The 144179-nt window shown below is 42.6% G+C and overlaps 1 protein-coding gene and 2 non-coding genes across 8 annotated transcripts; 2 read left to right on the top strand and 1 right to left on the bottom strand.

Moving 5' to 3' along the window:
• Positions 1–25078: 25078 nt before the first annotated feature.
• Positions 25079–25216, bottom strand: LOC114811663. Its single transcript, XR_003759359.1, has one exon. It is a non-coding gene; the product is annotated as a small nucleolar RNA SNORA7 (small nucleolar RNA).
• Positions 25217–50362: 25146 nt separating this feature from the next.
• Positions 50363–50500, top strand: LOC114811420. The gene has a single exon (XR_003759124.1). It is a non-coding gene; the product is annotated as a small nucleolar RNA SNORA7 (small nucleolar RNA).
• A 2235-nt stretch (positions 50501–52735) lies between these two features.
• Positions 52736–142237, top strand: SYBU (syntabulin). 6 transcript variants are annotated; one of them, XM_029062980.2, is made up of 10 exons: positions 52736–52871; positions 79711–79807; positions 80970–81174; positions 99945–100142; positions 121156–121206; positions 131633–131735; positions 134293–134364; positions 135909–136109; positions 137409–137558; positions 140458–142237. In XM_029062980.2, exons 2-10 carry the CDS (start codon positions 79784–79786, stop codon positions 141533–141535), a joined length of 2082 nt encoding a protein of 693 aa, XP_028918813.1. In that variant the 5' UTR covers positions 52736–52871; positions 79711–79783; the 3' UTR covers positions 141536–142237. The 6 variants fall into 6 exon arrangements, with proteins under 6 accessions (XP_028918813.1, XP_039767775.1, XP_028918807.2 ...); XM_029062974.2 differs by lacking the exon at positions 52736–52871 and having other exon boundaries at positions 79643–79807; positions 80973–81174; XM_039911841.1 differs by lacking the exons at positions 121156–121206; positions 134293–134364.
• The last annotated feature ends 1942 nt before the right edge of the window (positions 142238–144179 follow it).

Below are 144179 nucleotides of genomic sequence, written 5' to 3'. Positions count from 1 at the left end.
TAATAAACAGACTATGTTCCAGACAAATCAAATCCTGTCTGTAGGAATCAAGGATGCGGCTTATTAGGGAGTTGTAAATTCATCATTTATTCATTCAATCTTATTTATTAAGCATTTACTGTGTGCAGAGCACTCTACTAAGTGCTTAGGAAAGTACAGTACACAATAAACAGTGACAATCCCTGCCCACAATGAGCTCACAGTCTCAGGAGGGGCAAGGGGAGGAGACAGATATCAGTACAAATAAACAGACATCAGTACAAATAAAATTACAGATATATACATAAGTGCTGTAGGGCTGGAAGGTGCAAAGGGAATGAGTCAAGGTGAAGCAGAAGGGAGTGGGAGATGAGGAAAAGTGGAGCTTAGTCTGGGAAGGCCTCTTGGAGGAAATGTGCCTTCAATAAGGCTTTGAAGCAGGTGAGAGTAACTGGCAAAATTGAGGGAGGGCATTCCAAGCCAGAAGCAGGACATGGGTGAGATTGAGGCATAGTGAGAAGGTTAGCACCAGAGGAGTGAAATGTGCAAGCTGAGTTGTAGAAGAGAAGCAAGGTGAGGTAGGAAGGGGCAAGATGATGAAGTGCTTTACAACCAATAGTTAGCCACTGGAGATTTTTGAGGGGGGTGACATGTCCTGAATGTTTCTGTAGAAAGATGATTCAGGTAGTAAAGTGAAGTGTTGGCTGGAGTGGGGAGAGGCAGGAGATTGGATGGTCAGCAAGGAAGCTGATGCAGTAATCTAGGAGGGATAGAATAAATTATTGTATCAAAGTGGTATCAATCCCTTCAATTTGGTGGGGGACAATCAGTAGCATGGCATAGTGAATAGAGCATGGACCTGGGAGTCAGAAGGTCATAATAATAGTAATAATAATGATATTTAAGTGCTTACTATGGTCCAAGCACTGTTCTAATCACTGGGGTACATATAAAGTAATCAGGTTGTCCCATGAGGGGCTCACAATCTTAATCCCCATTTTACAGATGAAGTAACAGAGGCACAGAGAAGTGAAGTGACTTGCCCAAAGTCACTCAGCTGACAAGTGGCAGAGTTGGGATTAGAACCCATGACCTCTGACTTCCATGCCTGTGTTCTTTTCACTAAACCACACTGTCATAGATTCTAATCCCAGCTCCACTACTTGCCTGCTGTGTAACAATGGGCAAGTCACTTCACTTCTCCATGCCTCAGTTCCCTCATCTGTAAAGTGGAGATTGAAACTGTGAGCCCCATATAAGACAGGGACTATGTCCAACCTGATTTGCTTGTATCCATCCCAGTGCTTAGTACAGTACCTGGCACATAGTAAGTGCTTAATAATTACCACAAGTATTAATTAGAGGTGCCCTCAAACTGAACCTCAGGCAATTAGCACCCCTGTCATGTATGTAAACTGAAGGAGCCTGCATAAAACCTCCTCCATTCTTTGGACCTCTTCTGAATAGGTAGCCAACAGACAAGCACTCTCTCCATCTTCAAAGCCCTATTAAAATCCTAGCTCCTCCAGGATACTTCGACTAAGCTCTCATGCCCTATCATATTTTCCCTTCCTAGGAAGCAGCATGACTCAGTGGAAAGAGCCCGGGCTTGGGAGTCAGAGGTCATATTTTCTAATCCCAGCTCTACCATTTGTCAGCTGTGTGACTGTGGGCAAGTGACAACCTCTTTGTGCCTGTTACCTCATCTGTAAAATGGGGATTAAGACTGTGAGCCTCATGTGGGACAATCTGATTACCCTGTATCTACCCCAGCGCTTAGAACAGTTAGCACATAGTAAGTGCTTAACAAATACCAACATTATCATCATTATTATTATTATTATTACTCCCTCACTATTCACCCCTGCTAAATGCTAAGGTACTTGCTCCACCAGTCCCCTTCTCCCTCAGCACTTACGTGCATATCCATTCATTCAATTGCTTCCCCTATCTGTAATTTATTTTAGTATATGCCTCCCCCTCAAGACTGTAAGGTCTATTACAGAAGGGATCACATCTACCATCTGTATTGTGCTCTCCCAAGCACTTAGCACAGTGGTCTGCACAGAGTAAGGGCCCAATACATGCCACTGATCGATCGATTGGACCCTGCAACTTCCTATTCTAAATTCCTCCAGCTATCTTTTTTACCTGTGAATTGGCAGGCTTCTCTAATAGTACATAGTGTTATACTTGTCTGGTAACTAACTAAAAGGATAGTACAGTTATTTAAAAGAATTTATGTTCTAACCCCAGCTCCACTACCTGTCCTCTGTGTGACCTTGGGCAAGTATCTTCACCTATTGTATGCTTCATTTACCTCATCGGTGAAATGGAGATTAAGACTGTGCACCTCTTGTGGATCATGGACTATTTCCAACCTGATTATCTTGTATCTACCTCAGCTCTTAGCACAATGCCTCAACTATAGATGCATAAGGCACATCTCCTCCAAGAGGCCTTCCCAGACTAAGTCCCACTTTTCCTCATCTACCACTCCCTTCTGAGCCACCTTGACTTGCTCCCTTTGTTCTCCACCCACCCCAGCTACACAACCCTTACCTATAGATCTGTAATTGTATTTATTTATATTGATGTCTGTCTCCCTCCCCCCCCCAAACTGTGAACTCATGGGCCGGAATTGTCATTCTTTATGTCTGTACTTTCCAAAGCACTTAGTACAGTGATCTGCACACAATAAGCTCTTAATAAATACGATTGAATAAATAGAATGAATGAATGGATGCAATCGGTTTGCTTGGTTGGAGTGCCACAGTAACCAAGAGGAATAAAAAGCAGATGGGGCACCAAAGTGTATTCTATAAATATGCTACACTAGCCCCTTTAGAAAGGAAACAAGAGCTGAGTGTTGATGTTACATAGCCTCAATTTCCTCATCTGTAAAATGAAGAAAAATACCTATGCTCTTTCCCTTGTGAGTCCTGTATGGACAAGGATCCCAGTGCATAGTACAGTCCTTGGCACATAGTACTTAACATATGGTAGTAGTAGTAATAATAATGATAAATGCTCCAGAAATTTTTTCTCATGAGAGACAAGGAGAAAAGAAGGGTAAGAAGTATCAGAAGGTTTTTCTTCACCCAGATTTCTGTTTCTGAAATTTTAGCAGGGTAAATACAGTGTTACCTTGCTTTACTTTTAAAAATCCATACTAGTGGCTCAGATGGTGATGGCTTCAGAGAATTGAAATGGCTTGACAAACAAAAATGGCCCACTGACTGACAACTTGGAAGTTGATTCCAAGAAAACAGGCCATTTTGTGTGGCAACCCATTTCAGGTAGCTCCTGCCTGTCCCAGCTGCTGCAAAAGATTTTTCTGTTAACAAGAGGAAACAGAGTTTAGAATGTCAAAACAAAGCATCCATGGCAACAGCAACACATGTACCCTTCAGTCTGGCTACAGCTGGAACCTGGTGTAGATAATAATAATAATAACTGAGGTATTTGTTAAGTGCTTACAATGAGCCAAGCACTATAATTGATAAAACTCGAGAAAGGGTCACCCCCTATTTCCACAATCTTGGATTTTCTGAACACGTGCATTGCCATGGATCCTTTTGGAAGTAACTCAGTGTGGGCAGGGAATATGTCTGTTGATTGTCATATTGTACTCTCCCAAGTGCTTAATACAGTGCTTTTCACAAAATAAGCACTCAATAAATATGATTGAATGAATGAATCAATGAATGAACCAATCAGTAGTATTCATCAAGCATGTATTGTGTACTGAGCACTGTTCTAAATGCTTGGGAGAATAAAATGGAATTAAGAGACATGATCTCTGCCCTCTTGCTCACAGTCTGATGGGGAAGATAAATATCAAATAAATTACTTAAATCCTATAGGGTGGTGGGGAGGGAGATGGTGTGAGTACCCCAAATGTTAGATGGCACAGAAGTGCTGAAATGGCAGTTGGAGGAATAGAGGGTGGGAACGCCAAAAATCAGTTGCCTAAAGTTCTCCTGGAGGTCATATGATTTCAAGAGGGCTTCAAGGATGGAAAATGCTACAGACTGCAGCAATAACTAGATTGCAAAATCCTCACTAAATTCTTTGCTCCTTGACGGCAGAATTGTGAATTCACAACTCTATTGTGAATACTTAGTACAGTTCTCTTCAAATAGTGAATACTCAATAAATAAGATTGATTATTGTATTATACTCTCCTAAGTGCTTAGTACAGTGCTGCAGTAAGTACCCAATAAATGTCACTGATTGAAAATGATTTGAAAAGGAGCACCAGGAAGGAGGGATAGTCTGAGTAAGAAGTCATCCACGAGAGAGCTGAGAAAGTGGCACAACCAGTAGATCTGCTTGGTAGGAACAAAGCACGTCATTGGGTTGGTGAGAGAAGAGTGGATAAGTAGCGGGAGAGATTTAATTGAGCATCTTAAATCAATCAGTGGTATTTATTGAGCACTGTACTGTTTGGGAAAGCACAATACAACAGAGTTGGTAAATCCATTCCCTGTCCACAACGGTGCCATAGTGGAAAGAGCATGGGCTTGGAAGTCAGAAGGTCGTGGGTTCTAATCCCTGCTCCACCACTTGTCTGCTGTGTGACCCTGGGCAGGTCACTTCACTTCTCTGTGCCTGTTACTTTATCTGTAAAATGGATTGAGATTGTAAGCCTCATGTGGGACAGGGACTGTGTCCAACTCCATTTGCTTGTATCCACCCCAGTGCTTAGTACAGTGCCTGGCACAAAGTAAGCATTTAACAAATGCCATTATTATTATATTGTTAATAACTATGGTATTTAAGTGCCCACATTATTACTATTATCTTACAATCTAGAATCCTCAAAAACCTTAAAACCTTAAAGAAGTTTCTGCTTGATTTGGAGAGGAATGGGCAATCACTGGAACTTTTTGTAGCACTGGGAGATGGGTGCAGAAGGATGTTGAAGAATAATCATCCAGGCAGCAGAGTGAGATATGGACTGTAGAAGAAAGACTGGAAGACAGGGAAGAAGACAAGGAGTCTGATGCCATAGGTAAGCCTAGATATGGATAAGGATATGAAAATGCCTAGACATGCACTTAGATGGAGAGTTTACGGGTGAACCCACCCTTCTATTCTTCATGGTCAGGGAACTCTACTCCTACTATATCCCTTCCACAGCCCACTTCACCCATGGTAACACAATGAACAGGACAGGACACATAAGGAAGCGAAGGCTCTTATTTCCACAGTTACCCCTCTCTCTGGTGCACTCTGAAGGGAGCCTCCTCTCCCACGCTATCAGCTATAGATAACAGGCAAGGAAATGCAATACAGGTTGTACAGTCCCGTTATTTGTATCCTAAAGGGTGGTCAGGCTCCTCACTGTTCTTTGAAAAGCAGGAGCTGGGTTCTAATCCTGGTTGTCTGCTTTGTGACTTCGGACAGGTAACTTTACTTCTCTGTCTCAAGTCTCTTTTGGAGCCCAGACTGTGTCCAACATGACTATCTTGTATCTACCCCAGGGTTTAGTACAATCTTTAGCTCATAGTAGATGCTTAGCAAATACCAGAATTGTTATTATTATTACTTTTTCTTCCCTCCTCTGCTTAGCTCTGAGTCTGTGGTTCCCTAAGGTGTCCCTGATGATCCCCATGAAATACTTGGAAGAAGCCACTGGTCCCAGTCTTATAGCTAGTCATTCTAGTGACCATGCGACCGCCTTCTCCCTCCCACCCTCCTGACATCACCAGCTCTAAAGTGCTGCATTGAGTCCAAGGACCTTCCAACCCACTTCTACCCTCACCCCCTGCCTCCCCCTTCTCCTCCACCTCACACAGTGGCTGAACTCTCACTATTGTATTATTATGTATTATATTTGTTGAGGAATGGTTACTGAGTGAAAGTGCTCAGTAAATGCAAATAATTGATGCATGTGATTATGCCTGTCTATGTGAGTGGGTCTGTCTCTTGTGAGCGTAACTGCACGTCTCATAACTTCTCTGTGACAAATTATGTCTCTGGGCTTCAGATATAGTAGGGTGAAGTCAAACAGAACAAAAGTGAGGGAAATAAATACTGAAGTTGTGAAACAGAAGTAAAGGAAATTGACACAGACCAAAGCATTCTGAGAGAATTAATGGGAAGAACTTCATTGTTTAACCCAGGGAAAACGGCAGTGGGAAGTAGCATGGCCTAGTGGAAAAAACCTGGGCCTGGGAATCAGGGGACCTGGATTCTAATCCCAGCTCCACCACTTATCTGCTGTGTGACCTTGGGCAAGTTACGTAATTTCTTTGTACCTCAGTTCTCTCATCTGCAAAATGGGGATTCAATACTTGTGCTCTCTCCTATTTAGACTGTGAGTCCCATGTGGGACCTGATTATCTTATAGCTATCCCAGTGCTTAGTACAGTGCTTGACACATAGTAAGCACTTAACAAATACCATTATTACTGGTATAGGAACTTTTGGAATTACTCAAACAGTGCTTGGTAAAACCATTTGGGTACGCACTCTTCAATTCAAGGCTAAAAATGATGTCACAGTAGCTCAGAACCAGTAGCTGCTTTGTTAGTTTCTTGTTGATTGACAGAGATGGGAAGAGCTGAAAGAAGAAGTGAAATATCTTTATTATTAACCATTTAATCCTGCATCAAACCAGAGATGTACAGTGTGACTGTGGGCAAGTCACTTAACTTCTCTGTGCCTCAGTCACCTCATCTGTAAAATGGGGATTAACTGTGAGCCTGATGTGGAACAACCTGATTACCCTGTACCTCCCCCAGCGCTTAGAACAGTGCTCTGCACACAGTAAGCACTTAACAAATACCAACATTATTATCATAATGATAGTACTGGAGTAAGAATAATAGCCTTGATTCCTAGCAATTGTCCATCGAAGAACTAAAACCACCGTCAGAGAAATATTCTATGATATTAGCAAGCAAGACTGGTAGGAGTTTCTTGAGGGGTCTGGGATTTATGCATTTATGACTTCAGGTGAATTTTTAAAAAGCAACAGGGGAACACAACAGTGAGTTTCTGCCATCTTGTGGTTCTTCTTTAGTACTGCATAAAGCAGGCAGGAACAGAAATTGCAGGACAGAAGAATTTGCCAAAATGTGGTAGTCTTGGCTAAAGCCATTCAGATTCTGGCAAGGTCTAGGACTCCTACAAAATGTCAGTGTGTGGAGGGGGCTCAAAGGCTAAAGGGTTGGGGGATGGCAGGAGTTGCCATGCTTTTGGAAAAGGGCATATTCCATTAGGAAATGTAAGAATTACAAAGAACTGTCCCTGGCTCTCTTACAGAATCAGTGTGTGTGTTTCTGTAGACCTCCTCCATATTCATCTCCCTTCCCCTTCCCTTGAGTCTGGACCCAGGAATCAAACAGAGAAGTGAATTGAGCACCTACTCAGTGCAAGGCACTGTACTAAGGTTTTGAGAGAGTAGATAGAAGCAAGATGTTGGGCTTCCTGCCATCACCATTCTGCCATCTAATGATGGAGCTAAACACACAAAAGCTGGTTCCCAATAGTGGTAATGCATTAGGGGTCATGGTCACAGGCCTGGAAGGACAAAAAAAATTTATCTCTGACCAGAATTATTTGGGATATTCTGGGAGTCTTCAAGTCATTTGGAACATTCTGGGAAGAAGTGGTCACTCTGTTGGTGGTAGGGAGAGTGCTTCCCCTGCCCCCGGGGGTGGGTCCAGACATGCTGTTTCTGGGGTAAAATAAAAGCTAAAGTGACCTAGTTTAGCGATCATCTTTATTTGGGAATTACTTTATACTAGGTTTCTCAGCCTGTTCCCCAACCAGAACTTTTAGGCAGATACCATGGTCTAACCACATGACTTCTAGTCATCAAATCCTCAGTTTGGCCCTGACAGTGTTAAACTTCAGTGGATATAAAGATATTACCTGCCAAACCTAGACTCTTAGGATTTTATGTTGTGATCTTTTCCCTTTTTTGTTAGTAATTAGGTCCTGATTTTTAGCACTATCAATCACAGTCCCTGAGGTCTACATGGAATTCTCAACTGCATTCTTGAGGGAGGTTTTAATCCCATATTTCCTTGGGTAATACTAGGCAGTCCAGTGATTTTGATTCTCATTAAGTGGTATACAACAAAGTGACCCCAGTTTCAATCTCCAAGAGTAAAAACTTCTGTGGAGTCCAAAACAGTACAAATATGTCAGGATAAAATAAGTGAATAATATTGACTATGCAAATATATGCATATATACATGTGTATATATAAATAGTTCAATCAATAATTGAGCACCTACTGTGTGCAAAGCATTATAGGAAGAACTTTAAAGGGTATAATTATTAGACATGATCTCTGCTCTCAAGGAGCTTACAATCTGAAAGGAGAGCCCCACTAAGGCAGAGTTCATGTCTAATTCCCCCCAATGTGTTCTTTCTTATTCTCTCATCCCTTAATGAGAAGCAGCAAGGATTGCTGAAGCTAACAACAAAAGATTATTCAGATATATCAAAATGCAGAAGCCAAAAATGTGGCTATGGGGTGACTGTGAGGAAAATGGTGCATTCGGAGATATAGATATAGAAAATTATGTTAAAGAGATTGCCACACTCCATATGTTTTCTGTAGCAATGCCTCAAATATGTTGACCACAAAGGATGTTTTGACAAAACTGACAATTTTTGTTTGTTTCAGAAACATCATGGTTTTGTGGAAAGAGCACTGACCTGGGAGTCAGAAGACCTGGGTTCAGAAGACCTGGGTTCTAATCTAGGTCTTCCAATTGCTTGCTGTGACCTTGGGCAAGTCACTAATAATAATAATGATAATGTAATAATAATGTTGGTATTTGTTGAGCGCTTACAATGTGCAGAGCACTGTTCTAAGTGCTGGGGTAGATAAAGGGTAATCAGGTTGTCCCACGTGAGGCTCACAGTTAATCCTCATTTTACAGATGAGGTCACTGAGGCACAGAGAAGTTAAGTGACTTGCCCAAGGTTACACAGCTGACAAGTGGCAGAGCCGGGATTCGAACCCATGACCTCTGACTCCCAAGCCCAGGTTCTTTCCACTGAGCCATGCTGCTTCTCTAAACTTCTCTACCTCAGTTTTCCCTCCTATTTAGACTCTGAGCCCTATGTGGGACAGGGACTGTGTCCAACCTAATTAACTTGTATCTACTCCAGCATTTGGAACAGTGTTTGACATATAGTAAGTGCTTAACAAATACCATAAAAAAAAGGAATGAATTAGATGGGACTATATCGCCGAAACCTGATGGAATCCAACCAGGAATTCTGAAGGAACTCTCTCGCCACTCCCATATACAGAAAGAGTTATGGAGGTGATCCTGGGGATTGCAAACTGGTACAATGCCTGGAAAATTAGCAGAATTGATTATTACATTTATGATCAGTGGCTACTTAAAAGGGCATAACCTTCTGTGGGAAAGACTGCATAGTGTCTGTAAAGGGATTTAGTCATGCCGGACTAATCTGCTGGAATTCTTGGGTGATATCAATCATCATAAAGTGAGAGAGGAACCAGTGAACATAACATCAAAATTTTCAAAAGGCCATTGACAATATGGCTCACCCAAGGCTTTAAAAAATATGAGTAGTCATAAGATTGAGGGAATATCCTAGTGTGGATAGGAATCTGAGTAAAAGAAAGAGTAAACATGCATATATAGCAGTAGCAGTCCCTTGGTATTTGGCTGTTGGCTGTTTATGCCATGTTTATGCCCACAGCTCCTGCTCTTCAGGGATTGGCTGCCATGGTCCCATCTCTCCCCATTGGAAAGCACAGGGAGCCGTGAGTTATTGGAGAAGCTTCCTTGGGCTATGATGTGCTTCACCTCTTTCGTGGGGGGTGCCACTAACCAATCCTCTGCTAATACTTAGGGACTACTGTATCATATGTAAGATTTAATTGAATGTTTAATGATTACTCTATTTTGAAAATATTTTAGAGTCAGTTTCTCCATTAGAGTGTAACCGCCTTGTGGACAGGAAACATGCCCCAAATGTCTGTTGTACTGCTGTGTTTGGAACAATGCATTGCACCAATCCGGTGGAATATATCAACCACCAGATATGTGATGGTGGGGACTCACACTGCCCCACCCGGAACACAGCCCAGAACCTCATGAATATAGCCTTGTCTAGGATGCACACAGTGATACCTAGGCAGCCATGGCTTTGAGAAGCCACTCGGCAAGACCTAAAATCTGGTCACCTTGAAGTCAACTCTTTCTTGGGTTTAGCAGTCCGTGAAGCAGAGAGTTTCTTTTATAATTCCTTTAAATGTGTCCTATTGATGTCTCTTTACAAACATGCTCATGTCTCCCCATCCTAAAAAAACTCTCCCTTGACCCCACAGCTTCCTGCAGTTATCGCCCCATCTCCCTCCTATCATTCCTCCTCAAACTCCTCGAATGAGTTTGCTACCCCTGCTGTCTCAAATTTTTTTCCTCCTATTCCCTCTTGTCCCTCTCCAATCTGTCTTCAGCTCCCTTTACTCCACATAAACTACCCTCTCAAAAGTCACTAGTGACCTCCTTCTGACCAAAACAAATGGCCTGTACTCCATCCTAATCCTCCTGGACCTCTCAGATGCTTTTAAAACTGTCAAACACCCTCTTTTCCTGAAAATATTATCCAACCTTGGTTTCAGTGACACTGGTTCTCCTCCTATCTTTCTGGCCATTCATTCATTCTCTCTGGCCATGGAAGCAGCGTGGTTCTTGGAAAGAGCTTGGGCTTGGGAGTCGGAGGTCGTGAGTTCGAATCCTGGCTCTGCCACTTGTCAGCTGTGTGACTGTAGGCAAGTCACTTAACTTCTCTGGGCCTCATTTACCTCTTCTGTAAAATGGGGATGAAGACTGTGAGCCCCACGTGGTACAACCTGATCACCTTGTATCTCCCCCAGCGCTTAGAACAGTGCTCTGCACATAGTAAGCGCTTAACTAATACCAACATTATTATTCTCTGTTTCTTTCACAGGCTCCTCCGCTGCCTCCCACCTCCTTACCGTGGGAATACCTCAAAGCTCAGTTCTAAGTCCCCTTCTATTTTCCAGCAGCATTTTCCTCCTGCTTTCTTGGAGAACTCATTCACTCCCATGGCTTCTTTGAACTTCTCTATGCAGATGATTCCCAAATCTACATCACCAGCCCTGAATTCCCTGCTCCTCTGCAATCTTGCATTTCCTCCTGCTATCAAGACAGCTCTACTTGGATGTCCCCTCTACACCCCCATCCTCCCTATCTCACAAGTCCATGACCTTGTCATTATCCTCAACTCATCTCCCTCAGTCAACCCACATATTCAATCTGTCAGTTGAAATCCTGTCCAAATCCTGTCAGTTCTACCTTGACAACATTGCTAAAATCCATCCTTTCTTCTTCTTCTAAACTGTTACCACATTAATACAAGCATTCATCCTATCCTGCCTTGATTATTGTATCAGTCTTCTTGCTCACCTCCCTACCTCCTGTCTTTTCCCACTCCAGTCCATTCATCCCTCTTCTGCCTACATAATTTTTTTACAAAACTGTTCAGTCCATGTTTCCTCACTCCTCAACGACCTCGAGTGGTTACCCATCCACCTCTTCATCAAAGGGAAACTCCTTCCATTGGCTTTAAAACACTCAATCAACTTGCTCTCTCCTATTGTAGCTCCCTGATTTCCTTCTACAACCCAACCTGCACACTTGGCTCCTCTAATACCAACTTTCTTACTGTACCTCGATCTCATCTATCCCAACTCTCACCTACATCCTGCCTCCCTCTTCATAGCCAACATACAATCACTCTCCCCATCTTCAAAGTCTTATTGAAGGCACATGTCCTCCAAGAAACCTTCCTTGACCAGGCCCTCTATTCCGCTTCTCCCATTTCTTTCTGCATCACCTTTGCACTTAAATTTCCCTCCTTTATTCACCCCTCCCTCAACCCCACTGCACCTATGTACATACCCATAGTTTATACTAATGTCTGTATCCCTCTTTAGACTGTAAGCTCAGGGTGGGCAGAAAACATGTCTACCAACACTGTTATAGGGTACTCTCCCAAGTGCTTAGTACAGTGCTCTGCACACAGTAGTGATCGATAAAAGGGATTGATCTTTAGTCTAAAATCAGAGCTGAATGTATCAGATGAGTGCTGATTAAGAAATGGGCCTAGAAATGTAAATTAATTCATCTGTTTAAATAGAAGTTACCCACTCCCATCTGCCTTTTGGAAGGATCCAAGGTCAGAGATAATAAGACACAGGGATCCATGAAATATGAATTGTTGCTTATAATTAGTATCATTTACATGTTTTGAATAAGTGGGCAGATTATTTAACGGATCTGGATTTTAGGTCAGATTTTCAAGGTAGCCTCACTTTCACTCCAAAATTAGAATAAATAATAATGATACTAATAATAATAATAATTTAGAATTTATTATGTGCCGAGCTCTGTACTAAGTGCTGGGATAGATACAAGATAATCAAGTTGGACACATTCAGGAGCTAATGGTATAAGTAGGAGAGAATAGGATTCAATCCCCATTTTACAGATTAGAAAACTGAGGCACAGAGAATTTAAGTGACTTAAGAAGGCTTTCCCAATTAAGACGTGTTTTCCCCAGCTCCCTCTCCCTTCTGCATTGTCTATGCACTTGAATCTGTGACCTCAGAACATTTGGTATTCATTCCACCTTTAGCCCCACAATACTTATATACCTATCTATAAAATTATATATTATGAATTATTCATTTTTTTATATCTGTCTCCCCCTCTAGAAGGAAATCTTCTTGTGGGCAAGGCACATTTCTACCATTTCTTTTTTACTGCACTTTCCCAAGTGCTTAGTACAGTGCTCTGCACACCGTAAATTATCACAAAAAAAATCATTGATTGACTGATTTGCCCAGGGTCACACAGCAGACAAGTGGCAGAGCTGGGATTAGGACCCAGACCTTTTGACTCCCAAACATGGACTTTTTCCCCTAGGCCACATTGGTTTGTCATATCCAATACTGAGTGTACAAACTCTCCATGAAATTACATCATCTCAGCAATCTCTGAGCCAGCTTCTCACTGCAAAATTTTGTATACTAAATGTAACACATCCCCAGAATCTTGTTTGCAAGCATTGTTTACCTATGTGATTATCAATTGTACAGCATATTTCAGTTTATGAATCAAAATGAATTTTATTACTTAAAGTGTAGCCACCTAAAAGTTTGAACACGCTGCTTAGGGGACACAGTTTGGAAGCTGTCTTTGCAAGGCTGGATTGAATCTTTTCTTGGATAGCAATGGTCACTGTGGCTCAGTGGAAAGATGCCGGGCTTGGGAGTCAGAGGTCATGAGTTCGAATCCCATCTCTGCCACTTGTCAACTGTGTGACTGTGGGCAAGTCACTTAACTTCTCTGTGCCTCAGTTACCTCATCTGCAAAATGGGGATGAAGACTGTGAGCCTCATGTGGTGGAACCTGATGACCCTGTATCTACCCCAGCACTTAGAACAGTGCTCTGCACATAGTGAACAGTTAAATACCAACATTATTATTATTATTATCTTCTTCAGAATTCAGTATCCTCCAGGGTAATTCAACTTAAAATCCCTGCTCTCTCTCCATCTGAGCTTCAGAAAATGGAGGGAATAACTGGAGTTTTTATGGATGCTGTTAAATTGAGCTGGATTATTTTACTGTTCACTGGCTATACGTCTGGTGGTTATCTGGTGGTAACTTCTGAGACCAAAGACAATTAATAAACTAGAGCAAATAAAGGAATCTAACACTCTGACCTGATAAAGAGCTGAGATCCGCAGGTCTCCATTGTTGACATGCCTAATGATGTAGGGGAAGACATTTGACATTTGTAACTGTTTCACCACCTTTAAAGGGGTAAATACAAGAGTCACACAGCACTTCAAGCAGAGGCTGCAATAATTCTTCCAAGACCCCGAGTCAGTGCAATATGCTTTAGGGAATGAAATACTTGCCAAGATTTTATTCATTGTTTTTCCCAGAAAACCACTGGGATATGTAAGGAGTCAGTGAAGTGCAATGACTCCTACCCTAAACTAGTAATCTGGAGATCAGAGTTCTAACCCTGTTCCTGAGGGATGGGGCCTCTTCCCGATAATGGGAGATGGGGAAGGAGGATCACAGGGGTTAAGGATCTCCCAGAGGATTCCTGAATCCCACTGAATAGGGAAATCCCACACTTAAGGCTGCTGATGTCTACCCATAATAGCATAAATGAAAACTGGGTACAAGGATCTGGAAGAAGTAAAAGCCGAAGGGACCAGGGATGAATTAAAGGGTATGTGGTAATATCACCTGAATGAAAGTGAGGGGGAAGTTTATATTTTGGGGGCTTGGCATAAAGCTTATAAAGATTCAAGCAGGGGAGCCAGTGCTTGAATCACTGTTTGATTCAAAACTCTTCCTACCCATTGCCTAAACTTAGATCCTTTGAGGGGAAAAAGTATTTATTTCAGACTACAAGGAGAGTGTTTAGTTCACTGATGCAGTGCATACAAGGAATAAATTTAGGCAATGGAAAAATTGAACTCAGAGTGCACATTGTGTATACAGAAAACTTTTTAGGCAAGATTTTTAAGCTAACCAAAAGTTATATGGCCTGTGTATAGAGAAGCTCTGGTAAACTACTAGTAGACAGCAGCAAAACTGAATTAATCTCCTCTTATTTCCACTACTCCAAGGACTGGAACACATGAAAATACTAAAACTCACCTCCACTTTCACCTCATATCCTTCTGAATAGTCTTTTCTCATGTAGGTGTCTTTCTGGAGGAGACATAATGTGATACTGAAAAGTGTTATAATGTATAAGGACATAAATAGCAGATTGGTCATTACAGGCGTATCAAGATTCATTGTTAAACGATGTTTGATTAAGAATCGTATTCTTTCTTTGTTCAGCCAATGATGTTTTCATTACTATTAAAAACAGTGCGAATATTTATGACTCGGGCAGTTCCAAACATAAGAAGACACACTGCTTTTCTAGATGATTTTAGTGAAACTTCTGGTGCATCTCAATCTGAATGACTTTGAATCTCTCTGAAGAATTTAGAGAAGGGAAGCAGTGTGGCCTAGTGGAAAGAACATGGGCCTGGGAGTCGGAGGACCTGGGTTCTAATCCCAGCTATGGCATGTAATTACTTTGTGACCTTGGGCAAATCACTTCTCCGTGCTTCAGTACCCTCATCTTCAAAACAGGGACCAATTAGCTGTTCTTCCTCCCATTTAGACTGGAACCCCCATGTGGGACCTGATTATCTTGTATCTAACCCAGCACTTAGTACAGTGTTTGCCAAATAACAATAATAATAATAATGGTATTTTTAAGCGCATACTATGTGCCAGGGACTGTACTAAGTACTTGCGTGGATACAAGCAAATTGGGTTGGACAGTCCTGTCCCACATGGGGTTCACAGTCTCAATCCCTATTTTACAGATGAAGTAACTGAGGCACAGAGGAATTAAGTGACTTACCCAAGGTCACACAGTAGACAAGTGGCAGAGCTGGAATTAGAACCCATGACCTTTTGAATCCCAGGCCCATGCTTTATCCACTACTCCATACTGCTTCTCAACAGCATGCTTAACAAATACTACTGCTATTTAACATAATTTGGGTACTTGGGGATTTCACTGAATGGGTCTTTCAGGGGTTTATGAAAATATTAAACAGTGGTTTCACAATATTTTCTGTAGTAAGTTTTCTTACCTTTGTACCTGACATTGGGGATGATTATGACATGCTTGAACACCCCTGGCATAATTCTGGCACTACATGTATTGAAGAAAAACGTGTGGAGATGTCTGAGGAGTACATCCTTAATGCCTTCCAATCTCCACAAGTATGCCATAATATTGAGCTGCCAATTCTTCATACAAGTCTTCCTGGCAACTGAGAGCAGCTTCAAAAACTGAGATACTGGCCATACTGACAAACATTTTCTTCTTCATAGGACTTTATTCTCTGTGGAAGAAATTGTGTTAAGAAGAGTGTAAAGTCTCTGAGGGCAGGCATTAAGCCTAATACAGTGCTTTAAATAATAATATGTGGTTTTTAAGTGTTAGCTATGCCACAAATCACTAAACACTAGGGTAAATATGGGATAATCCCAGGAGTCCCACCTGGGGTTTACAGCCTATATGGGGGGAGACCAGTATTGATTCTCCATTTTACAGATGAAGAAACTGAGGCAGAGAAGTTAAGTGACTTGCCCAAGGTCACACAACAGGGGAATGGCAGAGCTGGGATTAAAACCTAGCTCCTCTGACTCCCAGGCCTGTGTTCTTTCGAATAGGCATGCTGATTCCCCAGATGATAATGATGATCCATGAATTTCTTTCTTCCCTGAGGAGGGTGGAGCTATCTACACTACAGCTAAAGCAGTGTGTTAGCCCATGAAGGATCTCTGAGGGATGGTAGTAAGCCTGTGGTTTGATGGCAGTCTGCCTCTTCAGCCTGCTCTTCATCTCACTTACTGTACATTTGAGAAGCAGCGTGGCGCAGTGGAAAGAGCACGGGCTTTGGAGTCAGGGCTCATGAGTTCGAATCCCAGCTCTGCCACTTGTCAGCTGTGTGACTGTGGGCAAGTCACTTAACTTCTCTGTGCCTCAGTTCCCTCATCTGTAAAATGGGGATGAAGACTGTGAGCCCCACGTGGGACGACCTGATTCCCCTGTGTCTACCCCAGCGCTTAGAACAGTGCTCTGCACATAGTAAGCGCTTAACAAATACCAACATTATTATTATTATTATTACATTTCCCTTAGCTTTGTCTACATGTCACAGCTGAGTCTTCTACAGATATCTCATTTATCAGGATGATGTATTGGAATATGTTGCCAATACATTGCTTGGCATCCCTCTAGACTGAAAACTCCTTGTGGGCAGGGAAACGTGACTGCCACTTTGTTGTATTGGACACTCCCAATTGCTTAGTTCAGTTCTTTACAAGTGTTCAATAAATACCACTGGTTGACTGATTGGGTTTTAGCTCCTGTTCCTGTGATATTTTTAGTTGTTTTCATCTTGAGAGTGGCAATGGTTTTAATAGCTGCATGGTATCTCTATTCACATTGGTGAAGCAAGATGGGATTTCCGCTCCAGTAGGAATGCTGCAAATGTGTCAATAACGGTGAATACTTACACAAATTTCCAATGAGGTGAGATTGCACTCTTACTCTAATTGCCCCTTTATGAAGAAAATGTGCACTCTAGTACTCCCCTGTGCTGATGCTGTGCACGTGAACATAGGCACACAAGCTGTTTCTTCTAATACTGTGGCACATTGTAATTAAACAGGGTCATGTTCCTTAATTCCTGAATGATATTCTAGCCAAATGCATGGTGGAAACATATATTGTGGCAGAACTGAATGTATCTTCATTTTCCAGAAGTTGCTATCTAGATGGTTTGGATCCGTTTTTCAATGCACTGGTTGAATTGTCCAGCATTTATCTCTAGCAGTAATATGAATATCCTTCAGGTCTCACTAACAAACAATGATGGAGCATCTACTGTACACTGAGCACTGTATTAAGCACTTGGGAGAGTACATCGCCTGCCCTGAAGGAGGTTACAATATAAGAAAGGGAGACAGTCACATGCAAAGAGAAGCAGCGTTGCCTAGTGGAGAGAGCATGGGCCTGGGAGTCAGTAGGACTGGGCTTCTAATCCCAGATCTGCCACTTATCTGCTGTGTGACCCTGGGGAAGTCACTTAACTTCTCTGTGCCTCAATTACCACATCTGTAAAATGAGGATTAAGACTGTGAAACCTTTCTGGGCCTTGGACTCTGTCCAACCTGATTAGCGTGTATCTACCCCAACTATTAATACAGTGAGTGGCACATAGTAAGCTCAACAAGTGCCATAAAAAAAGAATTGTGCCATTTGGAGAAAATACAGATACAACAGAACATAAGAAGAGTAGTAAAAGGTGACTGTGAACAAGAGTATGTAAATGGATTTTTTCATAAGTGCCACTAGGACTATGTCTATTAGTGTGCATGAGAAATGGAATAATATAACTTAGATAGGAGGAACTTTATTGGGGAATGCCTCCCGAAAGATGTGAGATGGCTTGAAAGCTGGGGAAAGCTATGGTCTGACTGGTTTGAAGGGCAAAAAGCCAAGAGCAAGCTATCAGGTGATTAACAGTACAGTCTGATCATTCACCCTCTCACTAAGAAGGAGTGTACAAACACACCCACTTCCCCCCCCGCACCTCCACCCTCAAAAATCCTTGGTTTAGAATCTTTCTTGTTTTTTGTTCAGGATCATGAAGGCTCTGTGTGTCAGAATAATTCCAAGGTTCTCTTCAATTGCTAACAATCACTGTTGCTAGTGAGACAGCACTACATTGTAGTCTAGCAAATCCCCTAGCTCCAAAAATGTACCAAGGATGATCTCACTGGAAAGGGAGAAAACACTCCAGTTTTCAATCCTATCACAAGAGGGCAGGGTCGAATCAATCCTGGAACTCCTCCATTCAGTTCAAAACATGACTGAATTGGAAGATGGAATTTTCCACCTTTCTTAGAGCCATACAGAATCTCCGAATGATTCATAGAGGAAGAAAACACATTTAGATTTGATATTACCTCAGTAGTCTAATGTATAAAGAATAAATCCTTTTGAGGAAGGGGTTAAAGAATAGGGTGTAGTGAAAGAGACTGGAATTAGGCAGATCAGAGGCCACTAGGAAATAGAATTTCGAAGATGGCTTCCCTTTCACATGGAGAGATGTTTCAGTGTCTGCAAGCATCGGTTCCCTTCTGACACTGCAGAAGGTAACCTAAATCCTAGGGTTTAGGTCAAGGTTTATGATAACAGCAGGCCTGGTTTGGCTGTTGCTGTTTTGCTTGTTTGTTTTTTTTACCAAGCTAGGACCACTGTGTACACAGGGCCCCTCTGGGCTTTTAAAGTGACCACATCCCCTTAAAGTAGTCCAGGAGGCAGGCAGGCAGGCAGGCCAGGCTTTAAAATGATTGTAGTTTGGGAAGGCAGGTTTTTTAAAAATTATGTATATACTCAAGGCAGCCTAGACTATGGAGGGCTGGAAACAGGTGAGTGATATTCCTTAGCAATCTGCTATTGAAAGATGGAGAAGCTTCAAACCAGAGGGGCCAGCTTTTTATTTTGATGCTCAGGCAAAAGGAGACTAACTTTACAATAATAATGTGTGATATTTATTAAGCACCTACTATATGCCAAACACTTTCTAGACTGTAAGCCCGTTAGTGGATAGGGATTGTCTCTATCTGTTGCCAAATTGTACTTTCCAATTGTACCGTGTGCTCTGCTCACAGTAAGCGCTCAATAAATATGAATAGAATGAGCTCAGACACCGTTCCTCTCCCGCAGCCCAAGGGGGAGGGAAAACATATTTAATGCCCATTTTACAGATAAGGAAACTAAGGCAAAGTTAAGTGACTTATCCAAGGTCACACAAAAGGCAAGTGGCAGAGTCAAGATCCAAACCCAAGAGCCCTGAACCCCAAGCTGATGGTCTCTCCTCAGTTATTTTTAGAGCTAATTATTAGCTCGAGCTAATAGGACACTAATTGGAATTTTTTCAGTCTGTTAGAAACTTTCTGGTGTCATCAGAACCCTGGATGAGACAGTATGGTAGTTCCATTCAAACAGCTTTGCGCAAGACACCTATGCTACAGACTTCTTCAATTTGGGGAGAGTTCTCACCCAACACCCTGGTATGGTCTAGGAGAATTCTCACTGACCACTTCAGCAATAGTAATTCTGATCTCAACTGTTGCTCTGTGCCCTTCTCTTCTCTCCCCATTTTCTTCCAGCTCTGGCAGTTGTCTTCCATCTAGATTTCTATATGACTGCCACCAGGTTTAGCTGTCATCCCATTTTTAATGGCTTTGATTGTGAATATTATTTTCGCATAATCCAATCTTCCCATTTTGGCCAAATTTCTAGGTTCTAAAGTCCTCTTCCTCCTCCGTGGCAGAAGGCCTGGTAACAAAATCATTTTAGAATTCTTGCCATCTGTTTATGATGCTCTCTTTGTTGGGGTAGAGGGCAGTTCCTTATGAACCTTTCAGTAGTCCCAGGGTTGGTTCTGTGAACCTGTAGTGATGTGTAAAAGTTCTTAGTCCAGTGGCAGAAAGCATATTTCTGGCTCTCTTCAGCTTTGGCTTTCTACACAGGGTCATGAAGGTGGTCACTTTGCATAAGAGGTGTTTGTTTAGATTGCAAATGTACCACAGCATCTTAAAAAATCTACCAATCCCCAAAAGAGTTGAACTACAACCCACCATGGTTCCATGTCCTCAGTGCTTGACATCTACTAGACATATGATTCAATCTGATGCCAGCCAGCCTGGCACTCACTCTCCCATCCCATTCCCCCATCCCTGTCAGAGCAGCTTTATCTATCCCAGCGTGGCGCAGTGGAAAGAGCATGGGCTTTGGAGTCAGAGCTCATGAGTTCGAATCCCAGCTCTGCCACTTGTCAGCTGTGTGACTGTGGGCAAGTCACTTAACTTCTCTGTGCCTCAGTTCCCTCATCTGTAAAATGGGGATTAAGACTGTGAGCCCCACGTGGGACAACCTGATTCCCCTGTGTTTACCCCAGCGCTTAGAACAGTGCTCTGCACATAGTAAGCGCTTAACAAATACCAACATTATTATCCCCTGGAGGGGCAGCAGCCCCTGGGTTTGGTGATATAGAGGGAATGTCCTGGTTGAATAATAATAATAACTGTGGTATAATTGTTAAGCACTTACTATGTGCTAAAAATTATAATGAGCACTGGAGTGGTTACAAACGAATCGAGTTGGGGACTGTCCCTGATCCACATGGGGCTCACAGTCTCAATTCCTATTTTACAGATGCAGTAACTGAGGTACAAAGAAGTGAAGTGCCTTGCCCAGGGTCACACAGCAGACAAGTAGGGGAGCCAGGAATAGCACTCATGGCCTTCTGACTCCCTGACCAATGTTCTATCCACTACATCATGCTGCTTCTCACAATAGCATGAGTCGGTAAGCATGATCCCTCCTGGAGCAACCAGGATAGAATGGCAGTTTGCATGCACATCCCGATTCAGAGGAGGAAATTGGCATGGACATCCCCAGTGGCCTCTCCCCAGGCACAGCCCCCTCCCCAGACACAGCCCCTCCCAGACACACAGCACCTCCCTATTGGCTCTGGAGGAATTGCACATGTGTGTCCCCTGAGGACAGAGAAGCAACATGGCCTAGTGGATAGAGCACGGGCGTGAGAGTCAGAAGGACCTGGGTTCTAATCCCAGTTCCACCACTTACATGCTGTGTGACTTTAGAGAAGTCACTTCATTTCTTTGGGCCTCAGTTCCCTCATCTGTGAAATGGGGATGAAGAATTGTGAGCCCCATGTGGAACGTGGACTGCTTTAGACTGCTTTACCCCAGTACTTAGAACAGCGCAAAGAAAAAAAAAAAGATAGCCCACTTCCCAGCCACAGAGCTCCTCTCCCCCCACCCCTTAGATACAAAGTGCCTCCCTATTGGCTCTGAAGGACCTGAACACATGTATCCCCTGTGGACAGCCCATTCCTCAATGCACAGTCTCTCCCAATTATGGAGCATCTCCCCCATCCAACCAAAGAAACCATGGGCATGTGTCCCTGGTAGACCATCCACTCTCTGGCACCCAACCCCTTCCCAAAATGGAAAAATTCATTTATCAGACCACAACCTCCTCGCCGACTCTCTCTTCCACACACTCACTCCCTGCCCATCTGTCTCACTGTTCCAAAGAGGTTGCCAATCTTTTCAGCCTCTCTAATATCCTAATCTATCATGCCCCATTCAGTCTCCATATTCAAACTACCATCTCTTGATGCCCTCAACACCACCCTCTCCCCTGAACTCAACTCCCTTGCTCCTCTGCCTCTCTACCTATCTTGTACCACTAACAATACTAACAATAATTATAACTGTGGTATTTAAGTGCTTACTACATGCCCAGCACTGACTAAATGCTAGGGTGGATACAAGCAAATTGGGTTGGTTACAGTCCCTGTACCACGTGGGGCTCACAGTTTTACAGATGAGGCTCACAGTCTCAATTCCTATTTTACAGGTGCAGTAACTGAGGTACACAGAAGTGAAGTGACTTGTCCAAGGTCACACACCAAGTGGCAGAGCCAGGATTAGAACCTATGACTTTCTGACTCCCAGACCCGAACTCTATGCCATACGTCATGCTGCTTCTCACTAATCCACAACCCTGGATCATCTCCACAGTATGCTTCCTCTGCTTCTGTGTTCAAACTGAGGAGGACTGCTTGTGGAAATCCAGAAACCAGGAGGACCTAATCCATTTGAACTTCATCCTCACCTGCTTTAATTCTGCTCTATTCTCAACCCTACAGTGATACTTCTCCATCTTAATTGACTACCATATACATTCCTTCCATCAGCTGTTCCAGGCATTAAACTCCCTACTCAAAACTTCTGTCAGCACCCCCACCCCAAATCTCTTTTCCCTAATAACCTGGCCACATATTTCATTGATAAAATTGAAACCATAAGGCATAATCTCCTCAAAAATCTCTCCTGCCTCCCTCCAGCTCCTCCCTCATGGGCCCTCTTCAGCTTTCCCAATATTCTAAGCAGTATCTTTAGAGGAGATCTCTTGCCTCTTATTAAATCTACCCCCTACACCTGGACCTCTGAACCAATATTTCCAAACCTTATAAAATCACTTGCTCCCTCACTGAATTCTTCAACCATTCACTTTCTAATGGCCTCTTCCCCATTGCTTTCAAACATACTCATGTATCCTCTATCCTAAAAAGACTTCCCCTTGACCCCACGGTTCCAAACTCCTTGAAAGAGTTGCTCACACTCACTGTTTCCACTTCCTTGCTTCCAGTTCTCTCCTAGATCCCCTCCAAGCTGGTCATCACCCTTCACACAATGGAAACTGCCCTTTCTAAAGTCAACAATGACCTTCTATTCATTCATTCAGTCAGTCATATTTATTGAGTGCTTACTATGTGCAGAGTAGTGTACTAAGCGCATGGAATGTACAATTTGACAGCAGATAGAGGCAATCTCTGCCCAACAATGGGGTCACAGTCTAAAAGGGGGAGACAGACAGCAAAACAAAACAAGTAGACAGGCATCAATGCCATAAAAATAGATAAATAGAATCATAGATATATACACATCATTAATAAAACAGAGTAATAAATAATCTATACAAATATACACAAGTGCTGCCAAATCCAATGGCCTCTTCTCCATCCTAATCTTCCTAGATCTCTCAATTGCCTTTGACACTTTGGACCACACCCTTCTGAAAACATTATCCAACCTTGGCTTCACTGACACTGTCTTCTCCTGGTTTTCCTCTTTCTATCACTCTCCCTGCCCATTTTCATCTCTACTGCAGGCTCCTTCTCTGCCTCCTGCCCTCTGACAGTGGGGCTACCTCAAAGATCAGTTATAGGTCCCCTTCTATTTTCTATTTCTATCCACTCCCTTGATGAACTCATTCAGTCCAATGACTTCAACTACCATATTTATACAGACGATTCCCAAATTTACTTCTCCAGCCCTGACATCTTTCTTTTTTTAAAGAAAGTATTTATTTAAGGCACATAAGTGGTGGGGTAGGTATAAAATAATCAGACTAGATGCTGTCCCTGTTCCACATAGGGCTCACAGCCTTAATCCCCATTTTACAAATGATGTAACTGATGGACCAAGTTAAGTGACTTGGCCAAGATCACACAGCAGGTATGAGGTGGAGTTAGAATTAGAACACAGATCCTCTTACTCTCAGGCCCATCATCTTTCCAGTAGGCCATGATGCTTCAACTACTGTTTTTATGTGGATGATTCCCAAATCTACACCTCCAGCCCTGATCTCTCTCTTCCTCTGCAGTCTCACATTTCTTCCGGCCTTCAGGACATCTCTACCTGGACTTTCCACAGGCACCTCTTACTACGTATTTCAAAACATAACTCCTCACCCTTCCACCCAAACCCTATCCTTCCACTGTCTTTCCCATCACTGTAGACAATTCCAGTCAAGCAGTCAGTCAGTTGTATTTATTGAGCACTGACTATGTGCAGAGCACTGTACTAAGCACTTGGGAGAGCATAATATAATTCCTTCCTAACTCCTCCCTATCTCACAAACCCATAATTTTTTAATTATCCTCCACTCACCTCTCTTATTCATCCCACATATTCTATCTGTTACTAAATCCTGTCAGTTTTATCTTCACAACATCATTAAATTCTGCCCTTTCCCCTCCATCCAAACTGCTACTACATTGATCCAAGCACTTATCAAATGCCTCCTTGACTACTGCATCTGCCTCTTTGCTGACCTCTCCCTGCCTTCTATCTCTCCCATTCAATCAACCATATTTATTAAGAGAGCTTACTGTGTGCAGAGAACTGTACTAAGCACTTGGGAGAGTACAATACAGCAATATAACATACACATTTCCTGCCCACAGTGGAATTATGTCTAGAGAAAGAGTTTCCAGTTTCCAGTCCACAGTTCACTTTGCTGCCTGAATCATTTTTCTCAAAAGCCATTCAGTCCACATCTTGCCACTTCTCAAGAACCTCCAGGAGTTGCCCATCCATTTATATATCAAAGAAACTGATCATCAACTTTAAAAGACTCAGTTAGCTCTCCCTCTCTTATTTTATTTGACTGATTTCTTATTATAGCTGGGCCCTCAAACTTAGCTTCTCCAATGCCAACCTACCCACTGTATCTGAATGTTTATCTCACCTCTGAACCCTTCCCTGCATCCTCCTTCCATCTTCATATCTGACAGACCACCACTCTCCCCATTTTCAAAGGCTTACTGAAATCACATCTCCATGATGCCTTCCCCAGTTTGTCTTGTCTTATGCTGTTGAGTTTTCTCCAACTCATAGTGACGCCATGGACATATCTCTCTCACAACACCCCACCTCCATCTGCAATCATTCTAGTAGTGTATCCATAGAGGGTTTTTTGTGAAAATCTGGAAGTGGTTTACCATTGCATCCTTCCACGCAGTAAACTTGAGTCTCCGCTCTAGAGTCTCTCCCATGCCACTGCTGCCCAGCATAAGGCAGATTGCTTTCCACTCGCTAGCCACTGCCCAAGCTAGGAATGGAATGGGTATGCCTCTGCTTGTCCCTCCCTCCCGTAGTCAAAACTGGTAGAGTACAGGAAACTCTCCAGGAGCGACCCTGAGAGGGGCTTCCCCAATTAAGCTTTCATTTTCCCAACTCCCTCTCCCTTCTGCATCACCCGTGCATTTGAATATGTAAACTTTGAACACTTGATATTCATCCCACCTTCAACCCCAAGCACTTATATGTTCGTAGTGTATTTACTTAATATTAACATCTGTCTCTCCCTCTATGCTTTAAGCTTCTTGTGGGCAGGGAACTTTCCACCAACTCTGTTGTACTGTGCTCTCCCAAGTGCTAAGTACAGAGCTCTGCATACAGTAAGCACTTAATAAATACCATTGATTAATTGATTGATTTACCAAAGAACAAAGAAGTGTGATCTTCAGGGAAGGAGAAAAGATGGCTTAGTCTCATCTCTCTTGGGGTCCAGGATTTAACCCTGAATTAAACCAAAGAATGCAGGCCATGATCATCTGCAGGATAAAGTTGAAGAACTATGAGCCTGCCCTTCTGTAAATTGCCCTAGTAGATGAGTACTTGAGACAGAATTCAGGGACGTTTTTCCAACAGATGAGCTCTACTAGGAACCCCCTGTTCCTGTGCCCCTGATATCCAACTCCATGACCCTCATAGTCTTGGTTGCAATGACCAAGTCTTGGCAGAGAGGCACTCTTTGAGGATGCAAAGACTTCATCCCAAAAAATCATTACGATTTCATCAAAGTTCAAAGCTTTAATTGTCAGAGTGAATTGAAAAGTACAAGTATCAAATGATCTCTAGGAGAGATTGGCAGAAATTAAGAGGTCAGGGGTGGTGGTGGTCTGACTACGGGGGTGGGGCCTGAATGAGATGAGGCTGAGACTTGGGGTCCAGAACATCTTGGCCCATGGTTGCTCCATAGACTTGAAATTTAAAGCTTGGCTTTTGTTTGTCCTAATTTCAATGATCCAGTTTGAAAGTAATAGTATTTATTGAGCACCAACTGTATACAGAGCACTGCATTAAGCATTGGAGAGGATGCTATAGAAGGAAAAGATACTGTTTCTGCTCTTAAAGGGCTTTCAGTACACCAGGGGATGACAGGCAGATCAAAATGGTTCACAAACAATGGAGTCCAGAAGGAAAATAATAGATACAACTGGTAGCAGCAATTGTACAGAGAAACGAAAGAATGACTAAATTGAGTATACCAACTGATATAAAAATTGAGGCTAAGGAAGACTATACATTCAGGAGTGCCAAGCACACTTCCTGCTCAAGGTTATGGGCAGGAAGTGTTCATCAATCTGCAGATTCCAAATTGGTCCGTGAGAAGATCACAACAGGGAGGGGACAAAAGTGCACTTTTGTAACTATGGCTCCAGCCAAGAAAGGGGTGGAATATTTCTGTTTTTTCTAGATTAATCATCAGTCAATTAATGTTCTTCAAAAACCCAAGTTGTCCAACTCCTGGGTGAAGAGGAAAATGAATGAGAAAGGAGGAGTCATTGCCAGAATTTCACTTGAGTTCATTGAAATTTATTGCAATGTTAGAAAACCATAGCATTAGCTACTTTGTGACATTTTTGGGACCTTTACACAGCTGGTGTTTTTTCAATACAAACCTAAATAACATCCTTTCAAAGTCAGAAACAGATTTTGCATTTGCTTGTAATTTGAAAACGAATGACTGAAATTATAGATTTCAGATAATGCAGGAAACAAGCACCCATTCATTATTGGTGATGCAACTCTATTTTTACCGTATATAATAGCACTTGATATTATCTATAGTGTATTGTATTGTATAGAGTACTGGTCATTCTTTTATACCTGTGGTGAAATGAAAGCTTTGTGATTCTTGAAGGGTAAGTGAGTTAAAACCCTAAAGATGTCTTTGCAGCTGGCTATGGATTCATTAACCATAACAATTTTCTTTTCAGCTTTGCTCTTCAAGAAGATAAAACAACAACTAGTTAAGTATTTTAAATTTAGATACTCTTAGTAGAATATTACCAGGTCATACTCTAGAATCAGAAAAAAATAGATTTCATCATCTACAAATGAGAAAAAATAAAGAACATCAAATTCTTATTATATATTCACTATTTATCAAAGACAAATCATACATACTACTAATTTTTCTTTTTTTACCACTGCGTTGAAAGAACTTCAACCATTCTTGCATTTAAATATAGCATGGTGGCCCACATTATATATCTATTCATTGCATATATAATTTAACCAATTCAATCTGACAAACAAAATGTTTTTTCTAAGGCTACTCTGCTCTGTGTGGCATGATGTGTATTTCCAACAGCATGGTCCATCTAATTTTCCTTTATTTGTATTAAATATATTCCATCCTGGGTTGACACAAGCCCTACCCCTTGAAAATGGTCATATTAAGAAGACACTTGAGGTTGAACATTACAGTCTATTCAGAAATCTATCCTCACTTCATAGAGTCAGCAGGGACTTGCTCCATTATTACAAGGTCAAGGTGTAACACCTTTTCCTTACAGCAATAAATAGAAATGAATATAGTCCTAACACTATTCACTTCAATTTCCCCCTCTAACCATGGGAATGAATGATCCCCAAGAGTAGGGCTTGGGAGAGTGGAGTGCTTGGGGAGGGGTCGGGGAGAACCTCTCTTCTCAAACCCCTAGAATGTAACCTCCCTGTGGATAGGAAATATGTCTACTTACTCTGTTGTATTTTCCCAAGTGCTCAGTACAGTGCTCGGCACACAGTAAGCACTCCATAAATACTATTGTTCTTTTGAGTTTACTTAGAATCACCCCAAAAGCCATGCTGCCAATTCTGGGGTGCGGGTGTGGGGGGAGGGGTTGGCAGAAACAAGTCGTTGTCTGGTCCAATCCAGCCGGGCTGCCTCACACTAACTTCGGGTTCATTTCAGGCTGAGAAGCACTATAAAGAAACTCATTCACTTAACTGACACAAAAGTCCAATACACTACCCAGAGAGATTCTGGGAGGTGACAATGGGATGTTTTTGTTCCCTTTGTCCCTATTACAGTGCTTGCTAAATAGTAAGACAGTAAGCATTTAACAGGGAAGAATCTAGATCAATATTCCCCACCTCACTTGTGCAGGAAACTCAATGCATATGATGATGAACAATTTACTGTGCTTCCCGGATTCTGAAAAGAGGAAGATTGATCTATTTTGTCAATCATCATCTAGTCTTTTTCGGGCCTGACCCTTAATTAAGTTTCATTATTCTAGGCTCCTATATTCAAACACACAAAATTCTGAAACTTGATAGTTAAAGTAGCATATGCTGATTAATTATATCCATCGACTGGGGAGATACACCTCTTGAAAAATCCTACATTTATCACATGGACATTCCAATCCGTCAATTAATGGTCTTTATTGAGTGCTCACTGTGTCAGAGCTTAGCAGAGTATAATATAACAGAGTTGGTAGACACGATCCCTGCCCATGGGGAGCTCACAGTCCAGGGGGCACACAGACATTAAAATAAATTTTGGATATGTATGTGAGTGCTGAGGGGCTGATGTGGGGTGAATCAAGGGTACAAGTACAGGTGAAAGCATGGAGCAGAAGGGAGGAATAAGGGAAATAAGGGCTTAGTTGGGGAGGGCCTCTTGAAAGATATGTGATTTTAATAAAGCTCTGAAGGAAGGGAGTGTGATGGTTAGTTATGAAGCAGCATGGACTAGTGGCTAGAGTAAGGGCCAGGGAGTCAGAAGGTAGTGGGTTCTAATCCCAGCTCTGCCACTTGGCTGCTGTGTGACCTTGGGCAAATCACTTAACTTCACTGGGCCTCAGATCCCTCATCTGTAAAATGGGGATTAAGACTGTGAGCTCTCTGTGGGACAGAGACTGTGTCCAACCCGATTATCTTATAATTACCATATCTCTTAGAACAGTGCCTGGCATATAGTAAGAACTTAACAAATACCATTATTATTATTATTATGAAGGAGGAGGGAGTTCCAGGTCAGAGGCAAAGTATGAGTGGATAGAGCATGGGCCCGGGAGTCTGAAGGACCTGGGTTCTAATTCTAGCTCCACCACTTCTCTGCTGTGTGACCTTGGGCAAATCACTTCTCTGTGCCCCAATTACCTCATCTGTAAAATGGGGATTAAGACTGTGAGCCCCATATGGGACAGGGAATTTGTTCAACCCTATTTGTATCCACTCCAATGTTTAGAACAGTGCCCATTACACAGTAAATCCTTAATAATAATGTTGGTATTTGTGAAGCACTTACTATGTGCAGAGCACTGTTCTAAGCGTTGGGGTAGATACAGGGTAATCAGGTTGTCCCACGTGAGGCTCACAGTTTATCCCCATTTTACAAATGAGGTAACTGAGGCACAGAGAAGTTAAGTGACTTGCCCACGGTCACACTGCTGACAAGTGGCAGATCTGGGATTTGAACCCATGACCTCTGACTCCCAAGCCCGGGCTCTTTCCACTGAGCCATGCTGCTTCTCTAAGCTTAACAGATATCACAGTTGTCATTATTATTATTATGTTTTCTGTGGAAGGGTAGCCATAAGGGCTGTCATTACACCACCTAGCAGCAGGGTTCTTTGTCAGAGGTTGGGGGAGTGTTGATGTGAGGGGTTTCTTGCTCTCCCACTCTCGAAGGTAAGACTTCCCTATATGATGTTTATTTTGGCAGCCATATCCAGTTGTAGCCATCAATGTGGGTGACAAAGGAGATTAAAAGAGGAAGGATGCTCGTGATTCCTTTGCTCCCCTCATTTCCAGCGCCTCAGGTTTGGTTTCATGATACATTGGCACATGTTATACTGTGAATCATAAATCAGGCAATATCCTTCATGATTGCTCATTTTGGGAAGGGAATGTGTCTACCAACTCTGTTATAGTGTACTCTCCCAAGAGCTAATACAGTGCTCTGCACACCGTGAGCACTCAAGCAATATGATTGATTGATTGATGATACCATAAAGGAGTGGTTTACAGCATCTCCTGCTCTACTGCAAATTTTAAATTATGAAAGAACCAACCTTCTGACCAAGAGTTGGTGCCAGGGAAAAGGGAGGTGAGACTTTCTTCCGGAGCTGACTCCCACAGCAGAGGCAGGGGGCAACCCCGAGTCTGGGACACCTCAGTTGGTACTGTCCTGGTGGGGCACAGAGAACTGCCACTGCGGCTACCACCAGGACCAGTCTCAGGACTGAGGGAGGAGTAGGAGGCAGACTTTCCAAGTGGGGCATGGAGAACCGCCAGAACTACTGTGACTGTGAGGCATGGGGGCGAAGCTGGGCGCTCTCCGTGGGGCATAGAATGCTTCCACCAAGGCCACCACGGCCCCCATTGCCATGCTTGGACCTGTGGGAGAGGTGGGAGCTGGGCTTTCCCAGTGGAGCACAGAATACTGCACTTCCTCTGCCATTGCTTCAGTTGGGATTTCGCCTGTCTTGCCGCCAACCCCTGGCCCTCGATCTACCTCTAGCCTGAAACGCCCTCTCTCCTCAAATCCACCAGACTATTACCCTCCCACCCTTCAGAGCCTTACTGAAGCCACATCTCCTCCAAGAGGCCTTCCCAGACTAAGCCCCGCTTTTCCTCATCTCCCACTCCCTTCTGTGCTGCCCTGACTTGCTTCCTTTGCTCTTCCCCCATCTTTCCACCCCACAGCACTTATGATATTTGTAATTTTATTTACATTGATGTCCGTTTATTTTTATTGATGTCTAGTGTCATCCCCCAGCCCGCCCCAGACTATGAGCTTGTTGAAGGCAGGGATCGTCAGTCTTCTTCCCAAGCACTTATTACAGTGCTCTGCACACAGTGAGTGCTTAATAAATATGATTGAATGAATAACTGTAGAGCAGGGGACGGACGGAGCTGGGCTCTCCCGGTGGGGCACAGAATGAAGTCACTGTTGCCTCCACCACTGATGGGCTCAGGACTCTGGTGGGGCACCAAGAGATGCCACTGTCATGCCCAGGACTGAGGGAGGGGTGGGAGCTGGATCATGCAGAGCTGGATCATGCACTGAGGGGCAGGCACCAGGCCAGCATCAGATTGTGTCAAATAACTGGCAGAGGGAGGTGAAGCCATGTTGGATGGTAGTCCAACCCCTTTGTCTCAGGATTGGTAGAATCGATAGGCTGTCCAGATGCATTTGCAAGCCAACCAAATGGCTCTTATTCCAATCACACCCCTGTTGTGGACCCAGGAGGAGGAGTAAAGCTAAGCATTTTCAACACTACTGTAGCTTCCTGCTGCAGTTGATGATGATGATGATGGCATTTGTTAAGCGCTTATTATGTGCAAAGCACTGTTCTAAGCGCTGGGGGTATACAAGGTGATCAGGTTGTCTCATGTGGGGCTAACAGTCTTAATCCCCAATTTACAGATAATGTAACTGAGGCCCAGAGAAGTGAAGTGACTTGTCCAGAATCACACAGCTGACAAGCAGCGGAGCCGGAATTAGAACCCATGACCTCTGACTCCCAAGCCCGTGCTCGCCACGCTGCTTCTCAGAAGAAATGAATCCAGAATGGCAGCAAGTTTATTTCAGCTTCAGAAGACCATTCCCAAAGGGAAGCTGTTGTCATGAATTAACCAACTGATGAATTCAAAAAACAGTGGGCTCAGGAAAATGTTTCCAGTGGCCTCCCCAAGAGGTCTCGTGATTAGTTCCTGGTGCTGCAGTTCACCCTATGTAAGCAAACAGAGCGGGAAGTTATTTGTATAATATAACAAAATTCATTATGAAGCAACGAAAAAAGTATTACCTTTTTCTGGGTATTACCTGTCTACCTCCTCTATTTCCATTTTGTCATTTCTGCATCACCTATGCACTTAAATATTCATCACTCCTCCCCAACACCCGCTGGCCCTTATGTACGCATCCTTAAACTATGTTGCTTCCTTTTAGCTGTCTTTTTATGTTAGTGTCTTTCTCCCCTGTTAGACTATAAACTCCTTGAGGGCGGGGATCATGTCTACTAAGTCAATTTTGCTCTCCCAAAAACTTAGCACAGTGTTCTGCAAAGAGTAAGTGCTCAGTAAAGACTACTGCTTGTTTGAATAATTGACTTTAATGCATGTAGGAAATATAGAAGCTCCTAATTATGTCATAAAATCCCTGAAAACAGGGGCCATGTCTTCAACTTTTATTATATGTTCCCAAGAACTTAGTAGAGTGCTCACTGTAAGGAAGGTGCTCAAGAAATAAAGACCCCACATTGAGCCTCACAGTACTTATGTACCAATCTGTCTGTCACCTCCTGTAGACTGCAAGCTCTTTGTTGGCAAGGATGGCATCCACCAACTCTGTTGCATTATACTTTCCCAAGTACCTAGTACAGTTCTTTGCATACAGTGCTCAACAAATACCATTGATTAATTGTTTTATGGATAATGATGATAATGATGCTTTTGTAGAGGCATTGAAAATTACTCATGTCCTAGTGGAAAGAACAGGGGCCTGGGAGTCAGAGGCCCGGGTTCTAGTTCTGGCTCTGCTACTTGCCTGCTGGGTAAACTTAGGCAAGTCACTTTACTTCTCTGTTCCTCATTTTTCTCAACTGTAAACTGGGAATTAAATATCTGTTTTCTCTTTCGCTTAGACTGTGTCCAAACCAATTATCCTATATCTATTCCAATACTCAGCACAATGCTTGGTTAACATTAACATCCACAGTGGGGAGTTTTTCCCCCTTGAACACTAAATAACTTAGGTATTTTAGTTTTCTGTGGGAGTTTTGAGTGTTAGAAAATGTTGCAATAAATGTTGTAAAGATTCACTGTCTAAAATATTCTTTACTCTCTACGAATCTACTGAAGAATCTGGACTTGATTAAAATATCCCTTATGTTGCTCAAATCAATGTGTCTTTCAATAAAAGAGTAAGGAATAAAGAGAAGAAATGAAGCCAGAATGGCAGCAAGTTTATTTCAGCTTCAGAAGGCCATTCCCAAAGGGAAGCTGTTGTCATGAATTAACGAACTGATGAATTCAAAAAAACAGTGGGCTCAGGAAAATACTTCCAGTGGCCTCTCCAAGAGGTCTCGTGATTAGATCCTGGTATCAGCCCCTGTTAATGCTTTGCTGCTTCATCGCATAATAGAGTTCACCTCAAATGCTCTTGGATAAAATGAGTTTTCTCTCCTAGAAAATGTTCAGTCTAGGAGTTTTGATAGACAGGATATGAACAGCACCATTTCTCCTAATCAACGCCCTTTGAAGGAGGCCAAATCCCTGGGGGAGAGAGATGGTAAGCAATCAAGCAAAACTGCAGCTGGAAAGATGAGTTCTTTTTTATATTTTTATTAGCAAGAAAGTCAGGGTAGAGAAAAGAGCTAGAGTTTGGCAGGATGTGAACTAATAGAGTGAATGACCCATTTCCTTAGCCATAACCCTCTTCCCATCACTAAGGCAAAGTGACTAAAAAAATTTGGTCTCATTGCCTGAGATGTGTATCTATTCTGCTATCTCCTAATTAACGTTTATACTTGGTATTCAGTCTCCCCACATTGTATTAAATAGTTGCATATCTTATCTCGAGTTACTCTTGTGTAATTATGAGTTGCAGCCTGTACCTGCATGACAAACATTTCTAGAGGAATAAATCTGGTGTCAGGAGTGATGTTTGGTGAGATTTTCTCACACTGAATCCAGGTTCTCAGGTCAAATGTTTCTTTTAAATTATCCAGAAAGGATGCCTTGGCCAAAATGTTTGTGGCTTCAAAAGCATGAACAGCCTGCCAGCAGAGGTTGCTGTTTTATGACCTGTCATGACAGCTGTTTAAACCACTGAGGGGAGAAAGTAGGTTCTCAGCCCTATGGGAAGCCGGGGGGTGGCTACACAGACATAATAATGTTAATAATGTTGGTATTTGTTAAGCGCTTACTATGTGCCGAGCACTGTTCTAAGCGCTGGGGTAGACACGGGAATCAGGTTGTCCCACGAGGGGCTCACAGTCTTAATCCTCATTTTACAGTTGAGGTAACTGAGGCACCGAGAAGTTAAGTGACTCGCCCAAAGTCACACAGCTGACAAGCGGCCGAGCCGGGATTCGAACCCATGACCTCTGACTCCAAAACCCGGGCTCTTTCCACTGAGCCACGCTGCTTCTCTAATCAGCACCCGGGAGACAAACCCAAGACCGGTGGTGTGGGGATCTTTTGCACACCCTCCTTAGCCCCAGCTTCTGGCTAGAGGATAGAAAAAAGGAACTCTATGGGCATCTCATAGTGAAGCTAAAGAAGTTTTTTGTTTTTTTTGCTTGACCTTGGGATGTCCCAAATACCTTTAACTCTCTTATGATAACTGTTGTCACTCCAACTACTCCCCAGCTGTGCCCTTCCAGATGAGGTGGGGAGAGGGATCAGTCATCAGGCAAGGCTGCCCTAAAATCTTGGTTCTAACCCAAAATACTGTGAGTACACACAATTCACTACCATGTTTTTTCTCTGAAAGCTTTTCTGCACATATCTCAACATTTAAACCCCCCTGAAATGTGGAAGAACCCTGGCATCTTAAACTTAATTATACTATAATATATCCAGTAACATTTGAGAAAGATCTGGCTTTGAAATTTTCACAACGATATCTAGAATTTAGGTGTAAAGTTCTATAAATTCTACCTTATATGCTCTGGTTTCCCTATTCTGAAGGATGTGTGAGTTTCAGCACATAGACTTCAGAGGAGCAAAGGTTGAAAATAGATTGTACTTCAGTCCCAAAATGCTTGAATTGAACCTTTCAATATATAGTCGAGTTCCATTTTAACACCGTTATAGCATGTGACACCTGATTAGAAGCAATATGACTTAGTGGAAGGATCACAGGTCTGGGAGTCAGAAAACCTTGATAATAATAATGTGGTATTTGTTAAGCACTTACTATGTGCAGAGAATTGTTCTAAGTGCTGTGGTAGATACAGGGTCATCAGGTTGTCCCACGTGAGGCTCACAGTCTTCATACCCATTTTGCAGATGAAGTAACTGAGGAACAGAGAAGTTAAGTGACTTGCCCACAGTCTCACAGCTGACAAGTGGCAGAGCCGGGATATGAACCTATGACCTCTGACTTCCAGGCCTGGGCTCTTTCCACTGAGCCACACTCTTGATCTGCCACTTACCATCTACGTAATCTTGGGAAATTCCCTTAACTTCTTTGTGCTTCATTTTTCTGATCTGCGAAATGGGCATGAAAAACCTGTTCTCTCGCCCCCTCAGACCATGAGCCCCATGTGGGACAAAGGCTGTATCTTATCTGCTTCTCTGTATCTACCTCAGCACTTGGAATAGTGTTTGGCACAAAGTAAGTGCTTAACAAATCCCATAAATAATGTTGTTATTTTTGTAATTGACTAGATAACCTTTCATGTAGAGAAGGGAGATTGGCCCATAAGTTTCTAGAACAGAGAAGCAACTCACTCCTCAGGACCAGCAACTACATAGGGGAAAAGATATTTTGGTTAGGGTGGAGGTCAGTCACTCAGCTGGTGAGTTACAGAAACACAAGCAATCACAGGTTAAGATTTGGACAAAGTTGAGGAGGCTAGAAAAGTGAAAGGAAATTCCAGTCTAGGAGTCTGGGTTAGATGACTGAAGGGAATGTCCAAAGGGAATGGGTGAGTGCAGCTGGTGTTGATAATAATGTTGGTATTTGTTAAGCGCTTACTATGTGCCGAGCACTGTTCTAAGCGCTGGGGTAGACATAGGGGAATCAGGTTGTCCCACGTGGGGCTCACAGTCTTAATCCCCATTTTACAGATGAGGGAACTGAGGCACAGAGAAGTTAAGTGACTTGCCCACAGTCACACAGCCGACAAGTGGCAGAGCTGGGATTCGAACTCATGAGCCCTGACTCCAAAGCCCGTGCTCTTTCCACTGAGCCACGCTGCTTCTCATGATCAGGAAGGCTGAGAATCAGGAGTGTACACTGAGCAGGAAGGACCAGTCAATGTCACAGACTGGTGTCACAGGCACAAAGTGCCTTTGTCAAAGTCAAAGTCACAGTCAAAGTGTCACAGTCAAAGTCACTGTCAAAGGCAGGGTGTCACAGTAGAACTGCTAAGGGAAGATAGCAGTGATGGGAAGCAGCATGGCTTAGTGGAAAAACCAAAGGACTGAGAGTCAGAGGACATGGGTTCTAATCCTGACTGTCATTTTCCTGCTGTGTAACCCTGAGCAAGTCAGTTAACTTTTCTGGGCCTCAGTTTCTTCAACTGTAAAATGGGTATTTAATACCTATTCTCCCTCCTACTTGGACTCTGCTTCCCATGTGGGACAGGCTTGGGTCTGACCTAGTTAATTTGTATCTACTCCAACACTTAGAACAATGCTTGACCCCTCTCAAGTGCTTTACAAATTACCATAATAATAATGCCCCATGGTTTTAAGTTAGGCTCAAGTACAAGATCAAGAGTAGGCCTCTATCTGTCAATCAGTGGTATTTGAGTGTTTACTGTATGCAGAACACTGTACTGAGCTCTTGAGAGAGTACAATGCACAGAGTTGCTAGATACTTTCCCTGCCTACCAGTAGCTTAATGTCTAGAGAGGAGACAGACATTAAAATAAATTACAGTTGTGTACATAAATACATCTTATTCTTGTCCAACTACTATGGCTGTTAAAACCCTAACAAAAGAAATCTTGATTATCTGTTCATAAGTAATGGTGTACCTGTGGACTATATGTATGTTGAATATGGTTTTTTGGAAACAGGAACCTGGGCACTTGGCATTCCTTGAAACCTCAGGAACCAGCCCTGAGCCCAACTTAGTAAATCAGCTCCAGAGCTTCCCATGCCTTACAGTACTTCTGAATTTCAGAGCTGCAGATTGTGGTGACAATCCTGGGGTGCACTAGGTGAGCCCTTACCTAAGGCTACAAATTGTCATGGATGGCTTTAGGATGTTGAGGCTGGAGATGGGGCATCCAACCTCAAAAGTGATGGAAATGCCACCTAACATCAAGCTCATTCTAACAAATGTTTTCCATATTTTGGTAAATTGCCTATAATGATAATACATCTGATTTCCTATAGATTTCCTATAATAACTTCCTTGGAATCTTATCGCTTTGCCGTGACCTTCAATTATCCTCTTTTTTTATCTTTTGGTGTTGATTAAGTGCCTACTGTGTTTCAAACACTGTTCTAAAGTGCAGGGGTAGGTACAAGTTAATTAGGTTGGACACAATCCTTATTCTGTATGGGATCATAGGCTAAGAAGGAGGGAGAACTGAGGCACAGAAAATTTTAGTGACTTGCCCAAGATCCCACAACAAACAGGTGGCAGAGCTAGATTAGAACCCAGGTCCTCTGACTCCATAGCCTGTGCTTTTTCCATTAGACCATGCTGCTTTAATAATGGCCATGCTTGCAGCCTCCAAGGAGTAAAGGAGGCTTGAGAAGTGGTCTTACTATGAGGACAAACTACTTTTATTCCCTCATTGATGCCCATAGCCATCACTCCCGCCAATTATTCCAGACTTTTAAATCTCTTCTCAAGCCCCCTGTTCCTCCCCCTTCCCCATCCCTCACCACCAATGATATGGCCACCTACTTCATCATGAAAATTAACACAATCAGGTCTGAGCTCCCCAAAGTCACCCCGTCCCCTTCTCCTCCCTCCCCTCCCCCACCCCCGGGCTCCCAATCCTCTCCCCTACTTTCCCATCCTTCCTTGAAGTATCCTCAGAGGAGATCTCCTCCCTCCTTGCAAGTGCCACCCCTTCCACCTGTGCTTCAGACCCCATTCCCGCTCACCTTATAAAAACTATCACCCCCTTCCCTCCTCCCCTCCTTAACTTCTAGCTTTAACCACTCACTCTCCAATGGCTTCTTCCCCTCTGCCTTCAAACATGCTCACATCTCCCCTATCCTAAAAAGCCTCTCTCGAGCCCACTTCCCCTTCCAGTTATTGTCCTAGAAGCAGCGTGGCGCAGTGGAAAGAGCATGGGCTTTGGAGTCAGGGCTCATGAGTTCGAATCCCAGCTCTGCCACTTGTCAGCTGTGTGACTGTGGGCAAGTCACTTAACTTCTCTGTGCCTCAGTTCCCTCATCTGTAAAATGGGGATTAAGACTGTGAGCCCCACGTGGGACAACCTGATTCCCCTGTGTCTACCCCAGCGCTTAGAACAGTGCTCTGCACATAGTAAGCGCTTAACAAATACCAACATTATTCCCTCCTACCCTTCCTTTCCAAACTTCTAGAATGAATCATCTGCTCTCACTGCCTTGAATTCCTCAACTCCAACTCTCTCCTGAACCCCCTCTAATCAGCCTTCCGTCCCCTCCACTCCACAGTGACTGCCCTCTCAAAGGTCACTCATGACCTCCTCCTTGCCAAATCCAATGGCTCTTACTCTATCTTAATCCTCCTCGACCTCTCAGCTGCCTTTGACACTGTCGACCATCCTCTTCTCCTCCACACCTTATCTCACCTTGGCTTCACGGACTCCGTCCTCTCCTGGTTCTCCTCTTACCTTTCTGGCCGATCATTCTCGGTCTCCTTTGTGTGCTCCTCATCCCCCTCCCATCCTCTAACTGTAAGGGTTCCTCAAGGGTCAGTTCTTGGCCCTCTTCTGTTCTCCATCTATACTCACTCCCTTGGTGAACTCATTCCCTCCCATGGCTTCAACTATCATCTCCATGCAGATGACACCCAAATCTACATCTCCTCCCCTGTTCTCTCCCCCTCCCTTCAGGCTCATATCTCCTCCTGCCTCCAGGACGCCTCCACCTGGATGTCTGCCCGCCACCTAAAACTCAACATGTCCAAAACTGAACTCCTTATCTTCCCTCCCAAACCCTGTCCTCTCCCTGACTTCCCTGTCACTGTGAACGGCATGGCCACCCTTTCCATCTCTCAAGCCCGCAACCTTGGTGTCATCCACGGGGCTCAGTGGAAAGAGCACGGGCTCTGGAGTCAGAGGTCATGGGTTCGAACCCCGGTTCGGCCACTTGTCAGCTGTGCGACTTTGGGCAAGTCACTTAACTTCTCGGTGCCTCAGTTACCTCATCTGTAAAATGAGGATTAAGACTGTGAGCCCCACGTGGGACAACCTGATTCCCCTGTGTCTACCCCAGCGCTTAGAACAGTGCTCGGCACATAGTAAGCGCTTAACAAATACCAACATTATTGTTATTATCCTTGACTCAGCTCTCTCATCCGCCCCACACTTCCAATCCGTCACCAATGCCTGCCGGTCTCACCTCCACAATATCGCCAAGATCTGCCCTTTCCTCTCCACCCAAACAGCTGTCATACTGGTACAAGCTCTCATAATATCCCGCCTGGATTATTGTGTCAGCCTTCTCTCTGATCTCCCTTCCTCCTGTCTCTCCCCACTCCAGTCTATTCTTCATTCCACTGCCCGGCTCATCTTCCTACAGAAATGCTCTGGGCATGTCACTCCCCTCCTTAAAAACCTCCAGTGGTTGCCTATCACTCTTTCTACTGCCCACCCCATACACTCCGCTCCTCTGCTGCTCTCCTCCTCACTGTCCCCCATTCACCCTTATCCTGCCGTCGACCCCTGGCCCACATCCTAACGCTGTCCTGGAATGCCCTCCCTCCTCACCTCCGCCAAACTAAACTCTCTTCCCCTCTTCAAAGCCCTACTGAGAGCTCACCTCTTCCAAGATGCCTTCCCAAACTGAGCTCCCCCCTTTTCCCTCTGCTCCCCTCTCCACTCTCCACTCTGCTCCTCCCCCTTCACCTCCCCTCAGCTGAGCCCCATTTCCCTCTGCTCCCCCTTCCTTCCCCTCCCCTCATCACTATGCTCATTTGTATATATTACCCTATTCATTTTTCTAATGAGGTGTGTGTCCCCTTGTTTCTATTTATCATGATAATGTTGTCTTGTTTTTGTTTCATTCTGGTTTGCTCTGCTGTCTGTGTCCCCCATTTAGACTGTGAGCCTGTCACTGGGCAGGGATTGTCTCTATCTGTTGCCTAATTGTACATTCCAAGCACTTAGTACAGTGTTCTGCACATAGTAAGTGCTTAATAAATACTATTGAATGAATGAAAATGAATTTAAGAAGAATGCTCTCTTATATAACCCACTCAATATCTCACTCAATAGCCCAGATTATGAACAGGGCAGAGACTCACCCAACTCCTGGAGATTAAGATGAATACTGAGCAAATATCAATCTTCTCTTCTTAATCAGGGGCCATCCCTTCATCACATTCCATAAAATGTTTTAGCTTTATCCAAACATAAGTGAGTTTTTAGCTGAATTTATTTCTGTGATAATTTTATTAAAAATTTTGTAAATTAATGTCATATAGATTGTGAAAGTTATAAACCCATAGTGAACAAGAACATGTCTACCTACTGTTATACTATACTCTCCAAAGCGATGCTTAGTACAGTGCTCTGCAGAAAATAAGCACTCAATAAATATGATTGAATGAAAATTCTCTTGAGTTCAGAGACTTTATTTTTTGGTTTTGATGCACTCTCCTAAGTAAACAGTACGGTAATCTGAACACAGGTGCTCAATAAAAATCACTGATTGATGGATATATCAAGATCATTATAACAATTCCATTTAAACAAACAAATTTTGATACCCCCTGAATTTCATTGTGGTGGAATTCCTCTTGGACAGGAGAATTAGGCACATTACTCTGAAAAAGGATGATGATAATGATGCTAATTTTGGTATTTGTTAAGCACTTACTATGTGCCAAGCACTGTACTAAGCCCTGAGATAGATGCAGCATCATCAGGGTAATTTCAAAATGCTCAGAATTAAGGAATATTTTGGGCAGTGTCTTAAAATTCACTTGGCAATGGGTTTTTGCTCCAGTGCCTACTGAAGTCAGCAATTTATTAAACATTTTTTATTTGTAAAAAATAGCCTCCTGCCTTCCTTTTTGGCTGCAAGGATAGAACTCAAAGATGAGAACGACATAATAAGGTCAGTGAGGCTGTATAGCGTAGTAAACTTGTCAGTAAATATTAATATCAAAAGCTAAGCCTCAAAGATCATCAACTCCTTATCTGTGTAGCTGGGCAGGAAGGTTCATGCTATGCCTTTTACAAAACTGAGGCATGAACACCAAATTAGCCCAAAGTCTAAAATCCTTTCATTTTAAAACATACTGCACATATGGCAAGATTAAGAAGGATAGTCACAACGCTTGTGTTTGAATTTTCACATGAAAAGAAATCAGTACTCAGAGTGGAAGTTGCATGGATCTACAATCCCAACATATTTTGATAATAAGATATCTCACTAACTATAGTACAGCCACCAGGCAAAGCTTTTTATATTTCATGTTGTACAAAATCTCTTTCAAACGTGGCAGATTGAGGACATCTGCTGTCAGTCTTTCCTTCTGCTCCATATAGTTTCATTTCACAGAACACTTTGACTGAAGTCAAAGAATAAGAAAAGTTAATAGAAATGGAGAGGTATAGCTAATTAAACTCCCTGCCAATTTAATTCCACCTTAAGGTTGGTTTTCAGTTTACTGAAACAATTCCTCCTTATTTTCCCCTGAGTCAAGACTCAATTTTCCTGATAGGAAAATTGGCACAAATAAGGGTGTTTTTCACTTTTTGAGCTAAGGCCCCACACATGCTGAGGACCCTGGAATTTGGCCCAATCTTTGGACAGGATGATAATTATTATTATTATTATTGTTAATAATAATATGATATTTAAGCACTTACTATGTGTCAAGCACTGTACTAAGTGTTGGAGTAGAAACAAGAAAATTAGGTTGGACACAGTCCCTGTCCCACAGAGGGTTCACAGTCTTAATCCCCATTTAACAGTTAAGGAATTGAGACACAGAGAAGTAAAGTGACTATGAAGTGACTTGCCCAAGGTCACATAGACAAGTGGCAGAGTCAGGATTAGAACCCAGGTTCTTCTGACTCCTAGGCCCATTCTCTATCCACTAGGCCATGCTGTCTGGGCTAAAATGGCCCAAGGTGTCCAATACCTCTCCGATGGGAACTGCCTCAGGCCTGGGGAATGCTAGGGTGCCACTAGGCTACTGCCCATAATTGGAGAAAAGTGTATGAGCCAATTGGCCTCCAAACCCAGAAATGTAGTTGAGCCCCATTGGACCCACTGGGTTTGAGGCTGGACTCAGACCCATCACCAGCAGTTAGCCTATGGCCACCCTAAGGCAGGAAAAAATTTCCTTCCCCACTCACTATGAACATCTTCATTTCACTACTTTGCAACTTTATATAGAACATGGCATTGCCTCTACAATGCTCTGGGGAACTCCAGAGCAGCTTCTCCTTGCTCCAGAGCCACTGAGCTCTCCACCCTGTTCTCTGCCTCTGACAGGAAAGCTCATCTAAGCTTTTAACTGCTGGCTCACATACCCCTCCCCGCAATGTGGGCCCTGAGACAATTGTCTCAGCTTCTTACTTGGCTCTCACCACCTAGATGGCAAGGTTGTTGAGGGTAAAGGTATTTTTTAATAGCATTTGTGAAGTGCTTACTATTTGTTAAGTACTAAGTGCTGGGGTATGTACAAGCTAATCGGGTTGGAGACAGTCCCCATTCTACATGGGGCTCACTGTCTTAATCTCCATTTTATAGATGAGGGAACTGAGGCACAGAGAAGTTAACTGACTTGCCCAAAGTCACATAGCAGACAAGTGGCCAAGCTGGAATTTTATCTACTAACTCTGTTGTTCCCTTCCACGTACTGGGGGCAGGGCTCTGCACCCGGGAAGAGCTCCCCAAATACTAGTGATTGACTGATTACTGTGTGAAGCCTTCATTCATTCAATCAATTCATTTATTGAGCGCCAACTGTGTGCAGAGCACTGTACTAAGCACTGGAAGCCTTCCCTGAGTCTTGTTTGTTTCAGGACAGGTCCTCAAATTTTCAGCTGAGCTGGTGTTGATTCCAGACAAGAAAAGGACCCCTTCAAGCCTGAAGAAAGTAGTAGGGGGAGCTGTGAAGGCAACTTGCAAAAAATAACCCATTACAGGTGGCAAGTCATAAACTCTGGAGATGGGTATTCCTTGTCACCACAATGACATTGTTGAAATTGCCCTGTGATAGTTTGTGTTCCTTTACACAGGAAGCATTAAATTTGATTTTCTATACCTTGTACAGTAAAGAGTCAGACAATACGTTCGGAGGATAAGGTGGAGAGAGAAGCGTTAAGTGACTTCCCTTTTCTGGGTTCTGTTGCTATGGTGATGGCCCGACTATAGTGAGGTACCTCCAAGGGAATCTAGTTCTGCCAGATCGGTTTTGCTTATCTGTGTCTAAGCAACACCAGAAGCTCATATATAGCCCATTCCCAAGTATTTACTTACTTTCAAGAAGACAGATTTAAACAGGATTTCAAGACATTTTTTTCCTTCCCGATCACGTTTTTATATCTAGGGCAGTGTCTTTGTTTCTTACATACATGAGGAAATGGTTTATTTTAAAATAGAATTATGCTGCCACCAAACTCTAGTATAGATCCACTGGCATCTCAAAGGATTTTGCCACCAAGTGTGTATAGATACATCATTTTTAAGGTGACTTCAAATAGATCTAAAATGGTAGATTTAAAAAAATTAAAACAGTAATGACAATATGCATTTCTGTTGTGTTTTCCACCTACACCCTCTGCTTTATTATAAACTTTGCCAGAAACTGTCCAATTTCCCCTAAGCAGCCCCATTCTTCCCTGTGAACACCGCAATTAGGTTGTCTCATGGCACCTGAGGACTCAGCTTCTCCGCCGAGCATGAACTGGTTTTCCAGCAGAATCTTGTTCTTGAAATTTCCTTCTCAGAAGCATTTGGTCGGGATGGGAGAGCAGGAAAACCAGCACATTCGAAGAAGAGACACAGGAAAGGGGCCTGAGATGATCCCTCATCACTTTCAGCCGTGACCTTCTTTTGTCTCTGAGAAGGAACTGCCTCACGGCCTCCATCCCTCTCCCTCTTTCTCTCTCTCTCTCTGTGTCCTAGTCCCCTCCCTGAGCTAGCAGAAATGGAAAGGAGTGACAGGTAGCCTCTAACCCCATCTTTGTCCAGAAGGAAGCTCCTGAAAAGTCCTGTAATTAGTAGGAATGCAAGTACTCGGTTCAACTGTTCACTCTCCAATGGCTCTGGTCGACTACTTTCAAGCATGTTCATATCTCCCCTATCCCCCCCAAAAAACCCACGGCTCCCTTAAATTGTCACCTCAATTCCCTCCTATAATTCCTGTCTTAACTCTTTGATTGAGTTGTCTACACCCGCTGTCTCCACCTCCACTCCTCCAATTCTTTCCTTGACCCTCTCTAAGAAAAGAAACTGTCCTCGCAAAGATCACCAATGATCTCCTTCTTGCTAAATCCAACAGCCCCTACTCCATCCTAATCTTTCTAGGCCTCTCAGGTCCTTCAATACTGTCAATCACCCCCTACTCCTGGAAACATTACCAACCTTGGCTTCACTGAGGCTGACCTCTCCTGGTTCGCCTACTACCTTTCTGGCCACTCATTCTCAGTGTCTTTCATGGGTTTCTCCACTGCCTCCCAACCCCTCACCGTGGGAGTCCCTCAAGGTTCAGTTCTGGGTCCCCATCTATTCTCCATCTTCACCCACTACCTGGGAGAACTCATTCACTACCATGATTTAACTACCCTTTTGATGCAGATGATTTCCAAATCTCCAGCCCTGATCTCTTTCTCTGCAGTCTAGCATTTCCTCCAGCCTTCAGGACAGCTCTACTTGGATGTCCCACTGACACCTCAAAAAAAAACTTCTTATCTTTTCACCCAAACCCAGTCCTTCATTCTGACTTGCTTGTCACTGTAGACAGAACCACCATCTTAACTTGTCATTATCCTCAACTCATCTCTCTTATTCAATCCACATATTCAATCTGTCATGAAATCCTGGCAGTTCAGTGTTAACATCACTAAAATTTACCCATTCCTCTCCATCACAACTGCCACCAAGTTAATTCAATCACTTATCCTATCCTGCCTTGATTACAGCAACGGCCTCCTTGCTTATCTCCCCTGCCTCTTGTCCCTCCCTACTCCAGTCCCATACTTCATTCCACTGCTGGGATCATTTTTCTACAAAACTGTTCAGTCCATGTTTCCTCACTTCTCAAGAACCTTCAGTGGTTATCCAACCTCCTCCACATCAAACTGCAATTCCTTATTATCAGCTTTAAAGTAATCAATCACCTCTCTCCTCTTCTCTTATCTTACATTTCTTACTACACCAGAGCACAATGTGGCTTAGTAGATAGACTAAGGGTCTGGGATTCAAAAGGACCTGGGTTCTAATCTCCGCTCCACCATATGTCTGCTGTGTGGCCTTGGGCAAGTCACTTGGCTTTGTACATAGTAAGCCCTTAAGAAGTGCCATAATTATTAACAGTCACTTTGTGCCTCTGGTGCCAACCTACTCACTGTACCTTGATCTCATCTATCCCATTCCCAAACACCCATATTCTGCCTCTGGCCTGGAGCGCCCTCCCTCTTCATATCTCACAGACAATCACTCTCCTCATCTTCAAAGCCTTAATAATGATAATATCAATCAATCGATCGTATTTTTTGAGCACTTACTGTGTGCAGAGCACTGCACTAAGCGGGTGGAAGGTATAATTTAGAAACAGATAGAGATAATCGCTACCCAACAACAGGCTCACAGTCTAGAAGGGGGAGACAGACAACAGAACAAAACAAGTAGACAGGCATCAATAATGATGATGGTATTTGTTAAGTGCTTACTATGTGTCAAGCATTGTTCTAGGCACTGGGGTAGATGCAAGCTAATCAGGTCAAATACAGTCCCTATCCACTATGGGGCTCACAGTTTTAATCCCCATTTTACAGATGGGGTAACTGAGGCACAATAAATGACTTGTCCACAGTCTGTCTCACAACAAACAAGTGGTGGAGCCAGAATTAGAACACAATGTCTTCTGACTCACAGGCCCATGTGCTATTCACTAGGCCATGCTGCTTCTTATTATAATAAAGCCTTATTATTAACAACATATCTTCAGCGTTCTGTGACTATACCCTCATTTCCTCATTATTTCCACTCCCTTCTGTGTCTCCATTGCATTTGAATGTCCACCCTGTATTCACCCTTCCCTCAAACCCATAGCACTTATATACATAGTCATAATTTATTTATGTTAATGTCTTTCTCCCCCTCTAGATTGTAAACTGCTTGTGATCAAGGTATGTGGCTAACAGCCCTGTTACATTGCACTCTCACAAACACTTAGTAAAATGCTCTGCACACAGTAAGCACTCAATAAATATAATTGATTAATTGACTGATGGATTTTCCTGTAGCAGAGTGACTCAACCACAGACCACTGGGTTTCTTCTGTGGTGACCCCTTCTTCCCATTCTAGTGGCCCTGAGCTCTTGGCTCACAGATGAGAACTAAAAATAGTGATGACCTGACAGAATAAAAATGCAATTAAGATCCACTAAAAATATTGGACTGGTCTGCAGAATCATTACTGATTCCCAATGAATTTATGACCCAATGATTAATATCTAAACATCTCTGATTTTCATATAAGCATCCATGGGAAAATATTGATGCTGGGGCAGAGGGGAAAAGTGAGTACTCTAATTAGAGGCAACAAGACAGGTGGTAAGTAAAGGTGGTTACCATCCAGGAGGTGGAAACTGACTCAGAGAGGATTATATACACATATATTCATGTATACACACACACACATCTTCCCACCTCTACATCGAATATAAACTCCTTACCAATAAGCTTGCTCCCTCCTACCTTACCTTGCTGATTCCCTACTGGAGCACCCTCCCCTTCACATACAACAGACGACCATTCTTCCCATGTTCAAAGTCATATTACAATCACCATCTCTTCCAATAAGCTTTCCCCAACTAAGCCCTCATTTGCTTGACTCAGTCTCTCTTCTGAAAAACCTCTGAACTTGGATCTGTACCAAGAGAAGATATGTTCCATGCTGTAGAGAAGCAGCGTGGCTTAGTGGAAAGAGCATGGGTTTGGGAGTCAGAAGATGTGGGTTCTAATCCTGGCTCTGGAACTTGTCTTCTGTGTGACCTTGGGCAAGCCACCTAACTTCTTTGTGCCTCAGTTACCTCATCTGTAAAATGGGGATTAAGACTGTGAGCTCCATGTGGGATACCAGTGCTTAGAACAGTGCTTAACAAATAGTAAGCACTTATTACCATTATTATTATTATTTATTACCCTTAAAGCACTTGATATTTACACCACCCTGAGCCCCACAACATTTATACTAACCTTAACCCTGAGCCCCACATTTATGTACATTTATGTACATATCCATATTTTGTCTGTCTCCCCTGTAGATTATAAATTCCTCATAGACAGGGAATGTGTCCATCAACTCTGTTGTACTGTCCTGTGTCAAATGCTTAGAACAGTTCTCTGCTCACAGTAAGCATTCAATAAATACCATTGACTGATTGATTCATTGATTGATTTAACCAAATTGAGAAGAAGTGTGGAATAGTGTAAAACATGGGCCTTAGAATCAGAGGATCTGGGTTTTATTCCCAACTCTGCAACTTCACTGCTGTATAACCTTGGATAAATCACTTAACTTCTCTGTGCCTCAGTTTCCTCAACTGTAAAATGGGGATGAAATTCCTATTCTCCCTTCTCTTTAGACTGTAAGCCCCATATGGAATAGGGACTATGTCCAGCCTGATTAACTTGTACCTACCCCAGCGCTTAGAATAGTGCTTGATGAATAGTGAGCACTTAACAAATAGCATTAAAAAATGTGGTTTATCCGATTTGGCTGTTTGCTTGCTCTATCCATGGTGCTGAAAAATAATGCCAGTCACTAGTAAACCATCCTTTACCTTTCAATTTGCCCAAGATAAATGATCAGCATATTTCTTGCAAGAAGATGACTGATATAAAAACATATAACAGTGTGGGACTATTTTATTTGCTGCTTGTACTCCAGAAACAATCTATTTTAAAATGAAATCAGTAAACAAATGCCATCTAGATCACCCTGAAAATGTTAACTACTTGTCTGAAGCAGTTGTTTAACCAAGCTCTTCCATTACACGAAGGGTTGAATGAAGTATCATGATAAAGGGTAAATAAGAGAAAATCACTTCAATCTAACACTTCTGAATGATTTTAGTCATTTGTAGACTGTAAGCTCCATGTAGGCAGGGAACAAGTCTTCCAACTCTGTTGTATTCATTCAATCATATTTATTGAGCTCTTACTGTGTGCAGAGCACTGTACTAAGTGCTTGGAAAGTAAAATTCAGCAATAAAAAGAGACAATCCCTGCCCACAATAGGCTCACAGCCTAGAAGGGCGGAGGCAGACATCAAAACAAGTAAAGAGGTATCAATAGCATCAATAAAAATAATTAGAATTATAGATATACATACACATCAGAACATGTAAATGGTACTCTTCCAAGTGCTTAGAACAATGTTCTGCTCACATTAAGGTGCTCAATGAATACAATTGATTGATTTCATTATTCTGAAGGTGATCTGTATCCATGGGGTGACTTCCCATATTACACTTTTAGGGTGCTATTAGGCTGGTTCTATCAGTCCTTCATAGAATCAGGCAGAATCTGGCTCATGTGGACAATGATGGAGAGTGGTGAAAGGAGTTTGCTCAGTCTCAGAAGAATATTTTTTCAGCCAATCATTCAATCAATGATATTTATTTAAATTGTACTGTGTGCAGAACACCATACTAAGCGCTTGGGAGAGTACAACACAACAGAGTTGGTAGTCATGTGCCCTACTTACAAGGAGCTTACAGCCTAGAACGGAAGACAGACATTAAAAAAATACAGATGGATGTACATAAGTGCTGTGGGAACTGAGAGAGTGGTGAATATCCAAGTCCTTAAAGGAAAATATACCCAAGTGCAGAGTTGTTGCAGAAGGAAGAGCTAAGACAAGAAAAGTGCAGGCTTCATTCTTCCTCTAAGTGAAGGGAATAATGAAGTTGAATAATATAGAATGAGACGGATGGAAATGGAGGAGGATAAATACCCTAAAACTAATGATATTTATTAAGCATCCACTCAGAGTATTGCACTATGCTAAGTGTTTGGAAATCATAAGCAAGAACACATTCTCTACTCCAAGGATTTTCATTCCAACAGGGGAGGCACTCAAACGATTGACAGAGTAATTGGAATAAATAATTGAATGAACAATTGAGTGTACAACACTAGCCTAAAAGCAATACATATTTTAAAAGTAAACCACTTTCACAACAAAATAGCATTAAAGGGATTTTGTGGTACTTGTGGAGAGTGCTGGTTTTGGGAATCAAAAATACTGAATTCTAGTTTCGGTTTTGGCACCAAGCCTGACCAACCTCTACCTGATGTATAGCAAAATGATGAGAATTGATGAGCTAATCTGAACAATTTTTTTCTCTTCTCCACCGTCTACCACCTAAGAGACATTCTCTTATGATAGGACCAGCTGCTGCATCATAGCCTGTTAGCTTCAGGGTATATTCAATATATACCTTGATGATGTTGCTAAGTATGTTGTGCAGGGCAGGTGGGGGCAGGGGGTGGGGGGAGGGCACTGGACACTTTCTCCCCCTGTTCTCATCCAGACCACTTTGTGTCCTATATAGGCTCTTCCACATTCTTTATTCTGTGTTGTATTCTTTTTTTACTAATTTACAACTCAACTAAACTGTAAGCTCTTTGAGGGTAGGGGTCATGTCTATTAACTCTGTTGTACTGTCCCAAGCACTTAGTACAGTGCTCTGTGGCTGAATTGTACTTTCCAAATGTTTAGTACAGTGTTCTGCACACAAGCACTCAATAAATATAATTGATTGAATGAATGAATGAATGAATGAATGAATGAATGAATGAATGAATGAATGAATGAATGAATGCTCTACACACAGTAAATGCTCAGTAAATAGCATTGATTGACGGATTGATTTTTAGAATGAGAAGCTTGTGGAGAGGGAAGCCACGCTTTGGAGAAATAAAATTAAAAGTGAGAGGTAACCTTTCTACCCATAGCCTGGGACAGGTAGATACTTTTTTCCCCTTTCCAAACTTGAAATAAAGGCTCTACCACAATAAAAGTAAAGTGCTTTAGTGATTTCAGAAAAATAGAAAATATTATGATTAATTTTAACCCCTACCTCGAGGAAAGGACACTGCCCCTCTATTCAATGAGCCTGACTCTTCTTTTCTCACCGGTTTTAGGGGGTTATACGACCTGCAATCCCTTTGAGGGTCACACCTGGAGAGTTTCCAGCACTCCACCAGTCTTGACTATGGGAGGAAGAGTCAAGCAGAGGCCTGTCCATTCCATTCCTAGCCTGGGCAGTGGCTAGTGAGTGTAAGGCCATCTGCTGCAAGTCAAAACTCACCTGTGCTGGGCAGCAGAAGCTTGGGAGAAAGTCAAGGGAGGAGACTCAAGTTGACTGTGCAGAAGGAGGCGATGGTAAACCACTTCCTTATTTTTACCAAGAAAACTCTATGGATATGCTACGAGAATGATTGCAGATGAAGATGGGGCATTCTGGGAGAGATGGGTCCAAGGCATTGCTATGGGTTGGAGTTGAATAGGCAGCATAAAACAAGACCTGCATAAAACCATTTGGAAATAAGGAAGATAAAGAAGGTGGAATTGAAAGTGTATGCCACTGAATTATTTCAGTATGCAGCTCAGATCGTTCTGTCCCCAGCACATCTGTTCCTTGAATAACTTTTGAAGCCTGGCATGGGCCAATACCAAGCCATACCTTGTCAGGTTTGAGCGAGTTAGGAAGTCTCCCAACTTCCCTAAGATTCCCCCACTCCCGTATGATTTTAGAAATCTCAGGTCGGGGAGAATAGAATAACAGCTAGGACACTACCAATCAGTCAATTAAAGGTATTTATTGAGTGTTTTCTGTGTCCAGAACATTGGCCTAAGCACTTGGGAGAATACGACAGAGTGGTTAGACATATTCCCTGCCCACAAGGAGCTTGCAATTTAGAGGGAGCTTACTTATGTCTGAAAGCTCTATATGTGAAGAAATTTCTCCGTATTCTGGGACAATAATTTCCAGCAATCTCCGAGGCAATGTCATCTATTGTATGAGGTAGCAGATGCAGTGGGAATGTGACCCAATTTCCAATTTGGCTTCCACTTATAAAGAGTCCAGTAGATGATAAATTAGAGAGTCAAGTCAGTATGAGGCCAGGAAAACCAAATACTATCTGAGAATGGGGGCAATAGCATTAGGCTGGACTCCAGTTTTCTGCATGTTTGTTTTATGTTATTTATTAATAATAATAATATTGGTATTTTTTAAGTGCTTCCTATATGCAAAGCACTGTTCTAAGCACTGGGGTAGATACAGGTTGTCCCACTTGAGGCTCACAGTTAAACCCCAATTTACAGATAAGGTAGCTGAGGCACAGAGAAGTTAAGTGACTTGCCCACAGACACACAGCTGACAAGTGGCAGAGCCAGGATTCAAACCCTTGACTTCTGACTCCAAAGCCCGGGCTCTTTCCACTGAGCCACGCTGCTTCTCTAAGCACTTACTATGTCCTAGGCACTGTACTAAGCACTGGAGTTGATAAAAGCTAATTAGGTTGGACACAGTCCATGTTCCTCATGGGGCTTGCAGTCTTCATTCTCATTTTAGAGATGAGGGAACTGAGACACAGAAAAGTGAAGTAATTTGCCCAAGGTCACAGCAGACAAGTGCTGGAGCCGGGATTAGAACCCATGTCCTTCTGACTCCCAGGCCTGTGATCTATCCACTAGGCCATGCTGCTTTATCAAACAGTTTGCTGGACCATGCAAGATGCTATGTACTAGAAACCTAAGTCAGTGCCTGCCAAGACCTCTGGCTTCAGAAGATTGAAGAATCATCTAGCTGTGAGGAGAGTTGAAGAGGGTACTGATTTCCATGGAGTTTAGGGGATGCCTTCCTGGCAGAGGGATAGTTGAGCTCATTGTATTCTCTAAGGCTGTAGCCATTAATTAGAATTGCAAATGATACGAATGATGGTACTGCTACCACTTTGAGGAAAAAAATACACTAGGATTTCATAGATAACACTTATGGTATTTGAAAATAAATAAACCTTTGCCCTGATTTTTCTTGGCAGAGTTTCATCCCACCAAACCTCCATCAACTTTTCACTCCCCAAAGACTCCCTCTCTACTCTGTGTTCAAATAAATAAATGTTCTTAGCACAAGAGAGAGCTAAGTCTAGAGACATTCTAGACTGTATTAATGTAAATGAGCATAGAAAGGAAGAATTACTTCACAGTATATTTTACAAATGAGTTTCCATACACTTCCATTAGCATTAATAGGGCTATAGATTTCCCCTCTATGAGATTCACATATTTGTGCTTCTGGCTCATTTGAGTGGTCAGTCTTAAGGAGGGAGGTGCACTTGTGTTTATTTCCACCACCCTTTCTCCCCCCGAATCTGGATATTTGGCTAGAAGCTGTTTGTCAGAATGCATCAGTGTTCAGTGAGCAAGAAGGAGCAGGGAGGGAAACTCCAATTTTAGCATTCTGCTTAGAACAAAGGACGGATTCAGCAGCACAGGAATCAGTGCAGATTTTGATGATTTCATCTTAGAGGACAAATGCAACAATTTTACACCCAGATTCATTTACGTTAATTGCTCATCCCTTGGGTCCACAAACAGAGGAGCCTTTCTCGGTTGTCTATTGGTCTGAAACAGCATTATCTGGTGACCTCTTCCCCTGCATTAGGTAAGTTTCTTTTTGCTGCTGAGGTATGCCAATTCTTTCTAGTGTTGTACCGAATCTAAGAATTAAATCTAAGAAACTTAGGGATACTGTGGATAGGATTTTTTAAATGAGTTCATCTCATGAGCACTATTTTTAAAAACTAAGAGTATTTGCTCAATTTATTTAAATTATAAAGATATGACTAATCTATTGTTAAAAAAGAGAGAGAGAGAGAGCTACCACACTATTTCATTATTACTCATTGCAGATATTATTGCAGAGAAAAATGCTTAATGCAATGGAGGACAATTATGTCAGGGTTTGCTGGCTTGATAACACTTTCATTCCATAATATTTATGCCTAGATTTTTCAGTAAATCCTAACATTGGACTATAACTTGACATTACTGATATTTGTCTAAGACACTTTGAAATTGCTGTTTGAGTAGGTTTTTAAGTACCGAATTGCTTTATGGATCTTTCAAATATTATTCTGGTAGGAAACTTTATTAGGTTATTAAGAGTAAAGTATTTAGTGTATGAGGTCATGAAAACCGGAACTACATAACTGGTCAATCATTGCCAAGGAAATTGTTATCGATAGGCTCATATAGTAGCCTAGTTAGCCATGGAATGAAGGTCTTTTCTGGAAAACTGAATTCATAGCAAATACACTGCAAACTCATTGTTGGTTGGCAGAGTTCCTTGATTGCTCTTCTGAAGGCTCCAGACTACCCATCAGTCCCAAGAGGACACTAAGTGGTTCTGATATTCAAGGAGGAGTATTTGCCCTGCCCCTTTCCCTAAAATTGCTCTCTCCATCCAGGCTTACACTAAAACATTCTCCTTTGAAGAGCTAACTGCAGAAAGATGACAAAGGGCAAATCTTCACAACTACACTAAGACCAGCTTTCTTTCTATGCTCACTCCCACTGATATAATCAAGGGTATCTCTCAACCTAATCTTCACATAACCCTTGTGCTGCTTACATTCATTTATTTAATAATGTTGGTATTTTAATAATGTTGGTATTTGTTAAGCGCTTACTATGTGCCAAGCACTGTTCTAAGCGCTGGGGTAGACACAGGGGAATCAGGTTGTCCCACATGGGGCTCACAGTCTTAATCCCCATTTTACAGATGAGGGAACTGAGGCACAGAGAAGTTAAGTGACTTGCCCACAGTCACACAGCTGACAAGTGGCAGAGCTGGGATTCGAACTCACGAGCCCTGACTCCAAAGCCCGTGCTCTTTCCACTGTGCCACGCTGCTTCTCTGCATTTATTTAAACACAGAGAAGAGAGGGATTGTTTTGGGAGTGAAAATGGATCAAGGTGTGCTGGGATGAAATTATGCCAAGAAAAAATCAGGGCAAAGATGTATTTTCACATGTCCTAAAAGCCATTTATCAAACCCTTGTGTACTCTTTTCTCAAACTATATCACCACCAGTAGCACCATCACCATCGGCCATAATCAGCTGGCTGTGTGACTTGAGTAAGTCACTTAGCTTCTCTGTTCCTCAGTTTCTTCATCTGTAAAATGGAAATGACATATTTGTTTTCCCTCCCACTAAGAATGGGAGTCTAATGTAGGATGGGGAATTTGTCCAACTTGATTATTTTTGTCTACCACAGCACTAGCCAAAACCTAGGGAAAACATATGTTCTGGTAAAACTGAGTGCACCGACAAGTCATTGCACAAATGTGGTAAATCAACTTGTTTAGTGAGACAAAATTAGGATGAATTCATGAATTCAAATAGATCCATTTTGAGATGAAAATACTAAGAAAAATATAATATTTTTTAAAAAATCAATATTTAATTATTTTCATGTTGAGCTTTAATTTATAAAATTTGGGTTAAATCAGGTAGAGCCTTAATAATAATAATAATAATAATAATAATGTTGGTATTTGTTAAGTGCTTACTACGTGCAGAGCACTGTTCTAAGCACTGGGATAGGTACAGGGTAATCAGGTTGTCCCACATGAGGCTCACATTCTTAATCCCCTTTTTACAGATGAGGTAACTGAGGCACAGAGAAGTTAAGTGACTTGCCCATAGTCACACAGCTGACAAGTGGCAGAGTCAGGATTCAAACCCATGACCTCTGACTCCCAAGCCCAGGCTCTTTCCACTGAGCCATGCTGTTTCTGTAAAAGCTCTTGTCTAATTTGAACTACACAAAATAAGGCTAATAAGTGGTTTTCCTGAGAGATTATCTAGTTGTCATAGAAAAATGCAGATAAGGATAAGTCATATCAAAATGAAATTGGGTTCACTGGTAAAGTGTAAAGCACTTAGTACAGTGCTCTGCTTATGGTATGTTCTCAATAAATGCCATTGAAAAATTGATTGATTGAGGTTTTCTATTTGTTTAGTTTCCCTTTTGTCACTGAAAATAATAATAAAAGTCAAAAGGAAGTGGCTATTTGACCCAATTAGCTGGATAATTCAGGTGGGGATACTGAGGAAAAGTAGAAATCTCAACCTTAATCTCTAGAAAGAAGGTGGTTACATCCCCAAATTCACCAGACAGTTGCTCAGCTCTCCATTTTGCTTGAGGAGGCAGGGCTTTGAAAAATGTCTGCTAAATAATAAAGTTTTGATTTAAATGAATTTAAATCAACTTTGCTTCATTTTATTATTTCACCTTAGTAAAGTGTTCGCAGCAAAGAAGTTCCCTTGAATATTTTCAGGGAGTTATGTCACTCCAGGCTTAAATCAAGCTAGGACATGTTCAGCCTTTAGAAAAGCATGAATTCAATTTCAAGCATAAAATCGCATAACTTGACTTTTAAATGTTTTTAACCTGCATTTCCAAGAAAATGTTCATAAAATTCAGAGAGCTTATAAAAATAGCTTCAGCCCCCTTGAATTATAACCAAGGACAAAGCACCATCATATTAATTTGTAATTTTGGATGTACCAGAACTGAATTGCAGTGGCACCAGTCACCTATGGGAGCAATGATGTAATCTTATTGATTTTAAATGGTGATGTCACTTTTCTTCATTTTAAGGAGTACATACATCAGCTCCATATGGCTTCCTCTTAGTATTCCTTGCTGATCAGAACTCATATGGCTTAGACTGAGTTTGCTTCTCTGAGGACACATCAGAGAGAATGCTATATTCCCTTTGCCTCTAATGATATGAATTATGAATAAGAAACATAAAATATGCACTCTAGAATCTTTTTCTTTAAACATAGTGCTGATGGAACCACATCCCAGAATGAGAAGATAGTCAGGGAGAGCAGCTATGTTATTTGTTTTAGAGCTAAAGAAACTCATTGTTCAAAATTATGTCCCCAGAACTGATTCCACTGGACAGAAATGTCTTTAAAGGGGTAATAGGATTCTATACATTTATTTCTTCTATTTTATATCTATGTATTTCTGCTTAAGCCTGAAGATTGCCAGTTTCATAAATGCAAAATGTAGGCTAGGCATTAGGTTTTTGAAAGTACTGATATATCAAGGCAAGAGCTCTGATGATATTTGTATTATTTAGTCCTAATGGATATTTCTTTCCATTATGCATTTCCTTCATGAAATGTGAATTTATATAGCATAGAATGACTTTGCTTTGGATTATGCTACTTGATTAGTGTCACTGAATTACACCTTTGTATTCAAAAGTTCTGTGAAGTAATTTGAAACAAAGTTGTGCGTGTTTCCAGATAGAATCAGTATACATTGAATGCAGTGTGTATTTTTGAAGGTTTAGGGGAAGAGTTCAGTTCTGCCTTTTCTTGACTCATCTATATCATATTCACTTTCATAAGGTGAAGAAAGTACTCATCTTTTACTGAAGTTTATGGTCTAGACTAGGTCAACAGGCTGTCAAGAATCAGGAAGCTCACTAGGGATAGTCAGGAAAACTGCATTATTCTGATTCTATTCTTTGTTTTATTTAAAGTGAAAAGAAACTATATCATACAAGCTGTGCTTCTTTACTGACTTTCCCATTTCTGACCCCTAACTCACACCCTTCCTCACTCCTGGAACTCCTTCCTCCAAATCTACCAGACCATTGCTCTACCTATCTTCAAAGTTCTTTCCTCAATTATTATTTTTTTCTCCCCAGGTCATATTTTTGAAACTATAATCTCAGTATTTATGCACTTACAACCTCACACCACACTTTTGTACATATTAATTTAAATGTTCTAACAGTGAGCACTTTTCCCTCCTATTGACAAATTATTAGATACATGTCTCCCACTTAAGATTGAGAGCTCCTTAGGGGCAGGATCCATGCCTTCTACCTTTGTTGAACTCTCCAATTTTTTAGTACAGTGTTCTGTGCATAGTCAGTGCACAATAAATACTTTTATTGATTGATTGCTGTAAGTCATATGTTCAAAGGGTAAATTTTATTAGTACCCATTTGTGGATTAGGTCCTCACTGTTTAAATGAAGCTCTATTCAGAAGTGAAAAGTTTCTTCAATTGGCATCTTTCTGGCTTGATTATTATTCTTGGAATTTTGAAATAGATTTTCCAGAGATGCTATTTAAATAATGTGACTTTTAACCTTAAGTGGATTGAAAGTGCTGGGCTCTAAAAGACGAGCAGGAAGTAATGACCTATTCTTAGTCAAGAGTATATGCTACTCATAATATCATTAATCAGTCAAGTGTACTGATTAAGTTTCTACTGGGTTTAGAACACTGCACTACATGCTTACTAGAGCACAGTGAAGTAAAAGACAATGGGTCCTACTCTCAAGAGATCATCTGGTCTAATCCAATTCCTCCAGGTAAGTGAATTAGATTGAACACTGGTATACTCCATGATGCTACCAAATTAAAGTCCTTTGAAAATATGGTTTTATCATGGATATTTGTATCATGGATATTTGTATTATAGGATATGTTTTCCCAAAACTACAAATGATAAATTAGGATCCATTCCATAACCTCAGGAAAAGTAATTCCTACCATACAGTACATTGTAAGGATAAACATAATTAGACTCTTTTTTAATCTTTATTAAAGTAACCAAAATATTACATTTTTATATAAATTAAGGGTTTCTTATATAATTATGATTTATTGAACAGTAGAAAAACTCAAAGATCAGTTGAAATGGTTGTAGGTTAGAAAAATATTTATAAAATTATAATAATAATATTTATTATGGGAGGCTGCAGAAGTAGAGGTTTGTTTTGCTGAGTGTGTTAGTAGATTAATAACTGCCATAAACAGTTTGTCCAAGTTGGGTTGAAGAAAAGACTAGCTCTTTTTGTTCTTAAAGCACCTGATAGCAAATGAACTCTTGAATATCCCTGCAAATCTTTGAACTCAACTCTCCTTTTGGGTTGTCATCTTCAGGTTCATTGATATGTTCATCCAGTTTCTTCCCAATTTGATGAAAGACTTTTAATTTCAAGATTTTAGCTGGATGAGCACTCAATAAATACCATTATTTGATGGATGATTGTTTGGAGAAACATAACTTTATCAGTTTTGTGATTTTGCAATGGTACCTAAAATCATCAAAGTTCAAAGAGGTCTTCATTAGAAAATGATTCCTCTGAATGAGATAAAATTAACTTGACATCTGACTCATCTGTACTAAATTAAACATTCTAAATTAAACAGTCCAACAATTTACTTGGTTATCTGCTCAAAGATCTCTTCAATACCTCATAAATGATTGTCTGTTCTGACTCAGAGTGTGGGCAGAGCTTCCTTCAAGATCTATTCATTGTTAATTGTTTAATTTCAGCCCAAGGATGGAAGGGGGAAGAGGGCATTTACTTTCCTATGGTGTTCAGTGAGAATTAGAATATCTAGTAGTAGGGCATGAGTTTAGAGTAGAGTAAGGCATGAAAGAATATTGATTATGTCCCTGGGGTAGTTGTATCATAAGGTGATTTTAATCTAGAGTAAGGATTTAAACAAGAATATTTTCATTCTCAGGTTTGTATATCATGGGAAATTTGAACCTGAAGAAGGTCAGGAGATAGGCAAAAAAGTATTTGCAGAGTAATCAAAAAAAATAATTAAATATACAATTGAAAAAATATATAGACGTACATGGTGATGATAATAATATGGAGGATGGGTTGATATTACATGGGATACTGGGATTTAGTCAGGGAAGGTATGTGGGAGGAAATGGGCTTCCAGGAGGCCTTTACAATCTGGGTAAGCATAAGATCTATTGGATTCGGGGCAAGAGAAAGTTCCAACCTGGGGCAAGTGTGAGTCAGGGGAAAGAAGCAGGATAGTTGAGATTGAGATACAGTTAAAAGGTCAGTTCAGATGACTGAAGAGACCAGACTGGTGAGTAGCTGTGAAGAGAGTAGGTATGTAGGTTGGGTGACTTGGTAGAGTCTTGAAGTCAGTAGTGGTGAGTTTCTGTTTGCTGCAGAGGGATCCAGAGGGTCAGTGGAGGATTTTAAGGAACAAAGCGATGTATGAATATGTGCGGGATGAGCTGGTTTCCACAGGGAGATAGAAGGAAGAAGGTTGGTGACTGGAACTCACCTCTCTTGGATTTAGCCTGTCCTATTTTTGCAGGATTTAGGGCTGAACCGGCAGGTGACCAGGAGTTGACTAGTAATTGTTTTCTCCTCCCTCCCTCCAACATGTCTTCTGAGATGCAGGATCATGACAGGTGGATTTGGGGTTCCATTAGAGCATGTGTGATGGAGAGGAGGAAGGGATTACAGGTTCCCTCAGCCAATAGTACCACTTGGGATTGTTTCTGAGACAATCAGAGTACTCAGATGGCAGCAATTTACATTATATATGTAGACCAACTTGAGGACCCATTTATTACATGAATTATTTAGGAGGAATTCCTAGTTCCAAAGAGATTTTCCCTCCATTACTTTCTAATATCTACTTGTCCATTATATGAACTGGGTTCTTAAATTAACTACAAACAAATCTGCTTTTACACTTAAAATACATCTGTGAAGTCCTGAAAATGAATATTGCAACCTATAGCAACCTTCAAAGTTGGGCTAATTCATTGTTTAACATTTTGATTTTCCAAATAGTTCAATCCCAAACATGACTGTGATCTTTGTATCAACTGCTTCTTGTATGTACACTTATCCTCTATGGAGCAAAACCGTTAGCAAGCAAAGAGCTATCCTTATGTCCAAACAGTGTTGTACTAAGTTCACCACGCATCGTCACTTCAGCTAAATAACACAAATTAATAGGATCTCACCATCTGGACCATTCTCTTTGAAAATGGACTGTTTTTATACATGTGAGTGGATGTGTGTGCATGTAGTTCTGCAGATCTTTAATTTAAAAGAGTATTTGCTGTTCCTTAAATTTTATATACTGCATATTATTGAACATCTCAATAAATATTAAGTTGTGCTTTACCTCCTAAAAATGAAAAATAAGTATTCAGGGAAAATATTTGAAGTTTTGTGGCATTTTTGAAGTTATTTTAAGGATAAAACATTCTCCAATTATAATCTAGTCATTAAAATCAAATGAAATTAAAGGAATGATTGGCTATTTTGTGGAAGGGGTAGAACTATCAAGCAATAGTTATTGTGTGCCCTTCTACTTATGATGAGCACTCTAGAAACCTATTCAGTATTCTGGTCATTAAAGGATACAAATATTGTCCCAATTTACTTTCAATCTTCAGTAGGAAGTGTCTACATTTAACGACTGCAAAAACAAATTGTATAGGATGACTTTCTGATGTACGGGTCCTGAGACACAAAAACCCATCCCCAGGAAGCTACAAAGCCAAAGATATGTACTTGGATTTACACTCTCCATTCACCCCACCCTTTGCCCCACAGCATTTATGTACATATCCATAACTTATTTATATTAATATCTGTCTCCCCATCTAGACTGTAAGCTCCTTGGAGTCAGGAAATATGTCTACCAACTTTGTGATATTGTACTCTCCCAAGCACTTAGTACAGTGCTCTGCACAGAGTAAGCGCTCAATAAATACCACTGATTGATTATTTTCCCTGACTTCTCCCTGATTCTCTCATTAAAAGAGGTACACACTACATTCGGATAGCGTAGAACACTGGGAGGAGATGCATTCTTCTTCTACCACATCCTTCCACCAGTCAGCTTTCCCACTACACATCAGTAGAGTAGGAGGCCACCAAGACCTCAGAAATGAAAGTGACTCAATCCTTTCACTGACTATATTGGAAGTTCTGTGTCAGTGTGAGGAAAAGGACTAACTGAACTCTAGGCCATTGTTTCCAATGTGATGCATAGATAGATATTTTCCTCTCTGTCCTGTTTTGGTGAGTCATTCATTGGTCTACTTTTTTTAAAAAAACAAAGCCTATTTCCATAAACCAAAACAAACAAAAATCCTCATGACTTTTCTCCCAGATGACCATGACACTTCTTTTTCTTGACAGGACCAAAACAAAACAAAAAAAGGGAAATTCTCTATTTTCTAGATTGGTAGTGAATCAATCTAGCAGTCATATTTGTTGAGTGATTACTGTGTGCAGAGTACTATAATAAATGCTTGGGAGAGTACAATATAACAAAGTTGGTAGGTATCTTCCCTGCCCCCAAGGAGCTTACAGTCTAGAGCAGAAGACAGACTTTACAATAAATTATGGATATGTACGTAAGTGTCATGTGGCTCAGGATAGGGTAGATGAAGGTTACAAATTCAAGAGCAAGAGAAATCCAGAAGTACCTTAAAAAGATGACAGTCTAGCACTCTACTATATTGTTTGCTAAAACCTAATCAAAGGTGACAGAGGATCCTATTTTCAGAAATGAGAAGCAATTTTAGGCTCCAGATTGACTATTTTAGTTAACCCTAAGTAGCTGCAGAATCAGGTGCAATGTCCTGGAATGACACCTGGTGGTGATGTGGTCTTTCTGTTTTGTACAGGTACATTTTTAAAACTTGACACCTCTGGACTCAGTGATGCCAGCAACCATTTTATATTCATTAATTAGCATTAGAAATTGAACGGCTGAAGTGTCTTTACTTAGCAGCTTCCTTTCCAGAAGAGCGGAAAAAGTTTTACATATTTCCATATAAACATTCTTCTTGAATTTTAAAATCAGGTCACTGTTGGGTGGAAGAAGCTTTTTTCTGTGAATATCAAACATTATGGTTTGGATAGCTACTGCTTGAAGAGCTCTCCCAACCACTTGAATTAAATAAAAACTTTATTTTGAAATCATTTTATGTTTTCTATGTGGTCCCAAGTGCTTCTTGCTCCGCATGTATTTGAGATGGTACAATAAACAAAATGAGTTCAGTTTTCTTTGAAGTGAATGTTTGCATTGGTACTGCTTTGCTTGGACATTGTAGAGTTTTACATGTCAACTGAAGACGGGTTACTAAGTAAAAATGGACCAGAAAGACAAACCTGGGATTACACTTGAAATGCACTAATAATATTACATATGTTTCTGGTTCTTACAGTAGACTCGATCCCAACTATTCCCATGGAACTGGGTAAGGACTAAAAGAACTTTGAAGAAAGAAGTTAGTACAGGGCAAGCACTTAAAATTCCCTCCAAACAGTAAGCACTCAAAAAATGTCATTGATTGATTGACTGAAAAGCTATGGAGCAGAGGACGGTGCTAGGAAGGCTCTTTTTCTAGGGACACTTAAAAAATGGCAAGCAGGGGTCAATAATGCCTTTGACTGACTTCAGTAGTAATCTCATGATAAGAGAGTGGTGGACAGAATTTACTGATCTCTCTGTAGGAAACAAGAGGCTCCCATCAGGTTGATTGGAAATTACAGTGCTCCTGCATCAACAGCATCGTGTTTAATAGAGTGCTCTGCCCAAAGTAAGCACTCAATAAATAATAATAATAATAATAATAATGTTGGCATTTGTTAAGCGCTTACTATGTGCAGAGCACTGTTCTAAGCACTGGGGGAGATACAGGGTGATCAGATTGTCCCATGTGAGGCTCACAATCTTAATCCCCACTTTACAAATGAGGTCACTGAGGCACAGAGAAGTTACGTGACTTGCCCTCAGTCACAAAGCTGACAAGTGGAAGATCTGGGATTCGAACCCATGACCTCTGGCTCCCAAGCCTGGGTTCTTTCCACTGAGCCACTCTGCTTCTCTAATACCATTGACTGATTGATTGATTGTCCTTTTTCAAGGAGAAGCCCGTGATCAATGTGAATAAATACTTTTTTAGAGAACTACACCAAAGAGCTATGTGTTTGAAATATTTCCTATTTGTCTTGGAGAATTACAAATCCAGCAACAGCAAACTGCAGTTTTGAAGAAGCCGAGGCAAACCAAAGATAGGTTGCCAAGCTGTTGAACACTGTCTTTACGATAACTAAACAGTAAATTCAACATCTGAACTTTTCTCATGCCACTTTGCTAGAGGCTTGGCATGGAATAGACTTGGGGCAAGCCTACCTAACAGAAGCAAACTGTTAGGAGTTCACAGACATCAGTGGAAGAGTCATGGACTATCAACCAATCATTAGTATTCTATGAGAACAGTATCTCTCCCTGCTTACTGATGGAGCTCCAGATGCAAGCATCAGTGACCTAGAAATTATATACATTATCTTTGTGAATAAGTACATAGTTTGCCAAATGTGAAATACTTAGACCTGAGGATGCTAAGCAGGGAAATACTGAAGGCCTAAAGCAAACCATTCTTGGTGCCTTCACAGACTTTAGCATAGATCGATAAATCAACCGTATTGTTTGAGCACTTGCTGTGTGCAGACCACTGTACTAAATGCTTGGTAGAGTACTCGCTCAAGGAGTTTGGAGAGGAATGGCAGGAGATGTTAATAAGGTGATTGGCTTCATTAGTTACGATACTTGATTTAACCTCCAAATAAAGCCGGACATTCCAGTCCTCCTCAGACAGGAAAATGCCCTTTTTAATTTCCATACACTTCCTAAGTCACCATTAGATGGTACATTTAAAATTACAGGTTGGGATGACATCATTGAAATGCTTAGCTCGCTCTATAGCTTGTATCAAAGTACTCGCAAGAATTTTTGTGATTTAAAAACTTCAGCTAAAATTGTGGAGGAGGTTTAACCACACCTGAGAATCCAATCGAGTCTTGTTTTTTTTATGGTATTTGTTAAGCACTTACTATGTACCAGGCACTGTTTTAAGTCCTGGGGTAAATACAAGTAATCCGATGGGACCCAGTCCATGTCCCTCATGGGATTCTCAGTCTTAATCCCCATTTTGCAAATGAGGTAACTAAGGCATAGAGAAATGAAGTGATTTGCCCAAGGCCACACATCAGACAAGTGGAGGAGTCAGGATTAGAACCCAGGTCCTTCTGACTCCCAGGCCCGTTCTCTATCCACTAGGCCATGCTGCTTCAGGATGAGAGTAGAAGTAAATCACTCCTTAGACTACTTCCTGTGACAGTGCCATGTCTTGAAAGTATGATCAATGAGAAAAGCACAAGTCCCATAAATAAAACCAGACCCCAGGAGCGAACCCAGACTTATGGACTCTGTTGTCTTGCATCTTTTACTAACTAATGAAATACTTGATCCACTCTCAAAGCTGGCACTATGTCTTCAAAATGATAGAGTTAACTTGCTACATGCCACTTAGCTTCTAGAGAAATCACATAGTTTCTTGGAAAGGATAAAGAATGGAATCTTAGAGAATGTGTCCACCAACTCTGTTGTAACATATTCTCTGGATAACATAACCTCTGGATATAAACCAGCTATAGAAGGTTATGAAATCAAAAAACTTGAAATATTTATGATTCACTTGGAAAGGTTGCTATAGTTAAATAATGTGGTTGTTTCCCACTTGGCTAGAGAATGGGATTTGTTTAAAAATTTCAGACTAAAAAGTCTCACCCAGCTGTCAAGACAAGAACTCTGGCAAGTGCATTTTGACAAACTATAAAGACAAATTTCCAAATATTTATCAGATTTATAGTCTTCAGTCATTTCCAGCCTCAACTGCTCTGTTATAGAAAGGGTTCTTATCCCTGGTAAGGATGAGATTGGGTTACAGGAATAGAATAGATGACAAAGCTCTTGAATTGCTGATGAGAATTTGCACTGAAAGACATGAACCAGAAATACATGAACCTAGACCAGCTATCAACCTTTTCTTCTCTCAGTAACCCAGAATATGCATATTAGCTTTTGGCAAGAGAACATCATAAAGTCTTGTTTCTGAAGCAGAATCATAAATTCCACCTAATAAAAATAATATACTATATGAAAATCCCACATCACTTATGAACATCTCCATAATTTTTCAATTTTATATTAATGTCTGTCTCATAAGCTCCATGTGTGCTGAGAATATGTCTACCAGCTCTGTTGTATTGTTCTCCCTCAAGCTTTTAGTATAATGCTCTGCACACAGTATGCTCATTAAATACCATTGATTGATTTGTTTTTATTTTCTTGGTTCCTTACATTTTTGAGTCCTGACTCTGGGCTTTATTACTTTTGTGAGATCTTTATAAGTTTATTGATATGAATACAATGAGCAAATAACTTCTCCATTGAGGGATTTCCACTTTTTTCAGTGTAAATTTGTATCATCACAAATCAGAAATTGTGTATTTCTCAGTAGTTCTCAAAATTATTATTTTTAGAAATTGTCAGTATAAATTATGAATTGATTCAGTATCATTTTACAGTATTCAGCATAATTAAAGAAATTCATTTATGTAAGTATTTTAGGTGTAAGTTTTCAAAGTAGAGATTTTCAACAAATCATTTTGATGATGATGAAGAAATAAAATTTGGAGTGTAAACTGAATCGAAAATAATAATAATGGTATTTGCTAAGCACTCACTATGTGTCAAGCACTGTTCTAAATGCTGGGGTAGATAAAAGCTAAGGAGGTTAGACACAGTCGCTGTCCCACATAGGGCTCACAGTCTTAATCCCCATTTACAGATGAGATAACTGAGGCCCAGAGAAGTCAAATGACTTGCCCAAGGTCACGCAACAGACAAGTGACAGAGACAGGACTAGAACCCATGTCCTTCTAACTCCCAGGCCAGTGCTCTATCCACTAGACCATGCTGCTTCCCTAAACGTCTTCTGGTCCCAACAAGGACTTGAACCCTGGATCCTCAGATTAAGAGTCTGATGCTCTACTGACTGAGCTGTAAAATCATAAGATGTCTAAACCACTTAACATACACACATTTATAATTTTAGCAATTTTCCAAATCTTTACAAAGTTAGGGATATTAATGAAAAATGAATATCCATTCCATGCTCTTTGGTGTTACATTAAAGGTAATACCACTGTTTTGGAAATTGATTATGGTAACGTCTTAATAGTGCAATGATCTTTTGTCACAACTTTCCTCTTGTTGCCCATCCACCTCTTCATGAAAAAGAAAAGCTGAACCATCAGCTTTAGATCACTCAGTTGGTTAGCTCCCTCCTACCTTAACTCACTGATGTCTTACCGTAACCCAGCCGACACAATTCACTCTAGCTCCAACCTATTCACTGTACCTCTTTCTCATCGATCTTGAGGCTGGGTCCTTGTCCATAACATCCTCTCTCTGGCCTGGAACGCTCCCCCATCCCATCTTCATATAGAACAGATGATCGCTCTCCTAATCTTCACAGTCTTATTAAAGTCAAAATCTCCTCCACAAGGCTTTCCCTAACTAAAGTTTCATTTCCCCAGCTCACTTTCCTTTAGAGGAAGCCTACTCACTTAGATCTGTACCCTTGAGGCATTTTGACATCCCACTCACCCTCAGCCCCACAGCCTTCATGTACATATGTCTAATTTATTTTAATGTCTGTCTCCCTTCAGAAAAGTAAGCTCCTTGTGGGGGACATGTCTACCAACTGTGTTGTCTCATACTCTTCCAAGTGCTTAGTACAGTGGTCTGCACACAGTAAGTGAGCAATAAATAGAAGCAGCATGGCTTAGTGCAGAGAGCACAAGCCTGGGAGTCAGAAGGGCCTGGGTTCTAAACCCAGCTCTGCCACATGACTGCTGTGAGACATTGAGCAAATCACTTAAAATCACTGGGCCTCAGTTACCTTACCTTTAAAATGGGGATTAAGAGTGTGAGCCCAGCATGGAACAGGGGCTGTGTCCAACCTGATTATCTTGTATCTACCCCAGTGCTTAGGACAGTGCCTGGCAAATAGTAAGTGCTTAACCAATATTATTATTCACATAATTATTATTATCAATAATAATAATGCATTATTATCATCATTATCACTAATGATAATAATGCATATGATTGATTAATTGACAGCTGTCACCAAGGCTGTTGGATTCCTTCTGAACATCCAGTTCAAACCCCCAGAAGGTTCTCAGATGGTCAAGACTGACCTTAAAACTTGGGAACGTCCTTCCTAAATCAGAACATCTGCTTACATCAACCTAGGTGCACAAGGGACTCTCAAAACCAAGGTCTGGTTCTGTGGGTCTGTCCGTTGCATAGAAATCGAAGGAATATATACAACAAGATGGCTCAATTCTGATATCCCTGTGCACATTTCTGCAAGCTTCTCTTATCTAGTGCTCTAGGGACTTCAAAGACATCTCTCTACAGGGGAGAAATTTGTGAGGTGTGATTGGTAAGGAAAGAGAACAGAGCCCTGAGCCTGCAGGCTTTCTTGTTCTCATTTTTAATAATTGTTCTGACTTTATATGGCACTATCATTCTGAACACTACAGATGTGTGGTTAACTATTTACAAGTAGGTCCAGAGGGCTTCATACTTATCTGGTATTGCCCTGGAGAAATTTTATCTGTAAAAAAAGTAGAAGCCCTGGCTTGCTGAATCCTGGGATTGGTGGAAAAATGTGGTATGTCTGCAGAGTACGTTTTTGGAGTCTGTGTTGTTTAGTGGCGCATCAAAGGCCTGAGAGCCAGAGGACCTGGGTTCTAACCCCAGATTTACCCCTTATCTGCTGTGTGAACTTGGCCAAGTCACATCACTTCTCTGTGCCTCAGTTTCCTCATTTGTAAAATGGGGATTAAATACCTGTTCTTCCTCCTACTTAGACTGTGAGCCCAATGTGGGATAGGGACTGTGTGCAACCTAATTGCCTTGTCATTACCCCACTGTTTAGTTCAGTGCTTGGAATACAGTAAGCACATGATAATAATAATGATAATAACCTTTTGTCATTTTTACTATATATTCCCATGAAGCTTCCCAAATCCCGTTCCCCATTTGAAGTCAGTATAGATCCCTGGTGGGAGTCAAGAAGCCAGCACTGTAAGACTAACATTAAATAATTTCAGGTAATTTATTAAATAAACCAAATTATCACTCAATCAATCAGTAGTATTTAGTTGAATACCTACTAATGCCTGGCACATGTAATAGAATAAGTGGACATAATCCCTGCCTTAAAGGAGTTTGAAATCTAGCAGAAGCGACAGACACTAAAATCATTTATAGAGAGGAGAAGGAAGTAGAAGGGGATATGTATATGGGCTAGTGCTTAAGTAAAAGGGTAAAAGATGAATTGTTTTATATATACAATGATATACAATCCCATGGATTATCTCAATTCCATAGCTCTTGGGTTTTACATGGATCAATTCACCAATTAATTATTAGTATTTATTGATTGTCTGTTGTGTGCGGAGCCCTGTACTAAGCTTTAAGGAGAATGCAATAGCAATAGAAGCCACATTACCTGCCCTCAAGAAGCTTATAACTGATTCATTTGTATTTCTAGATTTTTAAATAATAATAAGTAAAATGACAAAATATCCAGAATATGTTAGCTGTTTATTAATACAACAACATAAATTCATCCATTGATTCAGTCATATTTATTGAGCCCTTACTGTGTGCAGAACATTGTACTAAGTGAATGATTAGTGAAATTAACTATCTCTTTCAGTTTGAATCCTTTTTCTTATTTAATAAAGAACATTTATATTCTGTTTTAAAAATTACATTGCTAACATTCAGGTGGAGACCCTTTTTAACTTCATAGTTTCACATCTTAAAAGGTGGTAGTTTTATTTTTTAGAATAATAACGTTCCAATATTAATTTCATTTCACTGTGATTTTAGACCTGGAAAATTCAGACAAATTCAGTCATTTTCCTGAACTCTTCAAGTAGTACCCTGTCAGGCTTCATTGTTGTGGGACAAGGATTAGGTTTAATATTAGAAACACCAGGACTAGCCCCCAAAGTGGGCTTTGGGTTTGAATAATTCAAATAATAGCCTCAGTTCCCGTTGCCCCCATTTGCTCTGCAGCGGATACAGCTATACTAAGCACTGACTAGATAAAAGTAACACTAAAATACTTTATGAGCCAAGAAATTCTATAATGCAAGAATTAAATTTGTAAGGAATCTTGCTGCAAGCACACATTAGCCTTAATTTTAAAACCTAAAATACATTTGCCAAAGCTTAATGGTAGCCCCTCATCATTTATGAACATATCTGTAATTTATATTATATCTGTCTTCCCCTCTAGACTGTAAACACCCTGTGGGCAGGGACGTATCTACCAACTCTGTTATAGCATACTCCCCTAAATGCGAAGTACAGTGCTCTACACACAGTAAGCACTCAAAAGATTGATAGTGGAAACATTACTTTAGATATCACTTAAAAGTCCAGATAATCCCAGCTTCGCCACTTGTCTGCTGGTGGCCTTGGGCAAGTCATTAACTTTTCGGTGCAACAGGTACCTTATCTGTAAATTGAGGATTAAATCCTTCTCCCTCCAATTTAGACTGTAAACCCCATGTGGGGCAGGGACTGTCTCCAATCTGATTATCTTGTATAATTATAATATTAATGATATTTCTTAAGCACTTACTCTGTGCCAAGCACTGTTCTAAGTGCTGGGATACATACAAGGTTATCAGGTTGTTCCATGTGGGGCTCATAGTCTTAATCTCCATTTTCCAGATGAGGTAACTGAGGCACAGAGAAGTTAAGTGACTTGCTCAAAGGCACACAGCTGATAAATCGTGGTGCTGGGAGTAGAACCCCCAACCTATGACTCCCAAGTCCATGCTCTTTCCACTAAGCCACGCTGATTCTCTAATATTATAAGGGTATTTGTTAAGCACTTATTATGTGCCAAACTCTGTTTTAAGCACTGGGGGATTCATTCATTCATTCAATTGTATTTATTAAGTGCTTACTGTGTGCAGAGCACTGTATTAAACGCTTGGGCGTACAATTCGGCAACCGAGACAATCCCTACCCAATAACGGGCTCATAGTCTAGAAGCGGGGAGACAGACAACAAAACAGAACAAAACAAGTAGACAGGCATCGATAGCAGCAATATAAATTATACAAGGTAATCAGGTTATCCCCACATGGGGCTCACAGTTTTAATCCCAATTTTACAGATGAAGTAACTGAGGTACAGAGAAGTTAAGTGACTTTACCAAAGTCACACAGCTGACAAGTGGAGGAGTCAGGAGTCAGGAGTCTGTGCTCTTTCCACTAAGCCACACTACTTCTCAAGCTCCTTGTAACTACCCAAGGGCTTAATACAGTGCTTGACAAATAGCAAGAGCTTAACAAGTACCATAAAAAATTAACATAATTAAAGAATATCCTCAACTGGAAAGCACAGTTGCATCTTAATGGATATAACTTTAATCAAGTTCATGTCTGAACATCTTCCTTTTCTTTCCCCAAAAGCCCTGCCCTCAACTCGGCACTTTTGAGCCACACAACAAACATGTACAAAAAAGGAAAAATCATTCAAGTAAAATTTGCACTTCAATTCCCCGGAGGAAAACTGAGCAAGATTCAGATCACAATTCACAGTTAACGGAAAAATTATTTTATAATGTTAAAAGATTATAAGACAAACTTTAAAAACGTTTACTTGTTTAAGAGGATGGTGGTTATTTTAAACTTACGCAAAATCCTTATAAAACAATTTTCACTTATGTCCAGAAATAAACTGAACTACAAAGGATTTTTTTTTGTAGGTATTCTAATGAGAGTCAATATCCTGGAAAGTTAAATAATCTTTGAGCTAGATAGGTCTGAAAGTGACTATTTCATTGTAGTGAAAATACTCTACTATCCTAAAGGTTTATGTACTTTACTAAGTACCTATATAATTTACTCCCAAGGAGTAGCTAATGTTAAGAGTAAATTTGGTTCAACAAACAAATGAGGATTGTTTGCTCTTTAAGGGGGAGGATCAAGTGATCAAAACACTGATAAAAGACAATGGTAGAGACTCAAGTTTTGACTGAGTGTAAGAAGGCAATGGTAAACCACTTCTGTATTTTTAACAAGATGACTCTGTGGATAGACATACCAGAATGATTTTATGACAGAAGAGGGGATATTCTGAAGAGGGTGTGTCCATGGTTTTGGGTTGGGTTGGAAAAGACAACCGCATTTGAAGAAGAATTCATTGCTAAAGCTATGAAACAAAAGCTTAAGACATTTTTTACAACCTAAATTGAATGTCATATGGGCAGGGTCTGTATCTACCAATTCTGTTGTACTGCATTCTCCCAAGTGCTTAATACAGTGCTCTGCACACCGTACATAGTCAATATGATTAGTGGATTTTATTTTTTAATGATATTTATTAAGTGCTTCTTATGTTCCATGTCGGTACTAAGCACTGGAGTAGATACAAGGTTGTCAGGTTGGACAGAGTCCCTGTCCTGCATGGGGCTCCCAATCTTAATTCCCATTTAACTGAGGCATAGAGAAGTTAAGTGTCTTGCCCAAGGTCATCCAGCAGACAACTAGCAGAGCTGGAATTAGAACCCAGGTCCTTCTGACTCCCAGGCCTTTACTCTAGCCACTGGGCCATACTGCTTCTTCGTGGTTGATTCCTCAAGGGATCTTATTCATAAGATTATTCAAAAGATCCTAAAGAAATAAACTAACTCCTACCTCCCTTTTATATATATATGAGGTAATTAAAAAAAATACTTGCTTGTCTATATCTCTGATCGAAAGTTATGAGGATATACCCGTAAAGTGTGGGCTTGGGGAAATTAAGCTTCTCCCATGAAATTAATTTGTACCCTCTGAATATCTCTAACTGAAAATGAAAATCTTGATATATTTGAAGCAAATTTTTCCCACATTTTCAATAATGAGAACACAAATATTGAAAGCTATCTTTTTATTCACCATCTCGATTTCCCAGAACAACCTATTTTCTACTGAAGACAATATTTCCTGCCATGGATATTTTTATAAAAATTTCCTGAGTGGAGCAGAAATTTATAGTGGGCAAGATTTTTTTTTTAATTTGTTAAGCGCTTACTACGTGCCAGGCACTGTTCTAAGCGCTGGGGTAGATATAAGGTAATCAAGTTGGACATGTCCATGTCCCACTGGGGCTTACAGTCTTAATCCCCATTTTATAGATGAGATAACTGAGGTTCAGAAAGGCGAAGTGACTTGCCCAAGGTTCCACAGCAAACAAGTAGCAGAACAGAAATTAGAACCCAGGTCCTTCTGAATCCCAGGCCCCTGCTATATCCACTTAGCATGCTGCTTCTCTAGCTGCCATCCAGAAGCTATCATCCAGAAGACAGCCAATCACACAATACACTTGACAATCAACCAATCAATAGTATTTACTGAGTACAGTGCTCTGCACACAGTAAGTGCTTAATAATTCAATTCATTGAATGAAATGAGCATTTATTGTGGGCCGAGCACTGTACTATGCACTTGGGAGAGTTTAATGTGAGTTTCCTGTTATTTCTACATATATAAAATTCACCCCCAAAAAAAATTATTAGGAAAATCAGATATTTGGTCATCTGAGAGTTTTGTGTTAGGGTCAGAGTTTACCAGCTGGCACTGTGGAAGATCTAGAGAAGAATAGGTCTGTGGGAAGAAGAGGCAGCCTGAATCCAAGGAAGGCCTGACAGCCGTCAAATATGCTTGATTTGGAGCATATTTTAGTAGCTTATGTATCCCTCTCTGAGATGGAGCAGCAACAATGAAAGGATTTGTCTGCTACAACGTGGCAGCTGCTTCGGTTCTCTCAAGTCTACTCTGCCATCAAAAACCAGCCGACATAGGCCAGAGGCTTTAGGTCTCTGTTTTAGAAGTTATCTTTTTTTTTTTTAACAATATTGCCCTAAACAGAGGCAATGAGAGGGCTTCACACTGAAACTAAGAGAGCCGGTGGGAGGGCGATAAGCCACAGGTGTTATGAACAAATAAATAAAACAAACATTACTCTTAAAAATAACTTCAGTTGAAAAGTTAATGGTTATTCTCAAATAGAGTAGTTGACATATGGGTTGTGTAAAAGTTGGGGTAATGCTTTTATTTTCTTGGTAGGAAAAACCTTTTGTTGCCTTACTTTTCTGGAGAAAAGTTTGGTTAAATATGTAATACACTCAGATTTCAGATTAATCACTTACATTATTAATCCTGGGAATCATTTTTTAATAGATGATGTTACTTTTTCTCTATTCTTTAAAGAGTGGATAACTAGTTCTCTTGGTTAGTTTTTATTTTTCACTGTGTGTATTATCTTTCTTGTCAATATACAGTTCTTATCTCAAAACCAAGATTAGGGCTAGTGCCACATATTGAATTGACATTGCTATGTATGCTGACAAGTAGCTGTGATGGTGACTTTTCATTTAGACATTTGTGTTGTTTTCGAACCCTGGAGAGGAGTAATATTACTGCAGAAAAACTTGCCGTGTGGATATTACTGTATGTGAATCAAAAAAACTAAAATAAACCCCAGATGTTTGGAATTTAAACCGGGTTCTTATCCAAATTAAACTGAGCAGATAGTTACCCTCTAAACTGTATTTAAAAAAAAAAAAAACACCTGAAAAATCTATACCAGATTCAACAAGCAAGAAGACAGCAATTGCAGAATGAACCAATAGGTGGCAAGCACAAGGTGGTGCTGCTACTTTACGAAGAACGTTCACTTGTTAGGTATCAGCCCAAGACACCATGGAATTGGAAGATCTCCTGCCTTAAATGAACATCCTGGATGATCCAGATAAAAAACAAAAACTAAATAAAAAGCAATCTAGTAGCCGTGAAGAGGGAGCAGATTAAAATTCCCAACCCTCTAATAAATACTATTACTACCAGAAATCAATCATACTGTAACGATCAGATTTATTGAGTGCTTACTGTGTCCTTACTGTACTAAGCGCTTGGGAGAGTACAATACAACAGAGTGGGTAAACACATTCCCTGCCCACAAGGATCTTAAAGTCTAGGGGGACCTGTGGGCTTGAATTCATTAGTCTGTGAAAGCCTTCCTAGAACTCTTTCCTTTTCCTTCTGGCTGTCAATGTAAGAAGGGAATGATGAAGTTCCCAACAGAAAGCCTCTAAAAGGGATTATATAGATGCATACCTCTCTCAGTGCATTTTAGAGTTATTATTCAGCCATGTTTTGACTCTCCCACTGCTTCCCCTCTGCAGGCAGCAATGCCGTGACCTAGAAAATAAGCTGTACAGCACCTGGTTACAGTCACAGACTGTCTCATCTAATGGTAACCGACAGTGCTGTACTGTCCACTTTCCTCTGCTTCTCTGTTGGCCCTAGCTGATCCCAAACTCAAAATCTCAAAAATGGGAAAAACTCCTGAAAAAAAAATGAGCAAGCCTGAGGGCCGAGTATCAGTTCTTGGTCCCCACATTCTACTTCAACTTTTCTGGGCTTGGGATGGGAAGCAGGGTAAACAAGAAAAAGGGGGCTGAAGAGTAAAGTTCAAGGCTGAATTTCAACAGCACGCCTATAATGGACAGTGCACCACAAAGCCATAGATCAAGAGGATTTTTTAAAAAAAGTCAATTGCTACTAGTGACAAAACCCTAATACCTATTTCCTGTTAAGAAAAATAGGACCTCCAATACATCTTATCATTCAATCGTATTTCAGTCATATGTATTGAGCACTTACTGTGTGCGGTGCACTGTACTAAGTGCCTGGAAAGTACAATACAAGTAATGTACTAGATTGTCTAACCTGAGTTTCCCCATTTGCCCCAGAGTCAAGAAAAGTTGATGTGGAATAATCCCATGATTTGGCAGGGAAAGAGTTTCTGAATAAACTAACACACCCAGCTTCACTGGGTTTTAACTAGAAGGATAATTTCGGCTGTGTGTAAGGAGCCAGCCCTGGCAGCAGTGAATTTATGAAGTAGCACAACCAACTGAAAATATGACTATTCACAAACCTAGGTGGCAGGGAAAATGGTTAAAAATCCTAAATGACAATACTGAATTCTAACTTAAATGGACAATTAGTACTTATGACTTAGTAGGTCATGGGCATCTGAATGAGAACAAAGGCTTTACAGATATCATCATTTGTGTAACCTGCCCTTTTAAAATGTTGACAAACAGGTTTGGGTTATGAAAGCATAGTGCCAAGAGGCTTCTGACTTCAAAATCATCTTCCTTTTCCTTGGCTGGGTTGCTATGGTGATGACACCACGGCTGCTCAGCCTCTCCTGGTGCCTGCATTTCTGCAGAAGCGCAGAACACATGGTCTGTTTTCTAGGCACATCCTCTGACCAACTAGAAAGCCTTATCTTATGAGAAGCAGCATGGTTTTGTGGAGAGAGCACAGGCCTGGGAGTCAGAAGGTCATGTGTTCTAATCCTGGGTCCGTCACTTGTCAACTGTGTGATCTTGGGCAAGTCACTTCACTTCTGAGGGTCTCAGTTACCTCACCTGTAAAATGGGGAATGAGACGGTGAGCCCCAGTTAGGACAGGGACTGTGTCCAACCTGATTTGCTTGCATCCACCCCAGCACTTAGTACAGAGCCTGACACATAGCAAGCGCTTAACAAATACCATTACTATTATTATTATTCCAGGTGTCATGTTTTGGGTCAATTCCAATATGGAAACAGTCTATGTTTGTACCTCACAACCTCATAGTACACCTTGGCCTAGTGGCTAGTTCACAGGCCTGCAAGTTAGAAGGACCTGGGTTCTAATCCCAGCTCTGCCACTTGTCTGCTGTAGGACCTTGGGCAATTTACTCAATCTCTCTGTGCTTCAGTTACCTCATCACTAAAATGGGAATGAAGACTGTGAGCCGTCTGTGGGACATGGACTGTGTCCAACCTGATTATCTTGTGCCAAGCACTGTTCTACGCACTGGAGTAGATACGAGGTAATCAGGTTGTCCCTCGTAGGGCTCACCAGTCTTCATCCCCATTTTACAGATGAGATAACTGAAGCACAGAGAAGTTAAGTGCCTTGCCCAAGGTCACACAGCTGACAAGCAGCAGAGCTGGGATTAGAACCCATGACCTCTGACTCCCAAGCCCGGGCTCTTTCCACTGAGCCATGCTACTTCTCAAGTGCTTAGTACACTGCCTGGCACATAGTAAGTGCTCTTAACACATACCCTAAAAAAGGGCTCTGCACATAGTTAGTGCTCAATAAGTACCACTGATTAACTGGATCTTGATGGATGACTGAGTGATTCCCTAATCTTACCTGCTATAGATTCTCTTGGCATCAAGCGGCAAATAAAGGGGCCAAAGCTGTTAAGATTTAAAGATTCACTTTCAATATTTATTTTCTCAGCCAGTACTTGTCCCTTTAGAACTGCCTCTTTAAACCTCCCCAGAAATATCCCTGAAGGACCCTAAAATAATCCAAAATACAGCCCAGCCTCTGAAACATTTGGATCGTGGATTAACAAACATTTTCCTGATCTGCGATGGCAGAAGGCACCAAGCCTAAAATGGTTGAGAGATGAATATCTTTGCATAGACAGTCCCAAATCAAAAGCCTGAACCCTACTGGAAACCCACCAACCAATGCTTTACCCTCTCTGGTTCCTGGGCACCTATAGGAAAGTTATGGGTTGGGTCACAGTAGAATGCAAATGCAAGAGCAGCAGCTCGGGATGCCCATGTTTCAGCCAGGCCTGCGCTACGACACCGACTTTCCTCCATCCTCCCCACTCCTCCCAAGCTCCTGGAACTGAGCCCATCCACTCTGCTACAGGGAAGATGATGGGAAATTCCCCTTGTTCCAGCAAAAGAAATGATCAGGGGGTACTTAGTAGGCAGCACCCTGTCCAGCCCTTTGGGAGGGACCCATAGTAAAGGTGTGGGCAGATTGGGTAAGTGGCATTTTTTTTTTCCTTTGAAGATTTGGGTAAATGGCCTGTGGGTACAAAATTAGAGACGTTGGGGGGGCAGATTTCCACATCCTACTCAAAGGGCTAGGGAGGTTTTGGGGACAAATTTGTGGAGGAGGTAGGGGATGATATACACAAGTGTAAGCTCACTGTGGGCAGTGAATGAGTCAGTTATATTATGTGGCACTCTCCCACATGCTTAGTACAGTGCTCCATACACGGTAAGTGCTCAATAAATATACCCTATTGAGCGCTCACCTCCTCCAAGAGGCCTACCCAAACTGAGCCCCCCTTCCGTCTGCTCCCTCTTCCCCTCCCCCTCAGCAATGTGCTCATTTGTATATATTATTTATTACCCTATTTATTTTCTTAATGACGTGTACATCCCCTTGATTCTATTTATCTTGATGTTGTGTTGTTATTGTTTGGTTCTGTTTTGCTTTGCTGTCTGTCTCACACGTTTAGGCTGTGAGCCCGTCATTGGGCAGGGATGGTCTCTCTTTGTTGCCGAATTGTCCATTCCAAGTGCTTAGTACAGTGCTCTGCACATAGTAAGGCTCAATAAATACTATTGAATGAATAAAGATGAATGAATAAAGAGATTTCTAAACAGCTGAGGGCAAACGCCTCTTCTGCTTTCCTCTTCATTCTCCATCTCCAACAAAAGTGATGGGAACACAAATGAGGAAATCGGGGGAGCCTTGAGGGGGTCGTATCGAGGTCCAGGGCCATAGTAATAATACTAAATAATATGTGTTATTTGTTAAGTACACACCATGGGCCGAGAATTGTATCAGCAATACAATCTATGCAGATCCGACACAGTCCCTGTGTCTGACGAGACTCACGGTCTTGGCAGGGGGTAAAGCAGGTCCCAAAGCCCCATTTTACAGATGAGAAAACCAAGTCCCGGGGACACCTCGCGAAGAAGTGGGGACTAATAATAATAATGTTGGTATTTGTAGAGAAGTAGCGTGGATCAGCGGAAAGAGCACAGGCTGGGGAGTCAGAGGTCGTGGGTTCTACTCCCACCTCCACCATTGTCAGCTCTGTGATTTTGGGCAAGTCACTTTCCTTCTTCTGGACCTCAGTGACCTCATCTGTAAAATGGGGATGAAGACTGTTGGCCCCACGTGGGACAACCTGATGACCCTGTATCTCCCCCAGCGCTTAGAACATTGCTTGGCACATAGTACGCACTTAACAAATACCAACAGTTTTATTATTATTCTCTGGGCCTCCGTGACCTCATCTGTAAAATGGGGATGAAGACTGTGAGCCCCACGTGGGAGAACCTGATGACCTGGTATCTACCCTAGCGCTAAAAACAGTGCTCGGCACATAGTAAGCGCTTAACAAATACCAACATTATTATTATTATTCTCTGTGTCCCAGTGACCTCCTCTATAAAATGGGGATGAAGACTGTGAGCCCCACGTGGGACAACCTGATGACCTAGTATCTACCCCAGCGCTAAAAACAGTGCTCGGCACATAGTAAGCGCTTAACAAACACCATCGTTATTATTAATTCACTCATTCAGTAGTATTTATTGAGCGCTTACTATGTGCCGAGCACTGTACTAAGCGCTTGGAATGGCCAATTCGGCAAAAGATAGAGACAGGCCCTGCCCAACGACGGACTCACAGGCTAAACGGGGGAGACAGACAGCAAAGCAAAACAGAACAAAACAAGACATCATCAAGATAAATAGAATCAAGGGGATGTACACCTCATTAACAGAATAAATAGGGTAATACATAATATATACAAATGAGCACAGTGATGAGGGGAGGGGAAGAGGGAAGAGCAGAGGGTCCCGGCTGCGGCCGGTCCTTGCCCCCTGCGGGACCAAGGAGGTGCTAGCTGCGGGGGGCACACGCACATACATATATATACATGTATTATATTACATTCTATTATATTACATTCATATATATATTACATTCATATATATATATTACATTATATTACATTCATATATGTATACATATACACATACATATATGTATGCATATACATATACACATACATATACATGATATACACACATATATATGTATATACATATATATGAATGTAATATAATGTTATATATATATATATGTGTATATATATATATATATATATATATATATATATATATATATATATATATATATATATATATATATATATATATGGAGGGGGAGAGAGGTTGAAAGCGCGGCCGATGGCTCCCGCCGGCACCTCGTCCCGCACCTGATGCGGGAGGGATCCCGGGCTCGGGAGCAGATTTGCAGATTGTTTGCAGGTTTGCAGCTCCATTCCCACGTGGGACAACCTGATGCCCTTTTATCTCCCCCAGCGCTTAGAACAGTGCGTGGCGCATAGTAAGCGCTTAACAGATACCATCAGTATTATTCTTATTCTTCATTCAATCGTATTGATTGAGGGCTGTCTAGGTGCAGAGCCCTGGACTAAGCGCTTGGAATGCACAATTCGGCAGCAGAGAGAGACCGTCCCTGCCCGATGGAGTTTGCAGATTTGCAGGTCCTTGGCAAGTTTGCAGGCTGTCTGCAGGTTGTTTGCAGGTTTGCGAGGCGTTGGGCATCTCCCGCCTCCCTCCCTCCCTCCCTCCTTTTCTCCCTCCCTCCCTCCCTCCCTCTCTCCCTCTCTCCCTCCCCCGCTGGGCTGCGGGAGCTCGGGGAGCAGCGGGGTCCGGGGAGGCGGGGCCCGAACGGTCCGCGCACAGTGCGCGCCGCCTCGCCTCGCCCCGCCCTGAGCCGGACGCCTTTTCGTCTGCCCGCTGGTTGCAGGGTTCGCGGCGGCGGGAGCAGCAGGAGGAGGAGGAGGAGGAAAAAGAAGAAGAAAAAGAAGAGGAGGAGGAGGATGGGGCCCCTTCGGGACAGCAAGGTAAGGGTCCCGCAAACCCCCCGCACCTGGAAGCTCGGGCCGGTCCTTACGAGGGGAACCCGCCTCTCTTCTCCGCACCGCTGCTGTGCAAAAAGCTGAGGTTTGCGCGGACTCTGGGCGACACCCTGCTGCCGCTCGACCTCCGCCCAGCCCCGAAACAGCTCGGGCAGGCCCAGCCGAGGATGCCCGGGGGGGCTGCGGGGATGCCCCCGCACATTTTTATTCCCCCCCGCCCGGTGATCTTCTCCTTTGCTACCTTGCATCGCCCACCTCTCCCGGCCGGCCCGGGCACGCCCAAGGTTCAGAGGTCACCCCCAAAGGCCTGCCGATGAGGTTCACTATTGGCATTTTATTGCTTTCGCGGGAAGGGGATCGATGGATTTTGCAGGACCGAAAAGGGGCCCTGACCGCCTTCCCGTCCCCGCCCTCCAAATTTTTAAAGAAATGGAGCTGACCTGTCCTTTTCGCAGCCCGTGTAAGGTTGAGAATAATCAAACCCCGGGTGAAAGGAGGGTGTGAACCCCCTGCCTGCCGACCATTTGTTGACTCTCTGCTTGGCAGGGAGCCCCGGGCACTAAGCCGGATGGCATCGAATGATGGCATGATTGGGATGGATGAGAAAGGTATGGGTTGGTTCCAGGGCCTAAAGGAAAATGGATGAAAAGTGACATGTCTCGATTATGGCAAGAAACAAAAACAGGGAGGGGAGAGACAGAGCAGCTCAAGATAAAGGGAACACTGTTGGTCTGTGATAAGATGGCAATGATAATAATCGTCGTATTTTATTATGGAGTAGTAGGAGATAGAGGAATTAAGGACATGAATCTTCAATTTGATCCGGAAGAGAAGGTAAGGAGGGATGGGTGGAACGAAGTAGGTGGTCTTGGCGACGCATGATGTGGCATCGTCAATGATGGAGAAATCCAACTTCTAAAAGAGATGGGCCTGCGTTGGCTTTATCATCGTCTTGGGTAGTTTTGGACCGAGGAGGAAGTTGGTGTTGCCTTGAGTGATTTCTGTAGGGGGGATAAAGTAAACTTTCCCTGAGGATCCCCCACCCAAGAATGTGGATTTGGCATTGGGTGTGTAGGGAGAAGAGTTATCCCAGGCGAGACGGTATTGAGTATCCTATTTGTGTTTACTCTGTTGTCCAAATTTTGAGAAGGAGCAGAGAGTGTATCACCACCAGGAGAAGGTTTCCCGTAGCCGCATCCCACGCTTGGTTCTTCGGCCCCACGCTCCCCAGCAGCTGCAGAAGCTGTCTCCGGCATCCGAGTCGCCCTTCTCGGAGGAGGAGAGCCGAGAATTCAATCTCAGCAGCTCGGGCCGCTCAGCTAGGACCATTAGCAGCAACAGCTTCTGCTCAGGTAAAACACCAGAAACACACCCAGGCTCAACTGTGCATTTCCACACATTCATTGGCTAGGGAAGGAAATGGAGTAAAGATAAGTGTGAGCTCTAGGGAAGGGTGTGGGTTTTTTTTTCTGTTGTTTTAAACTACATTACAATTATGTCTGCTAATAGTAATGGTCCTGTGCTAAGCACTTTACCTAGTGTAGGGGTAGATTCCAAATCTCATTGGAAACAATTCCTGCCCCACAGGGGGCTCACAGTTAAAAAGGGCCGGGGGGGGGGGTAGCAGGTAAGAATTTAATCCTCCTTTACAGGTGAGTATACTGAAGTCACAGAAAAGTTAAGTGACTTGTCCAAGGTCACGCAGCAGGTAAGTGGTGGAGCTAGGACGAGACCTCACGTCTTTTGAATCATAAATCTCATGTTCATTCCACCAGGTCAAGATGCCTATTTTTTGAGAAATATGTTTCTCTTAATAGTAGTTCTAATCTTGTGTAATCCTAACTTGAGCGACAAAATTCAGTGACTTCTTACAAATATGAGAACTACCTTGAAGCTCACTGAACTTTCATCTGTTTTTGAAAATCACCGGTCAGATTGCTCTTCTCTGGGCTGTGAACTATATATGTCCATGGCGGGTCAGGTTGGTGGAGAAAAATGACAGTCTCTAAATGATTACTAAATGATAAATGAATTGGGAAATACTGTCAGTAAATACTAGGAAAAGGAGAGGTGGGGTCATTTTTGTCATGTTTAAGCTGCATTTAGTGGAAAAGTTATCCCTCTCATACGCCTTTAACAGGTGGTACAGTTATTTGATTCCACCCATAAGATGATTGTATCCTTAGGACTTTGAACTTCCTCTTTCAGAATTGGAATTTTTATAAGACTCAAGAGCTAGCCTCTGAGTTGATCGAGCAGCATAAATTCTATTATGCATTTTGTAGCAGATCATTTAAAGCTACTATTCCTGTTAGGAAAAAAATCCTTCATTAAAAGGGGCATGTGAAGTAAAGGTTACTATCTGAAACATGACGTTTATTTTTAATTTTACTAACAAATACTGCTTTCCATTTTAATCCAAATCATTCAAAAGGACATTTTCACTAGAGCAATGCTCCTCTGGATTTTCATTTAGATTTTACCAGTTGAGACCATAAATCCAAAACCACTGAAGAGCTACCTTTTGAGTAAACTTACTTTTTATTACATATGGTCTAGTTTCCATTCTTTCTTTGAGGTTTTCTATCAATGTCCAAATGAAAAATCTGAAACATTCTTAGTCCTTTAGGGTGGCTGAGGTTGGAGTAGAAGGAAATCGTACTGTTCACTTTGCTTCCTTCCAAGAGAAGATAAATTTGAATGTTTGCATGGAAAACTAACTTTTAGTTAAACAGGAGTATTATTTGCAAAAGGCGGCCTGTTTACTTGGACTCTAGTTCAGAGCTGGAGCCTTTGTCAGGCTGCAGAAAGTGAACGCGAGTGGCAGCATTTCAAATGGAGCAGGGAAACATTTCTGTTCTAGGGCCTTGTTTATATAGCGCAAGTTTTGGAGCAGAATTTTTAAATTTACTCTTTAAACCTCTATGGAAAGCAAACACATTAGTGAGAGACCAACCACAGGACAGAGAAAAGTAATCTTCAGCTAGGAGTTTCGGAGCAAATGGATGCAAATTTTCTGATTCCCGAATGAACTGGTTTTGAATGTTAATAGGTCTCAGACCCATTTTGGGCCACCGCCTAGCCCCAATCTCCAGTTATGCCGTCAAATAAGTGCAGGCGAAAATCAAAAGGAAAAGTAGGCCCAAAGACGATGGAGTAATCCCTGTAATTACAGCCTTAACACGGCCTGTATCTTTGCAACCTGAGTTTGCATCTAGTCTCCCGCTTCCAGGCCCCTCCCTGTCTGGTCCACTTAGGTGGTTCCCCAAGGTTCATTTTCATTTCCTGTGAGAAACATGATACAATCCAAGGCTTTGAGTGCATCTCAGGCTGAAAATCACAAGACCGAGGGGCCTTCTGGGAGTGTTTAATGCTGCTAAAGGAGATCAAGAACAGAGACAAAGTCAATGACTTTACAACCCTTGGGAGCATTAGAGGCACTACAAGCATTGAGGTAGGAAAGGAAAGAAAGGGGCTTAGCCTAACCCAGTAAAGGAGCAGATCTTCACAGGGAGACTTTCAATTACTGATTATGTCATCCCAGCCAAGTTATCAAGGTAAAAAAAAAGCAGCACATGACTTACTACACATGACATGGTAAAACAGTCTTCATAAAATTTAGTGATGTTGCTCACTTAATCTTATCTTGTAATGTAGCTGGGGGATAACTACTTAATCAATGGTCAGTGGTATTTATTGAGTGCTTACTATGTGCAGGGCACTGTTCTAATTGCTTGGGTGAGTACAATACATGAGAATAAACAGACACATTCCCTGCCCTTAATGAGCTTACAGTCCGAGGGAGAGACAGACATTAATATGAATAAATAATTTGCAATAAATCTTAACCTTATAAATCATTGTCTCAGATAACTTGGAGCAGTGCTTCGCACACAGTAAGCGCTTAGCAAATACCATCATCATTATTATTATAACATGGTTATGATGGGCGGTGGGAGGTCTTGGCTCAGGAAAGCTGTTGTAATACCCATTTTCATGTGTAATTTAGCTTTGAGTTCAAAGATCAAAAGGGGCATTAGCTGTACTTTGGTCACTTGGGCTTTATTCAAAATTTACTCTTTTGCTTTGCAATGCCTGGGTGCTAGGCCTGTCTTGGAAAATCAAATTTTCTGATTCTTGTATAACAGTCCTTTCAGAGCTATAAATCCTATAGCACTTTTTACTATCTGTGGCAGAAGTCACTGAAATTTCAATTGCATCCTTCTGCAAGGCAAAAACAGCTTGGGATTCAGCATTGCCCTTTGCTTGTGACTACTGTTTGCACTTTACCGCAACTGGTTTTACGGTTCATCCTCATTTTCTATCCAACCTCTGGGTAGCTAGGCCTTTCAAAGCAAGTAATCCTTTGATTTCTGATTTTTTAACTACAGCCCAGCCCACACACTTTGTGCCTCTAATGCCAACTCAATCTCATCTGTCTCACCACTGATGTCTCACCTATGTCCCGTCCCTGGCTCGGAACAACCTCCCTCTTCATATCTGACAGATCACCACTCTCCCTGCCTTCAAAGCCTCATTTAAAAGCACATCTCCTCCAAGAGGCCTTCTCGGACTAAGCCCTCATTTCCTCTTCCTCCACCCCCTTCTGCATCGTCCTTGCACTTGGATTTGCACCCTTTATTCACCTCACACTCAGCCCCTTAGCACATACATGCATAGCTGTAATTTATTCATATGACTGTCTGTCTCCCCTTCTAGACTCTGAGCTCCTTGTGGGTAGGGAACATGTCTACCAACTCTGTTGTATTGTACTCTCTCAAGTGCTTAGTACGGTGCTCTGCACAGAGTAAGCACTCAGTAAATACGATTGATTTTTTAATGCTGGTGTTTGGTTCACTCAGTCAACCTTTTTAACTTCAATCAATGGTATTTATTGAGTGATTGCTATATACACAGCACTGGATTAACCTCTTGGGAGAGAACAGTAAAGCAGAGTTGGCAGACACGTATCCCGACCACGGGGAGTTCATTTGACAGTTTCCTGTTTCCACTATGATCATGAGAAATTTGTGACCATCTATAACTTGTCGAGTACTGATCTCTGTTTATTCCCAGCGCACTTTTGTAGGGGAAGGAAATTTATTTGTTTTCTTTTACTACAAACTACAAATTACAAAGGCTGATGACCTGTTTGAGTTCATAAGGTATATGTCATTAGTCATTTGCAACCATTAGCAGCGTGGTGTGCATTCTTCTTTTCTTAGTTGAGCGGATGATTACTCTTTAGGACTGGGAAGCGGGTAGATTGCTATGTGTCACACTAGTTATCACTGAGGGCACTTTGTAATCACGAGATCTAAGCTACATGTGGAAGAATGTGTTCTAGCCACATTGCTTCACAATAATAATGATGGTATTTATCCAGCATTTATTCAGTCAGTCTTATTGGAGCGCTTACTGTGTGCAGAGCACTGTACTAAGTGCTTGGAAAGTACAACTCAACAATAGAGACAATCTCTGCCCACACCGGCTTATTCTAAACTAAGCACTAGGGTAGGGACAAGGTAATCCGGTTGAATGTGGTTTTCATCCCACTTGAGACTTCCGGTCTAAGAGGAAGGGAGAATGGGAATTTAACTCCCATGTTACAGATGAGCAAACTAAGGCAGAGATTTTAAGACACCCAAGATCACACGTAACAGGCAAATGATGGAGCAATGTCTCCTGCCTCCTTAGACTGTGAGCCTCATATGGGACCGGTATTGTGACTGACATAGTTATATCGGGTCTACCCCAGAGCTTGGTATAGCACTTAGCACACAGTAAGTGCTTAACAAATGCTATTATTATTCTCATTATTGTTGTTACTGTTATTATTATGTGGATCAGGGACCATGCCCGGTCTGATTATCTTGGACCTACTTCAGTTCTTAGTACAGTGCTTGGCACAAATAAGTGCTTAATAAATTCCACTGTTATTATAGACCTCACTTGATTGCAAAGAGGATTTTCTTTATTCACTAGATTTTTCTCCCTTCTTTACAAGTTTTCAAGATTTAAAAGATAAGATGAAAATAAAGGTAACATATATCCCACTCTTCTGTACTCTTCCCCATCTTTCCAAATTTCCCCACAAAAAAGAAAAGAGGCCTTTTCTTTCAAGCGATATGTCAAGGATGCTGAGAAGAGCTGTCCAATTTAAATTGCAATGCACAGTGTTGTGCGAGTTGTCATAATGGAGTTAGATGTGACTTTGACTTGAATGTGTCCAGTGGAAGAAAAGAATGTCCTTTTCTAAGTGCCCATGGTGGTAAATAGCATCACATCTTTGGGAGGCCAATTAAAGCAGTTGCAGTCTGACAGGCAATGCTTCCTCATTATTTACCATGCCCTGACGAACCAGAAACAGTACTGGTATGCGTGGACCCAACTGGAGAAGTGTGAGATCTGGATGTAGTCTGCACTGGAATATAAAGATGAAAACTTAGGTCAAATGTACAAATATGTTCAGTGTCAATCTTGAACTGTGATTATGTAGTGAATACCAAGAACCTCTTAGGAAAATTATTTAAAGGATATGTGAAATGTTACATGACTACATTGCTACCCATGATCTAAGTGCTCTGAATGTGAAAACCATTGAATCCCCTCAACAAAATATGTAAATCATAAATAGAGAACAAATATGAGAGAAAATATATATGCAGATTAGCTCTGGGGAATTGGCTCCAACAGACTGATATGTCCAAGGACAAGAATGAGGTTTTTTACTTTTATTTACTTAGATCCTCCAGTATTCATTCAGTAGTATTTATTGAGCGCTTACTATTTGCAGAGCACTGTACTAAGCACTTGGAATGAAGGTGATAGATCATGAATCAATTTTCCACTATTATCCAAAGATGGAGTCTTTAGAAACAGTTCTATACAGGGCAAAATGATTGTTTCTCATGGTAGGTAAACCAATCTAGCAATGGGTGATTTTTTACTGAGGACTCACTGTGTACCGAGCACTGGACTAAGTGCTTGGAAAGTACAATACAAAAGAATTGAGAGACGTTCCCTACCCATGAAAAGCTTACGGTCTAGAGAGGGAGGTGGACATTAAAATGAGCTACAGATAGAGAAAATGGGAGTGTATCAGGATATAAATTCGTCTGTAGACTAAGCTGGTTATGGGCAGGGATTGTGTCCTGTACTGATATTAGTCTACTGCTTTGCACACAGAATATGCTCAATAAATACAATTGAATGAATGAATGATATGTATATACGTGCTTTGGAAATGGAGGGGTGCAGTGAAAATCAGCGTTCAAAGGGTAGAGATCTAAGTGCATAGGGTGAATTGGGGAAATAAGGCCTTAGAGAAGCCCTCTTGAAGATGTGCTTGAAAGTGGAGAGAATGGTGGTCTGTTGAATTTGAGAGGGGGAGAATTCCAGGCTAGAAGGAAGATGTGGGCAAGGGGTCAGGATGAAATTGAGGTAATAGTAAGTAGGTTGGTGTTACAGAATTTTAGTGTGTGGGCTGGGTTGTAGTCGGATATTAATAAGATAAGGGAGAGCCGATGAGAATTTAAAGCTTCCCGATGCGGAGGTGGATAAGCAACTATTGGAGATTTTTAAAGAAAAACGATCCAAGTGGCAGTGTGAAGTGTGGGCTGAAGTGGGGAGAGGCGGGGAGGCCAGCAATGAGGCTGAGGCAGTAGTAGAGTTGGTATGTGATAAGTGCTTGGATTAGCGTGGTACTAGTTTGGATGGAGAGGAAGGGATGGATCTTAGAGATGCAGTTAAGGTAAAACTGACGGGATTTGGTGACAGACTGAATATGTGGGTTCAGTGAGAAGTAATAATAATAATATTGGTATTTTGTTAAGCACTTACTATGTGCAGAGCACTGTTCTAAGCTCTGGGATAGATTCAGGGTAATCAGGTTGTCCCACGTGAGGCTCACAGTCTTAATCCCCATTTTGCAGATGAGAGTACTGAGGCCCACAGAAGTTAAGTGACTTGCCCACAGTCACACAGCTGACAAGTGGTAGAGCCGGGATTTGATCCCATGACCTCTGACTCCCAATACCGGGCTCTTTCCACTGAGTCATGCTGAGATTAGGTGAGGTTAATGCCAAGATTACAGGCTTGTGAGAAGGAGGATGGTGGTGGTATCTACAGTGATGGAGAGGACAGTGTTTGGGTGGGAAGATGAGTTCTGTTTTAGACATATTATTAATAATAATAATGGTATTTGTTTAATACTCACTATGTGCCAGGCACTGTACTAAGAGCTGGGATGGATACAAGCAAATGAGGTTGGACACAGTCCCTGTCCCGCAAGGAGCTCACAGTCTTAATCCCCATTTTACAAATGAGGTAACTGAGACACAGAGAAGTGAAATGACTTGCCCAAGGCCACATAGCACACAACTGGTGGAGCCGGGATTAGAGGCCATTACCTTCTGACTCCCAGGCCTGTGCTCTATCCACTACACTGTGCTGCTTTGAGGATTTGGTGGGACATTCATTCATTCACTTATTCATTCAATAGTATTTATTGAGCGCTTACTATGTGCAGAGCACTGTACTAAGTGCTTGGAATGTACAAATCGGCAACAGATAGAGACAGTCCCTGCCCATTGATGGGTTTACAGTCTAATCTAGGGAGATAGACAAAAACAATAGCAATAAATAGAATCAAGGGGATGTACATCTCATTAAAACAATAGCAGTAAATAAAATCAAGGTAATGTACATCTCATTAACAAAATAAATAGGGTACTAAAAAATATATACAAATGAGCAGACAAGCACAGTGCTGAGGGGAAGGGAGAGGGGGAGGAGCAGAGGGAAAGGGGGGGAAAGGGGGCTTAGCTGAGGGGAGGTGAATGGGGGCGGGTAGAGAGGGAGCAGAGGGAAAAGGGGAAGCTCAGTCTGGGAAGGCCTCTTGGAGGAGGTGAGCTCTCAGTAGGGCTTTGAAGAGGGGAAGAGAATTAGTTCGGCGGAGGTGAGGAGAGAGGGCGTTCCAGGACAGCAGGAGGATGTGGCCCAGGGGTCGATGGCGGGATAGGCGAGAACGGGGGACGGTGAGGAGGTGGGTGGCAGAGAAGCAGAGTGTGCAGGGTGGGAAGTAGAAAGAGAGAAGGGAGGAGAGGTAGGAGGGGGCAAGGTGATGGAGAGCCTTGAAGCCTAGAGTGAGAAGTTTTTGTTTCATTCGGAGATTGATAGGCAACCACTGGAGGTTTTTAGGAAGGGGAGCGACATGGCCAGAGCTTTTCTGCGGGAATATGAGCCGTGCAGCGGAATGAAGAATAGACTGGAGCGGGGAGAGACAGGAGGAAGGGAGATCAGAGAGAAGGCTGACACAATCATCCAGCTGGGATATTGTGAGAGCTTGTACCAGTAAGATAGCCGTTAGGGTGGAGAGGAAAAGGCAGATCTTAGCAATATTATAAAGGTGATATTGGCAAGTCTTGGTGACGGATTGGTTGTGTGGGGTGAACGGGAGAGCCAAGTCAAAGATGACACCGAGGTTGCGGGCTTGACAGACAGGAAGGATGGTCGCACCGTCCACAGTGATAGGGAAGTCAGGAAGAAGACAGGGCTTGGGAGGGAAGATAAGGAGCTCAGTTTTGGCCATGTTGAGTTTTAGGTGGTGGGTAGACATCCAGGTAGAGACGTCCTGCAGGCAGGAGGAGATGCGAGCCTGAAGGGAGGGGGAGAGGACGAGCAGAGATGTAGATCTGCGTGTCATCTGCGTAGAGATGGTAGTCGAAGCCGTGAGAGCGAATGAGTTCACCAAGGGAGTGAGTGTAGATGGAGAACAGAAGAGGGCCAAGAACTGACTCTTGAGGAACTCCTACAGTTAGAGGATGGGAGGGGAAGGAGGAGCCTGTGAAGGAGACTGAGAATGACCGGCCAGAAAGATAAGAGGAGAACCAGGAGAGGATGGAGTCCGTGAAGCCAAGGTGAGAGAAGTTGTGGAGGAGAAGGGGATGGTCAACAGTGTCAAAGGCAGCTGAGAGGTAAAGGAAGATTAGGATAGAGTAGGAGCCATTGGATTTGGCAAGAAGGAGGTCATGGATGACCTTTGAGAGAGCAGTCTCGGTAGAGTGGAGGGGACGGAAGCCAGATTGGAGGGGGTCCAGGAGAGAATGGGAGTTAAGGAATTCTAGGCAGCGAGTGTAGGTGACTTGTTCTAGGAGCTTGGAAAGGAAGGGTAGTAGGGGCAAAGGGTGATACCTGGAAGGGGAAGTGGGGTCTAGAGAGAGTTTTTTTTAGGATGGGGGAGACATGGACATGTTTGAAGGCAGAGGGGAAGAAGCCATTGGAGAGTGAACGGTTAAAAATAGAAATTAAGGAGGGGAGGAGGGAAGGGGCGATGGTTTTTATAAGGTGAGCGGGAATGAGGTCCGAGGCGCAGGTGGAGGGGGTGGCACTTGCGAGGAGAGAGGAGATCTCCTCTGAGGATACTGCAGGGAAAGAGGGGAAAGTAGGGGAGAGGGTTGGGGGCGGGGGAGGCAGAAGGCGGAGGGGTGACTTTGGGGAGCTCAGACCTGATTGTGTTTGTTTTCGTGATGAAGTAGGTGGCCAGATCGTTGGGGGTGAGGGATAGGGGTGGGGGAGAAACAGGGTGCCTGAGGAGAGAATTAAAGGTCCGGAACAATTAGCGGGGGTGACGGGCATGGGTGTAGATGAGGGAGGAAAAGAAGTTTTGCCTGGCAGAAGAGAGGGCGGAGTTAAGGCAGGAAAGGATAAATTTGAAATGGATAATGTTGGCTTGGTGATTGGACCTATGCCAGCAGCACTCGGTAGCTCGAGCATAGGAGTGTAAGAGGCGGACAGAGGCAGTGACCCAGTGCTGTGGGTTAGTGGAGCGAGAGCGGCGGAGGGAAAGGGGGGCGAGAGAGTTGAGATGAGTAGAGAGAGTGGAGTTGAGAGCCATGACCTGATCATCGAGAGTGGGAAGAGAGGACAGGGGGGCAAGGTGGGGAGAGATGCTTTTGGAGAGATGGATGGGATCAAGAGAGTGTACGTCTTTGTGGGGGAGTAGTACAGATTTGCAGGGGGAGAGAGTATGAGAGGAGGCGGGTGAGAAGGTTATGGTCTGAGAGAGGGATTTCAGAGTTGGTGAGGGAGGAGATAGTGCAGCGGTAGGAGATGACGAGATCGAGGGTGTGACCGAGTCGGTGAGTGGGCGAGGTATGGTGGAGCAGGAGGTCGGCAGAGTCGAGGAGCGATAGGCGGGCGGCAGAGGAGTCACCGGGTACATCCATGTGGATGTTGAAGTCCAAGTAGAGATGTGAAGGCAGGAAGATGTGCTAACCCACAGAGATGGAGAGAGATCAAGGCTGGAGAGGTGGATTTGGGAATCATCACATGGACATGGGAGTTGAAGTTTTAGGACCAAATGAGATTTCCAAAGGAATGAGTGTAGAGGGAGAATAGAAGGGGACCCAGAACTGAGCCCTGGGACACTCCTGCAAACAGAGGTGGAGCTGCAAAAGACACTGAGAAGGAGAGTCCAGAGATATAAGAGGAGAGCCGGGAGAGGGCAGCACCAGTGAAGCCAAGGTTAAGTAATGTTTCCAGCCTTTAAATTGATGAATATTAAAGAAAGGCTTATGGTTTCATCTTTCGATTCCAGAAAACAAGATATCCCATGTGCATGAAGTAAGGGAGAGGTCCATCAAGGTTTCCCCATAATCCTTTGTGCAGATCCTCCAAAAAAGTGAAGTTCTGAGTCCCAGCCTGATAGAGTGTAAGGTGAGGAGTAGTAGGGGGCCACCTTTCTTCCCTTCTGTTTTCTTTAATATCCTTGATTTATGCCCAACCCCCCCCATCCTCCTTGTTTACCTATGGATCCCTAGTCTAGATTCCGTTCTTCACATTTCTCCCTCTCTATCTCTTCCATGTGGGAAGAAGGCAGTGGTAAACCACTTCGGTATCTTTGCCAAGAAAACTCTATGGATACACATACCAGAACGACTTTATGGCAGAAGATGGGACATTCTGAAGAGGGTGTGTCCATGGAGTCTGTATGGGTCGGAAACGACTCGAAGGCATTTGAAGAAGAATCTCTTCCATACCCTCTTTCTGGCATATCCTCATCTTAGCGGTGTAAGGAAGCAAAGGACTTGGCTCATTTTCACATTGATTTTTGCCATAATAATAATAATTCTGGTATTCATTAAGCATTTACCTTGTCAAGCACTGTTGTAAGCACTAGAGGAAGGGCTACAAGTTAATCGGGTTGGACACGATCCCTATCCCACATGGAGGTCACAGTAGTTTGAGTAGAAGGGAGAAGAGTTATTGACTCCCCTTTTTACAATTGAGGAAACTGAGGCACAGAGCAGTTAAGTGACTTGCCCAAGGTTACACAACAGACGTGATATATCTGGGGTTAGAACCCAGGTCCTCTGACTCCCAGGCCTGTGCTCTTTCCACTAGCCTATGCTGCTTCCCAAGTCATTGCTAATAGGTTAACTTGAGATGTCTTCAATTTTTAGTACAGCCTTCTCCTTTACTATGCACAGTCTTTCAGACACAAAATCAGAATTCAGGTTGACTCTGTAATAGATACCATGTACCTGCCTGATATCTTTTCCCATCAGAACAATACGGGAGTTCCCATTCTTGAAATATTTCTCATCACATGGGATCTCATGATTCTTATTTTATAGGATTGAAGGTAGTGGCATTCTCCTCACAAAGCTGTGGGAGCTTTTGTGTCCCCCTTATATAAATATGTGTATTTAGAGTATACTTGACTTAGGCAGAACACAACATGAACCTATGTTGAACTCTGTCCAGTCCGATTAGCTTGTATCTGTCTCAGCGCTTAGAACAGTGCTTAACACATAGTAAGTGCTTAATAAATACCATCATAAACCTGAGTTGTTCGAACTCTATTTGCTGCTTAATTTCTGGCTGTGCTCTGGAGTCATGTTGGTGTGAAGGTAAACTGAAAGTGAAAGCCAACCGTTGCCACCTGGCAGGAATTATAGTTAGGTGTTCCAGCGGTGTGACAAACCCTTCTTGCCCCTACCTACCAGGAAAGGCAGCTTTTAAGAGATTTGTCTCTGGTTCCTGCTAGGTTTTGTTTTGAAACTGGAAGGTTCTAATTTATGGAGTGGAGTAGAGAGGAGAGGTCACAGCTTATACTGAACCTCATTTCCTAGAAATCATCATTTGTATTGAACCTTGTGCTGTACTGAGTTACATAGTCTTATTTTCTTCATTTTAAAAACTCAAAATCTAAAACAGGAAATGCATTTAAGATGGTTCTAGTTATCCTCAAAAGTCTGTACAAATGAAACCTAGATCTGTATTAGATATGCTCACTCTTCCAACTTGGTTTAAGATAAAATGCCTTAAAATGTTCTAATGACCGAATCATGAAGTTTCCCATCTTCAGTGTCTGCTTCTCTGTGAATAGATCTCCCAAGTACCTGTAGACAACTTTCTTGGCACAACCCAAAACCTTTTCTCTTCCTCAGTTTCCTCTCAGACTGCTAATTAATCTCCTGTGTTAACACAGTGTTGGAAGATAAACAGTAAGTAGGTATTGCCTCCATTTTAAAGAGAACTTCTGAGAAAAAGAAATCTGAGGAGACTTGCTTATGCCACCAGTGAGATAGTTTATCAAATAGAAATGAAAGAAGCAAATGGGAGTTTCAGTGCTTGTGAAACTAATTGCTTTATCTCCAAGAAACAAGTTAGATGCTATCAGTAGATAATTACTGAACTGGGCAGATAAAGCCTCTGAAAGAAGGATGAATAAATCATGAAAGGTTGTAAAATAGCCAACCTCCCTTCATTTTGAACATATTAGATGTTAAATATTATTACCAGAATTATATAATCTCATTAAATCAAGGTCCCTTTTGCTTTAAAAGGTACCCATTCTGAGCCCACTTGTGGTCCAGAAAGGAGAGCTGAGGACTGATTTGTTTTTTGGTTTTTTATGGTATTTTCTAAGTGCTTATTATGTTCCAGGCACTATTCTACACACTGTGGTAGATACAAGATATTCAGGTGGTAGGACACAGTCTGTCCTACGTGGGACTCACAGTCTTAATCCCCATTTTACTGATAAAGTAACTGAGGCACAGAGAAGTGAAGTGCCTTGCCCAAGGTCACATAGCAGGCAAGTGGTGAAGCTGGAACTAGAACCCAGGTCCTTCTGACTCCCAGGCCCTGGATCTTTCTGCAAGGCTACGCTGTTTTTCCAAGTTTTTAAATTTGTCCTTTCAGTCAATCAATGGCATTTATTGAGTGCTTATAGTAATAATTATTTAGTTATGTTATTAAGTGCTTACTATTTGCCAAGCACTGTACTAAGTACTGGAGTAGATTACAAGGTTATCAGTTTAGACATAGTCCTTGTCCCACATGGGGCTCACAGTCTAGGTAGGAGGGAATAGGATTTAATCCTCATTTTACAGATGAGGAAACTGAGGCACAGAGAAGTTAAGTGACTTGCCTAAATTCACACAGTAGACAAGTGGAGGATATGGGATTAGAACCCAGGTTGTCAAACTCCCAGGTCCATATTCTTTCCACTAGGCCACACTGGTTCTCTTTATACTGTATCCTGTGCTTAGTACTGTGTATTAAGCACTTGAGAGAGTTCATGCAATACAGTAGAGTAGACAGGGTCCCTGCCCACAAAGATCTTAAAGTGCAGAGGGGAATATAGATGTTAGTAAATTACAGTAGGAGAAATGTAGAGTCTAAGTGTAAGGCTTAGAACATTAAGTGTAGTGTGGCTGGGGGTGGGGAGAATTTCAAATGCTCACCTCCCAGAAATTGGCCCCTCTACTCTCTGCCCTGCACTTTAGGGGAGCAGAGGATGCTTACCAACTCCTGTTTTTGCCCTAGCTATGGGCTTCAGGTAGGTTCTCTGCCCATGTCAGAAAGGGGACTCAAAAATCCCCTCCCACAAGCAGATATGGGTTTGCAGTCAAGGCAGGCTAAAAATGACCTTCCTGCATCAAGTCCACAAGGGGCTCTTGGCTAGGATTTTGCAGCTAATTTTTAGCAACCAGATGGGATGTCCAGAAAATCCCAAATTTGGGGACTCTCAGCCAAATCAGGACATATGGTCATCTGTCCTAAAATGTGATCAGTCAAGTTAGAATCAGATTCTGCTGCTTCAGTGACATTTCCCCCTTGCTTAATGCCTGGCTTGTATTACGCAATGCTGCCTTCTGTGGTTTGGGGGGGTTTTCACTGCTTAAAAGGTGATGAATGTTTTCCTAGTGGAATCTTGGAATGCAGAGGTTTTTGTAGTGATGTGCATACCAAATTGAACATGCCGAACCAGAAGATGGAGAAGAGGAGCTAGTGATTTTTTTTTTTTTTACTGCCAAAAAATCTTGTGTGTTACTTATTATGGGATATTTTGACTTTAAGGATTTCCTTTGTTTTTAGTTTTGGCATTCCAAGAATGATTGCTCTTCATCTAAGATGTATATGTAAGTGGAAAAATTGCAAAACAGTGTAGGAGGTGGAAAGGCCTCTAATGTTATTTAGTTCTAACTGTTGGGTCTTATCTCTCTTCCACTGAATCTTTGTCATTGTTAGCCTCAAGGATGCATAGAGTCAGGGAATATGAATCTAATACTATTTCTGACTTTTCCCATGGCCTAGTGGAAGAGCACGGGCCCTGGAGACCAGCCTACCACTGGCCTGCTGTGTGATGTTGGGCAAGTCACTTAACTTCTCTGTGCCTCTGTTTCTACATCTGTAAAATGGAGATTCAAAACCTGTTCTTCCTCCTACTCAGACTGTGAGCCCCATCTGCGGAAGGAACTGTGTCCAACTTAAATATCTTGTATATACCCCAATGCTTAGAGCAGTGCTTTGCACGTAGCAAGTGCTTAACTGAACACCATTATCATCATCACTATTGTCATCATATGACAGATTTTTTTTAAAATTCAGTCTTTGTAAGCTTTTCCAGTTCTAATTATAACTGCTTTATAGGGTTACAATTAGGGAGAAGGTTTTCTTTCCACAGAACGTTTTCTTTCCATAGAACCCTATGCTTTAACTCTGGGTTTGAGCATTTCCAGTTGTGAAGTACGGTAAGTAACCTCATTTGAAAAGGGACCCTTTTGATATTTCAGGAAAGAAGCATGCTTTTATTATTGGTATTGCCCAACTATTTAGAATCGAGGTTTAAATCAGATAAGATCCTTAAGGATTTCGGGATTCTTTTTGTATTATTGGGAGGCTGGTAAATAGGACTAAGATGGCAGAGGAGGGAGATATTTGTCATCATCAAGAAGCATTTATCAATTCCCATCTGGGAATATAGCACTATTAAAACTAAAGAAAAGCCCTCCTGCTTGAAATTCAGTCTAGGGAAAGTAATGGTGTGGAATTCTGCTGAATTCCTATGTAGTTACTGGTAAAGTCATACGGTGATCATGTAGTTAGATAGGTTCTTTGTGATGCTGAGGTCAGTGAGCTCCTTCTATTTTGTCCACATTTGGATTAAACAGTTAAACTACATGGTAATTAACCCATTCTGGTTGTCTGCCTTGAGGATAGCTTTGTTGGATTACAGGAACATAGAAAATTGATGATGAACCAGAGCATGGGTCTGTCTGATCTGCTATACTGCTAACTTATTCCAAAGCTACACAGAATATAGAGATCTTTCTCCAGTACCCACATGGTGAGGCGGACACTCTGAACACAAAATGCTATGTTCTGCTGCGGTGATTTCAAGCTTGCAGAACTTCAGTCATATTCAGGGATATCAAAATGGTGCTTTGTTGTTTCTGAAGGTCTCGGGAGTATTTAAATTTTATTTGAACTGCAGCCAGAGGAGACAAATGTCACAGTGCTTGTGAGTAATATTCTCATCAAATCCCCTTTGTCTGTGTGTGTTGGCCTGGCATTCGTTGTGCCATGGTTTGAGAGCTAGGTCCATGCTTGGAAATAATTTAATTATATAGTGCAGTTAAATAAATCCAAATTGCAGATTAATTTTCAACATATGGCACATGTCAGTGACAGGTTTTAAAAAAAAACACCTTTAAAGCCAGACGGAAAAAAGGTCTGAAAGAGTAGTTCCTATTAAGAAGGTGCAAAGCTAAAAATTCCCAGCCCACTACTGAGTGAATTAATGCTTCTCAAATCTTTGGCCCTGTGGATTTGTGTTATGTATTTATGTATGAGCATCATTGTTTAGATGATCCAATACTATTAAGTCTCCTGCCTCAAACTAGTATCAGTACAGTATATAATAATGTATATTAAATGTTTTCAACATGTAAAGAACTGTTACAAGTGTGGAAATAAAATGAGAATAAAAAGGGAATCAGCTCCTGTGGATTCACTTCGTATGTTTGCAGAACTGTTGAGCCCTACACATGGTAAACTTTAGTTCTAGTTTGTGCTTGAATGCTTTTTCCAGGAAGCATGGCATTCAAGTGAGCCATATTAGGAAAGCATAGACACTTAGACATAAAATAGGCCTGCAGAATCACAGTTGTTCGCCATCTTATACAGAATTCAAAGTGTTGGACTAGACTAAAATCCCAGACAGTATAGCTTGCTAAAAGTATCAGTGAAAAGCATAATAGGAGTGAGAACAATAACAGCATTCACTTTCAGGAAAAGAAGTTAAAATTCAGCAAACTGTTGACTTCTTTGTTTACTGATGTGTCTAAAGTTCATAAGATTGAAGTGAGTAGAAGCGACTCATTTTCATTTCCTGCCAAGTTCACTTTGTTCCCACAGTAGTAGTTTCACAATGTAGGATGCAGTTATTTGGGTTTAGTTAAGCCAGAGAGGCAGTAGCAATACTTCAGGAAGACATTTCAACAGCCATCTCAAAAAGTCACATAATTATAAATGCTTTCCAAGTGCTGTTTTTGTTTAAAGTAGGAATTTTTCAATCTAGTGTCCTGTGATTATCATTTTTGGTTTTAAAGAGAAGCTGACTCTTAAAATTATGAGGTCATATCCATCTTGTTCTGCTTTAGAGTTTATCTGTCTTGATCTACCCATTAAAGTTGATGCATTGCATTTATATCCCTTCAACTTCATGAAAATCCAATTTTTGCAAGGACATTTGGAGTTTAATTTTAGTATTTTGGATACTAGCGTCTTAGAATAAAAGAGAATAACCAAGAATAACAAACAATAATGTGAGTCATATGTATAGACATATATCAGTCATAAATTTTGGGTTCATTTTTTGCTTCTGAGAATATCTCCTTAGGCTTTGGACTTGGGAGACCAAAGGTTCTTTGTAGGCGATAGAGCTCAATCAAGAACGTTGGGTCCTTGAACTGTGGAAGTTTCGTACATTGATCTCTGACCCTCTCAGGGATGAGAAACAACATGGACTAGTGGAAAGAACATGGGTCTGGGAGTCAGAAGGACTAGAGTCTAATCCCAGCTCCACCACTTGTCTGCTCTGTGACATTGAGCAAGTCACTTCTTTCAGTTACACCATCTGTAAAATAGGGATAAAATACCTGTTCTTGCTCCCTATTATTCATTCATTTGAATTTATTGAGTGCTTACTGTGTGCAGAGGACTGCATTAAGCGCTTGTGAAAGTACAATACAACAATAAACAGTGACGTCCCCTGCCCACAAAACCATGGACTCCATGTGGGACAGGGACTGTATCCAATCTGCTTACATTTTATCAAAACCAGTGTTTAATACAGTACTTGGCCCATAGTAAGCACATAACGAATCCCACAATTGGTTATTATTATTATTACAAGGTTCTTCCCCAGAAGAGATCAATATGGATCTCAGAGAAATTTGAGTTCTCCCTCCTATTGAATTGCATTTTAAAAAGGCATGATGTTTCTTCTTCAATCTTTTTTTTTTTAATCTACAGCAAAAGTTAATTTGGAGTGTGGGGGTGAATTTGGATGGACCAACTTTCAGAGGCTGTAGCTATGAGAGGCAGACAGCCCTCACCCCCAACTGGCTGCAGTGAGCGAGGGTATGGCAAAGACCCAGCCAACATAGGAAGGGAGAAGGAAGGGGCCCCATCTTGTATTCACAGGAATTCAGGGCTGGGCCAAGGGGTATGGGGTGATTGGAGTGAGAGAACAGCCTGAATCATGCTCAGAACCCTGCCGGCCTAACTGTGCGGTCTTTGCTTTGGTGATCAAAATTACGGCCATGTGACGTGAAACAGGTCTACAACCTTAATTGGTTAGTGCTGGAGAGAAACAGCAAAGAGGGAGTAGGGGATATGAGGGAGAGGATACATCTTACTGCCATACTTCCTCTTCTGCCACCACTAGTCAAGTGGTAGTGGCCAAAATATCTGGCCCAGGATGGACAAGTTAAGTCAAAGCTGCAGCAGAGACTAGGAGCCCCCAAAGCCGAAAGCATCTGGAAAATAGGCATGTGCTCTATAAATTTGGGTGTCTCCCTCATCTCCATAGCCCTTGCCGGGCTAGATGGGCAGGTTGGAGCTAACAGGAGACCTTACTTTGCTCGAACTGGGGAAGAGCCCAGAAACCAGTAACGGGTGTTGGTTCCCGGGTTTGGGCTGGGAAGTCATGTCTTGCCAACGGAATTAATCAATAGTATTTATTGAGCACGTACTGCGTGCAGAGCAAATAGGAAGTTCCTGAGAGAGTACAATGTAAGAGTTGATAAACCTATTTCCTGCCCACAAAGAACTTACAGTGTAGAAAGGGAGACAGGTATTAGTATAAATGATTAAATTATGGATATGTACATAAGTGCTGTAGGGCAGAAAGTGCTCACTTTGAGGTCCCATTTGTCTCCAAGGTGGGATAGGCTAGAAAAGGCTGCCCAGAAGGCTGTGAGGGCCAAGTTAATGTGGCAACCTTATAGAGGAGATAATACCTTTGGTCTGAAAGTTGGATCCCCAGGTTCCCCAAAAGAAAATACAAAGCATTTTCTAATGGCAGTCAAGTGAAATTAATTTTAACCTGCCTAGGTACCGAAACTACTTTTCACTGTTTTATTGAATTTTGTGAGCATGAACGCGAGAGCATTCTAATTTGGCTCAGTGAGTGTGTACTTGTCTTCTCCCCATTTTTGCAAGGTATTTCTAACTGGTCTATTTGTGTGATCGCCTGAGTCTCATGGTCTTCCATCTTAACTTCCTTGTGTATCATCTATGATTCATTTCTGTCTTCCTGTAGATGACACTGGCTGTCCCAGTAGCCAATCAGTGTCTCCTGTGAAGACTCCCTCTGAAGCTGGGACTAGTCCAATTGGCTTTTGCCCTGGGAGTGATGAAGATTTTACCAGAAAGAACATTAATATTGGAGCAGTGGTGGAAGGCAATTCCCAGCCAGCTCGACATAAGAAGGATCAAAAGACGACTCTTGTCAAGCCAGGTACATGCATTTACCTCTTTGTCATTTCTTCTTCCATCAGAGCAGAGAGCCATATTTATATTAACATTGTAAAGTTCAGTGGATGCTATTATCATGTTATCCCTATTCCTAATCTCATAACTACTCAATTTTTAGACAAAGATGCAAAAAATGAGTTTTTTAAAATTTCCTTTCTTTCTTTGGATTTCCAGAATTGATAGGATTTTAAGCTTACTGCAATATAGGTAAGAAGGAAGAAGGTTATTTTCCCATTATCTGTTGAGAAAGAAATGTACCAGAAGAAATTCTTGCAGAAAATCAACTCTAGCAATAAAAAAGACACATTTGACTGACAGTATCATTAAGTCTAGACACCATGATTGTAGTGGGGTATCTCAGTGCGCTGTGTCAAATGACTGTATAGCATGAAATGACAGGGTATCTTAGGTGCCCATCTCTAGAGAGTGCCTGTTACATAGATAAAAATAATACTTCCTTAAAGTTATGAGATCAGAGGCAGTAAGTTACGTTCAGAAAAGCTGTCAACAAGATGAAGTACTTCGCAAAAAATGTATCAACTGTAACACTACTTAAAAGCTCTCTATAAACTGTAAACAAATTATGTTTATTGTTTAGAAATAGCAGTATATCTGTCTTTAAAGGATTTTCATGCCTAAACTTGAGACTCAGAGACTGAGACAAATCATTTTAGAGGTTCCAAACACTCCAAGAGGAAGCTTTAAGTTCCCAGGACTGCAGTGTCAAGATGATGCAGGTCTCAGCTTGTGCCCAATCAGTGCAGGCAATCAACCATATTTATTGAGCATACACTGTGTGCAAAGCACTGTACTAAGTGCTTGGAGAGTACAGTGTAAAGAAGCAGCATGGCTTAGTGGAAAGAGCACGGGCTCTGGAGTCAGAGGACAAGGGTTCTAGGACAAGGGTTCTAGTCCCGGCTCTGCCACTTGTCTGTTGTGTGACCTCGAGCAAGTCACTTAACTTCTCTCTGCCTCAGTTACCTCATCTGTTAAATGGGGATGAAGACTGTGAACCTCACCTGGGACAACCTGATTACTCTGTATCCATCCCAGCGCTTAGAACAGTGCTTGACACATAGTAAGTGCTTAACAAATACCACAATTTTATTATTATTTTGGTAGACATGTTCCCTGCCCATAAAGAGCTTACAGTTTACAGCAAGCTGCACACCTGGGGAGATGTGGGGAAAATATTTCAGGTTTGGTATGATCTATATAGTATCTTAGCTTTAATGGGAGAGAAGCAGACAAGTTTCAATAATAATAATAATAATTGGTGTTGATACTTGTTAAGCACTATGTGCCAAGCACAGTTCTAAGTGCTGGGGTAGATATAAGGTAATCAGGTTGTCCCATGTGGGGCTCACAGTCCTAATCTCCATTTTACAGATGGAGACACAGAGAACCGAGTCAAAGGGAAATTAAGTGATTTGCCCGAACAAAGTCACATAGCTGAAAAGTGGCAGAATCAGGGTTAGAACCCATGACCTCTGACTCCCCAGCCTGTGCTCTTTCCACTAGGCCATGCTGCTTCTGCAGCTGCAGTAGAAAGGATTGTTGCCTGGAGTTGGTTAATAACCTTGATTTTAGTAAGGTAGAAAGACAGCAGTTGCATAGTGAGTTCAAGAGCCCAGAAAGTAGTGGAGTTAACAACAATGGAAGGAAAATAGAAAAAAGCATAACTACCTTTTTTATTGTCGCACATTTGCTAGTGGCAGAGAGCGCTACTGGACAAGTCTCCAGAAGCCAACTCCCATCACCTACAGAGGGAGAAATATGTCTGGAAGTCATTGCAGGCTGTGGATTCGATCTGTAGATTGACTTACTGCCAGTCTGTTATGGAGAGAAACAGATCTGGCTGCCAGGAGTGGAGTGAAAAGTGCTGATGGAGAGCAGAATTGAAGAAATTTCCTAGCAAGATAGCTAAAATAGTTTTAGAAGGGGTTTTGTATCTTTAAATACCTGTGTTCTCTTGATGACACCCTTTTGTCTATGCTTCTCATATGCATCAATGTGACACAGTTGAAGAATTCAGAAGTGTGTAACTAAAACTTTACCAATCTCACACCACTCTCTCACACATTCATCTTTATCTGAAATTTCTTATGTCTCATTTAATTGGACCAAGGGACACCAAAATCTAAATGTAGAAACATTTCCCCCCCCCTTTTTTTTAAGAAAAGAAATGCTTTATAGACTAGGGTTTTGGAAAAATCAGATTTATAATACTGTCTAATCTTTTACTTTAACCATTTAAGAGAAGTTAGCTTTCTGCCTATGAAAAATACCAAACATTCTCCACCCAATTTTTTCCAAGAGAAAAACATGATGTTATCTTAACATCATATCTTCTTAAAGAATATTAAACTATAGAACACAAGTTTGATGTTGACTTATTCCACTCTCTGCTATGACTTTAAAAGCAGGATACTTCATCCTTGACCTGCAAATTTCCCTGTGATTTGGAGTTGAGATCCTGAGTTGAGAGTTCCAGGTATTTGGAGGGCAAGGTAGTCTTTTTGAAGTTTCTCTAGACAGTAAATTTTTGAAAGTCAGCAGTGAACTGCAGCTCTTTCAGGAAGATCTCCTTGTGTACCACATTTGAAATTGTGAAAAATCTAACAAGGCCTGATTCCACAAGAAGGAAACCAGGAGGCTTGGGATACAGAATGACACAACCAGATGCAGTAAGGGCTCTTCCAACAATTAGTTTTCATGCTGTTCAGTTTGTATAAAGGGGAGGTTTCAGATTAAAACAGGATTAGTTTAAGGTAGTTTCTATTGGCAGGGGTTGAGTGCTACCTCTAGTTCTTAGCACAGTACTCTGGCACAGCATGGCCAAAAAGAAGCAGTGTGGCCTAGTGGAAGGACCACAGGTTTGAGAGTCAGCAAACCTAGGCTTTAACCCCATCTCTGCCTCCTGCCTGCTGTGAGACCGTGAGCAACTCACTTAACTTCTCATATCTCAGTTTTCTCCTCCGTAAAATGGGAATTCAACACCTATTCTCCCTCCGTCTTAGACTGTGACTGTGGGTCAGTCTGTAGCTGACCTGATTATCTCATATCTACCTCAGTGCTTAGTACTGTATTTACTTGCCATGTAGTGAGCATTTTACAAGCACCACAGTTAGTTATTCTATTAAGAGTTTAATAAACATAACTCTAAATATAAATATTGGAAAGGCCAGTGCTGTCCTGAAATACACAGGTAGAATAGGTGAACTTAAGGAGAGGAGATAATTGTGTAGATGTAGAAGAATAATGTTCTAAAAAATGATTTGAGATTAATGAGCGTGTGTACTCTCAATCATTTATTGAGCGCCTACACTGTGCACAGCATTATACTAGGTGCATGGGAGAATGCAATAGAATTAGTAGTCATGATCATTGCCATCAAGGAGCTTACAATCTATCTGGGAAGACAGATACTGAAATAAATTATAGATTGGGGGAGCAGTGTAGTAAAAAAGCATGTATATGGGTGCTTTGGGGGAAAGAGGTGTGATTAACCAAATGCTGAAGTGGCTGTTGAGTGGGGAGATATGGTGGGGGCAAGATTAATCAGGGAAGGAAGTGTTGGGTGGAGCACCTATCTTAATTTGGTACCCTAAGTGTTCTGGACATGTGTGATAATTAGCATTTGATTATTTTTTATAGGATAAATAAATAGGACATGGATTTGGGTGGGAGGGTCACCTGCTCTATGCTGATTTCTAGCTTTTGAATCTTTTCTACAAAATAAAGCTTAAACATCAAAATAACACCTAAGTACTTATTTTTTTTATTAAAGCCAATAAATGAATTACAAAGAGATCATAATTCTGCTACAGTTGAAGTCATCAATTTCGTCCATTTGTGCAATGAATTGTTCATTTATACCCAGCTGTCAAAGAACAGTGCTTCCCACATAGTAAGCACTTAACAAATACCATCATTATTATTATTAAAGTCAACGTGACAGATCTCATATAACGTCAGTTATGTTCCTAAAGAGCCTCATTTTACTTAAAACTCACGTTGTATTGCCATACTTGGATGTCACACACATACGTGATAACATTTCTTCTGATGTGATGTCACATTATGTTGATAGAAGTGCACTGTGGGAAGAACTTTGTCTAATTCCAAGTAGTGTTCTATCCAAGGTGTATAATAAAAACACTTGTTAGGACAGAACCAACTCCTCTAGAATTCTGGAAAATTTGGTCAATTTTAAGTGCATCATTGTTGTTTTCCTGGGGAATTTCCATTCTCTCAACTCAGAAAAGTCTAGAATTGGGAGAAAGGGTGTTGACTACCAGAGTGGGAGTGGCATGAAATTCCAAAATTGAAGTTTTCCTGGGCTGTTTGCCACTGCACAAAGTAAAATCACACTGTGCAATGCTACTTTGGGGCTGGAGAAAGGGAGGAGGGAAACAAAAGAAGTTCCTTGACCTTCTGCTGTGTGCTTGCCTGAATAAACTTGAGCTAGGGGAAAACTCTCAGTATTTTTGGTGAGAGCTAGTCTACTATGGAAATTCCCTGTGTTTTTGAAAAGAATATGTGAAATAATAAACTAAAATAAGCCACAGGTTTTAGCATGTGAATTAAATTAAAATGTATGGCATATGTAGAGTGAAAACCAACTCTGAGCTGCTGTCTCAGCTGTGCACGTTGTTCTCAGTGACTGCAGGTTCAAAAGGTTCAACCACCTAATCCACTAATCCTACCTCATTAGTATAAAAGTGGTGGAAATGAAGTGGCAAAAGACCAAAAGAGGGCTATGTAAATAAAGGTGTGCTGACTTAACAAATCTAGTGTAATGTTAAAGCCCTCATTGAGCCTGCAGCTTTGTCATACTCAAGAGAGTATGATCAGTTATCTTACAAGAAAAGGAAAAAAAAACCCTGTGATCCGGGCTTTCTGCTTTGTTGACTCAAGAACAAAATGGATCATCCCATCTGAACACTTGGAAAAAATGCAATAAAATGTCATGAAAAATCTAACATGCAATTAGATTCACCTGTTCCTCTTCAATAAGAAATACATCTTACATCAAACTCTCACATAAACTGGTTAGTCTGTAATTTTTTTTGATCTCATTTATTCAATAGAATTTATTGAGCGTTTACTATGTGCAGATCACTGTACTAAGCGCTTGGAATGTACAAATCGGTAACAGAGAGAGTCCCTGCCCTTTGACAGGTTTACAGTCTAATCAACTTGCTTTGCCTATATAATTTAGGTATATAGTTTTACAATATATTTTGTCTTTGAATAGTAAGTGTACACAATTCTCAGCCACAACCAAAATTTCTGTGAATCTAAGTTCCCAGAAAAGTCCTGGACCTGGCCAGCATAGCAATAGTGCAGCATGAGGAAAGGTTTCTTTTCAATCTGCAGAGGTAGTTCTCTTTCTGCCTGCATCATTCAAACCCGAATTTAGCCAGCAGGCAGAGGCTCAAAAGCATGCGTAAGCAAACATTAAATGCTCAGCAAAATCCTGTTAATTTTAGAATGTAGGTTCGCCTTGCACTTTTGGCTCTTTCCTGGATCTCTTCTCTCCTGATGGGATTGTGATGGTCAGACAAATCACTAGTTTTTATTAACATAGTCTCCCTTACCATCACCCTCTTCCTCCCGCACCGTCTCCTGCCTGGAACTCCCTCTGTCTTCTTAGCCAACAGACGACTACTCTCCCCATCTTCAAAGCCAAATTAAAAACCACCTCCAGGAAGCCTTCCCTGACTGACTTCTCATTTTTCCACCCTATTTGCCCTCCATTCTGTATCACGTATGCTTGAAGATCTGTACTCCTTAAGCATTTAGCGCACACATTCTTTGACTCCACTTCCCCCCATCTAACTTATTTTAAATTCTGATTCCACTCTAGATTGTAAACTAGATTGAGAACAGGGAAGCAGTGTAGTCTAGTGAAAGGAGAACGGGCCTGGGAGTCAGAGGACCTGGATTCTAATCTTGGCTCTGCCACTTGCCTGCTGTATGACCTTGGACAAGTCACCTACTGCTCTATGCCTCAGTTACTGCATCAGTAAAATGGGTTGCCTCATCTGTAAAATCGGGGTTAAATCCCTCTACTTCCTACTTGTGGCTGTGAGCCCCATGTGGGACAAGGACTGTTTCCAACTTGATTACCTTGTATCTACTCCATCACTTAGAAGAATCCCTGAGTAGTAGTAATCACTTAGATGCCATAATTATTATGCCTCCTCTCTCAACTGACTCCAGTCCATACATCACTCTGCTACCAGGATCGTTTTTCTCCAAAACTGTTCAGTCCATGTTTCCCCACTCATCTAGAAGCTCCAGTGGTTGTCCATCCACCTTCACATTCAACAGAGACACCTTACCATTGGCTTTAAAGCAATCACCTTGCCCCCTCCTACCTCACCTTGCTACTCTTCTGCTACAACCCAGCCAGCACACTTCTCTCTTGTAATGCCAATCTACTCACTGTACCTCAGTCTCATCTGTCTCACTGCTGACCTCGCCTTCATCCTGCCTCTGGCCTGGAATGCCCTTCCTCTTCATATCCAACAGATGATCACTCTCCCCAACCTTCAAAACCTTACTAAAAGCACAGCTCCTCCAAGAGGCCTTCTCTGACTAAGCCCTCATTTCCTCTTCTCCTACTTCATTCTGTATCACCCTTGAAATTGGTAAATACCACTGAATGCCTGATTAACAAGGAATATAAAGAACTATATTCTCTCTAGCCAACTGTATTTCAGTCATAGGAAGGTTGTGTCCCAACTGAAGGCAGGTAAGAACACTAAGCATAGGCTCAGGCACTCTGTGGTGTTAAGTTTGGTGCTGGAGAGCCCGGGCAATTCTCTCAGAACATAAGGAATGTTATTCAAAGAATCACTGCGGTTTCCAATAATGAATGCATACAAGCATTGAAAGAGACAACATGCCCTCCTATATGCCTAACTTTCATTCAGTCATATTTATTGAGCTCTTACTGTGTGCGGAGCACTGTACTAACTTGCAACCTAGGAGAAACTCAGCAGTGAAGGTGGTGTTGCCCAGGGCAATGTTGTGATTAGAGTGTTTTATCTTTATTTCAGTGTCAAGTTGGATAGAGAAACTTATAGGGGAGTTGGTAAGGCATTGTTTGGAAACATAATTACAAAATGTGGAAGAAAAGATAAGGAAGCACTTATGAAGACAGATGAAAGACAAGCAGTTTATTTGGGCTCATTCTAATTAAAACACTCTGTAAGAGTTAAAAAGGGTGCATATTTAGATCGAGAGCTAGTTTTGGGCAAGGAGGTTGTTGTTTATTGTTGTACTCTCCCAAGCACTTAGTACAGCACTTTGCAGGCAGTAAGCACTCAATAAATACAATTGAAATTAATGAACTTAGAAACTTAAATATTAATATCCACTTTCGAATGTCAGTATTAATGTTTGTTTTTACATTCTTTTACTTTAACTCTGAGAAAGTACTTAGAGTGAGCCCAAATAAGGTTTTTGGGAATGTCACCAGATATCAATAAGATATCAGCCTTTTCAATGACTAACCGTACTTACAACAGTAACTGAATTCACTGGTGTTACAAGAAGACTCCTTACATAATACTCATGGACCTTCAGCATTCTTAGCATTTTCCCTTAATAATTCGTTTACACTATGGTGTCATATGTTGTGTGTGCATGTGTGCACGCGCACAAGCATCATCAGAATGGATGAGTGTTATAATGTGAGTTTGCCTTTCCAAGGGCCTTGGCAAGAATTCAACCCTACCAGATGGCTCAGTTCTACCGTGCACCTTTTGGGTAGCACGCTACTAAGGAATTAAGGAGTGCTCTTCCCACAATACGTATCTGTTTGGGTACAGTGCAGAGATGTTTCAGAAGACGTGTCAGGGAGAATCAGAAGCAGTGTTTCCTAGTGGCCTAGGTATCCCTTAACTTGGGTTTTAATCTCAACTTCACCATTTATCCACTGCATGATCTTGAGCAAGTCACTCTTTCTGCCTCAGTTTTATCATTTAGAAAATGGGGACTCAATATCTCTTCTCCCTCCCCCTTTAGACCAAGTGCCCAATATGGAACAGGGACTAGGTCTGATTTGATTATCTTTTATTTACTCCTGTGGCCCGTACAGTGCTTGGCACTTAGTAGGTATTTAATATATAATATGGGTGCAGCTTCCTTCTTGCTTCCCCATTTCTGCTTTTGCACCATCCCACCTCCCTCAGTGATTTGATTGTAGCATCAGTCAAGTTGTGAGCTTGAGGGTATTTATGAACCACACAGACCCTCCTCATTGTAGGGGAATTGACTATTCTCATCACCTGTTACACAGAGAAATGTTCCTTCATGTTTGTTTTGAAGGATGATTCCAAGTGAATCATGTCAGTCTCTTGACCCTTCATTAGGTGAGCAACAGAAGGTGTGGAGTGTAACCCCAGCAGGTGCCTAGAATGGTAAAATATTGTCACCTTAAAGACAAGGAATTGAGTAGGGGAGGAAGGGGCCTGGAGGCGAAGAAATGCTTTTTAGAATTTCTAAATTGTTTCCAGCAGAGAATCAATCATTCAGTTGTGTTTATTGAGCACTTACAGAGTACTGTACTAAGTGCTTGGGAGAGTACAGTATAACAGAATTGATAGACATGCTCCCTGCCCACAGTGAGCTTACAATCTAGAGTACTTGCTTCCCCTTCTCTTCCCCCCTGGCCATGTGTTTCTATCTGTAACAGTTCTAACCCTTAGTCCTGGGCCTGTGCATTTAGATGAACACCAGTTCTGCATTTTCTCTCTCTCTACCCTTTACGATTTTAGAAACTTCAGTCACGTCCCTTTTCAAACTTAATCTTTCCAAACTCAATAGTTCTGATCATTCAGGCTGTCCTTGAATAAGAAGCTCTTCTTTCTCCTTAATAGTCTGGAGAAACTTGGGTAACTGTAAACTCGCTGTGGGCAAGGAATGTGTCTGTTGATTGTTGTATTGTACTCTCCTAAGTGCTTAGCACAGTGTTCTGCAAACAATAACAATAAGCACTCAAATACGATTGACTGGGAAGCAGCAAAGGATCTGGAAAGGAACCCAGCTGTGGAAAATTAGTCCCCACCACCAGTTCCCACTCCAGCCCTCCTGTCTTCCCTTCTTCTCCCATCACCTCTGAGGCTCTCCAGTATCAGTCTTTTTGCCTTCTCCTGCTGTCTCCATAGCTCCCTCCCCGCCCCCTTACCAATCCTTCTCCCTTATCATTTAAAGAGTCCTCTGGCTAGTGTGAAATTAAAGCAGAAACACACACATGCCTTTTCAACAGACTGCCCAACTGGCAACCTAACAGAACCTGGGGAAAACCAGTTGACACTTGTAAGTTACTGATTTCTTTTTTTCTGTACAGCAGCGTCTTTGCTGTTGCACTATCGATTCATATGTGGTGCAGCTGTGTGCATTCTCGTGTCTCCTGTGTGGGCATCTGTGCTGTTGCTCCTCACCTCCTCCAAGAGGCCTTCCCAGACTGAGCCCCCCTTTTCCTCTGTTCCTTCTACCCTCTCCATCGCCCCTACTCCCTCCCTCTACCCCTTTCCCCTGTCCCACAGCACTTGTGTATATTTGTACATATTTATTATTCTATTGATTTTATTAATGTGTATATATCTATAATACTTATCCATTTTGATGCTACTGATGCCTGTATACTTGTTTTGTTGTCCATCTCCCCCTTCTAGACCATGAGCCTACTGTTGGGTAGGGATTGCTCTATCTGTTGCTGATTTGTACTTTCCAAGTGTGTAGTACAGTGCTGTGCACACAGTAAGCATTCAATAAATACGATTGAATGAACGAATGAATAACTTCTCCGAAGGCAAGGGCCACGCCACTTTTAATGACTACAGAGCAGAGAACAGTACCCTATACCCTACCCAAATGGGTAATTAATGAATCAGATTTTCCCATTGCCTAAATTATGCTCTAATTTTAAATTGTGAATCTGCTCCAGACAGATTAAGGTGCTGCATAAGCTCAGGGCAGTAATACCTTGTTTAATTTTGCAGTTCTCTGGTTGAGTTCTTGGAAAAGGGACTGTACTGTGCAGACACCGGCTGTAAATTATTGAGGCCATGGGAAATCAGAGGACTAAGTCCTTGAAGTTTCTGGCTTTTCCACTCTGAAAATATTTTTACTTTTGACAAGTATTTAAGAACAGAACTAAAATAAAATATTTTTACAGTAATTTTTATAAGTAGACCCACATGGTTTGACCCAAAATTGAAAATAGCATGAAAATAATAAATGTAATTATTTAAGCCTTGAACAGGAACTTCTGTGATAGCTCCTCACTGCTCAGGGGTCCCTGGGTCATGTGTTGGGGTAGCTACAATACCTGGAATGAAATGGCTCATTCTGGCATTATTTTAAAATAGATGTCAGAGATTGCATTGAGCAAAGGATTCCCCCTGTTTTTTAAAAAGTGTCAAAGGTGGGAATACAAATCCTTGTTGTAAAATCATGTTGCACTGGATTTTACTAATAAGAAAATATCTGCCCTCCATGAATTCATTTTTAAAACTAATGAAATTGTACACCAGTGTACTGAGTTAATGAAACTTTCCAAAGAATATAATTTGCTAAAAGGCAGTGTCTTAAGCCCTGAGAGACTCTGGGTTATCAGAAATTATTTAGCGGTGATAAAGAAAAACCTAATATTGACAGCCTGAAGATATATAATTTTAACACATCATATTTACTAGCAAAATTGCCCCACTATTTTGCAGGTAATTTTTGTAACAATGAGATTGAAAGGGCTATTATGGTAGATCATGAAAAGAATTAAGACCTGAAATAAGAGGAACAGGAGAAAATTCATCCCCCCTCCCAGCCCCACAATACTTATGTACCTATCTGTAATTTATTCATATTAACGTCTGTCTCCCCCTCTAGACTGTAAGCTTGTTGTGGGCAAGGAATGTTCCTCTTCATTGTTATATTGTACTCTTCTTAGCACTTAATACAGTGCTCTGCACACAGTAAGCGCTCAATAAATGCAATTGAGGGAACGAATGAATTGAAGGGAAAAAGAGGAAAGGAAGGACTAGATGGAAGAAAAAGATTAGAAGGGACTTAAGTTTCTTCCACTATACTCTAAGCTTCTTGGAGGCAGGGAATGTATCTCCCAACTCTGTTTTATTGTAGTCTTCCAAGCGCTCATTACAGTAGTGCACATACATACACTCAATAAATACTATTGATTGCTATCTCCACTGCACTCACCCAGGCGCCACATATAGTAAGCATTTAATAAATTCTTTGTGTCTGTGTTGCTCTGTTCTCCCTGTCCTGCCCTTCTCCCCCTGCATGCTTAGCTATTGGCTATCACTGCTTACAATTATATGGTTCCAAAAATAATCTTTTATTTCCTCCTCAAAAATCAGGATGGGGCAGTTAAGTGAATAAATAGGAATTTTTCCTACCTTTTTTTTTATCAAAGGCAGATTAGGGAAGAGTACAAAAAGGACAGTGCAAGAGACACATTGGATCACTTAGAAGCAGGGTAAAGACAAAATATGTAGACCACGTGGCGGAATTCAGTTATTCCCAGCTCTCCAAGACCTTCTTGATCAGCTTCATTTTTCCTTATGTCTGGAAAGAAAATCTAGGTGGTAAATTTGTGGCACCATGCAAGGATTTATCATTCACTTTTAATAGACTGTACTGAGAAAATCATCCCTCTAAAACACATCACCCCCTCTAGAGTTCAAAGCATTGCTTTAATACAATCTTATGGTAAACTAACTCTCCAGGAGCAGTATTCTTTTCCATTTAACTCCTTGTTTGTAGAAATGTTTCCAAGATGGATGAAGAAATGAATAATGAAAATGAAGCTTTGGCACACTCAGTCATTGTCTCTACTCTGTCTTTACAGTGCCAAACTTCAGACTTGAACAAGGAATTGGTTCCACTCCAGGTTATTGTTGTTTGATGTTGGGTTCATAGGGTAGTAGGCACTAACCAGAACATATTAATGGGGTACTCTTTTGTCATGTTAAAGCTTGCAGTTCAATTTGAGAAGTAGTCAGAGGACCTGAGTTCTAATCCCAGCTTTGTCACGTGTCTTCATTCTTATTTATTGAGCACTTACTGTGTCCAAAACACTGTATTATGTAATTGGGAGAGTTCAGTATAACAGTAAACAGACACAGTCCCTGCCTACAATGAGCTTACAGTCTAGTTCCCCTCCACCCTCCTCCCCCTTAGCTGAGTGCCCTTTCCCTCTGCTCCTCCTGCCCCCCTTCCCCTCCCCTCAGCACTGTGCTCATTTGTATATATTATTTATTACCCTATTTATTTTGTTAATGAGTTGTACATCCCCTTGATTCTATTTATCATGATAATGTTGTCTTGTTTTTATTTCATTCTGTTTTGCTCTGCCATCTGTCTCCCCCGATTAGACTGTGAGCCCATCATTGGGCAGGGATTGTCTCCATCTGTTGCCGAATTGTACATTCCAATCGCTTAGTACAGTGCTCTGCACATAGTAAGTGCTCAGTAAGTATTATTGAATGAATGAATAGTGGGGGAGACAGGCATTAATATAAGTAAATAAATTACAGATATGTACTTAAGTGCTGTGGGGCTGGGAGATGAATGCAGGGAGCACATCAGGGTGACGCAGAAGGGAGAGGGAGACGAGGAAGGAGGCAGAGGTGGGGAGTTGGGAGAAGTGAGGCTGGTGGCCCCTACCCACATTACCTATTGGAATGAGCCACCCAATTTGCAGGCGATGTCTGAATCCCCATCCACTCTGTGCCCCACTGTCTGCCTTCAGACCAGGGAGACTCCACTGTGTGCCTGCAGAACACTGTAGTAGGCTTGTACTTCCCAAGTGCTTATTCATTCATTGCATTCAGTCATATTTACTGAGCCCTTGGAAGAGTACAGCTCAACAATAAACAGACACATTCCCTGCCCACAACGAGCTTACAGTCTAGAGTGGGAGACAGTTGTTAATATAAAGAAATAAATTACAGATGTGTACATAAGAGCTATGGGGCTTGGTGGGGGGGGATGAATAAAAGGAGCAAGTCAGGGTATGGTGGGGGAAGAGAAAAGGAGGGCTTAGTGTCTGCTGTGTGACCTTGGTTTAGTCACCTTAACTTCTCTGTGCCTGTTCCCTCACCTGTAAAATGGGGGTTAAATCCTACTCTCTCCTACTTAGACTCTGAGCCCCTTGTGGGATAAGGACTCTGTCCAACCTGATTAACTTGTATCTACCCCAGCACTTAGACAGTGCTTGGACTTAAGTGCTTAAGTACCATAACTCATTGCCAACAGGGACCGTGTTTCGTGTTTACTGACTCCATTGTACTGTACTCTCTCAAGTGCTTAGTACAGTGTTCTGCAAATGGGAAGTTCTCAATAAATGCCATTGATTGATCACTGTTATTATTAAGGCAGCACATGACATTCATATAATAATAATTACAGTATTTGTTAAGCACTTACTATGTGCCAAGCACTGTTCTAAATACTGGGGTAGATGCAAGATTACCAGGTTGTCCCACATGGGGCTCACAGTCTTAATCCCCAATTTACAGATGAAGTAACTGAGGCCCAGAGAAGTTAAGTTGCTTGCCCAAGGTCACACAGCAGACAATTGGCGAAGCAGGGATTAGAACCCACATCCTCTGACTCCCAAGCCTGTGCTCTTTTCATTAAGTCACTCTGATTTGGCTTCCTCAGGAAGGGATTGGTTTATTATGTTGGACATTGAGGGCAGTTGGGTGGCAGAGGGGCAGTTAGGAGTAAGACCGAGCTTCCTTCCCCAGCAGATAACGGTGAGGAATAGTTTTAGAAGAGTACTGCCCACCTGCAGAATTGTCCCAAGAAAGACACAATTCTTCTGCAGCCCTATGTTTTTCTTTCCCTTTTTCCCCACACTCTCCAGATAATGATCACTTCAAGGTCAGAGTTAGTTTGTGTCAGGATGCATTTTGTTTAACCACTCCATTCCATTGATTTTATCTAGAAAAGATCATCTCCAGCTTGCAACGGTTTACCCAGATAAATATTCAGCAGTGGATTATGAAGCGAATGTGAATCTGTCTGCCGCTGAGGAGTTTTTTTTTTCTGTTGCCCAACCATAAATTAGATCTCTGTCAGCCGTCACAGTGGACATGCTGTTGGCTACGTGACAGGCGAATGAGGGAGAGAGTGTGGATGGCTGTGCAGTCAATCACCACTAACGGAAAAGGCAAATGTTAAGATGTCCCTTACCTTCTCCCCGGCCTTCCATTTTCAATCTTAAACAAAAATCTTAAACAAAAAAGCTTAGGTAATAAGCTGCTGTGATTTTATTGGCTTCTGAAGAAGCAGCAGTATCTGTTGGAAGTAGCTACTTGGAAGTGATGTGTTCAGCTTAGAAGAGACTATTTTCAGCTTCAGCCACTCATATGAATGAAAGCTCAATTAGTAGCATTTTCAGATACCAAAGACGTGTAAGTGTATGAATATTCCACATCAATCATATTGAACGCTTACTGTGTGTAGAGCACTGTACGTAGTGCTTGGGAGAATGCGGTTTTACAGCCTAGACATGTTCCCTCCTCACAGCGAGCTTACTGCAGTCTAGAGTGAGACACAGACATTAATATAAATAAATTACAGATATATACGAAAGTGCTATAAGACGAGGGAGGGGTGATGAATAAAAGGAGCAAATCTAAGTGTAAGGGAAATTTACAAGAGAATAAGAGAAGAAATGAAGATATTAGCAGGGAAGACCTCTTGGAGATGTGTCTTCAGTAAGGCTTTCAAGGTGGGGCGAGTAATTGCCAGATCTGAAGAGGGAGGACATTTTAGGCCAGAGGCAGGACATGAGTGAGAGGTCGGCAGTGAGATAGAAGAGATCGAGGTACAGTGAGTAGGTTGGAATTAGAGGAGCCAAGTATGTGGGCTGGCTTGTAGTAAGACAGTAGTGAGGTAAGGTAGAAAGCAGTGTGGCTCAGTGGAAAGAGCACGGGCTTGGGAGTCAGAGGTCGTGGGTTCTAATCCCGGCTCTGCCACTGTGTGACTGTGGGCAAGTCACTTAGCTTCTCTGTGCCTCAGTTCCCTCATCTGTAAAATGGGGATTAAGACTGTGAACCTCATGTGGGGCAACCTGATTACCCTGTATCTACCCCAGCGCTTAGAACAGTGCTCTGCACATAGTAAGTGCTTAACAAGTACCAGCATTATTATTATTATTATTTAGAAAAGGGCAAGGTGATTGACTGCTTTAAAGCCAATGGCTAGAAGTTTCTTTAGATGTGGAGGTGGATGGGCAACCACTGGAGGCTCTAGAGGAGTGGGGAAACGGACTGAACAATTTTGTAGAAAACTGATCCTAGCAGCAGAGTGAAATATGGACTGGAATGGGGAGAGATGGGGGGGCAAGGAAGTCCACAGGTTGGTTTTAATACAGTAATAAGGCGGGAGAGGAAAAGTGCTTGGATTAATGTGATTGTATCTCCTTGGGTGGAGAGGAAATGGTGAATTTTAGTAATGTGAAGGCTGAACTGACAGGATTTAGTGACATTGAATATGTGGGTTGAATGAAAAAGGTGAGTTGCGGAAAATGCCAAGGTTCAGGCTTGTGAGTCAGGAAAGATGGTGGTGCTGTCTACAGTGATAGGAAAATCACCGGGAGGACACAGTTTAGGTGACAAGAGAAGGAGTTCTGTTTTAAACATGTTACGTTTGAGGTGTTGGTGGAACAACCAAGTAAAGATGACTTGAAAGCAGGAGAAAATGTGAGATGGCAAAGAGGGAGAGAGATCAATAAAAAACAGCCTGGTGTTTACTGTTTGCAGAGCACTGAACTGGTGCTAGGGAGAGTACAATACAGTAAGTGAACACAATCCCTACCTTCAAGGAGTTTACAAACTAGCAGGGGAGCTAACGAATACATTTATGCCTATCGTGTCAGGATTAGTTTTGGATTTATTTCTATTTTTACTCTCTATTATTACTTAGGAAGATTTCACGTAGGCTTTTTGGAGAAAGACAATTGCTAGACAAGCAAGTTCAGGAAGGTGAAATACTCCACCCACTTAGTCTGGAAAAGCTTCCTGCTTGAGAGGATATTTAAGGGGGGTTTAAAAATACCAAACACATCACACATTTTGCGTGTCACCCTTATACAAAGTCAATTCTAATCTTCCCCTTCCTGTTCCAGATTTCGTTTGCATGCAGTTGTGTTTGTACATCATCTGCTGCTGCAGGTGTACATTAAGGAATAGAGGAGCAGGTTGAAAAACTGAAAATATTTCATTTTTCTGGGCAAGATGAACAGATTCCTTTTCTTTACGGAATGGAAGAATATGTGTACAGTCACTTCTGCCAAAACACGTGTTTTGATTGTACTTTTTGGCCAGAAGGCTGTTGAGCTGAACTCAGTCAACTCACTCCGCCTTCTTTCTTATCCTCACTCCCCTCCACTAGCAGCCCAGCCTGAACACTTCACTTCCTCTCAATCAATCATTCGTATTTATTGAGCCCTTACCTTATGCAGTGCACTGTACTGAGTGCTTGGGAGAGTACAGTATAGCACAGTTGGTAGAAATGTTCCCTGCCTACAATTAGTTTATGGTCTAGAGGACTGTAATACCTCTAACATCAGCCCACTGCCTCATTCATTTTTGGGGGGTGGGCAGAGGGGGCAGGCACTGACGCTTTGCTCTTGCCATTCCTCCTTCCTGGAACTCCCTCCTATTTCACATCTGGTAGCCACTTCTCCCCACCTTCAAAGTCCTAATAAAATCATATCTCTTTCAAGAAGCCTTCACTGAACAATCTCTCTTACCCCATACTATTTTCTCTCCCTACACATCCCCCATGTACGAGTCAGTATTCCCTAAGCACACGGACACAGCACTTATGTCCATATCTTTGTACTCAGCTGATTCCCCTACCTGTAGTCTATTTTAACATCTGCCTTTCTTGCTCAATTGTAAGTTCCTCATTGACAGAGAACATTACTACCAACTCTCTTGTATTGTGCTCTTAGTACAGTGCTCTTCACAGAGTAAATGCTCAACAAACACCATTGATTGATTGATTGCCTGTGGAATTGGGGAACATTCTCCACCAGCATGCGCCTCTCTGGATAGAAAAATATGCCAAGTCTGTGCCTTGCTTCCCAGCTAACTGACTTCAGGTAGAGGGTCTCCTGAGTTTAAGGAACAGGAAAATCAGTGGGAATGGATCGTCAATAAATGGAATTCTCAGGTCCCCATATGTAAAAGTAACACCCAGCGAACCACCACTGGTAGCCTGATTTCAAGGTGGTATTTTACTGTTTCGTTTCGTTTTTCCTCTTACCTGTGCATATTATTTGGACACCATTACCAAAAGATAGGAAGATAAACTGCTTTCAAAAACATCAATTGGTACCTGGAAAAGTGTTCATCTTTGAGACACTTGATTTCTTCCATTGTAGTTTTATCATAAAATGTACAGTGACTATTGTTAAATCCATTCTGTGTTTTTAGGTGAAATGTTGCTGGTCCTTGAGAGCAGCTGTGGCCCGTTTCTGGGTTCGGTTCACTTTAACTCTCATTGGGGTTGCTATGGTGCTGGACAGATTTTCTTCCTTGACCTGTGAATGCGAGGCATTATTAAAGCTCCGTCTCTATGGGTACGCTGCTAAGAAACTATACTCCACTGAGAGATGGAAATACACATACTATATCCTTGCAAAAGGAAAAACCATCAGCCTTCAGTCCTAGTCCTGTGACAATCTCTGAGACTTTTAAGCAAGCAATGACATTGACATACCAAGCTGGTGTACATTTATCTTCATGTGCCAAGAATCACAGGATCAGATTCATACCTGATAGGTTCTTCTCTTAACGTAACACATCAGCTTTCACTCTACCTTTTTGTGCAGTTCAGAATGGCATAATATCCTTGACCCCATATTTAACTTTTAGAAAGCAGTACGGTTATTTTTTAATCACTTGACAATACATTTTGCCTACCACCACATCTGAAAGGTAAATAAAAGTTTTGATATTTGAAACCTAGTACTGTCTAAAATTACACATTTTGTGACTGTTAAAGGCTGTCATCCCCTAAACTTAGCAATTTCTGGCCCCCCATGTCTGCATTCCCCTCCAGGCTGTGATGCTGTGTGAAAACAGATATGGCTGATGTTAACTAACTTTGTGCATATCAATCAATTTACACTGGGGAATAGAGCCCCTAGAGCAATGAGACCTTTGCTGTGCCAGCTGAGACATCTTGTGCACCCGGGAAAGTAAACAGAAACCATATACAGGATTGGGGAAGAATTAATTATGAGTTGAATTCTCTCTGATGATCTGGGCACATTTCATTTTGGTTTCCTCCCCAACTTGCAGATGGAGAAGCCCCAGAGCTTTATGTTTTGCTTGAAGGTCAGGTTAGCAAGATTGAGACCCGCTGGGGATTTCGTAGCAGGTTATATATTTTACCTTATGGCCTGAATATAACCTATTTCGCTTCCCACTTCTACTAGGGTTGTTTATGTGAAGAGTTAGTAAGAGACTCGGTTGCTAATGCTGTAGAACACAAAAATGAGTCATCGTAAAGTGGTTTTATAGTCTGCTAGGAAAATGTTAATGCTCAAAACATAAAAGGTCATTATTGAAAATGAAAGGAAATAGCAGAGTGACCCTACTCTGTGTAGAAAATGGTGCCAGGCCCTGGGGGCAACAAATGCAGCAGTGCCGCAGGGGGTGATCTTTATAGATACACCATGTGGAAGGAAGAGGATGTGTTACTCAGATAAACGACGTTCGCACTCATACAAAAAAAAATTGGTGGCATCTTTGAATCGGGAGCAATTGGAATATTGTTGTACCTGTTTTCCCTGTGTGTGTTTGTGTGTGTGTAGGTGTGGTTTGCTACTTGGTTGTTTCTCCCATTAGAAAAGTAATAATAATTATTATTGTACTTGTTAAGTGCTTACTATGTGCCAGGCACTGTTCTAAGTTCTGGGATAGATACCAGATAATCAGGTCGGGCATACAGTCCATGTCCCACATGGGGCACATAGTCATGATCCCCATTTTATAGATGAGGTAACCAAAGCACAGAAAAGTGAAGTGACTTGCCCAAGGTCACCCAGCAGATAAGTGGTGGAGCTGGGAGTAGAATTCAGGTCCTCCTGACTTTGAGGCTCTTGATCTTTCCACTAGGCCACACTGATCTCTTACCCCATTCATAGTGTGTGTGTGTGTGATCTGCTTACCTGTTTTCTTCTCTCATTAGATAGATTTTGAAGCTTCTCAAGGACAAGGACTGTGCCTTTAAGTAGTAGTAATAATAACAATGGTATTAAATGCTTATTTTATGGTAAGCACTAGGTGGCGGGGGGTGAAACAAGAAAATCAGATTGGATGCAGTCCTACATAGGGTTCATGGTCTAAGTAGGAGGGAGAACAGGTAATTTTTCTTCTTCTTTCGTATGCTTCCCAGTTGCTAGTGGAATGCCCTTCCTCCTCACCTCCACCAAACTAACTCTCTTCCCCTCTTCAAAGCCCTACTGAGAGCTCACCTCCTCCAGGAGGCCTTCCCAGACTGAGCCCCCCTTTCTCTCTGCTCCTCCTCCCCTCCCCTTCCCCCCATCTCCCGCCCTCTGCTCTTCCCCCTTCCCCTCAGCACTGTGCCTATTTGTATGTATTATTTATTGCCCTATTTATTTTGTTAATGAGGTATATATCTCCATGATTCTATTTATCTTGATGATGTTGTTTTGTTTTGTTCTGTTTTGCTTTACTGTCTATCTCCCCCGTTTAGACTGTGAGCCTGTTTAAACTGTGAGCCCATTTAGACTGTGAGCCCATCATTGGGCAGGGATTGTCTCTATCTGTTGCCGAATTGTACATTCCAAGCACTTAGTACAGTGCTCTGCACGTAATAAGCACTCAATAAATACTACTGAATGAATAAATGAATTTCTTAGAGTAGAAACTCTACTATTGCTGAAGATATTCACTTGGTGGTTTTTTTTATTTAGTTTGTGGCATATTCCACTAAGTCTGGCATATTAAAGAGTATTGTATAAAATACTGGGGTTTGCATTTTTAATATGTTGATATGAAATTTGATCATCTCACTGCTTAAAGGGATATTGTTAAGGGGTGCCTAACACACCCAAAGTAAATGAATGCGGGTACAAGTGACTGAATGATTGAGTTGGCTCTAAATGTCAGTTTGGCTAACCCTTCTACTTTAGCTGAGCTGGATGTAATTATGGGGTGGGCTACCTAGAGTCCAATTTACTGAAAACAGGGTGGAAGATGAGGCAACCCTACTCATCACAGGAGTGGAACTGTGATGTTTGGAAACCACTGAAGTGACCACTTCCTCTTTTTGCTCTCTCCTCTCCTACCTTCAACCCTGGGAACCTGGAGAAAGATTTGTCAACTCTTCCCTTCCATTCCCCTTACCTCTGTCACTTGCAGTTTGATAACCAAACCTCCAGAGTGGAAGGGTCTTCAGGTTCCTGGGAATTTATACCAGGGAGGTGGAGAAAAAGATGAAAAGGAGCCACAGGTCAGAGCTCTAAAACATATGACTTACGAGGTCTTTGGGAGAGGGACAGCTCAATTTTAGGATAAACAGCCTCCTTTTCTCCAAAAATATTTCCTCCTTTGACTTGAGAGAACAGAGTCAATGGCATATTTGAAAAATCGGTAATTTTGTTAACTTAGGGGTTTGTTGGAGAGTGATAACTAACGATGAGGAAAATGACCGACGGGCCTGTGCAAAATGTCCCTATTATATGGGGCCTCTCCCCATTTTCCTATGCTCTGATCCAAACTGACATCGTAGCCAAGCAAAACATGAAACAAGGCCATATGTAAGGACTGGTGTTGATTTTAAAATGCATGAAGAGCTGACCTAGTTTATATTTTGCAGCTAAGTCTTTTTTTTTCTTGGTTCCACTTCATTTCCATTTTCCATTTCTCTTTCCTGGCATCTTCTGCTCTTCCCATCTGCTGTCCCAGGGAGGAATAGCAACAGAGGCAGCACCAACTCCTCTTGGAGGAAAAACATTTGTGAGTTGTGGTTTAAGACTGCATCCTCTAGAGGTTGGAAACTTGGAATGAATTTATCTGTGGATGTGCTGAATGCAGATGGGGGTAAATGCATGTTGCTGAGCAGACTTCCAGGTGGGGAATACTGGTCGGAGCATCTAATTAGAAGGAAACTCCTTTATCAAGGTGGTGTTTAAGGGCCTCAGCCACCTTCTTTTCAATCAGCATGACCCCTTCATCCTTCTGAGGTTTAAAGTAATGTGTCCCTTGTGGTGTTATGACCCTGAACCCATGTGCTATAAATTAATGGTGTCATTAGTCTTGCATAATTTGACCAATCAGGTATCGATCTTGTGTTGTTTGCTTGGCATGCCTTTGTATTGTCACGTGGGTTGGGGGTGGGGAGGATTTGGAGAAACCAATGAGCGATTTTAGTGTCCCACAGTAGTAGGTGGCCTGATTTACTTGTGAGATTTTTGGGCATGGGGAGTTGTTGGACAAATAAAAATTTCCCCTCTTTCTCTGAAAGGTGATAGTGCTGGGGAAATTGGATGTTCTCTCTCTGAGATCCCTCCCAGTGGTGCTGCAAGATGAACTAAGAGATAAAGTATAGAAAAAATGGAAAGAACACAGGTCTGGGAGTCAGAGAACCCGAGTTCTAAACCAGCTGTGCCAGTTACCTGTTGTGTGACCATGGGCAAGTCACTTAACTGCTCTGTGCCTCCTTTTCCCTATTTGTAAAATGGAGAGTCAGTAGCTGTTCTTCCTCCACTTTAGACTGTCTGACCCAGGTGGGATAGGGATTGGGTTTGGCCTGATTAACACATTGGTAAGTACAATGTTTGGCACTTGGTAAGCATTAAATACCACATTTACTATTAAGAGAGTTTAGTATCCTGCCTCTGAGTTTTAGCATAGTTGTTAGGAAAATCTATGTTTAAAGGGAAGGGGAAGACACCCTAAGACCACACTGGGGTAAAGGTTTGTTCTTTGAAGATAATTTTTGGTAGAGACATCTCTCTTTGACCCAGGGCATGCTGAATGTAAAAAAACAACTCAAGGCTAATGAGGATTGTGTCCAGCAGACAAGGTGGCATTCTGAATCTGCAGTGGATCCCACCACAAAATTCCTGGCCACAGCAAATGCTCTGTTCAGAAGGGCCAACTTTTTCACTTTAAAGTGAAGAGCAAATGAGGACAAGGGTTTTAGTGGAGGGGGAAGAACCGAGGACTGAGAAACAGCATGGCATAATGGATAGAGCCCAGACCTGAGAGTCAGAAAGACTTGGGTTCTAATCCCAGCTCCACCATTTGCCTGCTCTGTGCTTTAGGGCACATCACCTCACTTATCTGTGCCTCAGTTGCCTCATCTGTAAAATGGGGATTAAGACTGTGAGCCCCATGTGGGACAGGGACTGTGTCTAACCTGATTTTCTTGTTTCTGTCCTAGTGCTTAGTACAGTGCCTGGCACATAATAAACACTTAACAAATACCATTAAAAAAAGAGGACTGGGAGGGGGAGGCTTCAAAGAGCTCACAGGTCAGAAAGCTACCATTTGGAGTCTTACTCTAACCCTCACTGGAAACTCTCAGGTCTTATCAGAAACTGGGGATGATGAAGTCTGGGAGCCCATCTCAAATGGCTGGGGGGGGGGGGGAGGGGCATCACCTTCATGGTCCCTCTGGAGGGGCTACTGGGTGATTATTGACAGCATCTGAGCCTTTTCACCCCCCACCCATGTGCAGGGTGTCTCCAGGCAGAAGCTGGAATCCCAGCAGGTGGAGATGGAAGCAACAAGGTGCAGACCTCTCGAGTGAAGGATGCAGGTGACCATTGGCCTGTTTTCCATCTAGTAAGGGAGCATGTAGGAGAACAGTTTCATCACAAAAATGAGCTACCTGCAAGAGTATTTACTGCTTGCTGCTTTTTGGCTCTCTTATGCTGAATTGTGACTCAAAGCACCTGGTAGTCAGGGCACAGGCAGAATCTGTGAAATGCCACCTAGTAGCCCAGTGTGTGGATCTGTTCTTATTTGCCTGAATAAATTTGAGACAAGCAGATCACTCTGATAAAGCCATTTTGTAAAAAGAGATGAAAATGGAGAGGAAGGAATAAATTCAACACTAACAAATGTGGGGGCTAGTGGAGAATCCTGAAGGCCAAATAGAGTTTTATGTCAGGGCAGAGACTGTGTCTACCTATTATCTTGTATCTAACTCAGTGCTTAATACAATGCTTGGCATATAGTAAGTTCTTAACAAATGTCACCATTACTAGTATTATAATATCCTAATGATTTTTGTCCAAAATATCGAGGTCCTTACTGATCAATCAGTGCTTGGAGAATTTCAGGCATGAGGCTCTGTTAAAGTCTGAACTGAAGCAACATTATGTTGTGAAACTGCTGGCTGTATTTCAGTATCTTTAATCAGTGATAAAAACCAGGACTGAACAATCAGTGAGTCATGTTGCTTTTCTTTGAAGAAAAAAGAAATCTGTTTTCCTTTCTGAGTTAGGAGGTTCACAAATTGTTTTATTGATAGAAGGGCAGTTTGGGCTGAACAAGATGGTGGTGCAGTGGTGTAAACCTTCCTGATTTACCACTTATGACTTACATGTCACCCAGCAACATTCATCAGATTTCCACCTGTGCCCCAAATAGTCTATTCAAGAGTCTACAAAGAGGCATTATTGCTCTCCTGCCCTATTCATGCTGGTCCAATGTATGTACTTTAATGGATTATGGGCGTTTTTCATAATCACCTGGAGTGTCGTCTTATGTTGAACACGTTCTCTGCTGTCATAATTACCGTCATCCACCATTCAATGCACGGCTCCGTGTTGCTATTTGCCTGACATTTTCCTGTGTGGCACTCTAGCAGATGATATTTCCCCTTTCTCTTAAACTTTGCTCCCTCTAGTGTAAATCTGAATTAAATATCACCCCATTAAGTTTTGCCATTTCTCCAAAGCTTTCTCCCTTGATTACTTTCCATAGATCCGAGATTGGGCAAACATACTTATTTTCATGATGTAGTTTGCTGCCATTTGATGAAAGAACTATTTTTAGGGGGCACTGACAAGGTTTTATTATGCTGTGCCATATCAGGGAAAGAGTCTACCCTGACACTTAGTGTGTTGAAACATAGTAAGTGCTTAACAGATGACATAGTAAATGCACAGTAGAGCCTCAGTGGTGATGTGGGTGATGTGGGGTTGGCACATAGCATGCCCACATTTGCCCCCGGTTATCCAGAAGGACATGTGGGTGGATGAGAGGAAGTGGAGCATGAGAGGTCTTAGAACTGTGCTCAGCATGGCCTAATGGATGGAGTACGGGCCTGGGAGTCAGAAGGACCTCGGTTCTAGTCCTTCCTCTTCCACTTGTATGCTGTGTGACCTTGGGCAAATCACTTCACTTATCTCCATGCTTCAGTTACCTCAGCTGTAAAATAGTGATTAGGATTGGGAGTCTCATGTCGGAAATGGACTCTGTCCAGCCAGCTTACCTTGTATCTACCCCAGCGCTTAGAATAGTGCCTAACACATACTGTTTTACAAGTACCATTTAAAAAATGAATACCGCAGATTGATTGAGGCCAGTCTCATGGACCTTGCCCAAAAATGCAGCAGTTCTCCAATTCAATAATCCGTTAGTAATTGTCATTTCTTCAGTTGAACTAAAGATGACTGTACCCCTTTAGTTTCCACTCAGATGATTGGGAGATAAGCTCAATACCTGCTTAAAAAATGAAAATTGTGTTTGAATCATCCTTGTAATTAATCAAGCAACTCATTTGGTTTTGGGAGATGTTTTTCAACGCATACTTTTATCCTCTCAGGGAAAAAAAAAAGCTGCATGCAAATGGTTATCCAAAATGTCTGGACCATATGGTTTCTCACAGCCATTTTGTGAATCTTTTGTTGAATTGTATTTGGGACAATTGCTGCTCATTTAATTTTCTGCCCTTTACTACAGGTAAGTCATAATTGATTTATTAACACTAGGGTGGGCGTAATTATGTAAATATTCATAGATTTTGCTGCTTGAAAAGTATGCTAAATGGCTTTGTTGCCTAATTTAAAATGTATTGGATTGGTTTCAGATTCTGCAAAAGGCCACAATTAGACTTTCTTAGTCCAGAAAATAAAACTTAACTTGCGCTAAGTCCTAACCACCTCTCATTCCATTAGCTGATAGAGAGCTACATATCGCATAATCAAAGCAGGAGGATACGTTTGCTCAAGGGATGCTGTCATTGTGACACAGCCAGATTGCATTTGCAGAAATTATTAAAGAAATAAACTGAGGATTCAATGTTCGATTTGAAATGTATACATGGAGACGCCGCTTTTTCGGAGGTATGTTATGATGTGCAATTAGCAATTTTAGATTATCTTCTAGATTGTGAGCCCTTTGTGGGCCAGGGATTGTCTCTATTTGTTGGCGAATTGTACTTTCCAAGTTCTTAGTACAGTGCTCTGTACACAGTAAGTGTTCAATAAATGCGATTGAATGAATGAATGAATGTTGAAGCCCATAACATTTAGGTGTGGAAGGCAGCCAGCCAAATGCTTCTGGGTAAAGGAATTCAGCTACATGACGCTGGTAGACGCTGGTATTTACCTGGTATCGGAAATGCGTGAAGGTTCATGCTCATAATTATTGTACTTGTTAAATGCTTATTTTTTATCAAGGACTGTTCTAAGTGCTGGGGTAGGTACGAGTTAATCAGGTTGGACAGAGTCCCTGTCCCTCATGGGGCTTACAATCTAAGTAAAAGGGAGAGCTGGTAATGAATCTCCAATTTACCGATGAGGGAACTGAGCTATCGAAAAGTTGCATGACTTGCCTATGGTCACCCAGCAGGCAGGTGGCGAAGCCAGGATTAGAACCCAGGTCCTCTGACTCCCCGCCCATGCTTTTTCCAATAGGCAAAACTGCTTCCCCTGCTCAGGAAGAAGGAAGTAACAAAAGGAAGCAAACTGTCTCATTTCTCATATCTCAGCCCTGTTATATGAAGAAGCCCCACAGCACTTATCAATCAATTGGTGGCATATATTGAGTACTGACTGTGTGGAGATCACTACACTAAGCTCTTAAGAGAGTTCAATACAACATGGTTGGTAGAGGCACATTCCCTGCCCCCAACAAGCTTACAGTCTACAATGTATGTACTCCTGTGTACATTTTCAGAATTTACTTATATTAATGTCCATCTTCCCACCTAGACTGTAAGCTCCTTGTGGGTAGGGAATGAGTTTATCATCTCTGTTGTATTCTCCGAAGGCTTAATACAATGCTCTGAATACAGTATGTGCTCAATAAATACCATTGATTTGTGGCTTTGGCATCCTGTGTTCTGTGGACATTAGGCCCTTCTCTTGACATTAGGTCTGATTTCTCTACCTCCTAACTCCAGGAGTTATAATCGATGGTATTTATTGAGCGCACACTATGAGTAGAGCACTCTACTAAGTGTTTGAGAGAGTCCAATATAACAGAAGTAGCAGTCACATTTCTTGTCTATAATGAGTTTATAGGCTAGGCAGTCGATCTCATTTATCGGGTGCTTACTGTGTGCAGAGAACTGTACTAAGTGCCTAGGATAGTACAATATAACAATATAACAAACACACTCCCTTCCCACAATGAGCTAAGAGTCTAGAAAGGAAAACAGACATTAACATAAATAAATTATGATTATGTACAGAAGGGTACATACTCTCTAGACCGTAAACTTGTTGAGGTCAGGGAATGTATGCCTTCCAACTTTGTTGTATTGTACTCTCCAAGTTGTTTAGTATAGTGCTGTGCACACAGTAATTGCTCAATATATACCATTGATTGATTGATTATGGCCATGAAGTCTTTCGCAAAGTAGTGTTATCGATTAAAGCATGTGAATTTTTAATATTTTTATTAATAGAAGACACAGGATTGCTAATCTCTCTTTCAAGAGATATGCAGATCATTAGCAGATCATGACAAAAACATCTCTCTTCGTCCCAGCTTGTTGGCTGGGAGATAGGGTGCAAAATATTCTTCCAAGTGTTGTATCCCTGACAGTAGAATATAAATTGAATGTGAGATTATGTATACACAATATTAATTTACATGATACTAGAGCACCTTTTTTTGTTAATATCTTTTCCCAGAGAGCAAAATAATATTTACCAGTTAACCTCCCAAAGAGAAAGATTTATCCCTTCCTTTTAGACTTTTTACTTTTACCCTAAAGTCAGAGACCAATTTTTTTAATGGTATTTGTTAAGCACTTATTATATGCAAGGTTTGGGTGGGAAGATAAGCAGTTATGTTTTGGACAGGTTAAGTGTGAGGTATTGGTGGGACATCCAAGTGGAGTTGTCCTAAAAGTAGAAGGAAATGTGAGACAGCAGGGAGAGATCGGGGTGGAAATAGGTTGGGACTATGAAAGAGAAATCAGGGAAACTCCCCTAAAGGAAATCTGATTTTAGAAGGGCTCTGAAGATGGAGAGAGCAGTAGTGCAAACAAGAGGTTTGAATGGAGCAGTGTGTGCCTGATGGATAGTAGTGGGAGAGCAGTGATGGTTAGTAGTGAAGAGAAAGTTGGTTGATTGCCTTAAAGTCATTAGTTGTGAGTTTTTGTTTGATACAGAAAGGAATGGGCAACCATTGGAGATCTTTGAGGACTGGGAGATGTGCACAGAGCTAACTTTTGGAAACATGATCTCAGCAGCAGAGTGAAGTATTGACTAGAGAAGGGAGAAACTAATGCAATAGTCAAGGCAGGATAAGAGCAGTGTTTTGACCAGTGGGGTGGTGGTTGAATGGAGAGGAAGATGTGGATTCTGGAGCTGTTAATGTGGAACTGACAGGCTTTGATAATTGATTGAATATGGAGATTGACTGAAACAGAGAGAGGTTTCAAGGATAATGCCAAGGTTGCAGCCTTGAGAGAAAGAGAGGATGATGGCGATGTCAGCAGTGATGGGAAAGTTGGGGAGAAGAGGAATTTTTTTAATGATAGTTGTTAAGCACTTACTATGTGTCAGGCACTGTACTAAGCACTGAGGTAGATACAAGCTTTTCAAGCAGTTAAACACAGTCCATAGCCCACATGGGGCTCACAGTCTTAATCCTTATTTTATAGATGAGATAACTGAGGCACAGAGAAGTGGTGACTTGTCCAAGGTTACACAGCAGACAAGTGGCAGAGTGGAATTAGTACCCAGATTCTTCTGACTTCCAGGCCTGTGCTGTATCCACTAGGCGATGTTGCTTCTCATTTGGATTTGGGAGGGAAGAGAATTTCCATTTTAGATATGTTGAGCTTGAGGTGCCATTGGGAATGAAAACCTACCAGGATCACAGCTTTAAGGAAGAGAAATACAATAGGAACTACTGCTTTTAAGGTATATAATAATGCTGAGGTAATAATAATTGTAATATTTGGTAAGCACTTACCATTTACCACTTACCATGTGCCAAGCATCGTTCTAAGCGCTGTGGTGGATACAAGCAAATCTATTTCTTGGTACAAATCTCATGGCACTTAGTCTGATTTTCACTGCCACCCGGCCAAGCCCAGCTGAACAGATGGCAAGCTTGCGAAGCTCTGAAGCGTGAGCCAAGCAAAACTTCATCCTCTTGGAGTTGTATATACCCTTTGCTGAATCGGAGCATCTCCAAATTACCTCCCTTCTCTTCCCCATTCCTCACTTTGTGGGGTCGTGATGCTAATCTGTCCATTGGAAGTAGTATGATGGGGTTCTGAGAGAAAACCATAGAAATAAAAGACAGTTTCTGCCTTCAGGAAGTTTACAGTCTAATAGAAAGAAGCTCACAGCCACGAGTTGCCCATGCCTGTGAACAATAGTGGAAAAAAGTGAATTCTATCAAGGAGGCACTTCCTATAATCTATTTGTCTTGTAGCAGAAATACAAATGTTATATGTAAGCAAGAGGCCCTCCTTCCCTCTTAGTCCTCCATATGTTTTCATCTTAATGTGCCAATGTTCTTTCACAGAACACTCTGAACCTAGCCCCAAATTTCCTCTAAAAATGAGTCAGAGAAGCCCAGCATTCAATGGAGATGTAGTGAGAGGTTTGCTGTTAAAAACCTACTCCTTGGAATTACTTTTCTTCAATTGCATCCAGGAACCTCGCCAGCAAAGAGCTTGTCTACCGAATCTGTTTGGAAGCCAAAATCCTTTCAGCATGCGGAACTGTAATTTTACTCTTCCATTCCAAGCTGTTCCTTAAATGTCTCTGCTTGGCCTCCTTAATGCAAATGGCCCCTCTCTCCTCCCTGAAGGACTTTAAATAAGCATTCTGCCAAATCCTAGTACCTTTCCTTGCTCTTAATCCCTTTGGTCTGTGGAAAGAGGACCAAACCCAGGTAAGTTTGCGGGTCACTGCCACCAAGCAGGAGCTTGAGTGGTGTGGGGTTTATTTTGACAGCGTCAAAAAGCTTGTGCTGCTTCTTCTAGCTCCTCAAGGGCAGGGAACCGTGTCTTTTACTGCTCTTGTCCTAAAATGTGTAACATTGATCTACATCTTGTAGACCCTCAGTAAATACAGTGCTCGGCACTCAGCAGGCACTCAGCGAATACCTGCGAATGAATGAGTCAATCATTGGCATTTATTAGCACATTGTGAACAGTGCACTGAATGAAGCGTTTGGAAAAGTACAGTGCAGCAGAGTTGGTAGACCTGATCCTTGCCCATGGGGAGTGTTCGACCTGAGTGAAGGATGGAGTTTAGCAGTGTGTTCAGTTGATGTAGTGGGGAACACTTGTGGCATGAAAATACTCAAATGGGGGAGTCTGAGGCCCAGGCCCCATCAGGGAGCATGAGAATTTTCAGGACCTGTTGATTGCCGTCGCTTCATATTTTTCATTGCAATATGACTGGTTCGATTGTAATGGCTGCATTTTTGTTTTACGAGGTCCCTTGATTGGGGTTTTTAGAATGTGTCCAATTAAATCAAATCTCCCACTAATTTCCTAGCCGCAGTGGTTGTTCTGCCCCTTGGGCCACCCTGATCTTTAAGTACTTAGAAGTCAAGGGGTGTCCTGAGAGCATTGCTTTCTCCCTGTGCCTACACCATCTTGCCATTTGCTTGTGTCATTGGACAAGCATAGGAGGAGGAGTGTGTTTCTTCCCTCTGGTCTCTGCCATCTCACTGCTTGGGAGGGCGTGGTGGGGGTGGTGGGCTTCCATAGACCCCACCAGGGAAACTCAGGAGAAAGTCTCCTTTGATCAGTTTTGGTTTTCTGTCACTAGTATGTACTGTTTAAATTTCGACTCAAAATAGTTTAGGTTTTTTTGTGGTATTTGTTACGCGCTATACTTAGCTCTGAGATAAAGCTAATCAAGTTGGACACAGTCCATGTCCCACATGGACTCACAGTCTTAGTCCCCATTTTATAGATGAAGTAACCGAGGCAGAGAAGTAAAGTGGCTTGCCAAGGTAACACAGCAGACTTGTGGTGGTGGAGCCAGGGTTAGAACCTAGGTCCTCTGACGCCCAGGGCTGTGCTCTTCCCACTAAGGTCATGCTGCTTCTAGAGCCTTAATCCAGAGGAGCAGCCTGTTCTTCTTTAATGGGAATTTCTTCCAGCATACAATTGCTATGAGTTTAGCACCATGTTTTGTCGGGGGGCGGGGAGGGCAGTTGCGATTTTTTTTAAATCTGTTACAACTTTCCCAAAACAATTCTTCAAGCTTGAACCCCTTTTCCTGGCTCAGTGGCAATATGGGAGAACGTCTCCCACCCGGACCTGAGCTACTGGGTGCAGTTTTCCTTTAAAGAATTGAACCCAAAAGAGGCAGCTACCGGTCACCAAAAGTCAGTAATCAGATCGCTTCTGTGCTGTGAAGCCTCCCTCAGTTCTGTCTGGAAACGAGCTGTGTCCCTGGGTTGCTTTAAACCCATCAGGGGAATCTGAAGATCCAGTGTGCCTGACCACAGGGCAGTGAAACCTCCTTCCTGCCTAGAACAGCTCCCAGGTAAGCTGGGGGAACTAACTGTTCTGCAGGCAAGTCAAACACTTCCTTTGGATGTGAGGCTGAGGGCATCACGGGTGCTGGTGTGTTGAGAGATTTCTGCCATTCCAAAGAAAATTTTCCACCAGTTTGGTGACAGTGGTCTGCTGAAATATTCGACACGATTTTGCAGCAGTTGAGCTGCCGGCTTTTCCGCCCCACTTATGAAATCCCTTGCGTGCTTTCCCTGAATTGCCTGTTCGGTGGAACACGGTGAAAGGCTCCGAGATGTTGGATGCTTGCCACTTGCCTGTGCATTGCCAGAGGCTGGAAACCCAGAGAAGACGCCAGAGGGGATTGCATGTTTTCAGGACACCGCAGGGGAATTGTTCCTTTGGAAAAACCTGCCCCCTGGTGGGGGAAGGCCCAGGTTTCGGACCCTCGATATTTTCATCTTTCCTCTTGTTTTCCAGGGAGTGAAGCTGACTTCAGCTCCTCGAGCAGCACCGGCAGTATTTCCGCTCCTGAAGTCCATATGTCAGCGACCGGGAGCAAGCGACCCTCCTTCTCTCGCAAGTAAGCCCGGTCCCTGCCTGCTCAGGGGAAATAAGGGCCCTGCTCAGATTGTTTCCTCACCTGTGGCTGTCTCCATAAGGCTCTTGGGGACTTCATTCCTTTCTAGTTTTATTTGTGGGCAGCTGGGATCTCTCTTGGTGGTTTCAGTGGATTTTAGAATATCAGAGAGAGTTTGAAGTGCCCTCTAGTGACGGCCTGCAGTTTGACCACCTGGGCTCAGGTCCAGATGTGGTGAAATCCACGGCACTGCCCAGAATTTAGTTTTCCAGAAACTGAAAGGAAATTGGGTGCCCAGTTTCCACCAAGGGGCCATGAGGCTCCGTTCATATTCGTGGAGAGAGAAGGATTGATTTCCCAAGTGGATGGGATTAGTGTTCAGAACAAAATCTGCTCCGGAAGCTGGTGGGATGCAGGACAGAAGAGCAAGATTCCCTTGGGGTTTTGTTGGATCCGCCTTTGCCCCTGAGAGATAGGATCTAAATCTCGTTGGGTGGGGGGGAAATGAGAGAGAAGGGCCCACCACAGACTGATTTGCCGCTGGTCCGAGCAATTAACCAAAAAGCAGCCGGCTAAATTAGCAGTGCCCAAAGTCTCCAGGGAAAGCTAGCAGCAGCACACCCAGGGATGAGCAATAATCTCCGTTCCATTTTTGGGAACTTGTGTTTGTGGACAAACTCGGAGGTCAGGCCGTTACTGCCAAGTAGAGCGGGGAGGCTCCTGGTGCTGTACCCTGGGCTCGCTGCCCAAGTTAGCAGGGAGGAGGGGGTGTAAATTTCCGAGTTTCCAGTGGGCCAGGACCCAACTGAATTTTCCAGAGAATTGTTCCAGCTGAGGGAGAATTTCTTGTTAGTGTTTGGCTGCAGGCAAGCCTCTTTCCCCCTGATCGTACTGGTGTGGGGGCTGAAGGAGAGGGCCTGGTTAGGTGAGCGGGGCCCGAGGCAACCCCAGGTTGTCATTTCCCAGGTTTCTGTAGAGGAACATGGGACTATCATTCAGGACTGGGGGCGGGGAGGGAAGACGGGTGGTGCAGAGGTGCCGGTCAAGGAAGGGAAAGACTTCCGGCATCCCACTCCAGGTCTTGCAGCCAGGAAAGCCTCCATGAGCTCAACCTGCTGGCTGCAGGGAGACAGAGACCATTCAAAACCAACAGCACACCCTGTTCCCCATCCCCTGCTGAGAGCAGAGGCCCCAGAGAGTTTGGAAAGATCAGGTAGCACCACTAGGTTCACTTGTCATGAGCCTGAAGCTCATGGGCCGAGCTTTTGATCATCACTGTTTATGAGCAAGATGCGTCTAGATTCCGTGATCAGCAGGTGAAACTTTGACACTGTTCAGACACTTTCTCAGAAGTAACTCTGAGCTTTAGTTTTGCTTGGCTGGGATCAGTTAAGGATGAGTCGAGATGAAGGGTGGGAAACCACCCACCACCACCACCACCATCCACCATTGCAAACCAGGACCCTTTTAAGCTCAATGGTGCATCCTGGGCCCAGAGTACAGTGCAGGGCCCTGAAGATCCCCATTCTTCCCTCCTCCTAGGGCATTTTGGATGGGGAGGGACTCTGGCAGGAAAGAGCCAAACCCTGAATGGGTCTCTGGAAGCAGGGCAGAAGAGATAGATGTGCCCGGTTGAACTTTCCATCCCTACCAGCAGCCCTCTGGTACCCACCCTTTTTCTAAACAGCAACAGCCTACTCCCCCGGCATCAAAGATGTCCTCACTGTAGAACGATGGGGTTCTATGTGCATACCCAGGGAGCTAGTGCCTATCCCCTCAACTGAGATTTCCCTTCCTGCCTCGCAGAGTTCTGCCACAATACCTGTGGAACAGCCCCAAACTGCCACACCACTTCCTGCCCCACTCCGATTCAGCACCATTGACTGGCAGAGGTGAAGCCTTTGGCCTCGGTGGTGCTATTGAAGTTATGTGAAATTGGAGTAAAGCAGGTAGATGCAGAATATTTGAATTGCTTTGGTTTGATAGCCCTTACCAGACAAACCAGGGCATTTGCAACTTCCCGCTTTTCAGTACTCGCCCCCATATAACCAACCTTCTACACAATCCTTAGGATGTACAACTATGCCTCAAACAATTCTGTTTAGAATAAAGGAATAAAACAGTGTCAGGAAGAAAAGTACGGAAGTGCTCCGTTTTCTTCTTTCCTAATTGGTCAGGGCACAAGCCACCAACCTGGCCCCTGGATGTGAGGAAGCAGCTGGGCTAGTGTGGGCAGGGAACGTGTCTACCAGCCCTGTTATACCATACTCTTCCAAGCGCTTAGTATAGTGCTCTGCACACAGGAAGCACTCAGTAAATATGACTGATTGGTCAGCAGGAGGTGGGGTGAAAGAAAACCAGAACAGACCAGACCTTGATTCCGGATTTGGCGGCAATAGCTGATGTTGGCTCGCTTCAGGCTTGGCTTGGGCCAGAGGTGCCTGTGGCGCCCCGGCCCTGCCAGTAGCCTCACTCCACCTCACTCCACCTCCCCCACCTTCCCTCCGCCCCGGCTGTTTGTGCGGCGTTAACGCCTGTGATTCACGTGCATCTTCTCCAGTGGCTTCCCTCCCCCCTGGGCGCACTCGCAGAGCAAGTTGGAAGAGGACCAAGAACCCACCTCAAGCTCCAGGTACAGGCTAAGCGGAGGAGGGAAGGAGTTTGCCTCAGTTTAATGGCCCACCCCTCCCATTCTGATAACATTTGCTCACGGCTGCTCACCGCACTTTCTCTCCTTTGCCCTGCTCTCAGGAATGCCCGCTTGCTGTTCTGACAAAAGGAGTTTTTTCCTTGCCCCTCGTCTTCAGCCCTGAATTTAAATCGTGTCACCTGCACAGCAGGGAATCCAGGAGGTAAAGGCTAGTCCCAGGGTTAGAATGCTGATCTAAAATGCAGCCATCCAATAACCTGTGCTCTATCCTTCCTCAGTAGAGGGAGAAAGTGAGTTTGGACAGTTGAAATGGAGGCACCCTCAGCTTTGGGTTTCTGGGAGGTAAAGTGGAATGAATAGGAGCTTTTATTTTTAGCTAGCTGGTGCTTTTCCTGCTGGGAAAGAGCTTAGAGTCAGTTGCCCAAAGCGTCTTGAAGAACAGGGAAGGTTTCTAAAATGTGACAGTGACAGCTTCAGCATCCAAAAAGTGTGGAGAAAAAGCCGTTTGAGCAGGTAGGCTAGGTTCTGGGCACTCAGCTGTGTCTGCAGTGGCTGCTCAGCAAACACTCTAGCCCAGTGGCTTGAGTGAAAAGCTGGGATTTAAATGAAGTGGAGGTGGAAGAACAGGCCCTTGCCACACACGTGGCGGGCGGGATGAGGCTTCCCCAGGGGGCAACAGGGGGACAAACATGCCCACTTGAATACCTCACCATCTGGAGAAAGAGCCCTGCCCAATCCCAAGCCGAATTTGGGAATATGGCACCTGGGGTTAGTCGGGCCTGAACTGGGCCAATCAGACATGGCTGTGGCTGGAGTCTCAGTCCCAGCAGCAACCCCAGACGGGAGCCCCGGTCATGTCTGGTTTGGCTTGAACTCCTTTCAGGCCTGGGTTCTCACCACCACATACCCTTTCCCCTCCCCAAGAGGAGGGAGGTTGCCCAGGAACCAAAGAAGCATCCAAATCCAGCCGGAGCCTTGTTGTGTTTGGCTGTCAGCTGTCTTGACCCAGTCCCATGGGGTCAAGGTTGGATGGGAATCTCACCTAGGTGCTGCCACTGCCTCAGGATCCCAGGGTGGGAGGGAGGTTTCTCTGGGAGGATGGAGGGACCTGCCCAAGTCCAGGGGTGCAGGTGGCCATTCCCAGAGGCACATGCAGCTCTGGGGGAAGGGCATGCCCTGCTTTCCCAACATGCAACAACAAGGAGTGTAAACGCACAACCAGAAAGCAAGTCCAGAGTGAATGGGCACAACCTCTCTCAACAGCAAAGGCAGAAACCAATTTGTACCCATGCAGTTTAGAAGTCCAGGAGAGGGGGACCGGGGAAGTGATGCTTCTGAATTCCAAAATGCTTCATCCCAGAGCTCACGAAGAGCCATATGACTTTCTTTCCCCCTAACGCTCCTGTCTGCTGCAGCCCACTAGGAGGGCCCGGTTGACCTTGGGGATTAGCATTATGGTGAGACAGGGCAGTTGGGTGTGAGCACCCAGCCCACGCGGAGCCTGCTTTCTTGATTGTCCTTCACAGCCGTGGCTCCCACGGGAGAAACAGCACCGCCTCATCTTACAAATGCGGCGTCAGCCCACCGTCACGTGAGAAAGACCTTCTGTCCCTGCTGGCCAGGAATCAGATGAGTCCAGTAAACGCACACCCGAACTATGGCCCCTCATCTCCTAGTAGCAGCAACTCGGGATCCTACAAAGGGAGCGATAGCAGCCCTGTCTTGAGGCAAGTGTTCATTTCGTTCCTTTCTCTCCTGTCCCCATGCCAGTTTCCGGCACACTCCCGCCCTCCTTTCATTTTGGAACATCCAAGGGCCTCTACCTTTTGCTGTTTTGTTCTACTAGGGATAGGCCTGATATCAGGTGGTCCTGGAAACCAAGCAGGGCCAGAGCCAAGCAGTGCAGCAAAAACTTGGAATCCAGGAAGCGAAGGCGATGACTCCTCAAAGCCTGCCCCTTCCACATCCATAGTACTGTGGCTTCATGCTCAATTCTCATTGGAGCTTCTTTGGAGCTATGCCTGGGGTACAGTAGCCTTCCCCACGAAGTCCAGAGGGTAGGAAGGCCCCAGGAAAAGAAGAAAATTTCTGCAGATATCTGGAACACTTTTCTCTTCCTCCAAGCCCAGCAAACGAGTGGAGATAAATCTGCATGGCCCCTATTTCAAGCAGTAGAGTGGGGGTTGGGAGAGGCCAGGTCACTGGCAGAGTACCTCTGTTTCCTATCTCTTCTCCATTCTCAAAGCTCACTTCATGAGGGCCCAGTGCCCCGATGATAGTTAAAACCAAGAGGTTTTGTGATCTGTGGGGAACATGGTAGCAGCAGCATTGAGCACCCACTTGATACACTGCACTGGAAGAGACACTTGGGAAATGCAGAATAAAAATATGACATATAGTAATAATGATAGTATCTGTTAAGCACTTACTATGTGCCAAGCTCTGTTCTAAGCGCTGGGGCACTGACAAGGTTGTCAGTTTGTCCCACATGGGACTCACATTCTTAATCCCCATTATACAGATGTGATAACTGAGGCACAGAGAAGTTAAGTGACTTGTCCAAAGTCATATGGCTGACAGGTGGAGGTGCCAGGATTAGAACCCATGACCTCTGACTCCCAAACCCATGCTCTTTCCACTAAGCCACACTGCTTCTCTGTTCCCTGCCCACTAGGACCATATTCACTAATCAAGGCTGGGGGGTGGGGATGAAGAATGGAAAAAACACAACTAGAGTGGTCAAAATAAACATAAAATTTGACAAATGCATATTTGCCAGACAGCATCCTTAATGATAATAATAATTATTATTACTATGGTACTTCTTAGGCACTTACTGTGTGCCAAGCGCTGTACTAAGCACTGTCTTAGATAGAAGACTGAATCCCTATCCCACATGAGACTCTCAGTCCCTGCTCCATATATATTGCTCCTGACCTCCTTCCGGTCGTCACTAATTCCGGGGTCCTCGTTTGCTGGAAAACAAATAGGATGAAAATAACATTGCATCCTCTGGATCATTTCAGGCGAGCTGGAAGGTACGCTTCTTGTGGGGAGAGTCATGGGGTCAAGCCACCCAACCCGGAACAGTATCTCACGCCCCTGCAGCAGAAAGAAGTTACAGTGAGGCATCTGAAGACCAAACTGAAGGAATCCGAGAGCCAACTTCAGGAGAGGTATCAAGCAGCATTGTTCTTGGTGTACCCCTTAGGTGTCTGCACCTCACAGCTTGCTAGGATTTGTGATACGTAGTAGAAAGCAAGAGTTGATTTCTGATTTTTAATCATGAAATGTTAGCGTATATTAAGGGTTTATTATGTGCTAAGTGCTGGGGTAGGTATTTTCAGATCAGACACAATCCCTGCCCCAACATGGGGTTCATAGTCTAAAAGGAAGGAAACGCAGGTATTTGTCTCCATTTGATTGATGAGGAAACAGGCTCAGAGAGGGTAAGTGACATGTCCAAGGTAACAAATGGGCAGGTGACAGAGGTGGGTTTAGTTCCAGGTCTCTGGCTCCGGGGCCTGTGCTGTTCTCACTAGGCATCTTGTAGAGCTTCCACAGTTTTCAGAGTTTGCTGTACCATCCCCCTTTTTAAGAGCTGCTAAGTAAATTGAGTAGTTTGTCTGTCCCACATAAATGGAACATTGACTGTATTCAGGGGTAGCCATCCATATATCTGGAGTGAATGATTTTGCAAGTGTCTTCAGGTTTACTCTTGCCAATCCTCCAAATTCCCAAACTGGGCCACTGGCACGGTAAAGGGGGAGATGAGAGGAGGCTGCAGGGAGCGGCCCCCCTCTGGGGAGGGGCCCGAGGGATAAGAGTCAGTCCTGTTTACTTCAGAGAGAATCCCCTTGGGGGTGGATTCTGGTGTTAAAGCTAGTTATTTCTGTCTCTCCTTTCTCTGCCAAAGGAAAGAGCCATTGTTCTCGATCAAATGTTTTAACCGGCAGAGTGTCTCCCGTATGACCTGTCTTTCACAAGAAATAAAAGAAACTATAACTGGTTAGGACAGATGAGTTTATCCCTGTCCTTACTTACTTCTTCCTTACTGCTGAGATTCTGGAAAAGCGTTAGCAGAGCTGTGGGCAGAAGCCATGGGCCTGGGATTTATGAAACCTTCTCTTGTGGATTTTATTAAGGGAGTCACTTTAAGTTTTGGGTTTCAGTTTATCTAGCTGTAAAGAGAGTGAAATAATTAGATGAATAAAATTAGGACTTAGTGGTTTTGTGGGTGGGGGGTTATAGTATTTGTTAAGCACTTACCGTGTGCCAAACTCTGTTCTAAGCACTGGGAGAGATATAAATTAATCAGGTCAGATGTGCTTCTTGTCCCACAAGGAATCACAGTCTAAGTAGGAGAGAGAACAGGAATTGGATCTCCATTTTACAGGTGAGGAAACTGGGGCACCGGGAAGTTAAGTGACTTGCCCAAGTTCACCTAGCAGACAAGTGGAAGAGCCAGGGTAAGAACTCAAGCCTTCTGACTCCCAAGCTCATGCTCTGTCCACTAGGCCATGCTGCTTCTCCCAGTCTTAAACTAGTGGAAAGAGCATGAGCAGAAGCCAGACTCCCCAAGGCCGTCCCTGACACTCCTGGTGGCCGGGACATCCACCAGACTTATCTGTTGTGTGCACTCTTGGAGTGCTCAGCTCTCACTGGTCTGGACATTGTCCTAGAGGCAAAATTTTGGGTGGAGGAGTAATAATAATTGTGGTATTTGTTAAGCACTTATTACATGCCAGGCACTGTACTGGGTACTGGGGTGGATACCAGCAAATTAGGTGGGACACAGTTCCTGTCCCACCTGAGCAATCACAATCTTAATCTCCATTTTACAGGTGAGGTCACTGAGGCCCAGAAAAGTGAAGTGACCTGCCCAAGGTCACATAGCGGACAAGTGGAATAGCCGGGATTAGAAACTATGATCCTCTGACTCCCAGTCCCCTACTCTATACATTATGCATGCTGAGAAGCAGCATGGGGAGGGAAGGTAGTAGTAGGGTTCAAATCTAGTTTGGAGAAACAGAGTGACCGTTTCACCAGCAGAAGGGAGAGAACCTGGGTTCTAATCCTATCTCTGCCATGTAGCAGCTGCATGACCTTGTCCAAGATGCTTTTCTTCTTTGTGTCTCATTTTCCTCGTTTGTCACTGAGGGATTCAATTCTTGCTCTCCCTCCCTAGGACAGGGGTCATGTCTGACTGGATTGTATCTACCCCAGCACTTGGTGCAAAGCTTAGCTCATAATAAGAGCGCAACAAATATTCCAATTGCTAATATTATTATTACCAAATTTCCACAGAGTGGAGGATTGCTACTGTGTGAGGAGTTCACAGCTAAAGCCAGTAAGGAGAAAACAGAGTCATTCTGCACTTATCTTGGAGCCAACCTCCTGAAGTGGGTGGGCAAAAACTGAGAAAGTCTTCAGGGGCAACTATGTCTACTGTAAATTGGGCCCAGTATCCAGAGAGTGCAGTGCTTTTGACAGGACTCTTGGTCTGTCTTCCGGGGAAATGTAAAAACTCCGGGGCTTTAAAAAAAAAAAAGCCCCCTTTTTTCCCCTACAGACCTCCATTTCTCAGGAATCTACTTCAGTCAGTGAGGAGCAGCTTGGCTCGGTGAAAAGAGCAGGCCTGGGAGTCAGAGGACCTGGGGTCTAATCCCACTTATCTGCTGTGTAACTTTGGACAAGTCATTTAACTTCTCTTTGCCTCAGTTACCTCATCTTTAAAATGGGGATTAAGACTGTGAGCCCCATGTGGGACATGGACTGTGTCCAACCTAATTTGCTGGTACCCACCCCAGCCCCCAGTACAGTACCTGGCACATAGTGCCTAACAAATACCACAGTTATTATTAGTTTGCATCTACCCAGTGCTTAGTAAAGTGTCTGGCACATAGTAAGGGCTTAACAAATTATGTTTAAAAAAACTTTTAAAAATCAATGGTATTTGGGTCCTGACTGTGTGCAGAGCAGAATGTCAGCCTTAGACGGGCCAAAAGGAGAGTTCCCAAGGGATGGGGCTGTGCGCCACTCTCCGTTGACCCCACCCTGTGCTTCCCCGCCTAGGGAGACCGAAATCGCGGAACTCAAGTCCCAGTTGACTCGCATGCGAGATGACTGGATCGAAGAGGAGTGTCACCGGGTAGAGGCCCAGCTGGCACTGAAGGAAGCGAGAAAAGAGATCAAACAGCTTAAGCAGGTGATCGAGACCATGAGGAGCAGCTTGGCCGACAAAGACAAAGGGATCCAGAAGTATTTTGTGGACATCAATATTCAAAATACAAAACTGGAATCCTTGCTCCAGTGCATGGAGATGGCCCAGAACGGGTGTTTCCGGGAGGAGCTGTGCCTGGAATACCTGGTTGAATCCCCAGGCCAGAGTGTGCCCCTCAGCCCTGCCTGTACCCCGCTGGCAAGGGGGCTGGCTCTGGAGGACCAGGCCGGGGCCTTAGAGGAACTCGGTGAAACACCGGCCCCCGACAGCCTGCCTTCCGGCCTGGATCTGTTTGAAGAGTTCATGACAGCTGCCACCACCGAGTCTGGCGAAGTTGCTGTCTTCCAGTCCAGTGCTGCTCCTGCACCCCCTGACCAGATGGCACCGGCAGTGGAAGACAGTGTGGTGATGGAACAGGTCGTCCAGCTGGACATGGCGCCTTGTGGCCCTGGCATAGAGCAGCCGCTTCGGAAGATGCCCAAGGGGCGAGACCCGCATCCAGGGGCCGCGCCGGATCCCCCCGAGGCCGAGGCCGACCCCAGCGACGGGTCTCCCTCCGGGCTCGATTCAACACCCGGCGGCCCCGACCCTGCCGTCCTCATGTCTCCCGTGGAGACGTGCTACAGAGAGGGAGAGGCCGACGGTGGAAACAGGCTCATGAGGGAACTGGACTTTGGGACCTCCCCCGAAGACAACGTGGGCAGCGGCGTTCGGTTCTCTCAGGCCAGCATCAGCAGGCGCTACTGGAGCAAGAGTCTGGTCGTGGATCTCCTGGCCGTGGCCGCCCCCATGGTTCCCACAGTCCTGTGGGTGCTCGGCACGCAGAGAGGAGGGACCGACCCTATCTATAACATCGGGGCCCTGCTGCGAGGCTGTTGTCTCGTAGCACTGCCCTCTCTCCGCCGGGCCCCGTTCCAGGGGAGAGCCTAAGTGGAGGCCTCCGCCCGCGTACATCCTCTGGTCCGGGCGGTGGCCTACGAGGAGAGGAGGAGCGATCCCACTGCCCCACTGAGAATGAGCATTACTAATGGTGGTCTCTGTTCTGGCGTTTTGCTCCTTTGTGTTTGATTTGCACTACAGTTTGTCGGAAGCCTGTTCCCCGTTGGAAACCGGAGGTGCCCTTCCAGGCGTGGAGGCCCCTGGTTGAGCTAGTTGTCCCCGACGCGTGGTGGAGAAAAGCAGGAGAACGATCCCGCTCCATCTCCAGTTTTCATGCCGGGGGTTCAGGAAGAGAAACAAAGGTTTGCACTTTTAAAGGCAGCTTGTCTAAGGCTGGCATGTGTCTCCTCGCTTTGCTTTGTACTGTTTTATAATGTGTAAGTGTCCCAGCATTCCAATGGTCTTGTGCATAGCAGGGGATGGTAACCAAAATTAAAAATGCAGTCACGTAATTTATTTGAGGAAGCCTCGAAGAGCTCTTAATTGTTGTGCTCCAGATAGATATGGTTTGAACGTTTAAAAGTTTGAATAACGTAGTCCCAAAGTCTCAAGTGCACTGTTGTTCTTAAACTTGTCGTCAAGCTCTGATATTGTAAGCAAGTTTGATGTATTAACTTATTTTTTTGCTTATTACATAGTGTTTTATTGGAAATTGTTTGTAATCCCAAATTAAAGCATGTTGAAAAAGGCAAATTAAGTCTTTTCTTTTAGCTGAATACCTTTCTCATCACCGTAGAGTGCCACCACCTTACCTGTCTCACAAGTCTGTATCCTTGACATTATCTTCAAACTCATCTATGTCATTCAACCCACATATTTAATCTTTCCCCCAAATTCTGTCACTTCTACATCTCTAGAATACACCCTTTTCTCCATCCAAACTGCTACTATATTGATCCAAGCACTTATCCCATCCTGCCTTAATTCCTGCATCAGCTTCCTCGCTGACTGTCCTGCCTCATCTCTCCCCTTTCCAGTCCATACTTCACTCTTCTGCCTGCATCATAATTCTGAAAAACTGTTCAGTCCATATTTCCCCATTCCTCAAAACCTCAAGTAAGCTCCCTGTGGGTAGGGAATGTGTCTACCAACTCTGTTGTATTATATTCTTGCAAGTGTTTACTACAGTGATCTGCACACACTAAGCACTTAATAAATACCACTGATTCAATAGTCGCATCTCTGCAGGACAGGGATTCCCTAATGGAAAGATCAGACAGTGCAGGCTCACAGCACCTTTCACCCAAGATTTTGTTTGCCTAAATGAAGTGACAAGGCTCTTGCTGAGGTGGTGACCTCTTCCCCCTTCCCCCTGGGTGGAGAAAGAAAGGAGTTTGACAGGAGTTTGAGGAGGATGACAGCATCCCCAGCTTTAAGGCTCTCCCCCTCCTACTTACCTTGTTGACCTAGTCCATCCCAAAATGCACAATCTGCTTCTCTAATCTCAACCTACCCTTCTGCACCTTGATCTCTTCCATCCTGCCGTCGACCCCTTTCCCTTCCGACCTGGAACTCTGTCCCCTTCATATCTGACAGTGCCACTTTTTCCACTTTCAAATCCTCCTGAAATTACATCTCCACTGTGCCTTCCCATAAGCCCTTATTTCTCCTATCCATCTTCCACTTGAGTCAACTATGCACTTGACTGTGTACCCCTGCAACACTGCTTTAAAAAAAAAAAAACATGGTATTCATCAAGTGCTTACTATGTGTCAAGCACCCTTCTCAGCACTAGGACAGATAGAAGTTAATCAGGCCAAATATAGTCCCACATGGGGCTAACAGTCTAAAGGAGAGAAAACAGGTATTGATACACTTTGATACTCACCCCAGCCCCACAGCATTGAGGTAAATATCCTTATGCTCTATTTACCCTAGCTGTAATTTATGATAATGTCTGTCTTTTCCCTACAGACAGGATTGTGCCTACCAATTCTATAATATTGGGCTCTCTGCAATTTGCACACGGTAAGTGCCCAATAAATACCATTTGTTGACTGAAAACTAGGGCCCCAGAAACCTGATGACACTTTGTCCCACACACATTTGCATTTCAAAAAACATAAAGGCATCTGAGCAAGTTTAGGTCCCATTAGCTCAAACATAAAGATGACTTTATATCTACAAAATGGCTCAAAATGTCTAAGGGTCAAAATGGCCTTTTAAAGTACTAGACAGCAGAAGCCATCCTTATTTCACTAATAATGCTTAGAGTCAAGTGTTTGTCACTGGGTATACTGTATATCTGCCTGTGAACACTAACAGATTCATCATCACTACTACCAGTATTTACTGGGGGCCCTCTGAGGGCAGAACACTGTTTGACTACCAGTAGGAGTTAGAGCACAGACAAAGGAAATCTTTAGTCCCTTCCCTTTTTCCTTTTTTCACTGGTCAGCGTGACATTGGATAAGTCCCATAACCTCTCTGGACCTCCACCGCTTCATGTTTAAAACAATAATAATTTCCCCTCTTCCCCACCTCAAGGATGTTGAGAGAACAAAATGAGAAAGGGCTTCGGAAAAGTAAAAGTGCTCTGCCAGTTCAAAATGTTATGATGACACCCTTCTAAGCCTACAATAAAAGCAGAAGACATACCCCGAATCTCTGAGTACCCGTGCTTTGCACATAGTAA

Source organism: Ornithorhynchus anatinus, chromosome 4 (assembly GCF_004115215.2).
Source record: "Ornithorhynchus anatinus isolate Pmale09 chromosome 4, mOrnAna1.pri.v4, whole genome shotgun sequence".
NCBI lineage: Eukaryota > Metazoa > Chordata > Mammalia > Monotremata > Ornithorhynchidae > Ornithorhynchus > Ornithorhynchus anatinus.
The sequence above is the reverse complement of the archived record's forward strand: the minus strand, read 5'-3'. Positions and strand labels throughout refer to the sequence as shown.

Excerpts from the sequence above, each read along its gene's own strand:
- SYBU (XM_029062980.2), top strand. The coding sequence starts at position 79,784 with ATGGGGCCCCTTCGGGACAGCAAG. Across the intron at positions 134,365-135,908 it reads GAACCCACCTCAAGCTCCAG|CCGTGGCTCCCACGGGAGAA; the intron begins GTACAGGCTAAG and ends TGTCCTTCACAG. Across the intron at positions 137,559-140,457 it reads GAGAGCCAACTTCAGGAGAG|GGAGACCGAAATCGCGGAAC; the intron begins GTATCAAGCAGC and ends TTCCCCGCCTAG.